Source organism: Cyrtonyx montezumae, unplaced genomic scaffold (assembly GCF_038088225.1).
Source record: "Cyrtonyx montezumae isolate F1298 unplaced genomic scaffold, pur_monq_1.0 scaffold_8, whole genome shotgun sequence".
NCBI classification, from domain to species: Eukaryota; Metazoa; Chordata; class Aves; order Galliformes; family Odontophoridae; genus Cyrtonyx; species Cyrtonyx montezumae.
The window spans coordinates 30,312,224-30,456,402 of record NW_027072089.1 but is presented as its reverse complement, the minus strand read 5'-3'; the positions used below and the strand labels follow the sequence as shown (position 1 = coordinate 30,456,402).

The following is a 144,179-nucleotide window of genomic DNA, read 5'->3' as shown; positions in this document are numbered from 1 at the left end:
TATGTCCTTGTTTACCGGAGGTCTGCTCCCCAAATGCTAAATATTGACACTACATACACAGATGAGCAATATTTGTATCAGATTAGACCTGCAGCACATGTGCACGGACAATGTGTATAGTAAATGTGTGGAGAATTTGATAGTGATTTAAATCACCATGCTCCTGTACATAACACTTCACATTCCACATACATGTATTTCTTGATGGCAAATTCTCAGTTACAGTTTGCCTGCCTCCTTCTCCCATTTTGCTATCTCCAGGGGGCCATTCTCAAAAAAGTTGTTTCCATTTCAGATGCCTCATGGAGGGTGATGTGTCGTGTGCTAAGTAAACACAATATGGTCAGACTGTAGGATGTTTTGAGCACTTGTAAGAACTTTGCGTCTGAGCAGAGCTTCAGAAAAATCTAGAAAAAAACAGCAGATGCTGAAATATTTGAAAGCCTGATTCACAATGGGTATTTTTCCTTGTGTTTAGCAATGTGCTTTGAATATAGAAAATGAAACAGCAATATTGAGGTCTGACTTCAGGATGGATTTCAGCTTCTCAGAAGCCACTGGCTGAGCTCCTGTATGGCATCTCCCAGCCAGGGGGTGACCACACCATGCCCCAAGCCTGGCACAGCTGGGGGTGCACTGGGGCTGCATTCCCACACTACCCATGGACAGGTGATGCTGCGTAGCTGAAGGGCTTGTGGCTCCAGCCGCCTGTCATGCCCAATGGCAAGCTCAGTCAACCCCAGAGCTCATCTTAATGCATTTGGGAAAGCATTCCTCACACTGTGATTTTTGCCATGTTACATTTTGGTGCAAGACACATGAATGTGCAGTTCGGTGTAAAACTCTGGTGTTTGTAGTTGTGCGCTGACAGGTAGACAGGGGTGCTGGCAGCAGAGTTTGGTTGCAGCAGTAAATAGTCCTAAAAAGTTTCATACAGGAGGCAGTTTAAGACTCGTAGTGCCTGTACAAATCACAGATGTGCATAACTTTCAATAATTCCCTGAGTATCTCACGTACTGCAGAAGCCAGTGTCTGTATTATGGATTATAATATTATTAAATTATAGATTTGTACATTACAATTCAGCAAAAAGAGAAACATCTCTTTTTCCTACCCCACATATTTGAGTAGTCCTTTATATCTTGTTTTTATTAAATATGGTTTTGATTAAATAGAGTTCTGTGTATGTATATGAACACGTTCACATATTTTGAGAGGCAGCTGCCTCAGTAGTGTTCTCATCTAGATCTGAGTTGGTGAATATTCTTAATGTTAATTTATCTACGTTTGAAAGGTCATTATTAAGCGTCTCTGAGTTTTATATTTGAGATATTTTATATATTTTCTTCTCTCTTCAAAAAGGGAGAAAATTTCATGATACTCCCATCCTCCCACCACCTTCCATAACTGTCAGCATCATTTGCTGTTCATTACTGATGGTGATTCACTTTAAGAGAAGAAAATGGATTTCTAATGACAATGGAGTTTACATGGTGGTTTTGTGATAACATCCTTCTAAGTCCTCAAAAACCCACAGGTGAACTCACACAAATCAATGAGCATGACTCCTATAGTTGCTGTACATTAATGTAATGACTCTATATTTTTTTGTGGTAGAACTTAACTATTGAAAACATATTTTTCAGTCAACTGAAGCTGATTTACAGCCTAATTTATAGCAAATCTCTGATCAACACTCTCTACTATTCGGTCTGATCTTGTTCTTCCCCCTGTTCCTTTAGTGACTCCTCTGCATCATAAAACTGGGCCAATACCTGAGTTTAAGTTGACATCTCAAATGTTTGGTGTTCATGTTGGCTTGAATTTGGGGAAGAAGAGTTCACACAGGCCAGCAAACATGAGTGCCCCACAGAAGTGCCTGAAATAGCCACGATAATTGTTTTCATATTATCTGTGCTGTAACTCCACAATGATGTATTTACTGCCTGCTCTGGCAGAGATGCGACAGTGTTGTTTGGGCAAGTACATGTCAGACATTCCTGTGTTTGTAATTATGGTTCCTTGCACATACCAGATGAGCTGAAGCGTAGCACAAGTGTCTGTGTGCTTCTTCAGCCTAAGTCTGTACACTTGCTCTAAGCTTTCACCAGTCTTGCAGAGGAATCTCTTGAATACAGCCTTTCGTCTTCAGCATATAGGCATTTTTATTAACTTATGAGAGTGCTGAAATGTTGAGACCATCTTCTGTACCTCTGACACAAATCAGATGGCCAACCTTTTTCACATACAAGAAGTTCAGTTTATTTCAATGATATCACTTTTTTGTTGTCATATTAACCCTGCTGTGTGAGGGCAAACATTAAGAAGAATTGAGACTTCAGCTTTCTATTATATTTTCTGTGAATGAATGTGACATAGCTGCAAAACTGCGAAGTGAACCTGGTGAAACTGCTGTGTACCACAAAGGGTACTGCCAGGGGAAGCCTCATTCCAGTCAAATTAGGGGGAAATCTGATGTATAGGGCAAGCATCAGAAATATGGTGTATAACCACAAGAATTCCCAGGCATATGCTGCTAGTTAAATGGTTTAGAAATTTTACTTCTTACATAAAATCTAATATTAAGAATATTTTTTTTAACTTTAGAACTCAAAACATTTGAAGAGCTCTTCATTTCAGCAGATCACCATTCGCATGCTGTTTTTTGCATTTGTGGTGGAAGACTAAAACTCATTTCCACTGCAGAACTTAACTGTGTTCTGCGTGAAGAACTGCAGACGAGTTGGGAGTCTAAGGTATTTTTTCTAATTAAAGCCAGGACTTTTGCCTAATTAGATCTGAGTAAGTATTTCAAAACTAGGGTTTGACAGTTTTTGCGTGTGTGATAATTTTATTGTGGCAAATAAATTAGATTCAGCCTTATGAAGCTACATTCATTGCAAGATGGAAAAACAGGATCAGGCCAAGAAACTTCATCTTTGCAATTGGCTGAACTCCCTTGAGAAAATCAGCAGTCTCAGGAATATTTTGCAATAAGATCCCATGTCCAGGCTGCACTGAGACTGTGATGGTGGATCAGGGTTCCTCACAGATATTACAGCCATGCCCCTTTTCCTCTGCTGGAACTTACAAAACCAAAATAATCCCTGGGGGTGGAGTTTTGGAAAACAAAACAAAACAAAACAGATGCTATATGTGATGTTTGTGACAGAAAATAAAAAGGCTGCTATGACTGTTGTATGTCAGCTCATTCTGAGTAGACTTTGAGTTCTCTTATTAAAAACCACACAGAAAATATTTACAATTATTTAAGTTTCCCGTAGTCTAAGCAAATTCACTCATTAAAACCAACTAAGTATTAAAAACAAATGTACCCAAGCATGTAAACTGAATGCAAAAATCTGCCAGTCATTTCTGAAAATGGTTTTGATTTGACTATATCTAAATTGGTGGGGATGTTATGTTCCCTCAGAACCACTGATGTGGTTTTACATAAGGAGTTTAATAAAATAGGTGGCATTATTGAAATGCAAAAAATGTGTCAGGAATGTTATCACCCAATACTGAGAGGAAGAAGCAACAAGCACTGTGAATTTCTTTGCGCCAAATGTACCCCCTCTTACCTCTGTACCTCTTATGAGACAGAATCCAGAGCTAAGCTGATAAATGTTCTGTTGTTTATAAAAATAAGTAACATAAATCATACTCTTATATTTCTACTTTTCCTGTAGCGCACATGCAGCTCAGAGTGACACCAGAGCACATGCAGCTCAGAGTGACACCAGAGAAGTCCCCAGTGATTTCTATTGCACTGCAAGCATCCTTGTGTATAAGGTAAGCAGTGCATGTAAAGCTTGTTTGTCACATTACTGCAAATGGTTGCCCAAAGTCATATTATAAATAAAGATCTCTTCCATTTGTAGGTAGGAGAAGAAGAAAAATGGTGAAATGAAGGAACTGAACAGGGGGTCCTAAAATCAAACCTATCCACAACACAGCTGGCCCAGCCAAACCCTGCTGAGAGATGTCTGAGTCCACATGTGCTATCATTAGACTATGAGAGCTTCCAGTGATCTTAATTCTGGAAAGCACACGTTTTACCAGGAAAAAAAACCAAAACATCTTCCATAGGAATCACTCAGGAATAAATAGCTGTTCATTTCTTACAGAACCGCTGGCACTTTTATCTGTGTGTGACTTGCAGTATGCTTCTCTGATTAATAGCAAAGAGAGATGTTTGTGATTCCATCTGGTTTATAAGTGTCATCTCATTATTTGTTATTGGATCAAAAGTAATATCTGAAATCTGTAATGGTATGAGAAGTGCTGGAGGGCTGCTTCCTGACTGTTCTGTCCAACAAGAAGGCTGATCCTTTTTGTAAATACAGATATCTCAACTTTATGTCAAACCTCATTTTGGGTAATATCAATTAAAAACATTACAGATCCTCAGTGCAAAACAAAATGTACTGCTTCCAATTTGCTCAACAAAAATACCACTTAAACGCAGTGAGAGTCAGTCAATATTTCCTATCCAACATTTTTCATTTCAGCAACTTATCGTACTCTGTGGAGCAAAACTATCGGTCAAAATCCCGGAGCTTAGCACATTTCCCACAAGAAGGAATGACAATCAGGGCTTGTTCTGTGCATAGTAATTGCATTTCTAAAACTTTGTGGGTAGCTCTCATTATACCTTTCCTGCGCAGTATATGTTAGTTAAATTAGGGCAGTGTTTACTTAAACAGTTAAACACAGTAACATACAGATGAGAACAAGCCTGCACAAATCTGGAACAAGACTCATTGACTTCCAGAGATTTCGTAAAGATTTTTAGTGTTACTAACAGAGGACAACACTGGGCCCTTATTCTTTGCCCTGCCCACAGATATAATTTATAAATCCCCAATTTGGGGTCTTTCAGCCTCAGCATTTATTGATTTATTTCCTTAATTGAAGAGCCTTAGGACATATGCTGAAATTTCTGGCACTGTGGTTTACGATCTCCCTGGGTTCTGTTCACACATGCACCCTGCAGAGACTGGGGGCAGCTTTGTAGCAGCAGTTCATCACTGACTGTCCTGAATAATCAGTGCCCACTCTGCTCTGCAGTAATTTTAATTCTACCATGCCATTTTGCATAGCCACTGCTGTCCTTGGACAGAAAGTCCACCTCTCACCTCTCACCTCCATGTCAGCCCAACTGTGCAAGCAGCCAGTGTCCCACTCAGTGGCTTTCCCTCACTTATGAGGCATGCACCTGGTGATGGAGAGGCAGTTATGTAAATCACAAAGCACTGTGTTGTCCTATTTTGTTCGTTCTCCAGACATTTTGTCTGTTAAACTGTTAATTGCTTTTTTCCATCCCAGTATTACACAGTGCTGAGTGCTCTCTCAAGGAGCCAGTTGTGATAATGCTGAAACTTGGGCTCAGCATTACAGAGGCAGAGGAGAGCTGTCAGCCTACTTCCAGATCCCTTCTCTCCCTGGCAGAACACATCCTCCTTCCACAGAGGAGCTTCTCTCCCAGGCACCAAGTGGGAAGCATTCAGGGTTTGTCTCCTTTGTAGGCTAAAATAGACTTGGCTGCAATTATGTTTATCATTTTTTTGAAGAGATTTATATGTGGTTTTCTGCTGTGAAGTGCAGTGTAAAATGTGTAAAATATCACAGCCCGTGAGATGAGCAAGCCCCTTCTCCTTCAACAATGTCAGTGATTTCCAACAAAGGTAATAGCCAGCTGCATATGTTTGCAGTAAATCTTCACCTTCTTCAACATCTCCACGTGATTTGCTGTCTGTAGGAATACTGACGCCTTTTCTCAGTAAGAACCTCATAGTTTGATAGCCATAAAGAAATGGCTGGCCTGCTGGAGTGGTTACTGCATACTCTCACCTCCTGGTTAGTAAGAATTTAAATGTGTAGACAGAAATAAGGTTTCCCCTGAGCCTCCTCTTCTCAAGAGATTTATAAATTGAAGGCAAAAGAGATTTAAAATTCAAGGCTATGTTTAATGTCAACTGAAGAATTCTGACAGGAAACTGTAACTATGAAAGCAGGGGCCTGAGCCTGAAACACGTGAGCTGCAAGTACAAGATTGCCCTGGGTGAACAGGGAGTCTACCTCCTGTGGAAGAAGGGTTGGGCAACTCAGGGAGAGTACAAAGCAGTTAGGATCTGCAGGGAGAAAAGTAGAAAGGCAAAAGCCCAGCTTGAACTCAACTTGGCCATTGGAGCCAAGTCTGGAAGTCTCGGAGAGTAGAATAAACCTGCCACAATTCAGATGAAAACAGTTTAAAGACTTCCTACTCCACTTGCACTGTTGACATAGTCTACCCAGACTTCGGCAAAGCCATTGACACTGTCTCCCACAGTATTCTCCTGTAGAAGCTGGCAGTCAGTGGCTTGGACAGGTGTACTCTGCTGGGTATGGAACTAGCTGGATGGCCGGGCCCAGAGAATGGTGGTGAATGGAGTTAAATCCAACTGGTGATTGGTCATGAGTGGTGTTCCTCAGTCATGGGGTAGGTACTTGGACCTGTCCTATTTAATATCTTTATTGATGACCTGGATGAGGGTACTGAGTACATTCTCAGTAGTTTTGCAGATTACACTGAGCTGGGAGGAAATGTTGATCTGCTTTGGAGTAGGATGGCCCTACAGAGGGATCTGGGCAGGCTGGATCGCTGGGATGAAGTCAGTGGGATAAAGTTCAACAACACCAAGTCCTAGGTCCTGCACTTTGGCCACAACAACCCCAGGCAATGCTACAGGCTTGGGGCAGAGCCTGGAGGACTGTGTAGAAGAAACAGACGTGGGAGTGTTGGTTGACACTTAGCTGGGCATGAGCCAACAGTACGCCCAGGTGGCAAAGAACGCCAGTGACATCCTGGCTTGTATCAGAAATAGTGTTGCCAGTGGGAGAAGGGAAATGATCATCACTCTGTACTCAGCACTGATGAGGCCACATCTTGAGTACCGTGCTCAGTTTTGGCCCCTCACTACAAGAAAGACATTAGAGGGAAATATTGTTGGGACGTGGATGGTTGGACTGGATGATCTTGGAAGTCTTTTCCAATCTTGGTGATTCTATGATTCTAATTCAGGTACAGTTACAGAGCTGTATTTTGTCGCACTCATTCTCTGTACCATTAACATGAACTTTTCTCCCTGAAATCCTATATAATTTCAGCACAAAAATCTCATTCATGGAAAGATCTCAGTTTTTAGGCAAGAAAATGAAACCATAAAATATAAATTGTTTTTCCAATTGAAATATTCCAGAAGAGAAAAACATCAATAAAATTAATTACTGTTTAGACAGTGATTCTATTTTCCTATTTGGTACACTCTTGGAATGGAAAATGTTGAATTCATTCACCACTTAAGATCCAAAATTTCATTCACTTAGTGTTCTGAATCTCAGCTAAACATATTTTCATCCAGATTAGTAGCAGTGTATATCTATGGTTTTGCTAGTAATATGCTGTAGGCTATTGTGTTACCTCAGTTATATATTTTGAATACCACACACATGCATTACTGTACAATAAGCAAGCACTTTCCTTCTCCTAGATATTCCCTTACACTTACGACTGACATCCTTAAATACTTATTCCGTTTTGTTAAATACGTATTTATAATTTAATGCATTCCAAGAACAATTGCTTAGAGCATCAGGTACTTGGAAAATCTGTAGAGCAAAGCCAACACATACTTGTACACATTTCATGGCTGTTTTCCATCACATCACATATTTTCCTTGACCTATTCCTTGCTTTTGCAGCTTATTAAAATAGACCTTTCCTAAAATAAATGTTTCTTTTAAGGACGGTAATCTGTAAACTGCAGATGTAATTTCTGTCTTGCTTGCAGTATGCAGCTACAAACAGAAACAGTCCAGTCAAGAATCAAGAATCTTCGCTGGGGAAGATTTAGATTAGACCTGAGGAAACATTTTTTCTGTGAAAGAGTGGTCAGGCACTGGAATGGCCTGCCTAGGGAGGTGGTTGAGGCACCATCCCTAGCGCTGTTCAAGAAGCGTTTAGATGAGGTGCTAAGGGATCTGATTTAGTAGTTGGGTAGGGATAGTGATAGGAGGATGGTTGGACTAGATGATCTTGTAGGTCCTTTCCAACCTTATGAACCTATGAACCTATGAACCTATGAAAGCTTACGACTGTAGAGCCATAGAACCATAGAATCACAGAATCATAGAAAGGCTTGAGTTGGAGGAGACCTGGAAGATCATCCAGTTCCAAACCCCCTTCTGCAGTTATGATAACCACCCACCAGTTCAGGCTGCCCAGGGCCCCATCCAAACTGCCCTTGTTTGCCTCCAGGGATGGGGCTTCCACAGCTTCTCTGGGCAGCATGTGCCAGGGTCTCACCATCATCTCAGTCAAAAATTTCCCCCTGACATCTAATCTAAATCTTCCCTTTTTTAGTTTAAAGCCATTCCCTCTTTTAATTCTGTCACTATCATACCATGAAAAAAGTTCATTGCCCTACTGTTCATACGCTCTCTTTAAGTATTGGAAGGCCAAGACCAGGTCTCCAAGTCTCCTCTGAGCCATCTCTTCTCCAGGCTGAACAAGCCCAGCTCCTTCAGCCTTTCTTTATAGGAGAGGGTTCTCCAGTCCTCTTATAATCTCTGTGGCCCTCCTGTGGATCCACTCCAAAAGCTCTACGTCCTTCTTGTGTTGGGAACCCTAGGCCTGTACACAGTACTCCAGGTGGAGCCTCATGAGGGCAGTGTAGAGAGGGGTTACCACTTCCCTCTTCCTGTTGGCCACTTCTTTTGATGTAGCCCAGGACACTGTTGGCTTTCCAGGCTGTAAGTGTGCACTGTTGGCTCATGTTAAATTTGTCATCTATCAGGGCCTCCAAGCCCTACTTGGCAGGGCTGAACGATTATCTGGAATTCCCCCAACTCAAGTACAGCACCTTGCACTTGGCCCTGTTGAACTTCATTAGACTCTGGTGAGCTCACTTTTCATGTCTGTCCAGGTCCCTCTGGATGGCACAACTTATTGGCTGTACCGCTTAGCTTGGTGCACTCAATCTGATCATGTATATAATTGATTAAGATGTTAAAGAGTACCAGTCCCAGGACTGGACTCTGGGAAAAACCATAATCACCAGCCTTCACCTGGAGTCGTTGACAATAACTTCTGGCTGTGACCATTCAACCAATTTCTTATCCACTCAATAGTTCACCATTCAACCTGTATCCTTCCAATTTAGAGATAAGGATGTGGTGTGGTGCCACGTCAAAGGCCTTGCACAAGTCCAGGTAGAAGTCATCCACTGTCCTTACATCAGTGCTGTCAGGCTCTATAGTTATTAAACTTTTGTACAGGAAAGAATTCTTGCAACACTAATCATACTGCTGATACGCTTAAAAGGGCAACAGGAATATAAGATAAATAGAAGCTAATGAGACAGTCCACTTCCTTGGCAGAAGGAGGAAAAAAGCCTATAGAATGTGATTATTTCTAAAATTCATTTAAAAATATCTGATTTTTTCATTTTCTTTCTGATACAGGTACAACTTATAAAGGTAGATTACCAGTGAGAAGTGAAAAAAGTTGATGTGCAATGTGAGACTGCAGTACAAATCACTTCCAAGCCTGTATTACCTAACAACAAATTTTTCTTGAAAGTGGAAGTCACTGGCTCAGAGAGGCTAGAGGAGCTTTTCTTCTGCAGGTGGACATTATTTGTAAAGCAAACACAATCAGCCCTGCTGCAGAATCCTGCCAGGCAGAGAGAATTTGAAATCTTCTGATGTCTTCCATGTTTGCTACATGCCTGAAGCGGTGATGGCTGGCATGGTATGGCCCATGCAGCCCAGGGAAGGGCAGGAGGGGCAGGGAGGGAGGTGAGAAGGCATACGGCAGTCCCTGCTTGGACTAGGAGGCAGCCCAGGATGCACAGCATTGGCTGGCAGTGAGGTCAAGGATTGTGGACGCAAGGAGGAAAATGGACAACTTCCTTTAAACAGCGCTAGTTTGTAGGTGAGCTTTCCCAACAGCACCTGCGGGATGAAAAAATCACAGCTACCAGGGAACTCTATTCTAATTACAGTGTGAAAAATAAGCAGAGACTTTACGATTGACTTCATCATTTTAGCATTGCCAAGCTGCCCCAGAAAACTAAATTGGTTTGACCTGACTCTATGACTTGTGTTATTTTTCAAACATATCCTACTCTTGCCAAGAACATTCCTTCAGGAGTTTGTTTATCAAATGGCAATTATTTTAACATTATGAGCCACGAGCCGTCACTAGGCTAACCACAGATTTATTACTGCGATAGGCAAAGAAACCAGTTTCCAGTGGGTGTGGGGTTGCTCTGTCCCTGGAGCCAGCTTTCAGCTGGGCTGCTCCCCTCACACAATTGAGTAACTCCAGGGAAGACTCAGCAGGCTCTTGCCCATGCCTCTGTGACTCTATGGATCTCCACGAATGCAGTGAAGCTCTGTGTCTGATCACAGCAAGATGCTCCTGTGGGAGGAATAACTTCAAGAAGGATAAACACAATTGCTTTGCTTTATCTTTCTGTAGACCTTTTGAAGGGTCACTGAAGACTTGAGGCTGGAAGGGGCCTCTGGAGTTCGTTTACTCCAATCTCTTAGCTCCAGCAGGGCAAATGCTGCACTCACTCAACTTTGTTGTTCCTTTCTGCATGATTTTTTTCCATCCTACTTTAATTCAAAGCACCTCAAAGCAGTCATTTAACAGCTTGGGTTCACCAGTTGAATAGTTCACCAGTTAGAAATTATTTGCACACTCATAATGATCTGAATGACTTGACTTTTGGCTGGTGCAGATGTGGAGAGTGTATATCCTCAAAAGACTGAATGCTGGCTTCTCTCATGGCAGAAGTTTGCTGAGGCAGAAGTAGATCAGAGCTTGGCAAGACATCATTTACATGACCACTGCCACTGACTTCAGTGGAACTGCTCCTGAGCTGAGGGTTAAACAAACTAAGCCAGCTCTCCTGGCTCTCTGCTTTACCCTGCACAGTCTTTTAAGGCACGATTTCAAAAATATAGTTAATTTTTCTTAAGCATTAAACAACACTTCATTGCAGGCTGATATAGCAAGACAGGTTCACTTTTTAACACTAAATTAAAAAATAAATCTGTCCCCAGTTTTCACCTGAAGCTGACATTTCCCTTGCCCTCTTTGTGTATAAATTACAAAGTGGTAGCCTAAGGGAAGATGTTTGAAGAGCTCAGTGTTTATAAGTGGTCTATATTATATTTTATATATATAGGCAGCAGCTATAGTCTCTGCCTTTTGGCCTGAGGGAAAGGCAATGGTTTCCTGCATTGTGGAGCTGCAGCTCCTGTCTGTAAGCAGGTACACAAAGCTCCCTTTAACTTCCTCAAAATGAGCAGTGAGATGAAACATGCCCGCTGATGGTTAACAGATCTGTCCCTGAAGGCTGCTTTCCTCAGAACATGGCATTTGTTTACACTCAGCTAAAGCTTTTAGCATTTTCGGGCCTATAAGGGGATTTGGCTGGTAGCCCTGCTGCTGATTGTCATATTCCCTAGCTAGAAATGTCAGTTACCACTTTCCTTTCTTCTTCCGTTCATTACACTTTTTGTATATTTTCTCTCTCGTTCCCAGGAATTAGTGATGACATGTGCCATTTGCATATTACTGTAGTCCTTCCAAGGGATGTGAGCACACACACAGCTTGGAGCTTTTAAACCTCTGGGGATTCAGGGGACCAGGGCTACATCATGTCATCTGAATGCTATTTGTAGCATCTTGCTTATAGAGAAACCTATTGAAAAAGAAGAACCGTTCGGCTGGAACTGATTATGCACAGATATTTCTTTTCTTTCTGAACTACCACTGAGCATTTTCTCTGAGGATGACATGAAGGCATCTCTGGAAATCTATCACAGTATAACTAACTGGAAGGGTCTTAGAGCTGAAATTGTTTAACCTACTCTTTTATTACCACACGGCACTGAGTCGCCACACAGCTGATTTCTCTGGTTTCCCTTTGGGGAACCCTATCGGGGTCACTGCTCCACAGGGTCTGCCTGAGAGCTACCATAGGCTTTCTCTTCTCCTCTTTCATGTTAACCCCTAACATACAGGGGAGAAATGCTCTCAGAAAATAAGATCCCCTTATATGCAGAATGCACTGTGGTGCCAGGTTGAGGCTCAGGCCCACAGAACGGAATTTTCTGTCTTAGTCAGATGATGCAGTCCAGTTGCTGCTGACTCACCTTTAGGGGTTTATAGTCCAATTCTAGCTGCTCATTCCAAAATCCTAGCTAGAGAAGACCTCCATTACCTATTAAAGTTCTTCCCCAGGTTCATTCACAAATTAATTGCCTGACAGTGATGTAAGCCAGCAGGTAAGCTAGTTCATGCCTTAAGTATGTTTCTTAAGTACTTTCAGAGCAACTCATCCAACTCAGTCAGATCACCTGGTTGATGATGAATACATGGGTTAGGCCAACCAGATCATATGGATTTGTCATTCAGGGATCTGTGGAGGCTGTCAAGTTACTATCTTGTCCAGGTTTTAACGCCACTGCCAGACCAGTGAGTATTCTGCAAGGCATTCATCCAGGATGTGTCTTCCTCCTTGATATGAGTTAGAATTTCTTATTCATTTTGGAACTGCATTGAGACAGGAGACTTTCTGTCACTTCCATGCCACCATCATGAATACCATTTCCATTATTGCCATTATTTCTGTGCTGAGATTCAAGCTGCTCTATCCCAGATGGCTCTCTATTAGACTATCATTCTTATCTCACGTGCTAACATCTAAGGAAATTAATTATATTTTAAAAGGATAACTATGTTCTAGCCACGAGCATGCTGGCTATAAACTAGTTATATCAGGGAACTTTAGTAAGTAGCTACAGCAACGGGGAACTCAGCTCAGGCTGCCAAACCTGTCCTTACCAAAACTTTATCAAAGATTCATATAATCACTCCTTTTAAGCAGGGTTGCATCCACAACAGTATCCAGTAGCTACTCAAAAATTAAGGCTGCATCACACAAATAAACTATGTAGTATTGAAATGTGCACGATTATACTCCCAGTAAACCCCCAAATGAGGCTCTAGATTCTCTTTAACAAAGATTCTGAACTAGAAGGTTGCCATTTATTAAAAGACCCACAGTAATCCCAGCTCAATTTGTGGCCAGGCGCTTGGCTTTTATGTACGATGTATTAGAAAATGAGGTTGTTCCTCCTTGCACTACAGGTTTCATTTTACTCTTCTTTGTGAGAAATTCCTCCCTTTTAACCTACAGTCCTGGAAAGCATTTCAAAGCCTGTCCTGTTCATGTGATAGTTTGGTAATTCTTCAAGAACCAGGGCATTAAAAAAGTGACACTGTTCTCCACTTTGAATTCCTGAGGTGTATGTCAGGGCCACTTCGGTTGCTTCTATTCTGTGCCAATGCAGGAATTTCAAAGGTAGCTTATTTGATCTTAGCTGGTAACTAACACCCAACTGCATTTCTAATAATTCAGCTGGACCAGCTAAATGTCTTTGTCAGTATGAATACTGCAAAGGGAGAACCTTACAGACAAAATCTTTGTTGGAAATGCCCTGCAGGAACTTGCACAAATTGTGGGTACAGATGTCTACTTCTTTCAAACACTCTCGTTTGGATTAAAGCTCCTATACACATATTCATTCATTATAAAGTATAATGGCCCTGCTATTCTGATTAGACATACAGAGATTTCAGTGGTCACTTGTACCTCTGAAAATTCACTTCTGTATCTCAGAGACAATCAAGGCGTGTATACTTAGTGCAATGGAGACTTCTGGTGTAGAGGCAACCTGAGCTAATGCCTCAGGTGTTATGCAAGGGACTGTGCCTAAGCTTACTGGTACTGCTGAACAACAAGTGCTTTTGGAGGAAATTGTGAAGTAGGCAATATTCCCTCTGCTTCAAATAACCATCATGATATATATTTTTAGTATAGTCTGTTAAAAAAAAAATCAGTATCTGTTTTTGAATTGTAAATTACAATGTGCTTGCTGGGCTTCACATCCTCCTGTTATCCTCTGGACAGTCCAGCAAAATCTCTGCTAGACACCTCATGCTACACAGCCCAGCTGCCATCGGATTCAGTTTCATTAGCCACTTCCTGCCTGCTCTGTGCTATTACTGTGACTCTCAGTTATCCTCTGTCCCTTCTTCCAGCTCACTCTCCCCCATCTATTCTCAGTAGAGTCATATAGTGTAAGGTACATCAACTCTGGAGTCTTTTCTGAGCTTTTCTGATACTCTTAAATCATGCACAGGTGAACATATCCAGTTTCACAAAAGTATACATCAATTATCAGGAAAGAAGGAAAATTCAGGCAATGACCTCAGGCCCAGCAATGCCAGGGCTGCATTTCTAGCTTGTGCATCAGCATATACTTTCCAGTGCCTGAAAGTGCAGTGGAAGCATTGATGGAGAATGGAAGAGACTGCCATGCTTTTGGAGAATGGATGCTGAGCAGGAGATTAAGGTTGCATAGGAATTTTCTCCCTTTACTTCATAACTATTTCTCTTGAAACGTCACATTTCAAGATTGATTAGACTCAGAAATAATTGATTTGTTTTGCACTCATTCATTTGTCCTTTTTGTTAATAAAACACAGACCAGTCATTTTTAAGCTCACAAAATAATTTCTGATTTTGCAAAAAAAGCTGACCCACAGACAGATGTATATATTTTCAGAATATGTGTAGCTCCCTGGTATCCTTGAATTTGGCATAGAAACAGTCCCATGGTCTGAAATGTTCCTGCATCTTAACACCCTACTGAAAAGTATACTTTATTTTGTTCAGATAATCACAGCTAAGTATATGTGGCTTTTATAAAAAGCACAAAGTAATTGTTTGCCTATCTGCCTCCCCTTTTTCTCCTGCCTCTGTGCATGGTTGTGTAAGCAACCTGAGATGAATGTTCAGCCTCTAAGGCTACAACTCTTCTAGAAAATTAAAAAGTGGCAAGGAATGTTCCAGGTATTGGACTTCAATTACCCGTACTGATAAATTTTTAAAAAGGTCCCAGAGATGTACCCAGGCATGGTCTGAGGGCTAGCAAGGAACAAGAACCCTTCCCAGAGGTTCACCAGAATGCAGAAGGGCAAGAGTGTGATAATGTGAGCACAAGTGTAAGTTGTTCTCAGTGCCTGAGAGTGGTTTCAAGAATATTTAGTTTATTAAAGAGGTACAGTGTGAGTGGTGGTAGGAGATATCTACCACTTTGATAGGTGAAGACATACAAAACACCCATCTCATTTCAAAGAAACTGTTAATGGCCCAGAGAAACTTTGATGTACCAAGATACATAACCATGTAAATAGCCCAGTGGCAGGCAGCTGTGTAACTCATAAGCTTGAGGTTAGCTTCTTTCTTGTGACATCTCTGGGCTGAAGCTGAAATATGAAAGCTTTGGGCTATCTGGCCTCTCTGAACGTGGGTCTTCACAGGACAGAGTTTAGTTACATCATGAAAAATATCCAAGGAGAAACAAGACAAACTCAGCCCAAGTACAGAAATGAACCATTTTGTAGTATATCCACTCACTCTTTCTGTCCTGGCAGATTCAGTTTCTGGCCACTGGTGTTGTTACTCTAGATCTAACTTGTATAGTATAGAAACAGGAAAGGGCATCAATGATACTTCATGTTTCCTGTCTCAGCAATCTGACAATAAGACCTGCGTTGTCATACAAATCTGCATCCTTGAAATTGCACCGTTGGGGCACAAAGCCCATACAGATGAAATTGTGTGGTCTGTGCTCATTTTAAAGGGACTTCCAACACCTTTGGGTTTAAAAGCTACCAGTAAATGAAGTTTTGCAAAGAGATGGCATACATTAAATGAAAGAAGGAAGACGTATAAATAAACATATATCTATACCTAGATGTCTTGGCATGCCCAGAGCCTACTGCATTCCAAAGCCACATGCTTGCCATGAGTTTTGACATAGCATTGTTTAATGTTGGACAGTCTTTGCACAAGCAACAAAAATGACAGTGCTGTTTTGAATGTGGGCTTTGGTTGCCCTTGTTGACTGTAAGAAGTGTCAGCAGAAACACTGACATAGCACAAAAGGATTCTGATGGAGAGACAAGTGGGCTGTGATGATCGTTTTTTCATATGAAGCTGTGGATGTGGTGACAACTCTGGCAGACTCAGTGCAGCCAAGCACTCACTGCAGTTGACTGAGAAATAAGATCATTCTGCCAGGATAGATCAGAAGGGCATCTGCTAAAGCTGACATAGATTTAAAAAAAGACAAACATTTACTTACCACCTTTACCCTCATTTATCAGTGATGACAATCTCCTCACTCTTTATTCCCCTGATTCCGTGCCCCCAGCAAATCAAACTGTACATCTGGATTTCCCAAAATTAGGGAAACAAAATCTGTGTAACTTTAAGGAAAGTCTGCTGGTCAGGGCCAAAGGCAAGAAGTTGAAAACAGGGCAGGCAGACAGAAGACCTGTGTCAGGGAAAAGCAGCCAGGAAAAGAGGAGTTTTGCTATTTGTTCAGACCAGAGAAAGCCCAGAATGACGAGAGCAAACGTGGCACCCTGGTGGATGTTAACTCAGCACTGTGCACCTTGTCTGGTGGTGTTCTGCTACAGTGTGTTTGCACACAGCACCAGTTTCAAGAGGAGCAGAATGAGTAGGATGTGCAGAGGTTCCAGGGAGTGTCTGTTACAGTAACACGATGATCAGTGCAGCCTGATATAGTAACAAGTAGAGATCAAGCAGCCCGAGAGTGAAAGAACAGCCCTGTCAGAGCTGCTCAGCTTGATTATAAATAGCTGGACATGTGGACTTCTAGTACTTACTAATAAAAATTTACCTCTCCTTCTACTGTGGATTAAAATGCAGCAACTTTTTAGAGAGAAGTCAAGCAACTCAGTCAGACGAGAGGATTTTCCTGGTGCAGGGAGCACACCAGACTCAAAGTGGGAAACACAAAAGTTAATTGCTGTTTCTCTTCTCCTGCCCCTTTCCCTTGACCAATTTGTCGTATCTGATTGAGGCTGGCTGATTTTATAGTGCAGATGACAGATCTAGGCAGGCAGCACTACTTGTACAGTAGAACTAGCAGGGAAGCCCAAGCAAATCTGTGCCAGCTCATGAAGTTAAAACAATTTTGCATATAAAAAGGAAACCATAGCTAATTAACACCAGGCAGGTGGTCCAGTTGGAAATCTAAAATCCAAACTAGGCCACAGGGGAATATGGGATTTGGCAGATGAAACTGTAACTAAAATCATCTCCCAATACCAGCCAAGTGAGAGCAGAGCCAATCACCCTTACGAAAAAATATGCCTGTGCCAGTCATTTCTGGGAAAAACAAGCCAAGGACAAATGACTGCAACTCTCAGAATGAGCATGATTACATTTAGTCTTCAGGGCTTTGTTTCTAAAAGGGTTTTTTGTTAAATGCCAATCTTCTTTGGTCAGATTCGTGGTGAGATCAAAATCAGCCTTCTTGGTGCTTTAAGGAAATCTGCATGGAAGAGGACAGGGTGGTGTCAGTATGAAGGCAAAGAGGAGGGTGTGAAAATTTATGTTAAATTTAGGTGGGGCTCAAAGGAAGCAATGGACCCTGCTGTTACCAAAGTAAAAGCAGATACCAGCAAAGCACAGAGCTGTCTGTATATCAACTGCAGTGTCAGGGACTGTAGCTGTTACCAAAAGGGAGGAGGAGCTTTTGTTTGAGGAAAGAAATGGGGAAAGTGAGATTTGTGAGGTGAAAGGCTCTGCTGTTATACTGAAAATAAGGACTGATCAAATACAAGAACGATGTCTTAAACCTTACCATGAGTAGTGTACGTGCTCTTGGAAACTGAACACCCAGATCATGTTTTCAATTGGTGGCCCTCAGGGATACAGAAATTATTCCTTCCCCTCAAACTCCTGAAATGTAATCTCATGACATACTGAAATGAGAGAGCAGACTGATGGGGACTTACCCACAAGTTAGGGAAAGAGCTGATAGATTTGGACTTTTAAAAGCTTATGAAGAGCTTGCAAATGTATAATGTAACAGTACGTAAAAATCCCCAACTTTTCCTTCTGCTGAAAGTAAGTTCTTCCATTCACTGCACTCACAGCAGAGTTCTCTGTGTGAAAAAATTTAACTGTGCATATAATGCATACCGAAAATACAGTCTGTAAGGTCAATTGCCTGTAGTTTACTGAAGTCCTTTGGCAAGCAGTTCAGTGAAGAGCTAATTGTAATCAGTGAGCAGGAAAGTAGCTCTTTAGCTTTAATCAGCCTCATGGTACCATTTATTCCTCCTAATATAAGCACTATTATGGTAATACTACAACAATTCATGTTTATACTTTTCTAAGATTATGATTGCTCTCCTTTGCATCGCAGTGCTCACATGCAGTCTCTCATACCATTATACACATACCTAAAACACAAAGGGCTCTTAGCTGGTCCCCACTTGTATGACCTCTTCATACCAGCCAGCTGGAGCCTACGTACTTGTATGGAAAGGCCTGCCTCACAAGTATAATTCATCCCTGTTTAAACATGTACAGTGCAAGGCCTGAAATTCAAAGGGACCAGGATTTGTTAGTGAATAAATTTTGCAACATGAAGTGGTTTGACAGATCCAGCTGGACTACTTGAAGACCTCTTGTCCACATTTATACACTCCTGTCTCTCTGGACCTTTTCCCAGTCCTCAGCTCCACATCATGCAGGACACTCAGGGTCAACACAGCCAGATAAAATGCAAAACTTGTCATCTTGGCTTGACCTAATCCCCTAGCCCTGTGCTGAAATCAATTTGAAAATATTCACCATGCTTACTGCAGAGGCTGTATTGGCATAGCAAACATTTGTCATGGTGAGTAACATCTTCTGGCACTACAAATTTTGCAAGGTAAATGTGTCATGCATGTATGGGAAATGAGCCTGATCACAACAACTAGTTCTTACTCCAGGGACACAGAAGAAAGAAATGATGTGCCACAAACAGAATTGAAAACTATTTCCTCTGGAAAATAATAAGAAGGAGGAGAAACAGTTTGGGAGGACAAGAAAAGGGAAATGTTAATGCTGGTAGTTGAAGTAGCAGCACGAGAACGTATTTTATAATACTGAATACATGAGAAGAGCTGTCAAACTTCTCTATCAGACTATGAATGGACCATAGAGAGCTACATTCATTTCATTAATAGATAGGGAAAGTTTATTCCCCCTTTTCATATCACATTCTCCTTAATTTACTACTCCCAAAACATGCTTCCTTGTAACTGCTTCTCGTGTCCTCCGTCCATAAAAGACAATATAATTATTTTTAAGAAAAGAAGTGCAGTCTGACAGCTGTGCAGGCTGCATCTTATTTTCATGTTCTATTTTAAGGAAAATGCTGTTGCTCTTTGTTAGAGACACAACATCTTATAAAGCAGATGAGTACTACCATTTTACAGCTCCATACCATTGATGATCTGCTGCAGGAAGTTAGACACTAAAATCATTTGGGATTCCGGTGTAGTTCGTGCACAGTGGAATGGTGGGCTAATTATATAGTCATGATAATCTCTATAGAAATACTTTTCATTTTCTTGAGGGAAATATATCTGAATCTTTAAGAAGCTTTGTTGCTTTTATTAGATTTATTCTCTTGGACAATTATCATACTTGTTGATTCGTGCATTCAGCTGAAACTTAGCTATTATAAAACCACCCTGTGGTGATCTTTGTGAAACTTTTAATTATTGAGTTAAATAGAAGATCAGTTGCCTTTTAATGACTAAAATATATCCCTGCACTCAGCCTTTCCCCAGAGTTTACCAGGTGCATTCAAATAAACACTGAAAGACAGCTCTGTTATTATCATTATTACATTTATAGTGCCAGATAAGTGCCTCTTGTATTCTAGAGAGAGATAAATAGAAGTCTAAGTATGCTTGGGCTACTTAGCAATGTAAATGCAAATCACAGGAAGAGTGATTCTAGAAGAATGAAATAGAAGAAGGTCAGTGTTTGAATCCCATGGAACAGAGCTGATAGCAGTGCATAGCTACTGTGCTGCAGTTAGAATGTTAATTAATGTGTTTAGCACAGGTAACACAGACAAATGCCATTCTCTGACCAATTTTACAGAGGTGCCAGACCTGAGATACTCCTGAAGCACTGGAAAGCAGTGCCCAGGGCTGGACTGTTCCTCTGCCAGAATACAACTGCTGCTCATATGGCTCCAGGCACAAGCACACTGTGAATCCCATTATGGCTTTGTTGTGCCTGAAACCCTAAGAAAGAAAGTGTCCCAAATGGCCTGGGAATCACATTATGGAACTTCTTGAGTTTTGCCTGGAGGCCTTAGATGCTCCTGTCCTTGTCAGGGCACGTGCCAGCTGCATGTGTTCATGGCCCCAGCTCTGGGCAACAGCACTGGAGCTACTGCTGCCTTGTGAAGCAGGAGTGGTCCTCAGCAGGGTGAAATGCTTCACTGAAGCAAATTATCTTCTCCAAGCTTATCTAAAAGCGTGGAAACAGCGTTAACGTCTTTGCCATCGGTGTTGCCGCTTTGCAAAAAATTTGAAGTTAAAACAATTAACCAGATACACACTTTGATGACACATGCTACTGCTGAACATGACCCAGAACACCCTTTGGGTGAAGTCAGACTCATCCCATTGGCGCCCTGGGCTTCAGATGATGCCAGCTTGTCTCCCTGACAACCACACAACATGCAGACGATAATGTTACCTTCTCCAGCTTGATCAGCTGTGCCCAAAAGATGGAGGCTTGAAGGCTGTTCTTTTTAAGAAGAGAAATTGATGAAGGAATAAGACAAGTAAGCAGCTCTCTGGCTACAAGCTCTGTGTTCTGAAGCACAGATAACTCTAAGCAAAGGGAAGCACACTTGTTTCTAGCAGCACCTATTTTAGTGAAGTTTTCCCAAAAAGCTCTCCTTTTCCTCATGATCATTCTGCTGAATCAGGCTGTTCTTCAGCTTCCTCTCTGCTTCTCAGCTTTCTGACTCTGCTTTTGTGCAGTCTTTTGTACAAGAAGCACCCACATGGAAACACATACACAAATCCAACTACATCCTCTATAATGTAAACTGTTTATTTACATTTTTGGGGAGGATTTCACATCCCTTTGAGTGGAGGAGTAGGTTTATGCTCTAAGATGGGAGGCTGTTATTCAAGTTGTGAAGTTCTACATAGCTGCTTAATGGTTTCTCCCATTGCTGGGTGTCACTTCAGCCCATTTCCTTCAGTAAATTCATGCCCAGCATGTTTAAGAGCACCTGCTTTGGTGTAGCTCACCGTTGCCCAGCATGATTATCCCTATACATTGCTTTTTCATTTCGTATCAGATTTTCTGCACAATTTGTTTATGCTCTGCACTATGAAAACCAAAAGAATAGATCGAACAATGAAATGCTAATGAGTAACTACTGAGACTGCAGTTGTCCCACTTTAAGATGCTTTTAATCTCCACTAACAAAGCCAATAGTGTGCTCATGAATGACAGCAGTCACCAAGACAGACACACTGCCATCACCACTGGCAAAAAATCATTGAACAACCTTCATGGATACAACATTACAGCAAGTGATGCAAGTTCATTCAGAGAAACTCCTGCACCAAAACCAAGGAGCCTGCGTACAGTATCAATTTCAAACACCCAGATACATGGAATCATTCCACAGGGTGACTACACCAGCGCAGTCCAGACTCTTTCTATGTCTGCCTATTTGCCTAGGGACATGCAGGGAAGTGCAGGCAAACCAGCTCAAGGTGGGAAGTCACTGCACATAAATTACAGCACGCTAATCCCTTCCACAGATGCTCTCATTTGGGTGTAAAACGGTTTAAGGTTATTGAAGTTCCATGCCACCCTTGGCAGGATTTATTTACATTTCCTGTGTGAGGCTGTGGTTTGATGTTTCAAAATGGTCAGCAGCAATAGTAGCTTAAGAGAAACTTTCTCAGTGAAAAAGATAGAACAGAACACCTTTTTTTTTTTTCTCCTTAACTGATTTTTCAGCCGGATAAGTTCTCTAATCTCATTCACAATGAAGCTGCATAAATATCTGGTAGTTCTCCTTTTTTATTCAAATAAAGTTTATTCTGACTACATTGAGGTTTTGTGCCCATATTTAATTTTGAGAAGTTCAGGATGATCCTGTTTTAATCCTGTACTAAGTGCAAAAGTAATTTCTAATGGAAGTCCTAATTAGCTAGCTACATATGCACAAGAATCATAAGACGTAAACAAAACACTGTATGTTCAGAAGCTTTCTTCTTCATCCTATGTTTCAGCACACCCATTAAGCACTTTCACAGTGGAAGCAAAACTTTCACACTTTGCAGAATGCAGCATCAGTGAAAGAACGTGAAGTCAGTGCAGTTGCTCTTTAGTTAGTGAAGTGTAGTTCAAGAAGTATAAAGTTCACCTCATAGAGATGAGTAGGTACTTTGGACTCAAAGCACCTCAGAAAGGCAGGCTGCCTAAACCACACATACCTTTCCTGAGGAGGTTGTCTGGGGAAGCCAGGGGGTGGCAGGAAATGGGGCTGAAAGCAATAGCAAGCCTGGGGAGCTCACACTGATAGCAACGCATAGGATTGCAAGTCTCTTATCAGTCTTCTAGCACAGAGACCTATCTGGAGATAAAAGATTTAGGGAAAGGAATAGAGGAGTTGGAACTAGAAGTGTGAGTGAATGTGTACGAAGTGAAAAGAAAGTGTGTTCTGATATCAACTTGGAGATGTTCCAGCTTCTAAGAACCCCAGGAAATGGCCAAGGATTTGGCCATCTCAGGAAATAGATGTGGAGGTAATACAATCTCTGTCATGGAGATGGACTGGAGGGTCTTCCTGTGGTAGGGAAAGCCTCATTAACTCTCCAGCTACTGAGCTGGGACCCCCTAGCTAAACAAGAGACAATGGCACATATTCTACACTTTGATGTGGTTGGGCACGCTGGACAAATACTGGGAGAAATTTCAGTATGGTACATGGGACTGTCCAGAACATAAATCTCCGCTATCTCCACTGCTAAAGAATGAGCCCACATCATTCAGGTGCATTTGAAAAGGTTTGAATTGAAGAATTCTCTTTCACTAAACCTATTATCAGTTTAGGATTATTTCAACATTAGTCAGTAACATTCTTTGAATAATGGACTAGTGTCCAGCTCTCTGGCAAAACTCACCTTGATCTGTGTTATCATTTAGACTCCATCTGAAAACACCATTAATTTAAATAAGCAATAGAGACTGAAATAAAATTCCATTCATGCTTAACTCTCCAGTGTGGTTTTCAAAAACCTTTCTTCTTTAGCCAGTCTTATGTTACATGCTGGATGGTCTTTGCTTTGACCACCTCATAAAAAAAGGCTCATAAATACTTTTCATGTGTTATTTAAACTAGCAGTACTCCCTGAGGCACCGTGCTTTTATTTTTAAAAAATCCTTTGTGTATTCCGAAAGCATTTCTCAACCAGTAGCAGAGGTAAATGTATCTTTTAACCCAGGAAAGCCATGTTCTGTCAATATCAGGCCACAAATTTTCTTTTTCCACGCTGATAAGAGCAAAACATTTCCAACAACTTCCACCTGATTTATGTGCTTTCCTTCTAAAAATCATCAATTTTTGAGCATAAGTGAAAATAACTGGCACGGTTTTGCTTGACTTGATGCTTTCCAAAATGAAAGGCGCATTCTGAGTTCCCTACCTGAGGCACGAGGAGTAGAACAGGAGCCCCACGCTGCAGCTGCCTGGCAGCTCTGGGGGAAGGTGTGAGAGCAGCACCTGGGCTGGCTGGGTGGGAGCCTGCCCGGAGGACAGAAGTGCTGGTACAGGTGTGGTGGGCACTGAGCAGGTGGGTAAGTGGGAATGCAAAGTTGCACCTGGCATAGGGAATGTTTTGTTCTCCGCACCTGACAAGCATAGATAACAGCCGAATTAAGACCAGCAAGCAGAAGGGCCTGGTCATGGTAAGAAAGGGGAACAAAAATACACAGCAATTCACTTTTCACTACGGTCAACCAAATCAAATGTAAAGGAGGATTTAAAACAAAATGGTTAGAAAACAGAAAGCCCATGGCAGGTTGGGCTAGATGACCTTAAAGGTCCCTTCCAACCCCAACCATTCTGTTAAACAACCAGATAAAAAACAGATATCCCAGAAAATCTAGAGTGGTTCTTCCACATTCAGGTTCTGCTCACCACTGACTTCCTGGAAAAGTAAAAGAACCAAAACACTCTTTTTGGATCATAGCCCAAGAGTTTTCTTGGCAATATACAACCTGCGAGTTTCTTGGTATCATCGAGAATTGAGGAAGAAATGACATCACTCAAGTGAGACAAGTATTCTTATCTCATCCTCCTTGAATGATGCAGGCTGTGGTGCCTACAGAGAAGGGCTGGTGATAAAACCAAGAGAGACAAGGTAAGATTTCTAAGCTAAATCTTTTCCTCAGGTTGTGCTGTTATCACATCATCTCCTTCAAGACATGGAGATCAGCTGGCAGAATGTATAACATCTTCCTAATGGCTCATGGAGCTTACGGTCTCTGCTAGGACCTGACAGGCCTTTAAGGGTTCACATTTGTTTACCAGATAAATGCCTATGTAACAATTCTCATCCTTCAGAAGTACCCGCAAAAGCCCTCACTCTTGCTGAGATAAATCACTAAGATCCACTTAGAACAATCTTGATAGATATGTTAGAATAAATTTTGAGAAAGCTGTTTAGATATTATTTTTAACACTTGTTCAATCAAATGCTTTTACTGTCAAGGTTTCCTCTCCATTTTTCCTCACAGTTTTGTAAAAGTAAATACAGAGGGAAATAAAACTAACCATTCCCCACCTTCTTCCCTCTTCCTCAACAAATCAGACACTAAAAAGTATGAGGGGGAAGAAGAGAAAGTTTAGGATTATATTTGATGAAGGAGAGAGAAAAGTTGTTTCAGAGCTGGCCTAATAACACTTTTCTGTGTAACGATTTCTTCATTTCTCTCTCATATTCAAATCGTAGCCTTCAGACAAAAGCAAGCCTTTCCCAACACCAGTACCATTCAGCAGACACGGTAGCTCTAGGATTCATTTCGAGCTCAAATTTCATGAAGTGTGAAAGGCTGCTGGGCTGTAGTTATCTGGAACACACTTTAAGGATAGCCAGTGAGGGAACGGTGGCCAGGCCAGCTGTGGAGGTACAAGCATTGCTTGTAAGAGGACTTCTCCTTCAAATGTCCAACCAAATTTGACAGGAGACAAGGTTCCTCTCTGTTGCACTGCCAGCTTTGGCCTTAGAGAAGTGGAAAAGCAGGAAGTGTCATCACCATTTGTCTTTGCTGTATGATCACCAAGGATAACTGTTTTTTTCTGTTCTGCATTGCATCCTACATAGGACAAGAAGTAAGAGTTGGGACATTATACCCTCTCAAGGGACACAGAAGTTCAGCAGAAGAACTGCGCCCCAGAAAATCAAGGCATCTGACCTATGGAGATCTTGGGGAGTGCATGCTGTTCAGCTCTATGCAGTGTTTGGTATTCTAGCTATAGCTCTGAAGAGTACCCAGGTGCTCCTGCAAGCATAGCAAAGTGGAGTAAATATCCAGTGTTCAGGAATGGCCATGCTGCAGCCATATCAGCCCAGCTGCTCTGGACATGGAGTGTGGCTTGTACTCCTTCCAGCTCTGGAGACAGATGGGTTAAGTCCCAGACAAGCTATTACAAGATTTTTCAGCTAACATGGACTTTAAAATTAACCGCAGGTGCTGGCGTGGCACACAACATGCTCTCCAAGCCAAGTCTTTTCTCCTGGCCTGGCCAATCCTTTCTCCCAGGCTGCTGCCCACTGTTTAGTTTAGGGGAAATAGGTAATAATTGTCTTTCCAGAAGCTGTGTTATTCGACCAAAACGATCTATTTTGCTGCTTTTTATTCTTTCCTATCCTTTTATTTTATTTTTAAAGATCCGAAATTGTTGTTATCTACCCAGCAACCTCAACAATGCTTAAATGAAGGAATAGTAGAATATTCACAGACTGATGCAGCCAGCATCTGGCAAGCTGGGGTGCCATGGCAAAGTCATGGAGACCACAATCTAGGTTTGTGGGCAGAGAATTTTACCATTATCCTATTTGTTTTTCTGGGGACTTGGGTCTTTTTCAGCAACTATGCCAATTAGTGTTACTAAAACATGGTTCCTTAGGATTTAGTCTGCTGCAGAGCTGGGGATTTGAGGAGCTCTGGCAGAACAAAATATCAGTGCTCATGGATAAATAAGATGACAGTTGCACAGGTTCAACTTCTGACCGAGTAATTTCAAGTCACAGCAGTGCCTTTCAATTGTTATTTGTTTACCTTCTTCTGTGCAGCTAAGAAAACTACAAACCACTGTAGGTTTACAGAAAAATATAAGATGTCAGAGTTGGTTATAGTCTGACCACTAGGACTCCATAGCTTATTTTTTCATGGGCTATATCACTAACAGCATGCATAATATATGTTTATAGAGAAGCAGTGATTAATTTTATCCATAAAACTAATGCAATCGCTTCCTCCTGCGATTGTTTAGATAGGCTCAAGTTTTCCAAGCTGTTGTTAATGAGTGTTGAAATGAATTTGAAGTACAGACTTGCTTCTAGCCATAAACATAAATACATGCTATTTTGTTTATTATGTTTTTTTTTTTATCTCAGGCCAACTTTGGCACACACTGTATGTATTTGAGCACCAGCTTGTATCTCCATCACCCTCCATCATTCAGTGATTTTCTTTTCTGATGGTGATATACTCAGAAAAATAAAAATTGCCCATGTTTACTATCTCCACAATAATCCGTCTTCTGTGAATTGAAGAAACTTTCTGAAACTTAGAGAGACACGTTTGCCTGTCCTGATTTGGATGTGATACAAGTTGGTGGCAATCACTATGTCATGCTTGTTTTTTACACTGATTGCTCATTGCAGGTTGTTTGCTCACCCTATGCAACCTACTCCACAAGACCTGCTTTAGCAAGGAGTCAGACAAGATAATCTCCAAAGGTCCCTTCCAACCCCAATGATTCTGTGATTATATGTGGTACTGTGAACAGAGTTGTGGATGCCTGAACCCCAGCAGTGTTCAACAACACATTGGTTGGGGCTTCAGGCAACCATGTCTACTGGGAAGTGTCCTGTCCATTGCAGGGGAGTTGGAACTAAATGGTCCTTAATGTCCCTTCCCACCTAAACCTTTCTATGATTCTACAGTTTTATGAATACTGAATGATCAGATCCAATGGACCTGAAGGTATGTATGCTGGAGGTATAACCCCTGAATCTCACCTACAAGTCTAATAAAACCCAATCAACTGGTTGATTTGAAAGCAGCATTCATAGTTCATCTTTAGACTTAAGGTACATTATCAAGCATTTACAATAGTCTATCCCTCTTCTACAAAACAATTAGGTCATTTAAAATATGATGTTTATTTCTAAAAAAATATTGGCAATTAGTTTGTCATCTGGACAGTAAAATCATCTGTCCAGAGCCATTCCCGCCAGGAAACTGAAGGTTTAGAAATCCCATGTATTTCCATGCTTTACAGTGATACCACAAATATTCAGCAGAAAGCCACTGTCTAAGAATTAAACTGGTGTCTTGTGGAACAGACTCTTTTTGCCAGCATGTTTTCAAAATTACTAGAATGGTTTTAGAAACCTGACCAGAGACAACATAAGCATTCAAAATCCTGCCAGAGACCTACACAAGGTTTGAACATCAGTCTATATTTGGTACAGATGAAAGAGTAATTAGAAGCCTGTGGAAAATATTAGTATCTGAGTTGTAACTTTTTTTGCACATTTCAGGTACAGCACTCTCCATCTCAGAACAGAAGGAAATGGATTATACACTGTTATGGAAGTATTAAAGAGATTGTCTCAGATGTCAATGTATAAAACATTGGGGTGTGATAGAATATGGAGGAGGATATTGTACCCAGTAGGGAGACATTAAAATGGCAAGAACAGTATCGGAGAAGATCAGCTCTTCATAGGAAAAATGTAGGAGAAAAGATGGTCAAAAAAAAAAAAGCAGCATGAAGTCAGTATCTTCTCTCATCACCCAGTAGCCCAGCTCAGGACTTGGACTGCTCAACAGGAAGGAGGAAATAACATCAAACCATGTCCTCAAGAAAAACAAAGTTCAGGAATTAAATAGAATTCTTTGGAAAAAGCTCTGGCTCAGGAATGCCGTAGTGATGGTCAGGTTTGTCTAGCTTCTACTTCTAGTGGTTAAAAAAGGGCAATTATTAAGGAAAAAAGCCAATCAGCTTTCAGGATCTGGTGCAGTTGAAGATCTGCACAGATATCCATAACTTTTATGGGCACTAGCAGATGTTCTAATGTTTGGGTTTTGTAGTAAGCAGTTTAAGTTTTGGTGGAAACTGAGTTTTGGATTTAATGGAAGTAAATTTTAGCCACCATAAATGAATTCCAGCCCTGCACATCTGCAAGAAAGAAAATTACCAGAAATATTTCAAGAACTTTGGTGACTGTCAAAACTTCTTAGTTGTGATTTAACAGGAAAATACGTTAGCCGGTTTCCTATGTTAAGCAAGGACAGCCAACACCAGTGAGCACCTTTCCTCCTAAGAAGAAGTTGACATTATCTTTGTCACCTGTTATTTGCATCCATCTCCTGAATTTGGTCTACTGAAAATGAATGGCTTTGCTGCCATTCAGCAAGATCAGGACACACTGGAGAGTTCGGCAGCAATAAAACAGATGAGGTTTAACAAAAGCAAGTGTAGAGTCTTGCACCTGGGAAGGATAACCGCAAGGATCAGTACGGGTTGTGGGATGAGCTGCTGGAGAGGAGCTCTGTGGAGAAGGACCTGGGTGTCCTGGTGGATGACAGGCTGGCCATGAGCCAGCAGTGTGCCCAGGTGGCCAAGGAGGCCAATGAGATCCTGGGGTGCATTAAAAAGAGCGTGGCCAGCAGCTTGTGGGAGGTGTTTGTCCCCCTCTACTCTGCCCTGGTGAGTCCTCACCTAGAATATTGCATCTAGTTCTGGGCTCCCTGGTACAAAAAAGACAGGGGTCTCCTGGAAAGAGTCCAGTGCAGGGCTACAAAGATGATAAAGGATGTGGAACACCTCCCTTATGAGGAGAGGATGAGAGAACTGGGTCTGTTTAGCCTTGAGAAAAGAAAACTCAGAGGGGATCTGATCGACATCTATAAATAACTAAGGAGCAGGAAGCAAAGGGATGAGGCTGGACCCTTCTCAGCAGTGTGTGGTGATAGGACAAGGGCAAATGGCCACAAACTGAAGTATAGAAAGTTCAGCACAAATGTGTGTGGGAACTTCTTCACAGTGAGAGTGACAGAGCAGTGGCACAGCTGCACAGAGAGGTGGTGGAGTCTCCTTCTCTGGAGACATTCAGGACCTGCCTGGACGCCTACCTGTGCAACCTGGGCTAGGGAGCCTGCCTAGGGGATTGGACTTGATGATCTCTAGAGGTCCCTTCCAATCCCTAGATTTTTGTGATTCTGTGAAAGCAAAAGCCCAAAATTCCACAGCACAACCCTCAGAGCTGCTGGTTCACACAACAGCTGGTGCAATGAGGAGAAGAATCAGCCTGTAGAAAAGCAAATATTTGAGAAGAGTCAGACCAAAGAGTTAAAGAAGGTTGGATTTCAGTTGGTCTGTAACAGTACAAAGAACATTGCAAACATTCAGAAGGATTTATTTTTTTAACTGCCATTTCAAAGAGGTATTGCAATCTTGAATACTTCTGTTTTCGTTTTGTTTTGCTGACTTTTCCTCATCTTCTGAAGCATATGGTTTAGCTTTTTTTCTTTTTTTTTCCAATTGATGTTCAAATTCTTCCTGTTTTAAAATGGAAGAGAAACAAAGTTTGTTGCTGGGGTTGAATCTGGGGAAGTTTAATAGAATTGCAAACTCTCATTTCATAAGAATATAGCAGAAGCAGACCTAGAACATTTACCTGCCATAGAGCAGAGATATTACTGCACTAACTTCAAATTAATGACAAGCACCAAATGTCATGGAAGTAGACCTCTGATATCTATGACATAGATGCTCTACTAAATGTTTAATGAGAAACATATAGATAGTGAATACATAGATTTAAGAGCTGGAACATGAATCTGGAGCAAGGTTATTAATTCCTTCTGGAATTATAACATTTATTGAGGTAAAAGGAAATCATATGATTTTGTTCCTATTCATTTGCTCATCTTTGTACATAGAACTACATTTGTTTATTCTGGAGAAGACAAAATATTGTTGCACCTGTTTTAGTTCATGCAATGAATTTTGCAGAGAGCAATGGGCATATCTGTAATTCAGTAGCACAAGTGCATGTTGCAGAGGCAGAAACCCAGAATTAAATGCCAGCTTCCAGGGCCTTCTGAATTTTGCATTAAGCAGATGTGCAGAGGCAGAGCGCTCTTGCTCTACGAACATGTCTCATGCATTGTTCCCTCTGTCCTTTCTTCTTTCACTTTAGGTCAGGTTTACATAGCTTCCAGTGCTCTCCACAAAGAACAAGTGCCCAGCTGAAAATCAGGGTGCTGCTTGGTGGCCATGCACATCAACACTTAGCTTTGCTGAACATGAGGCCTTTTTGGAGCAGGGCCCAAGTGATGGTTGGACTGGATGATCTCGAAGGTCTTTTCCAACCTTGGCGATTCTATGATTTTATGTGCCTGGGTCATCCTGTGGCAGTTCTTAAACTGGACGCCCTCTGTGTCGGGCAACACTTCATTCTTTCCCATCCCTTGCTTTGAATTATTTTTCCTCAGATTTATTATATAATATTTTGAAGTCAAACTATGTGTTCTTTTTCCAGTTGCTGCTCACCTTCCCTGCACTGCATCTCCTCTCTCTGCAGTCTCAGCCACTCAGTTTGGTGCCATTTCTAGCTGTCATTCATTTCCACATTAGAGCTGATGTGAGTTGGCAATGAAGAAAATGAAGCAGTCAGGGTCATCCCTTTGCAAATGATTGGATTCATACTTAAGAAAAATAATGCTGCATCTATACATAAGTCCGGAAAAAGCAGCGTCAAAGTCCAGGCTAGCCCCTCAGGGAGCAGCTATCAGTGGTCTGTGGATTTCAAAGAATGGGTGAAAAATACAGACCAAGCCACAAATGATGTCTTCCCAGCAAATAACTGCCAACAGCAGTGAAGCAAAGGAAAGGACAGATCGCAAATAACAAACTCATGCACTGGGCAGAATTCCACAAGGTGTTAGGTGGCAACATCAGGTGGCTTCTGTGGGAGCTGGCAGACACATACTTTCCCTTTGGATAAATCCAGATTTTTATTTTCCTTCTCCTGCTATTCTAACACCATTAAGAAGAACTAATACCCACCTAAAAAGCAGAAATGGCAATGTAGAATAACAGCACATACTGACAAGTATATTTTTCCCTGTGTATGAAAATGTGAAAGCTTTTTTGTACTAACATGAAATGAAATGATGATGCACGGTTGGGCAAATGTATAAGTTTGTTTATATCTCATAGCTCTGCTGGAGAATGAGAGTAAAGGGCTTTTTTTTTTTTTTTTTGCAAGCTATTTGCTATGAAGTTGGTGAAACTGCAGGCTCAGTGACACCATTCTGATTTCATGGGCATAATCCAGCTTGGAAACATCTGTATTTGTTAGGGAGAGGTTCATACAGTTTATATACAGTACAAAAGTTTCCCACAGTGAGCTATGTATATTAAGGAAAGGTTCACATATTAGATGGGCTGTGGAAGGGCTCCAGGATACAAATGCACAGATTTCCACATCCTGCTGGGAACCTCCTGGTGAGACTGCACAGGAGCTGCACAGAAGTGACAGGGACATTGCAAGAGAGAGGTCGGGAGAGGAACAGAAGTAGCAGCTGTGCAGCCTCACCATTTACAAAGAGCACGGGAGTGCTGGTGCCAGACCACAGCTGTCCCCTGTGCAACACAAAGCAACATGTCACCCATTCTCTGCTCACACTGCAGGGAAGAATTCAAGACCCACGTGACAGACAGAAGCAGGAATCTGAGGGAAAATGCAAAGGAGAATTTCTAACACTAATTTATTGGCTTGCATTTTTGGGTCCTAAGCATGCTTTCCAGACAAAAGACATACATCATAATTGCTATTATTAATTTCACTTTTTTGGCACTCACAGCTACATAGCTCTAATGATGTTGAAGCATTTTTATTCTTAGAGCTAAAGCAATTCAGCTGAACATATTTATCAGTGAGCATCTAAAAAATGGAAAGTTCAAACAGTAATGACATTCCAAAAAGCAGACTCTGATCTTACATGTTAACTACACAATGTGATGGCCTTCTACTCTACAGGAATATCTTCTTTTTGTTAGTTAGTTTGTTTTATTAAGATTTAAATAGTGTCTTCAAATGGAATTCCTTAAGAAATAATTGATTTTCTGAGTGTTGGGAAGCTCAGAAAATAAAGCCATTGATTTTGAAGCTGCCTGTTTCAGTACACTGATTCCCAGAGTAATTGAAAACTTGCAGTGAGAATTTAACTGTGAGCATTCAACTTCCATGGTGGTGCCAAATATAGAGAAGCAGATTCTAGATGATTTGGGTCCTGCACATGTAATCAGTTTAAGATATTAAGATAGAACTTTTAGGCTACACATCTTCATTGGTAATGTCAAGTACTGTTTAGCTACAGGCCTCAAAGAGTTTTGTTCTTCCTGAACACTCTGAATTCCACTGTTCAGAAGAATCAATTCCCATTTTTTGTAGCAGAGAAAACTTCTTGAGCCTACCAAGGGCAAATGATTTCCTAAGTAGCAATTTCTAGGACCTGGTTAACATAATGTAACTGAGCCCTTCACATGTGGTGGGACTATAGATCTTGCACTGCCAAAGAACAAGCCACACTGCAGCAAAACCCAAGTAAACGTTTATTGTAGGAAAGGAAAAAGATACAAGAAAGGAAAGGTATTAGGAACATTGAGACTAGTAATACTACAGACTTGCTTGAAGCCCATAACCTTGTTTTTCTTTCCAGGCTATTTTCCTCTTCTGCAGGACAGAGGGAGATGCTAAAGGCTAAACACAGAATAAGTTACTTATGTCTGATATAGACAAATGTTGCAGTGCAACTCTTCTTTATCCAAAATTATCAGATCCCAGCTTTTCCCCACGTTCATAAAGAACTTTATATGTTCGAATTTGTGGCCACAGACACTTGTGCTATCCCTGAATGCCACTGTAGAGGCCTGGCCCCATCCACCTGACTCCCTCCCTTCAGACATTTATAAGCATTGGTAAGATCCCTTCACAGCCTTCCCCAGGCTGTCCAGTTCCAGGTATCTCAGCCTTTCCCCATACAGGAGATGCACTGGGACCCTAATATTTTTATAGTTCTCTTGTGGACCCTCTCTTGAAGTTCCTTGCTTTTCTTGAACAGAGATGACCAGAACTGGATCCAGCACTTTAGATGTGGCCTCACCAGGTCAGAGCAGAGAGGGAGGATCACTTTGACCTGCTGGCTGTGCTCTTTGTAAGGCACTCTACGATACTACTGGTCTTCTTGGCCACAAGGACAAACTGCTGGCTCATGGTGAACCTGCTGTCCACCGGAACAGCCAGATCCTTCTGTGCAGGGCTCTTTTCCAGCACGTCAGCCCCTAACCTGTACTGCTGCATGCAGTTATTCCTCTCTAGATGTAGGACTTGTTCTTGTTGAACCTCATTGAATTTCTTTCTGCACAGCTCTCCAGCCTGTCCAGGTCTTCTTGAATGGCAGCACAGCCTCTGGTGTGTCAGCCACTTCTCCCAGCTTCATATCACCACCAAATTTGCTGAGGTGTGTTCTGTCCCTTCAACCAGGTCACTGATGAAGATTCTGAATATTAAGATGCTGGACACAGTACTGACCCCTGGGGTACATTGCTAGCTACAGGTCTCCGGCTGGACTTTGTACTGCTGATTACAACCCTCTGAGCTCCACCAGTCTGCCAGTTCTTAATCCACCTCACTGTCCACTTATCAATCCCCCCATTTTCTAAGCTAACCTACAAGGATGCTATCGGGAACAGCGTCAAAAGCCTTGCTGAAATTAAGGTAGAAAACGTGCTCTTCCTTCAGCTACCCAGCCAGCTATGACATCACAGAAGGCAACAAGACAGATCAAGCATGATTTTCCCTTGGTGAACCTACACTGACTACTCCTGATAACCTTCTTCTCTTCTGCTTGCTTAGAGATGGCATCCAGAATAAGCTGTTCCATCACCTTCCCAGGGATGGAGGTGAGCCTGACTGGTTATGGTTTCCCAGGTACTTGTATCCAACACTTTCTCTCTGAAAAGACACTAACATAAGCCTTAGATTTTCCAGCTTGTGACACTGTCCATCTTTCCATTAAAGTTATACTTCCATGTGGCAAGAAAACCCAGACCTCATTAGACCACAAAGTGAGCACCACTGTCTCTAGCTTCCTTCAGACTTGAACTCAAATCTTGAGTTCCCATAGATGTTCAGGCCTGCAGATTCTCAGAGACTAGGGGAATTGCTATAGCCCGGAGTGCAGTGTCCAAATGATCACACTAATCCACTCATGATATGTGTGGTCCAGATGACCTTCACAGGCACCATATCAACTAACGTTTGGGCACTTGCTTTTTGCCAGTCACTCGGGCACTTGTTTCCAGGACAGCACGCACCAAGTCCTATTATGTGTTTCTGACTATCTTTAGCTCCTCCTCCTGCTGCCCATCTAATTTAGCCTTTTGTAAACTAGAAGCAAATATTTTTACCCTATTTAACATCTCGGTTGGACACAAACAGGTGAATAACTTGTGTCTTAGGACAGTGAAAAGATGTAAGAGAACAACATCTCCAGACCTACAGAGAAGTGCCACGGACTTGCATACAAGAGAGTTGCTTAGTATGTTCACAAATCAATTTTATTAATTTAAAACAAAATTAATGAAGAAAAATTCTGTACACAATTGTGGACACAACACACTTTTTGTACAATAAGGCCCAGATAAACTGTTTTTTTAGTCTGGAAGTGACTAAAGATAGAAAAGAGTCTAAAAAAACCAAAACAAAACAACAAAAAAGAAGACAACCAACCTCCATTACTGTCTACTTTGCTTGAAGAAAGAAAGGGCTAATGGTAGTCTCAGTTTTAAAAATTACCTACAGTGTGCTTCATGCATGTATGTGAGTACTGTGTGAATTCCAGTACTCATACTGGATAAAGTAAAGCACATCTGCAAGTCTTGGTAGGATAAAAACCTCTTTGTTGGTAATAAAGCAATCCACAAATACTTAATTCTAGCAGCAATATGATTCCTCCAATAGAGAAGGGTGTTGCTTTGCAGCTACACTGGTGCTTTGTAGCTTTGCAGGTAGTTGTTTCAAGGCTGGTGTTTTTAGCAAAAAAAAAAAAAAAAAAAACCAGGAAAAAAATAGGAAAAAAGGAAAGCTGGAGGATGAAACAACAAATCCAATGCTTCTTTTTAATGAATAGATTTGAGTCAGGCAAAGGGAATTGGTACAATTCAAGTCCAATAGTAAGACTAACAGTTTATCTGATCAAGTAGCTCATGGCCTTCAAGATTAGAGAAGTCACAAGTCACAGACAGACACAGTCTAGGTTTGTCCTGTAAATGGATATAGACAAAAGCAAATTTTAACTCCTTGGCAATAATAATTTCTGTATTTCCATTGCCGGCAATGGATGTTATATCTTAGGAAAATCTGACTCCTGGTGGAAGAGGATTAAAAAACTCAAATGTATATGAGTATCTTGCTCAATTTCTCCAAAATATTACCATTTCTAATTTCTAAAAATAACAATCGCAATAATTCCCTTTATTTTTGGATGAGACATAAACTAGTTGGTACCTAGATTCCAGTTTAAGTCACTTCTTAAAATATATTTGTGTTCTCTATTTCCTTATGGAATCTGCTAATTCATTTGTCAATACTCTAAAAAAGCGTTAAGAGAGAAAACAGAAGACAGCAAAGGATTCCTCTTCGGTTGTGTTTTATCTATATTTCCTTAATGGGGGGAAAGAAAATCTTTTCATAATCAGAATAGATGAGAGAGGAAAAAGGCAGAGAAATAGCTGAAAAGAACAAAACCCAATTCCTATTGACACTTGACATCCATGCTTTTGGTCTTGACAAATTTACCTAAAAAAATCCAGTATCTACATATTTATATCCGATGTGTTGACAAGGCACTGCACAACATTTTGTGCACACGTAGCCTCATTCTTCACCAACAAGGCATTACTATCTTTCAATAGCATTTACCTTAACAATATGTAAAAGAATCATTCATTATTACAAATTTACACAAAAATTCTTCCTGTACATGATTGTCTCAGTGATGTACCTATTAGTTTAAATTAGACATATTTTAAACTACTCTGTAATGTGCTAAAATCAAAAGTAGTTGCTGTATCGTAAGGCAAAGGCTTGTAATAGCCTTTATTCCTATTACACATATCCTCAGTTACATGATGTCAAAATACAGTCTGTTCATAAATAAGTAAAGATGTACAGAGTACCCTGGGTATGAGAAACCAAAAAGTAAACCTTCTTTAGAAGAAAATTACTCCACTGGTATTTTGAAAAATCTCAGTCTTCATTGTGCAATCAAGTTTGCTGTGTTGAAGGAACGGCATGTGTCACATTGAATAGTTTAAAAACTACAAAGCACTTGCAGGTCCTTTTTTTTTTTTTTTTCACAGGTATGAACCTTTATTTCCTTTTTCTTCCTTCTCCATTTCTTTTTGGTAGCAAATATGGTAAAGATGAGCTGTTAGAACATTGGCATGGCTTATTTTTGTTGGACTCGCAGTACCAGAGTCAACAGCTGTTCTGAAGAAAAAGACATGCTCCTCCATTTACTGAAAGGGCAAGGGTTAAGACCAATTGCAGCTGTACGTCAACATGTTGAAATCACAAAGTTCTGTAGTCCAATGCTGACACAAGATGCAGGCATACCGACCATGGGCAGAAGGAGGCTCTGGGGTTTCAAAGTGCTGCTGAGCTGCTACAAGTACTCCAGTTCCAAGGCATGGTGAAGGGCCATAAGGTCAGAGTGGCTTGAGATCCTCCAAAATGGCATAGCGTGCTGTGAACAGCAAAGACAACGTGTAAAAATAACCCCAAGCATTCTGGTATTTAGACCCACCCATTGTCCTCTGCAAGAATAAGTAACAGCGAGGAGAGAGCAACTCAGAGCTGCTAAAACTTTAAGACCTTCACATTTATTTCTGGTTTCCCTGTCACTCAAGCATAAATTATCATTCATAGCAAACCAATCTGCCAACAGGAAAGACAGGAGTTCCTAAGGACGGGAGGGTTTTCTCATCTGTTTCTAAGATAAACAGACTGCAACATTTTCAAGAAAAGACTGTTCTTTTCTAGAAAAACAAATAAGAAAACAGTTCTATACATGAGGCAGGTGGGTAGTTTGAGGAAGGGAATAATTAAAAATATATTTTAAAAAAGAAAGGAAGTGATAGTAACATTTACCATCAAAACATCTTTATTATTTGGGAAACTCTCCCTGGCAGGTGAGTTATGAACACAGCAGAGATGATTCAGAACAGCCCATGTGTTGCTCACATCACTTTAAAAGGAATTTAATCCTGGTGGTTTGTATAACATTGGTCATTGTTAGCACGGATCTTAAAACATATGGAAACATATGGGACACATTTTAAAATAAATATGTATTTTTTTCCTATTAACTGTAATAAAATCTCAGTCTGGAGCACAACTATGCATGCAAAGAACCTGAAGGAACCAAAACCACAACTACCAGGAAAAGGTACACATGACCTCATCCATGAAGGGTAAGAATCTGATTAAGAATACTTGCTATCTTTATAGTATAAAACAATGATTATACTGTCAGCAAGACTTTTCACATAAATAAAAATAGATCACCATCAGCTTTCTTCAGGAACATTTCTGTCAATTTCATGGGAAAATTGTTTCAATGCAACAATATTCTGAAGGCTGAACGTGACCATGTTCACCATCGCATTGGGTCAACTTGTGTCTGGTGCCTTTAGGAGGCAAACCACAAGCAACTTATTATCAGGATAGCTTCTGGGATCCCCAAGCACTCTATTAACAGCTTCTCAGGAACCGCTTTCTTTGTTCTTCTTCAGCACTCACGGCACAAATTCCTAATTCTATTTAAATCAGCAGCAAAAGAACATCTCTTCTGATCATCATTGATATGCTCTGTTTCCAGCTACGTGTTTACTGTAAACCCTGCACATCTGCTCCATATCTATCCCATCAATCAAAAACCTTAGCACAGAGTTTGTGATAAGTACATCTTTAGTGCTCAGGTATATCAATCTATATATAGATAATAATTATTTTAGAAGGACAAGGCTTCAATCCAGATAACATTGTGATGATGATCTAAGTTTGAATTGGGGAATAAAGCACAGATTTAAAAAAATAAAAGAAGCAGATAAGTAATGGCAAATCTCTCTGGTGTCAAAAGGCAACCATTAAGGAGTAATCAACTGTTGTGCTTGTAAGAAACAGTGAGGCTAGAATGGTATTAATCAGTTAGACTTTGCTAAAAAGTGGTGCAGGACCAGCAAAGTAGCACAACAAGGAATCTGGAAAATGCACAGTAATAAAGAACAAGTGTTAGCAAGCAGAGCTGCATAAAAAGAGGGACTACAGTGATAGAGTTGTCCATATTTCAGGGCTTTCATTTCAGAACAGCTCTAGTCCACGTTTATGCAAAACATGCCCACTGGCAGTTGGAGAGCAGTTGGTAAGCACCTCTGGTTTAGTTCTGTCCAAAAGAATTCATTTTTTTGCTCTTAAACAGAACCAAAGTACAGTAAAGGGGACAGTCTGATTCCAAACAACACGCCTGATCTGGATTAATACATAATGCGAATGTGACAACTGCTACATGCAGAGTTTCCCTTTTAGAACAAAGAAATTGATTCAGGAAAAACAAAACAAAACAAAACAAAATGATTCATGAGGATTCACCACTGGATCAGTTTCTGTTTTGCTTTGTTTTACTCAAGATCGTCACAAAGACTTCAGATACAATTGACTAAGATAAGGTAAACAAGCGAGCCACAGTTGCAGCTGGAGAAAAAATAATTCAGAGATAAGTGAGAAGAAATTGTTGGAATAATTGGAAGAAATTTATTTCCAAAACACTTTACATAGTACTCTTCTCCTCAAGAAGGAAACATTAAACGCGACTTCTACTATTCTACACCTTCAGTGCAGACTTTTGTGCCCCACAAGCAGCAGAAACTAGATGCATTCAGCTCACTGTGTTGCTGCTCCATGTCCCAGCACCCCGCCCCTTACGCTATGCAGCCTGTCTTCTCTGCTCTATCAGATCAGGTACCACTACTTTTCAGCTCAAATCTTCTCCAAAAAAATCATTTACTCCATTGTGCTCAGTTAAATAAACCAACAATATCAAAGAGAAATGAAATTTCCCAATCCTGCTGTTTTCTGGACTCTCCTAAAGCTTCTGTGTACCTATTTCTTCTTTAGTCTGCGAAATCTTCCTGGCAGAATTTGGCATCTGACAGGGGCATTACATCAAGGACAAACAGACATGGGTTTCTGCTTGCAGCCAACCCAAGCTGTGCTTGTCAACAGAGAGTGCTCAGTGGTGCTGCCTCCACTTTTGTAAGGCTGCAGCTTCCCTCTCCTCACCCTGGCCCCCTGCAAGGCAGCATCTATCTGCTCTCTCTGTCAGCTTGGAATCAGCTCTGCCTCAAGCACCAGCTTACAGAGGTGTAACAGCATACCTAAGTGTGGTGCAGGGCTTGGTGGACACCTGCCCTGGAGTAGTGTCTCTGCAGAAGCCAAGAGTCAATGACATGGAAGCCCTCCAAGGACATACAGCAAACTAATGAATAGGGAGAACTGTAGTAATAAATTCTTGGCTTCCAGCTCCCACCTCATGCAGCTCCAGCATTATACTGCTTCCCTAGTAACAACCTCAGCACCACAGAGTGTACACACACCAGGCGTCGAGGATAGTTAAAGACCCTGATTGTTTTAACAGAAGGTTTAGCTTCTGCTAAATCAAATCACAGTGATTCTTGCTATGATGCCCATATGCTATATCAAGTTTTGGATTACTCTCAGCTGTTTATGGTCAGAGTTTAAATCAAAACTTTAAGTGATCATTATTTTGGCTGAATCTTTGTGAATTTGAATTTCACTTCAGCGTCCTCTGCTTTATTTGCATCTGTTAAAGGAATATACTTCCATTTGCTCTGTTTGGTGATAGGAGCGAGATGTGGAATGAGAGCCTGGAAAGTGGCATGAAAACAAAGAGGTTGTATAAATCTCAGGATTATAATTATTTAAAGTTCTCCTGCATGTAGGTCAAAGGACCAGCCGTACACTCCCAAGAAATGAAACACGCCAGGAACGCAGTGGCTGCGTGGGGACTGGAATCTGCACAGGCGCTCCGTGCACGGGGCCCATGTGGCTGATTCAGATCTCTATCAGGCCGACCCTACGGCACAGGCTTCATAGCTAAGAGGAGGGGAAACAAACCTGATACAGACCTATATATAGCTACATGCAAACGTCTGTGTGAGTATATGCAGCCTCACACATATATGTGTCCATGTATATGCATGTTGTTTACTGGGCATACACAATACGTTTCACCTTACCCAAGATAATAAATGACTGTACAAAACAAAAACACATAAAATATCCAAACTATCAAGCAAAACCTCATTACATTATTCCCGTATCAGCGTGCCCTGCTTATTCACAACCACTGTCAATAGCGAGACAGAGGCTCATTTTTTTTTTCTTACAAAATGATCAGACAAGAGTATCTATGAATATATATTTACTAAAAATTAACTTTAGAAAGCCCTCATTGCCAACACATACCACGCACGTCATGCCTACTACGTGTCTTCTATTCTGAGCACACTGAAAAATGCTTATATGTCATTTACTACTGCATGAGAACAGATGACTAACTGCTAATAAACAGCAGCCTGACTAGATGCATTATGAACTAAAAGAAGCTGTGAGAAAGCTTTTCTTATTGCTTATAGGGGAATGAATGGCTAGGCTGGTAGTAAAATAAGGGTTCTGTGCATTATTTCACTATCTTCAAAGTAAACATGAAAATTTTGTCTATTAAGAAGTATGAATTGCATTACAGGTGCTTAATAGTGTGACACTTGACAATAAATAAATCTACAAACATTTCAATTCTATTTTTAAATAAAATATGGTGGTAAAAGTTTCACTTTGGCTTAAGCAAGAAAAGTTAAGATATTAATATAGTAAATCTAGCGATTATAAAATTATTCAATAACCTAAAACATTAAGGTTCCTACATTTTGAACTAGAGGTGGTATTATTTTTAGTGAGTACTCATAAAAAGAGCAAAACTCAAAGTATTCATCAAAATAAACAAAAGCACTTCAATATATACACAAAACAAAATCATTTTTTTGACTGAGTAATACTGGAAACAGCAGGCTATCCTTCTTCCCTTAAATGAATTCATATTTCTACAGAAATCTCACTCCTGAGATTTGTGACATATTTGAATTGAAAACTCATAAGTTTCTGTCATCTTTCACAGTATTTTTGTTGCGTTTCTGCCAGATTTTGCTAAGTGGTCGCCTTTACTTCCTACCCCAAACCTAAACTGCAAGCTTTAATGCAGTTGCAGACTGGATAGCCATTTATATTCTATTTATTGCTCTGTGAAGATTTATGATTTTTCCTCACAATTTCCTTCCAAAGCCGAATGACCATTTTGGAGACAAAGGGAGAAGCTGATTTGCCCAGGCTCTCCTGAATCACCTGATTTAAAATCCAGCTCCTCCATGGAAAGACGCTCCTCCTTTTGTCTCATCTTGCAAATAAGAAATGCTTTGGAAGATTCTCCCAAGCAGGAAACGTCAGGGGTTTTTTATTCTGCCTTAGGAACATTTCCCAACAAACAACTCAAGACAATGGAGTTTCTGGCAAAGAAACCCAGGAACTAATTCTGCATATGTCACTACAGTGGCATGCAGACACACAGGGAAGGAGGCAGCCCCATGCCCGGGCTTGCTGCAGGCACGTGCCCCCTCAGCACCCAGCCCTGAACACTCCTCACCTCTCCCCACTTTTCTCTACCCCCTCCTCTCCCTCTTCTCCAAAGGTAGCAACCTCCACGTGAACCCTGCCGCTGCAGCTGCCCTGCCTCCTGAACCCATCCAGGAGGGTACAATTTCTCCTCCGCCTGTAATGCAAACGGCCTAAGGATTTTAATTGTCTTATATTTTGCAGGAAGTGACAGCTAAGGCAAGGTGTTGATGCCATGGCTTGTGCCGTGTTACATGAAACTTAAAGAGTGTGCCGTTTCCTCAGTGTGCAGTATTTATTTTCATCGATCAGGAGAGGCATTTTACAGAATACCAATCTCTCCTGAACACAGTTCTCAAAAAACCAATGACCTTTTAACCTGTGTGGAAAAGAATGTATCACTGAATTTTTACAATAGTGGTAATAATAATTAAAAAAAAAAGATTTAAATGCATTTTTTTTTCCTTTGTATCGATTCAGGCTTCTCAGCAGATAAAGGACAACAGTGATAAACCTTGTCTCATGGTGAAGCCATTGGCAAAATTATTGGTAAGTTATTTGAATAACAAAACTTTATGATCTCCTCTTGAAGTTCAGCTCTTTTCACTAAAGGAGCTGAAAAAATGAAATAGATTTGAATTCACATGCTCGTTTAAATATACTCTTTATGAACTATATGTAAGCAGTGAAGGGCTATTTAACTTTTAAAGAAGGGTGTACTGTCTGTGCTCCGTGGAAAGTACATACACTAAAGATTCCTCCACAGGTCAACCTCCCCCAGCAAAGTGCAGCATAAAGGAATGACATAAACACTGTCCCTGCCTTAAGAATATCACAAAAATCAGTATCATAGAAAACACAAAAATCAATATCATAGAAACACGGAATCATAAAGGTTGGGAAGACCACTAAGATCATCTTAGTCCAACTGTTAGCTCATCACCACCATGCCAACAAACCACACCCTTCAGTGCCACATCTACATGTTTCGTGAACACCTTCAGAGATGACTCCACTGTTTCCCTGGGCAACCTGTTCCAGTGACTCACCACTCTTTCTAAGATGAAATTTTTGCTAATATCTGACCTGAACCTCCCTTGGTGCAACCTGAGGTCATTACCTCTCTCCCTATCACTAGTTACCTGGAAGAAGAGGCCAACCCCCACCACACTTCAGCTTTCTTTCAGTCAGCTGTAAAGAGTGATAAGGTCTCCTTGAGCCTCTCTACACACCTAAGCTGCTCCTCATAAGACTTGTTTTTTAGACCCTTTCCCAACTTTGCTGCTCTTCCTTGGGCATGCTTCGGGGCCTCAATGTCTTTCATGTAAAGAGGGACCCAAAACTGAATAGCTGATAGAAAGGAAGCTACAATGAAAGAGGATAAGCAAGGCAATAGACAGTTAAGTCAATTTTGGCTAATGGGCTTCACATTTTTGGTGGGAAAAGACATAGTTTTGCTTGGAAACACTCTGCAGAAGGTTGTACTGTTACAGTTTTCTAATACAGCAGTACTACTCATTTATTTGATAGAGCATATGTCTTTGAACTGAAGCACAGTATACTGTATGGTGCACTCCCATGCCTACTCCTCCTTTTAATGCTAAAAAACAACCTGAGGAGTAGTCAAAAAACAAGGCATCTGAGCTGAGATTAATTCCAAGTTCTATGAGATTCTTGCTCTTGCACTATGCAAGGGCCAAAAATGAGGATCAAATCCTGCTTTCACAGCTTGAAATGGGGAGCTCTTTTTAGGAGGAGCAAGGAGCAGGATAAGAATCAACAGAACCATTTCCTTTTAGTCGAATTAATAGTTTCTGCAGAAAGGCCAGGTGTACTGGTGTACTTAACTGGCATTGCTTTAAAAAATAATTTAATCCAGAGCCTAATCTAACATGCTTTAAATCTGAAAATGTCTTCAAATGAGAAAGCGTATACAGAAGCAGTGGCACAAAGGAACTTTCTATGCAGCTACACCTCTTAGCAACTGGAAAGGTTTCCTCCTATGCTTTTCTGAATTGTGTTCCCTGTTGAAAAAAAGCAGTGAATTAGATAATGTTACCAAAAGGACTACTCCTGCCATTATCATATATGACACCATTTCACCAAGCAATAGAAGAGGAACAAAGCTTTTTTTTTTTTTTTTTTTCCCCTGATCTTAAATGCAGCTTTTAAAATGTAATCATTTACAGCGGGAGAACATTTCTCTGCAAAGATGAAAGGCATTTCTGAAGGAAAAAGAAGCAAACTGTTCCCGTCCACCCGCCAAAGGGATATATGAAACTGATGCTCTGCAAAGTGCCGAGACGAGCCGGGGACCTGCCCCAAGTGCTCCAGGGGCACAAACCCCTGAATTCAGAAGCACAACCAGTCAGCGGTGCATCTGGTAAAATGTCATCTGAGCTAATTAGTTTTACTCTGCCAATCTATTAACAGTGGAAACAAATATAGAAGAACCACAGAGATATATTTCTGTGCTAAAAGAGAACGTGTGTCAAAGCAATTCACCTTCAAAAGGAAGCAGTAAGTGAAAAGCTCGTTCTCCTTCTCTTATTGCTCCAATAGCCAAAATTATGCCTTTTTCCTTCAAGACTCTGTATCTGCCTCTCTTTGGTAGATAAGCAAGGCTATTATTTGCCATAGGGAAGTTTTGCTTTTCTATAGAGCTTACTCCACACTGGGAAAAAAATGTATTTTTCCCCTTCTCCCAGAGGAAGGGAAAAAAATAATAAATAGACATGCAAATTGCATCCTCTGCTCAATAACTGAGGTTATGTTACGCATGCAGGACCAGACATGAGTATTTACCTGAATACAGAATCCAAATTATGGTCCCACAAGAAAACTGTTAAACTACTCCAGTTCTACATGCATATTCAAGGTGTGACATATATGTATTTCATCCGGTCAAATTTCACATTGCCTTTGATCAGTAAGAATCACCATTTTTTGCTTATATTCATAACATCCGATGTGGTATTTTGGGATGCCAATGAAAACAGAACTATTAGTTCTTGGCACAAAAGCCAGGACCCATTTTCTGGCTGCTTTCTGAAATAAGCCAAATATACATAGCTAGCATAATGTGTCTTTTGGAGAACAGCAGGGCACATCATTATCTACTTTTATGCAGCTTTCTACCAGATATGATCAAAACATTATATTTAATAAAGCAAGGATACTAAAATCAAATGCCAGTACACGCTGTTGCATATCTTAAGAAAGGACAACTTTGCTTCCAGAGTCTTGAAACACTGAAAAAGTGCCATTACCTTTTTAGCGCCTTGTTCTTCTTCAACACCATCTCCTATAACCACATACACTACTTTTCTTCCAAATCTTTGAATTATTCTCTCAAAACAACTTTCCTTTCCTGAAAGAAAACAAAACAAACAAACAAACAAACAAACAAAAAAACAATGAAACTCTTCAGGGTAAGCAGTGAGGAGATATCACTAAATCACTCATTAGATTAGCCTGGACCTCCCCAGCACTTTAATACGTAATTATTGTGAGAGAACAGAGGAGAGCCTCTCCTTGCAGAATGGTGCACCAAGGCTTATTGAAGCTTTGTTCCTGCCAGAACAGCTGACAGGCAACCTTCAAATCTGCTCTGAAAGGTCATTTAATGCACACGACATGGTAGATGTAGCGTACCACAGGTCTGCAGTATCACCTTTCTCATCCCCTGCACTAATCTGTAGCATGTTTTGGAGGGGATTCCCCCACCAGGAGAACTCTGAGTAGAAATTCTAGCTTTTTCTCTGCAACCTGTGACAAGATTAATCACAGCTCCTGAAACAGTAGTATCCTGACTTAGGAGGTCACAAAAAAGATTTAGGTTTAAATGCCTGTAATCCAATACATGGTCAAGGTCCTTGATCCTGCACTGGGATCCATTAACATAGCTCATTACTTCAGTGGATAGACCTAGGGAAATGATCCCAGTTCTGTACAGTGTTTCAGGTACTCACACTGGAAAGCCAGAATGTAAGTAAATGCTTATAGTCGATTTTTCTTAAATGCTATCAATCTGAAAGATCACATCAGCCTGGCTAAAATGCACGCTTACCTGTGTTTCTACTGCATTTCTAGAGCAAAAACAGGAAAAGTTATGCTTTTTAAAATGATCATTTCAGTTACAGAACAATACCAGCATACGAGCAGATGGATTGGAAATACAAAAAAAAGTTTCTTGCCAGCAGAGAAACCACACTACTCAATGACACCCTTTAACATAAGCACTAGGCATAAGGAACCTCCAACACTAACTAGGTCAAAGCAGTGCTGGAAAATCATGAATCGTGCCATACTACAAAAATCTCCTGATTTCCTGTGACAGGCAGTGTCTGAAGATAGTATTCTAAAAATACTCAGTGCTCTCTGTACTTAAAGTCACAAGTGAATATTTACTACAATGCTTCAATTAAAATGTGCATTTAAAGTATTATAATTCAAAGCTCTCACAAAATTTCTACAGTTATGTAGAGTGACATTTCTATCTAGGAAATGGTTTTAAATCTTTTACGGTATTGCTTTCAAATTTCTATCTAAAATTCTCAACCAAGGTGTTTAAAAAAGAAAAAAAGAAAAAAAAACAAACAAAAATAAGCCACCATTTTTTCTTGGTCATTTGAGCTTCCTGCATTATAGATACTTAAGAACACATGAAAAATTTTTTCATGTTGCCAACAATTTTGAGGGAATCTGAGACAGCACAGATATGTCATAATCACGTTAAAAATTACAAGCACCACTGCCATCTGGTACCCTGTATTTCTGCATACCCAGAATAACATCTTTTATACTGAACCAGAAAACAGAAATAAACATTTGCCTGGCTGAAGCTTATTACAGTCAGTATGAATAAACTTAAATAATTACATTCTGCAGCAAAATGCTCTTGCTTCTGGTAGGTTGTTTACTAAAATTTGCTCCAGAGCACATGAAAATGAATGCAGCCAGGGTCTACCTTTACAGAATTAGTTGTGTTAACCTGAGGTGACTGCAGGGGTCTCTACTGACAGCCTACCATAGAAACAGCCACACTGCTACACACACTCAGTTTTGAGAAAATGTGTCAAATAATGATTTCCTCCTAACAGAGGCTGCATCTGTGTTTATAGAGCTGTATGAAGTTGTTTGTACAGCACTTTTAGGATGCGCTAGTATGAAACGTTTCATCTGAGATACTATATGTATGTTTCAAAGTATATATTAAGAAATACGGATTACAATTCTTTTTATTTAGAACTACTTTTATTGTTTCAAACATAGCACAGCATGATAAAATAGCTTACCTATTTTAGTTGCACTGTAAATATTTTCTATGGGAAATACAACCCCTAATCCATACAACAAGACTTTTGCCAGAGCTGGAATTAGTTGAGTAGTTGTTACCAGGATATTCACACAATTTGTCCTGTGGAACAGAAAACACAAATGTCCACTTTAATAAAGCAAAGCAAAGCAAAGCAAAACAAGGAAAATCTTATCCCTCCCATCAGAACCCTTCACTGTTATTATTAACACTTAGCAAAGAAAGTTACTTTTCTCTGCATTACAGGAGAACGAGGTACAGAATGTCATGGTCAGACCAGAACAGGGAAAGAAAAGAAGGTCCCCCGTGGCATCATTATGCCCACAAGACCAGGCAGCCTCTTCTAAATCAACAACAGACATTCTAAGGTTTTGTACCTACCCCATCCATACTCACCTTGAATGAATAAGGGTGAGTGCTTTCAGTGCAAGTGTTAACCAAGAATCTGTCAAAGCTTCAATTTCTGCTCTTAGTTGCAGCCAAGCCTCTCTTTTTGCTGGACCAAGAAGACCTGCGGAGTACATAAGGCCATGTCTGCACCAAAATTAAGTGACATCCTGTCATTTTCCTTTTCATTAGTTCAGATACAACTTCCCATCCAGTGCAAACTAAACAGCTCACTAAACATCGTGATGTTAAAAAACACAGCATACGACTCCTTCCTTTTTACTGTTTCTCATTTACATCTGTTATGTGCTAGATGATCACTTGCCTCCAACATTGTTTTTGTAGGTATTATATATTTCTTTTACTCGTCTGTAGCGGAAGGCCAATTTTCTCATCCAATCCACTCCTCCACGCACCCCTGTCGCGAGGCACAAGTTAGCGCTGGTGGCAGCTGCAGGAAAGCCATCCGTTCCAAAGTTATAGGTGCTATTTGGAGATAAGAAAACCCCAACATTAATGAAAAAACAACAGGCTACATTCAGCCACCAGCTACTCGCTGCTAGGTCGGAAAGGCTAAAATAGCTAAGAAGACAACGGGCTGCTGTAAGCACTACAGCCATTACCACATTCCCAGGGAGAAACATGCAAAGCAACATTTTATGTCTTTCAGTTCTCTCGTACCTTAAATCTTGACCATTGTCATCTGAAGATACGTCATCAATGTGAACCTGGTCGCATTCCTAAGGTGACAGAAAGACTTTAGGATTTTCTTGATCTTGCAAATCTTAAAAAAATAAAGCTATAAAAAAAATACGAACAATCTATTCATCAGGGATATTTTTAATTGTGGAAATCAGTAGATGGCAGTCTTGTTAAAACAACTATTTTACCTACTCCTTGCGCTCATTTCTTAGTATGAACACACACACCATCATTAGCTACTACTGTTAAATGGCTTTCCAAAAACACATTTTTGTGTTTAGAAAGGAAAGTGGTTAAAAACAATTAGCATATGTGTTCCATAAACGTTCTTGTAGCCTTTCAGGTACCTTAAAACATCATGCTGCTCAAAGCTGATTCAGTCAGTGCACAAGTGTAACTGAAACCAGACATTTTGGTAAATGTAACATATTAGAAAAATTAAACCTGATGCTAACCGCCAATGAAATTATGACCTCTGATTGCTGTTGAGCCACACACCAACACAGCCTGAGGCCAGCGTTTCAGAGGAGTGCAGACGAAAAATCTGTTCCTAGTTTGCCATTCATTTGAGAGTTGTGAGTTTCCTTCTCTCTCTTTGGTCTTAGTGCATGAAAGCAGCATGCAAAGATGAAGAAAATCCGAACAGAAATAGCCAGATCAAACCATCTTTCTTCAGCGACTTGTGTGTAAACCAACACGGCACATTTATAATTAGCTTTGTCCATCACTAAATTAAAAATCATAATGCATATTGTTTATCCAATAAAAACACTAAAACATCACTATTAACGACTTCAACATTTGGCAGGAAAACAAACAGACCTCTGGCACTGTAGATCAATCTCAATTCAATGCTTGAAACAATAACGGATTTGAGTTACTTTAATAATTTCCTCTTCTCTCACTTAATGTGAAATCCTATAACAAACATGATCTATTTTAAATATGAAAATATTGCAATCCTTTATTTTTGTGTTACTGCTTTCCTCTGAACAAATTTTTCTCTCTCCATGGATTTGTGAGGAAGGGAGGGAAGATAGAAGTGGAAAGAAACTCAAACCAGCTGTTCCCTAACAGAATTAAAATCATGACCCTCAACCCTTTTTCTAAAACATCTATTTTCCAGCCAACCCTCTCCCAGCAAGCAGCAAGCTCCAAGGAGGAAAAGACTTTGACCCTGTAACCTTCTCCTCCTCTCCTGAGGTCAACAACCTCAGATAAGAAAAAAGCTGAAGAAATCTATTTAGCCTCACATGATGGCTGTGAATTCTAGATATTTAAAAACATAGGGTTTGGAAAAACACACCAGAAACTTTTCAAATGATTCAGAAGAGCAATGTGTGGTCTTTTGCACATCTACAACTTATTCTAGTACACACTGTCATGTAATTTATGTATAAATAGCTGGTGCCACATAGAGAGGTAAAAGCGACTATCACAGGAAAGACAATAGCACATTTGGTCATATTTAACCACCGTGAATTTCCTTCAAAGGCAGACCAAATGTATCAGATGCACAGATACAGCTGAAATTACAAGTGTGAGTTTGCATAGGTTGCAGAGGCAACATAAGTTGCAAGGCTTTGAAAGCAACTTGACTACAGAAATTCAGAAGCTTCTTCAGTGAGTTATCAAATTCACAGAAATTACTTTTTTAAAATTTAAAACCAGAAGGAGATTTCCATTCAAATGCCTGTGAAGTTAAGAATTCAAGTATGAACCGAATATAAGTTAAGGAACGCACACCCTCCTGAGGCTGTGAGTTTCCCATCGTGTTTTCTGTTCCACTGCTCACTGACTAATGTAGGGCTCCAAACATTGAAAATTTTAGCTTGAGTTGTCAATGTAGCAGTGATAATTATCAAGTAAATAGTGTCCTCTCTCAGTGTGGAAGTGATGGATGACAACTGGAGAAAGTTGCTGAAGAGGATTCAAAGCAGAAATTTTGGAAAAAGAGACCTTTTTTTTTTTAGCAACAAAAAACTAAAGGAAGGAGTAGAAGATCATCTTAAAGGAGAGATGAAAGAAGGAATAATTCTACAAACTTCTGAACTCAACTATCTCAGGTGAAAGACAGAAGCAACCAGGATGCAACCATTATATCTTAGATCTCACAGTCAGAGGTGGCCTGAGGATCTGGAACTTTACAATGCCTGGTCTTGGGACTACCACAAGCTCTTGGACACCTCTCCCCTTTCATCTAACCATCAGCAGGTAGAAAGTGAGATTTGAAATGATACATTAAAAACAGAAATAATCATACTGAAAGAAAGAGGGACTTTGGAGAGACAAACCTGGAAATCAAAACCGAAAAATGGTGGTGTAAAAGGAGAGAAACTGTCAAGTAAGCAAGCAAAGTGAAGAAAAGGTCATAAACATCACAAATTTCAGATGAAATACTGCATGTAATGGAAAAGAACAGTGTCCTCTTGTCAGTAGTAAAAGAAGAAAAAAGTCAAGCCACGCATAGAAAGTAGTATTATAATTTGGAAAGGACTGAAGACAAATATGACTGACACTATGTTAGAACTAAAGGATGATCACCAACAGTGCACAATTGTTTTGTTCCTCTTGAGTGGCAGGACACAGCTTTCAGGCTGAGATCGGAGTGCCAGATATTTTTTCCACTCAGTCTAGCTGACTTGGACTTTGCATTAATTTGTGACAGTGCATTTTTAAATCCCAGAGCACAGGAAGGAAAACACTATTATTTAATAACTGTTCTTTTTGCAGTGAAGTTACTTAGCAAGAACTCTTCAAATTAGCCTATTACTTGTCCATTGTTAATTGACCTGTCCATCTTTACAACACCTTGCTCTTGCTTTCATCTGCTTTCTTTGTGTGGAGCATTTTGTTCTTGAGCGAAAACAACTACCTGAGGCACTGCCCAATTCTCTAGTAAGGTTCAACTTTACTCCTTTGTTCAACATTTTAAAATAGAAGTTCACCCAGTATGCATCATATTCAGGGGTATGCTAAAATTAAGTTTTACACTGACCAACTGATAAATTATACATTTCCAACAAGTACATTTTTCCAAAAGAATATCATTTTACATATAAGATAAAAAAATACAAAGACTCACAAAACCCTTGTTTACTACCTCCAAAACCTTCTGTTACGGGAACCAGTTTAGAACTAAACTAGGTTTACCACAGATATATTTAATACTTTTGTAAGATTTTCATAGGAAATATAACACTAGTATTCACCTTTTAATTTCTCTGGCAAAGATATATCTGAAATTGATATTGAAAGTCCCTGTAGAAACACTAAATTCATGTTATTTATGCAGATGTATTTTATTACGTATTTTATTATGACATAATCAGTTTAGCAGTCAGATCTAAAGCAGAACATTAAAATTGTTGCATTCTCTTTTAAATAATAGGCTGAATTGGCAAGTGAGGAGCAAACTATCCTGCGGTTTATGTATAAAGATTATGTGGCAGGCTATGTTTTGTTCTTAAAGGTGTTGACTTTGCAACTTCAGTGCATCCAATCTGAAATCTTCAAGAGGGACTACAAATGATGACATGTTTATACTGAACATTTGGATTTCAGACAGGCGGGTTGAGATGGAGTTCTGTACTTTGGGATCAATCCCTGGAAAGCAAAATGTGCTTGGTATGGTTCGAGGACGACATATTCAGGAGTGCAAAGCATCAAAGGCTACTAAATCCTGCTCTCACATAGGTCCATCTAAACTGCACTTATTTTAAAAGAGTGAGTGCCAAAGTGCTTAACTCACATTAAAAATGGGATTAGAGTATATAAAACATAGAAATTTTAAGATGCTACTCATGGTGCCATGTTCACGTTCAGGGCACAAGGGGCAGGTACAGGCAGCACAGCTATTCCCAAAGGGCCATTTTGTCAAGGAAAGTGACACTGCTCTGTCTGTTCTTCTAGCCAGTGGATTTATCCACGGGGCGACTGACAGCCGAAGTGGGACCCCTGTGCTATCAGGACTCCCACTTAAAAGAAGATTATTCCCCTACAACTATGGCAGCATAAATCAAAGGAAAGTTGCATTAGGGTATCATCCTAGAAAGTCAAGAAGGCTGATGTCGTAACGTTTACATGGTGTTGAAAACACGCTCTATGAAGAGGAGCACTGCTGCTCTTTACAGCGATAAACGTGAGACAGGATACAGAGCTGAGCTGCACAGGCTGGGAACAGCAAATTGCTGTCCCACAGATGAGCTTCCCCCTCCCTTACAGCCTAGGCCAGAATTCACAGTGCACACACCTGGACTGGTTCTTCTTAATTGGTTTTCTGAGAAATCAGAACACTGACTTGCTGGTTCTGCAGGGATGGGCAAGAGCTGATGCTTGGGACAGAGGCCAGTTTGACAGCCCAGGGCCGCCTCAAGTAAGTGCTCCCTGGAAATTTGGGCAACTTGGTCAAAAGGCTTCATAGAAAAACTGTGCTTCATTACATTTGCATTTAATTGTAGAGAGAGACAACAGAGCTTTTCAGTACAGGAACAGCAGCATGAAAAAGAGCAAGCTGTGAAATGCAGGTAGATTTAAAGGTCCTGAGGGAGACCCCCCAAAAAAAATCTATAGTGGAACAGAAAGGAAACATTTTCTATATATATTTAAAGCAAGGATGAGGGAGAACACTACGGAAGTGACACAGAAACATTAGAAACTTGCTTACAGCCTGCTCAAAGCATGCATGCAGATACATTAGTGTAGTACTGGGACTTACCAATTAGCCTAGGGGCAAATTAGAGTGTCAGCACATGCAACTTCACAATATACCCACAGTAGTTCAGGAAGTTACTTTCTGTGTTATACTTCTCTCACACAGCTGGTTTGCACAAATCCATGTGCTCGTGTCCCTCAGAATTTCCAATGCCACAATGAGTAGCTTAGCTCAAAACACATCTCCTGCAGCAGCTAAGTTAAACCAACAGAAGTTGCATAGAACAACCAAGACTTATTTCTACATTCCTTTCCATCAGCTCTGCTCTGGAGCTTGAACCAACAGCAGAGATGTGCTCACAGGAGCTCCTTAAAAGCAGCAGCAATTGTTAAGTTAAAATACATCTCCAGTGAAATGCAGTATCCCAAAGAAAAACAACAGTTGAAAATTAACGACTAGATGAGTCTATCATAAGTCTTGTACACTGAAGCTTTAGTCTTCTCCCTCCTCCCTTCCCAAAGCATCTGCTAACTCCTTCCTGCTTTCTTCTCTTTTTTTTGTTTTAATATGATGAGACAAAGACTCCCAGAGATGCTCCAGTCATCATTTACAGCTCTCCAAATGCCTGAGCCTACACAGTCTGCTGAAATTTTCACTTCAGACTAACCTAGGATCTTTATAAAGATTCATATGCAAAGCATTAAGTTATGGCAGAAATGTTCTCCAAATATTTATATTACTTTGCTCCTTCTCTACCACCCGTCAAGTTGTGCACTTCTGCCATAACTGTGCAAAATATACCTTACTACTCAATTTACTGTAGGAAAATTAATAATAATAATAAAAAAGAGATTAAGGCTATAACAGGAGTTCCTCTTATCTCTGCCAATACCGCGTGCCAAGTGAAGTGACGTAATGGCTAGCATGCTGAGCCTTTACATTTTTGTGTTACAAAACTAATAAAATAAATCTAGCAATTTTGCTGTCTTTGAATAAACACTAGGTAGGATAACCCTAGACAAGTTTGCACATTATGAAAAGGAATAATGTGAATATTATGAACATAACCCTTAAAGGATGCCAAAATATTACCGATCCTAATCTGCTGACTGTAGCTGAAACGCGTTTCCATATTTGCTTAATATTTCCAATTTACCGTGAGAAAATCAACACCATACTGTCAAATAATTGTTTCAATACTTCAGTGGGTGAAGCAAAATGACAGGGGAAAAAGAAAAAACACCAAAAACCAAACCCAAAACAACAACAACAAAAACCCTGAAACATTCAGAACAAGCTATTTTCTTCTTTTTGCCTTTACATCAGCATGTCCATTGAGACGACCTGGAAGCTGGCCAACTCACAGGAAATGACTGCTGGATTCTCTGTTCCTCTCATATCTGTCATTATGCAATTATATCCACTGCTCCATTTTCCCTACTGAACGGTAGAGAAATTTGGTCATGTACATGTGAGAGCAGATCTGGCATAAGAAGTTAAAGCTGCAATCCTTTATAAACATGGAGTATTTGAGAAACCCTCAATTTAAAATAAATAAATAAAATCCTCAAGTGTATGCTGCTATGTGTTATGCAGCTTTTTATGACATCTCTGAGCACATCTCTTCCAGAGATCAGACATATTTCTTTAAGGTTAGTATTGGCTCCACAAATACTCTGCACTTCTATAAACATCACAATGCGCTTCTTTGGGAAGCAGGCTTACAAGATCATCAGGGAATATTTTTCCAAGCAACCACTGCATATTCCAAAGCTATTTTGCAAATGATGTTTTCAATTACAAATTTACTGATTTCTACATCTTTTTACTTATTTTTATTTATTATATCTATTTACTTATTATTATACCCATTTACTCAAACTAATCTCTATTCTACTTTTAGCATTCAAGGATCCAAATGTTATTTAACTGCAGTTGTTAAACTCAACAAGCAAACCTCGAATTTTTACTTGACCAGAAGGACAGCAATATCTCTCGTGCATGTGCAAATCAGTAAATCAAAGTAAAGTAAGACATCACGCCTGTATACCTACATACGCACAGCCGGTGCCAAAAGCCCTTCTACTGTACTTGCTAAACATACAAAAGAATACTGCATTTCTTTTCAAGCCGAGGTAATAAAGGCTTAAGTGCTGAACTTCCTAACCCATCATCCAGGAATGCCTGCTAACATACAACATAAATCCATGTGAAAAAGCAGAGACTACGGTTCGCAGGTTCGCAACACTGGCACTCAATTGGCAGGACCTGTCATCTCTGTCTAGCCTGCACTTTGTGACCCTAACATTTTCTCTTCTTTCCCACCACAATTATTCTGCACTGAAAAAAAAAAAAGGTGCAGATTACCTGCGGGTTGGGCACAGGATATGAAGAACAAAGAGTTCTTGAAATACACTTCATTCTGCCCAACAATTTGTGGATGAACAGTCAAGGAATTAAATCAGGCTGTGAAGAATTTCAAAACACTCCCATCTTAAACTTAGGACTATAAAGGGAAGCTCATAGCATAAAAAAACACAACGACCAAAACCCCCCAAAATCACAATCCACCTTTCACAGTTAATCACATCAAAGCAAAGAAATAAGGCAAAAAAAAAAACAGTAAAAAAACAAAGTAAAAATAATATTATAAACATGGAAGACTAGGAACTGAATAAATTCATTGCAGGAGATAATTCAGGAGTTCTTTAGTGCACTGCACACACAATCGTAGAACACACAACAGAGCTTATTCTTTTCGAATAAAAAATGATTAAAATCCAATTTTGCTTGGTCACATGAACAACTGCATTGGGATTAAATATGATACTCCTAAAGTAAACAGTATTTGTTCCAAAACAAATACAGATCTCATTCTCCAACTTCACTGCAGTAGCTACACTAAAATCAAGGCTTACATTTTCATTTCAACTGCACCTTGTAACTGGAAGAATCCAATTTAAAATAAAACACGATCTAAAGAAACACTCATATAGCAACCACGATGTGCCAGTAACATTCCCACAGCAAAAGAAAACTGTTTCACTACTTTTCTTTACTTCACATATGTAAAGAAGTATTTCAAGAATCGACATCGCTTTGTATATACTTAGAATACTTCACAGTATACATGAGATTAACATCTTCCTATTTTCTGTTGAAAAGTGCAAAAGTATCAAACTGCAAAACCATACCTAGGGACAACCACGGTAAGTGTTGTCCTCTAAACCCCCGTGGCTTCTCACTTGCTCTGTGATGCAGAGTGCCAGCCCAACAATAAACTCTTGCTAGAACTCCGACAGAAAAAAATTGTTACTCAATTTCCATATATTTTGCAGACTAAGACAAGGCACGAGGAGCATGTCAGAGGAAGAATTTTACTAACTGACAGAAAAGGCTAAATATGACTCAAGTTTATCTGTTTAAAGAGCCTGTGTCACTCCTGGAAAGGACAGTGTTAAGTTCAAAATGTCAGGTTTACCTTATTTTCAAAGTTCAACATTTCACATTGTAAATACCTTCTTTACGACATGATTCATGTTATCTACAGATAATATACTTCTGAAAAAAAAACCCACCTATGACTAATGAAAGTCAGTGAAAATAAAATATGAATGTATTTAAAGAAGTAACAACAGTCATGAACCTGGTCAGCATGTCACAAATTATTTCCAAATGTACCAACTTGAAAGTACACTTTCAGGAGCACAGACTTTTTTATTTTTTTAAACTATGTGCTATAGTTTTTTAAAATATATTTAAATTTCAAACAATTACAAAACTAAACTTACAAAACGACTGAAGTTTTCTGAAAGCCTGAAAGCAGTGACACTCATCTCAGGAAATGAGAGTGTTCTTGCTGTTCACATGGAAGCTTTGCACAAGATGATGTGAGCTTTCCCTCAGTTCTGTGTGACCAATTTCAACAACGCTGTGCCTTGGTGCCGTTGATCACACTTGTCTTTAAATGGAAGTTACAATACTTTGGGCTAGTGAGTTTCCCAACCTTGTAATTCTCTGCTGGAATTAAAAGCAAAGGCAAATAGAAGTTTTGCCCTGATGGACAGCCTGAAGACCCTTGCACAACACTGTTTTTCTCCCTCTTTTTCTTTCCCTCCCCAGATGCTGTTGGGCAGATGTTGATCTCAATGCTACTGCTCAGTACCAGAAGCAGGGACTCAACTGAGGCAACGTTGTCTTGCCCAGCTGAAGCAGAGGAGGACATCTGCTTTGCTGAAGCTCTGGGGATGCCAGCTGGCTGGACGGGATCTTCAGGGTTCCTGTAGAGCATTAACATTTACAAAAAGGGGGAAGCACCAAGGAGGTAAACTAGGCGGTAACAAATGCTATGAATTTGGTAGGCTATCATGCATTTCAGCTGAGCTGTGAGTAAAGATCACTCCATCTGACTGTCTCGAGGAAGGAAATATATGGCTAATCTTCAGTAGCACCTAGTGTGAAGGTGTTCACCTCTGATCCCATGAAAGGAAAGAAGTTACGTGGTTAATAATTGCATAAGCCTCTAGAAATGGTTTTCTCACATGAACTATGGAGTTGTTATTCTTCCTAATGCTCATATTCATGAACCACACAGTGCATTCCACAACAGCCAGCCATCACGCGTTTCTGATGAGTTTTGCACACATCAGCAAAGCCACAGTTCTGCCTACAAATAAGGACTTTGTTTCCCTTTTCTGTTCATTTACCTGCAGCTACAGGAACAGTCTAATATAGTTCTGCATTCATGAAGCAGAATTTCATGACCTTTCTGCAAGTCACCCATGGCTGCAGTATCATGTACACAAAGAAATGTTTCCAGTCATTCCCTCACTTACATATCAGGAAAAATTCCTTACCCTGGTTTGTATTTCTTTTCTTTACTTCCTTTTTGCAGTGAAACTGAGCTTTTCTTGGATTGCTACTGTGGAAAACCAAATGCAAATGGGCTTTGTGTCTCAGCTCGAATGCGCTAAGATAACTTTACTGCTGTGCCTGCTAGAAGGGAGTTCACAGTCATTGGTTCATTAGAAAATGAAAATTCCTACCCTTCACAGGACTTCAAGTACCTTAAAAATCAGTGTTGTATCTAAAAAGAAATACAGGGCTATAAAAATAACCAAACCTGAAGTTCTTGGAATTATCACATTGTGCTTTCCTGGAACTTGCTGAAGGCAAGCTATCGAAAGTTAAATCATGGGATCCTCATGAAGCACATCTAGCCACAGCTTGGTCAGGAAGTTCCCATTACAGACCCTGCAAACATCAGGATGAGGTGCACTCTTTACTTCAGTTAAAATGAGACAAGGCATTTTTGAACACATATTCCCCTGCAGGCTCCTGAGTGACTCAGGCTCTATTCTGGATGACCAGGAATTAGTTCAGCTGCCATCCTTTAAGTATTTTAAAGTATTTGGGAGTGACAGGGAGATAATTAAGCCAGTTCTATTTGAAGTGTTCTTCTCCCTGCAACTATCCGTTATATCTCACCAGCAATAAACTGTTTTCAACAGCCTGTCCTGTAATCCAACTATTTTTTTCACTTTGACTGCCCAGAAATCTATTTTCAGCATGCTCTACATTCCTTCCTACCTATTTTTGTAATAGCTGGCTACAGTTCTTTCTTATTCAACAACCAGGTAACCACTTAGGAAGTAAAGGGCCAAAGGTTCACCACGACTTGCTAGGATCCATCTTCCAAGCCTGACTAAACTTTGCCAAAATTAGACAGACGCCTCAAGGAAATTGTTTGCTGTAGAACAAGACTTAGAAATCTGAATATGAACTTCTGTCTTTGTCTTCATTACTAAATGAAGACCACACAGCAAAACCTATCCCTTTATGACAAGATGGACTGTTATATTCTCATCATTTGTATTATTAGCAATAAATATTCACATGACTAACGTGAATGATTACATTCAACAGTCATCAGGAACTGATCCTGTTCTTCTCAGCTGCATCACTATCATGCTGCCTCGAAATATACTTTCATACAAAAATATTTCTTTCATAGAATGGTTTCTAAATATTTCCGAGGAAGCCATTTATGTTATGCAGAAATGTATCTGACATGTTTCCAGCCTGAGAAAAAATTTCATGTAATGTTCTTAAGAAATACATTTTCTTTGGCATCATCTGAGGCAATATTTCTTTTTGGTTGGCAAATCCTCCTTCTTTACTTCAAGAGGTGTTAATCATCCATCAACAGGACTGTCTCTCTATCTGTGCTAGAGAAATATATAAAAATATTTCTGATTTTGACACAGCTAGGTTGATTTTTTTGCTGGTACATCACTGGTGAACTCGTACAACAAAGCAAATTCAAGACACAGTGTTACTCTGAGGTCTTGTATTGTTCTGAGTCTAGTTTGCAAATGAAATGTTTCAAATAGAACTGGGGCAATAACACTGAAGAGAAACAAAGAGCAGGAAGCACTCTAAGATGCCATGTTTACATCTTAAACAGCTGCAGATAAAAAACATCCTAACCCAAACAGTAACATTCCCCTCCATCTTTCAGCAAGTTTACAAATGATTGAATAAATGAAACCCATAACGTTACTGCATGGCTTTTGCATTAAATTCTATACAGCTTCACTACTCATCTCAAATGGGTGATGATACCAGTTCTAAAGGAGGTGCTGAGATGGAACCGATGACTTTATCACTGAAGCATTTTGACGTGCTGTTGCAAACAGAACCTAAGTGCAGTAACTGTTAATGCCAACTAAGTTCATTAATATGTTAACGCATCCTCCACATTTTTCCTTCTAACAATATTATTTCAAAAACCAAAGAAGTTAACAAAAAGGCAACGGATACTGAGAAAAAATGATTTAAAAATTATGAATATGATTAACTGTGAATTATAATATTAAACATCCAATCGAAAGAAAAAATTCTCCTTTCTCTTGAATGATTCTAATTCACACATACCAATACTGCAAGTTATCACAAGGATAATGGTATAAGTGTGCAATAAATTTACTGATTTCAGAAGAATTATTTTACACCCCTGCAACAGAAAACCTAGAAGTCTCATTTGCTTTATGAACAAGAGAAATGGGAGCTATTAAATAATACACACACGCTACCAAAAGTAGTTTGCTTTGGAACAGCAGCACTTAAAGGAGCAAGGCTCTGATTTACTGTTGTTCTGATTTTTTCTTTTATAATGGGTTATCCCGTTTTGTAAACATAATTTGTCACCAACACCAGCCAGAGTTCTCTGTAACTACTTTTTGCCTTTCTTTCAGATCTGTTATCCCTGCTGAGAGAATCTACTAAAGAAGAATTTTTCATACTGACACCAACTGTAGTCTTGCTGTGAATAACCACATTCCCATAAAAATCATTCCATTTATTGCAAAGTTGTTGGCAGACCATAGGAATAATAGTCAACTCAGGAAACCTTTTATCCTGAAATCACATAGCTTAACCCCTTATGTGAGCATATGAAGTTTATACATAAAAGCTGTATTACCAAAGTGTTTAATACTCTAGTCAAAGCATTTTTTGTTGCTGGCAAGCTTTTAAAATAATGTTTTCACAGTACTTTTTTAATTAAAAAAAAAAGAAAAAAAAAGAAGACTGATGTGGAATAAACCCCACAGCATTCACTTTTTTCTTAATGTACAAGGCAATACTTAAAATCTATATATTTTAAAATACATATATTAAAATATTTATTTATTTATACTTAAATGTACAGATTCTTTCCCAGTACCTGAAAGTATACATTAGCACAGATGCTTGCATGCATTTCTTAGGATAATTTAAACATTTATGTTCATAGTGAACTTATAGATACCTGCATCCCTAAATTAAGGGGAGGGATGGATAGATATATTTACAATAAAATGGAACAATTTTAAAAAGTGTTTGCATTGTGATTTTTGTGTGATTCTTCTGTTAGGCATTACATTTGCTCTATTAAAAGCAAATCTACAGGAAACTAGTCTAGATTAGGTTCAGGGCAGATACTAGCTCTGTTAGCCCTCTTGATACTTTGAGAGTCAGAGGTTGTTTTGCTCAAATTTATTTTTGCATCTATTAAAGCAATGAAACAAAAAAAAGTCAGTGCATGCTTTCATTGCAATTTTTGTGCTGTTCATCAACTCTTATTTGTAGCTAATTAGAGCTGAATTTATCCTTTATTCATTTGGACAAGTCCCTAATGTTTTTTGTTGTTGTTGTTGTTGTTGTTGTTTTGTTTTTTGGATTTGTATGACTATTTTTAAGAAATATTTACACTTTTTTTCTTTTTTCCAGTAAACGAGCATTGGAATGATTTAAACTTTTCAGTGAAAGAAAATTCTTCGAAAATCTCTTGACTTGTAGTTGTTGCTACAGTTGGCTCTCCTCCATTCCCAGCAATGCTAGGGAACAAGTTATTCCCCTGTGTATCCAGACTTCACATTTGCAATGCGAATATGTAAAATATGTGAAAGAAAAAGAGGAGATCCTTTAACTGATTGAAAAGATCTTCTACAGTTCAGAAAGGATCATTTGCTTAGTTATATCTGATCTTTCTTGTGGCAAAAGTATTTCAGCTAAGCTTAGCATTCATGTCAGCAGTCTGTATTCTGCTGTCACTGAACATTTAAGAGCTATAATCTCACAGCTGCACAGTACTTCGGGTAACATTCAGAAACAGAGCAGTGCCTCAGCCTGGACTGCCCAGGTCTGACTGAACAAGGATCATGGCAAAAATAAACCAAAAACTTTGTTACCTCAATAACTTACTGTTTCTTTTGTTAAGCTTTCCATTTACACTTCTTAAATCCTTTCTAAATACTCACACTTTAACACATTATGACCATGTTAGTTCATTTTGGAACTGCCCAGCTTAGTGTCCATATGAAAAGATGAACTTTTGAAATGAAATTATCAGAAGTCAAACTTTAAAACACAGAAATAGAAGTGATACTGCAGTAAGTAAAGGGAGCAATCCCCTCCCCCCTTTCTTTAAAGTTTCATTAGACCACTGAACTGGATGAAATTCAGATAGAGGCCTTATTGTAACCACACTGAAACAGTAGAAATCTCCCGAGACCATGAAACTCAAACATTTTGGGAACCAACTTCAAGCGCTCCTTTCGTGCTTTTAAAAGAAAATGAATGAAAGACATCCCTGTAACAATATTTGAATACGATCAGAAAAACAACAACAACAAAAAAGCCAACAACAAATCTGTTTAAAAATACAAGCATATGCAGATCTTCTTACAGTTTAAAGTATAGTCATAGTTGTCATAAGTAAACAGCAGAGCGCAAACTTCATGTCAGCTCTCAAGATACCAGAAAACTGCAGTGGATACATTGCAAATTCATGCTAAAACTACACTGGGGTTGATAGAAACAACCTCCCATGCAAACTGTCAATACAGTTTCAAATATTTGTATTTATGTGAAGATTGGCTAACACGCTCTCACTCTGAAAAATGGCATGTAAGACCAGCTTTCCTAAAATTTTCCAGAGAATAAGCCACTTAAAACACCAACTCAAACAATGCAAACCTGAGTTTTGCTGTTTTAAATGCTACCCAAACCAACAAGCAGCCAATTTTTTAAAAGAAACTATTATGTTCTTTCTCTAGTTTATCTACTGTGCACTGGAAAAATTCAGTTATGGTAGGGAAAGAAAAAAAAAAGGATTTTCTTGCAAGTGGTGGAATCAGCATAAATTAACTGCATTACATGAGTAGAAAGGGTGGACTGGGAAATATATTTGAGCATAAATTAATACTGAACTTAGGTGGAATAATTTTCTCTCTTCAAGCGTTTGCAGCTGCACCAGGGATGTGACTGGCTGTGTGAGATTTTACACATCTGTCAGCTAAACCAGAAATCCAAACATAAAAACTATTGGTCAGGAATGTTATTTGAATTTGTTTACATTATTAAGTTATTAAACAATAATGGATTACTTCAGGAACTTACGAATGTGTTAGAAATCAGTCATAACTGGAGAATTTACAGCTATAGTAGCAGACAGGTTTTTGTTCTAGCGATATGCATCATGTTTAGGGAAAATGTGAAAAACTTTTTATTCACATCGGTTCCCTGAACACTAGAAGCTGGAGAAAAATGTGCCGCCAAAAGGATAAGTGGAAAGCAATACATTAATTAATAGCAACATTAACTGCTTTTACCATTAGGAGCAACTATGTACTCATTCATTTGGCATCGATGTTCTATTATTTCAGACTTCTGGGATGTGTTAAATAATAAAAAGAGCCTATTAAAATCTGAAATGACACTTCGAGCACTAAAAGGCTCTCTGGATGAATCCCTGAAGAACGATTACCTGTTTTTGGAACAAACGTGCTGAACCATCATGCAGCATATCATGTTTGTGTTTAGAGCATGGTCTGCACTGGCAGAAAAGCTCTGTAGGAAGTAGCAGGGATGCTGCAATCCTTCAAAAGGGAGAATGGGTCAACAGTGTAGCAAGTCAGCATTCTGAAATCTCATAATGGACTGACTACAGAAGCAAAGAAGTTGACTGCAGTATCTCTTCATTTCCATTGAGCCTTAGACAGGGTTTTAGAGCAATTTCTTTCATTAATTTCTGAAGACAGAAAGCCTTCCGCTCTGAACAGTTTTTTGTTTCTCTTGCTTTAATAAATAAACTTTATTTGAAATGTATGAACAACTTGAACAACTACAATTTACACAAAATAAAGATAAATTTTAAAAAACACAAAAAACAAAAACAAATCCACTGGAAAAAGTCTTCTTGGAAGACTACCTGTAATGCCCTTTTTAAAAAGATTTTCTTTGTATACATTTATTTTCACATCATGTCAGCAGAGAAAGCATTTGCTAGGGTCTTTCTAGTAAGACATTAAAGAGATCAAGCCGAAGCATTCCTACAGAGTCAGCAACAACCAAATACAACAAACAGCAAATACTACAAACAGGAGAATCAGCTGCCCCCTTTTTCCTGCATCCTTTCCCTCTTGAGTTTCTAATGGAATCATCACCCTTGAATCTGCAGATACCATCCTTATCATCATCATACTCTTTATCTGCAGACAAAGTGATCCAAGCATGCAAAGTAGCAGCAACCACAAAAACAAACCTCACGCTGCTTCATTCCACACAAGAATGTATGCAAAATATGAGCACTTGAAAACTGCCTTTTAATAATGTCAGCAAAAGCTTATCCTCTAAACATACCGAGTATGAAGCATGGTCTTAACCACAAAACAATTCTGATCTAATTTCTTTCATGCAGAGGAGCTGAGCAATTTTTTTCCCCGCGGTGACCATGCCTTTCCAATCCTCCACTTCTTCACTCTGCTTGGTTCTGCCCATGCACTTCTGCCCAACTTAAATCGTGTTTCAATCAAGGCAACATCAGACCTGACACACCTGTCCAAAACTGGCTCTGTGACTTTGACACATGGTATGAGGGAGTAAATGATGGACTTCCAACTGCTAACCAAGGGCAACCTTCTTCCCAGCATGCTCTGGAGCTCGCTCAAAACCTGCACTTGAAGGCTGGCTTGCATCCAAACAGTTCTCTCCTTTAAATTACTTGACTCTAGGAACAGATGTGCTAAAAATGCCTTGAGAAAAAAAACAGCATTTTACCCTCCAGTGGTCATGGTTCTTTCAGATGTGCAGTAACCTGCACACAATAAATCTGATGAATGTTATTATTTAATAATGACTATTATCGTAATGCCTACAATCCCAAATCATGCTTCAGAGTGCTACTGTGGTAAGTTACCATCCTGGATCTGTGGTATATTAAAGTCTCAGGTCTGAGTGGAAGTAGTTTCCCTTTCTCCTTCAGATTAAAGAACCAGAACATATGGCATTATTGCTTCAAAGGCATTCCTGCAGGGCACTGCATGGTATGCTGGGGACATATCTGTATGCACGGTCACTGAAGGACCCGGGAGCAAAGTCACTTAGGCTCCTGTGGTGTTTGCTGAAAGACCTACAGAGGAGAAAATTCTCAGACTGAAGAAAAGAATGTATGTCCCTGTCATGAAGAAAAGGTCTCCTTGATGCTCAGAAGTGATTCATACGGTGCATATGCTTCCAACAGCAGGGAGGCAGCCTTGTTTCACCTGTAAGAATTGAAGGCAAGGCCCAAGGAGGGACTAATTCTGGAGAAGTTTTGTTCTGAGATCAAGCTTCATGGTTGCTGTGATAGGTTTTTATCCATTCCCTTTCTTAGGCCTGAGCTCCCCCTCCTTGTAGCAATTCTTCAGGGTTTAGTGTCATCAAAGAATGTATACTTATTTTTTTTGCTTCAAGTTGTGAAAAGCATCTGTGCAATTGAGTGTCTCAGTGTTTCAAGATAGCTGGGTATGCTACTTTACACGTAAAGCGTAGGATTTTTAAAATGTTCCCGTATGAATTCAACTTTATTGAAGCCTCTCAGGGACTGATGAGGTAGGAGAGCCTGGGGGACTCCCTAAGCCCTGCAGCTGCAGCAGAAGAGAGGCCAGGTAGGAACTGGGGGCTGCCTGGCACAGGCGTGGGAAGGCAGCACTGAGGATGAACTGCGGAACAGCCTTGGCTCTGAGCACATCATGGAAATTGCATGCAAAACCAATGCGGGCAACTTTCCAGTGGGGTCAGCACACAGTAATATGCCTTAAAGGTTCCTTCATCTGAAGCAGTGAAAAACCTGTACTGTAACCATAAAAAGGTTACGCTGCCCTTTTTGTCACACAGAAAGGACTAAGCTCTCAGTATCCATCAGGAAGACAGTAATGAATATCCAGGAACCCAAGAAGTTAAAATGGATCCCCACTGTAGTGACAAACTTTCATCTACACCATGGTCCTTATTTCTTCCTTTTTATTGTTATAGTGGCAAATGTTAAAAACAAACAAAGAAAAATAATCACTGAACAATAGTATTGGCTGACAGCATTCTCTTTGATTTTATTAGGAAGAGGAATATGTCAGCTAAAGTAGTTTAGAATTTCATATCATGCTGCCATTCATCATAAATGGCACCTATACATATGTCATCACTTTGCATACAGAGCCTTCACAAACAAAAGTGAATTGTGAGGCCATGAATGTGCATTACGTGTCCTTCACCAATGGAAAAAAATGAATGCTAACCATCATTGCCATGCCCTTATGCATGAATCTAAGAGGCATCAAAATATTTTTTTAATAGTTTCATTTAAACCTCATTTTGGGTTCACCCACAAAATCTGAAATGAACAAACAGTACTAAAATGCCTAAAATAGAATAACAAATAATTCTGTCAAAAATCTACAGATACTTGGTTTTTTATTACTTTAATAAAATGCAACACTTGAAAAGAAAGTATCTTACAAGAAGAATTAGATAAGATTTTAAAAAAAAGCTTAATGTGCTTGGAGAATGAATAAATTGACATTTCCATATTTGATAAACAGAATTATAACTCTCTAATGCTCCAGATCTAACAAGATGGAATAATCTAAGAATAAAGTTTGCAAAGTACTGAATTCACTTTTTAAAACAGGACACTCATAGTCAGTCACAACCACCAAATTTTTCCTTTGGCATACCTTGCTATAATGTGCAGCAAATATGCCAAAGAAATGAAAAAAACTAATCTTTTAAGAGGACCGGTATACACAGACAAATGTATACAATCTTTAAAGATAGGCAGGTGTCACATTTCAGTCCTATCATCAGCTTCTTAATTTCCCTAAAACACTTGAGCATACATTCTAAAATACCTAATATATGTAATTGCTCCATACATACCATTAAAATATTATACCTTATTATCCCTATCACAACATAATCAGCATGTAAAAATCAGACATTCTTTCCTGATGAGATAATTTTGGTTCTCTTGAGAGTTTGACATCAATGTATATTATATTTTAATTATAATTCCACTATTGTCAGAATATTACATGCTTAAATAATGGCTTTCAATAGTGAAAACCAAAACTGTTATTATGGAGCTTAAATTCAGACTTCAAAATAGAGATTTTGGAAACACTGAACTTTTCTGATGTTTGGCCTAGTATGGCTTTATAATGCCATTACAAAATTACTATTAGTCCAATAAATTATTGCTTATGATGGTACTTAGATCAACTTATACATTAGTAACAATATTTTATTTTCAATGTATTCAAATACTTGCCATGTATCTTTAATATTAGATTTTATAAGAGCTCCTTCAAGATCTCAAATTATCTGTATCAATTTGGAATCAATTACAACAAATATGTTTGCATATAGTGAAACAAAATAAGCCATCTCTTTTCTGAAAGAAATAATCTAAGAACTAGTACAGAGAGAGCAATTACTAATGGTAAATCCAAGTACAACTCATTCATTAATAAGCAGAATACTGACTTTAGAGCTGGACAGTGAAATCACGAGGCAATTTTTCATTGATTTTTATATCAATAACAAAAGCCATTATTACTATTGTTGTTATTACTTGAAGACAAACATATAGAAAAGAAGCTGATTTGTTTACCCCTCTGAATCCCATATTGAATTAGAGCAGGTACACTGAAGTTTTCAATGCCACTAGTACATGCTGTCATTGATTCACTTCATACAAACAAAAAAGACTGCCGAGACTAAGAATTTAACCTAATAAAATCAAGGAAATCTCTAGGCTGAGATTTGAAAAGTCAGTTAGGTATCACAAATCAAGTGATCATTTGGAAATCACAACTGCAACTATGCCCTTTGCATTTAAAATGTAAATCAAGCACACCACAGTTTTCAAGAAAATGAAATAAATTTCCCTAAACTTGGATGACAAGAAAAATGTTCTGACTAGAGCTTTCTGGAAAGCACTGGATGAGCTTGTGGTATCTGGAAAAATGTGCATCACAGGCCAAATTTATGATAGATGGTTGCCTGCCTGAAAATCCAACCTTTCTACATATCAGGAAGAGCTCCCTCTGAGCCTGGGTGAGGAGCACACCAGCTTTCAGGTTCCAGCTTTGGATTACGTACAGACCCAAAGATGTGTCTGTGCTGTGGGTCAGACACGTTCCAGGTCCAGGTTTGCCTGTCTTCATACTATTTTCAGGCTAGAATTCCCAGTTTCTGTGGCTCACTGGCATACCTGTCAATAGACCTCTTGATCAGAGCCCACACTCACATATATGAACTAGAAACCTTAGCCCTGAGTAAGGTCACCAAAAGATGTTCTCAACTCAGCCCTTCGATAGCAAGAACAGATGCTTTAAGTCTGAGGCAGCCAAGCCAAAACCGACCACAGTTTTGATAGAAGATTGTTGAAGTACTGGTAGCCTGAACTTCCAAACTATCGAGCCTGAGGCCACAGATCTTCGGAGCCACAAAAGTCCCGCTAATAATGGTGACACTCAATGACAAACTGAAGGTACAGGAGGAAGTGCCCTTTCATGGACAAACACACTTGCATTTGGAAATTTAAGAGAAACTGATTTGCTACAGGAGAATTCCAAAGAACAAAGTTCATCCTCTAAGCTTCTTGCTTTCATGAAATATCCAAATCAACAGATTCAGATGATTCAAAGTTCTTCAGAGAATAAACAGTGGTACTGCACTGTCAAGAGCATAACTTGCCAATTATCAGAAGATAACCTGCCATCCCTAATATTTAGTTGGTTAACTTCCATTAAAGTCATTCCCACATACCAAGAATTAGCTGAAACTACCAAGCATTTGGCTATGTATAGCAAATGAAAACACACTGAACTTTATTAAATATGCTGATAAGATGAAGTACAGCTATGTTTTTCTGCTCTGGATAAATTGAAATATATCTAGAAATCAGGAACAGATTTGGAAAATAACTAGCATTGGCATACCTTTCAACAAATCTGAAAAAATCAATCCTATGCATGTAACTCACTGATGTAACACTAATTTAGATCCATTTCTTGTATCCAAAACGGTATCATCTTTATACAAAGCTACCTTAACGAAATAAAACAATACTTGAAAACTTTTAAAAAATCATCTCTTTTATCACAAGTATAAAAATAAATACTCCACTAAGGAATGGAAGAAGAAATAAAGCACATTTAAATAATTTCATTACATTGAAAGATGCCAAATCATCTGTGAGTGGTTTCTTTTTAGATGAAAAGAAATCAAAATATAGGACAGATGTTAGACAAACCACATTTGAGGTCTATCACATACTGGCATTTTTCAAATGATTTTGGCTCATCTATTAAATAAGGTGTATTTTGCTTGATTTTGCAAAGGGAAACATCAGGAAATATTTAAAGGCCAATTGCTGCCAATTAACTTTGATCAGCAAATGTTGCATTTGAATCTTTTAGATTCTTTTGCCTGTCTGGAATAACATACTATTCTAAAATCTAGGAAAACAACAACTTGATGATTAATGTGTGTTGGCAGCCCCACCACAAGCTTGCTTAACAGTTGGATTTTAAATAAACAGCTGTCTTCATTATGATGGGAAAGAAATGTGACTGTTTTCATGTTTTCTTGTTATTAAAATATGATCAGAAATTGCTTTTTCCCTTTTAAGATGAAACAGCCAGGCACTATGGTGACAGTTTCTTTCAGCAGTTTGGACAGTTTTAGAGCAATTTCACAAGAACTGCCAAACCAGAGTCTACGTAGGCTGAAAAAACCCTTGGCATGCTGACACCAACTCCTCATGGCATGCTGCAAGGGAGGGGCATGAGCAGCAGAGAAACCCCAGCACATAACAAATGGACCTGCCACTGGGAAAGACTGAAGACCCAGAGTGATAGGCCACAGGGATGAACAACATATACAACGTTAACAATTTCTCTCAGGTTTAAGGTAATCCTTTCCCACAGTAGGATATAAGTGACAAATCTTTACTCAGCCATTAACTGTTTATAGAAGCTGAGGTTTAATATTTAATGATCAACGTAGCCTACTGCATTCTAGTATTTATAGATGCTTTTTGTGCACCCACTTCTAGAAGTTGTCTACTGTGGTCATAAATACAAAGACCCGTGAGGAAAAAAAAACCCTAGAACTTCAACTACTGCAACCTTTGAGTGCCAGTGTAGGTATCTTTGTATATTTCAATGACTAAACTATGTGGATTTTTCTTAATGTTTCCATAATAAAATTCTCAAGCCAAAAATAATTGCCATACCATCTAATAACAAGTAAAAATAGATAAATGTTAATAAACCTCTGTGCTTTAAAATAATGAACACTTACTTCTAAATCATTAAAGAATAGATGCGTGTCTGCCAAATTGAAAATCATCTCTTCCATTCGAAGTCCAAGAGACACTGAGGTGGGTGGATCCTTAAAGAAGAAATTAAAAGCGTACTGTCAATACCATGCAAAACATGGTACATGCTACATTCTACATAGTAGAATACAAATGACAAGAATTGCTTTTCAAGAAGGATTATCTGATGCATGAAATGTAATATCCATGTGTTTGCTTTCATTTCAGCTGCTATTTAATCCTGTAGCCAGGATTAAAGTAATCCTCAAAATATGTCTTTAACGTGACTAATACCATGATTCTGCAACAAGACTTCTGTGGCCACGCTTGTGTCCACACACCCTTATGACACCCTTGCACATACACTCATGGACTCATGCTGGATTCCACCAGCAGCAAATACATTTTTCCCCACACTTCTACAGACTTTGCAAATGCTTACAAGTTTTATGTTAACTGAGGACACAATATTATTGTTACTGTAAATAAATGGACACTGGTCAGAAATGAAAGAATTTGCTCCTTGGAATACCTTGTGACTTTAAAGCAGATCACCATTAATATTTTATTAAGAAATGGCAGTTTTATTTAAAAGCACTCCTTGATTTTCCACAAGAGCATACTCTGATTATACCCTCTGTTGGGCCCACCCATACTGAGTGAACAAATCTATTGTTTGTTATTAATACGTAACACACTTTAACTTCTCTACAGAATTTACCATAACAACTTATTCCTTACTGAGCTAATAAAATCAAAAAGCATGTTCAGCATTGTGGTTATCAAATGCATTACAGATGTTTGTCTTGTTTTGATTTTTTTTGTTATGTTTTACGTATTTTCTATCAAAAAAAAAATGGAAAAGAAAGTCTAATGCATATATCTGATATGCAATCGTTCATTTAGAATGCCAAGGATATCCAACCATACAGAAGCACAAGCTTGAAAGAATATGTTGTATTATCTCATGACACCCTCTATTACCAATATTTGTTTGTTGGAAATTATACTTTAAATCAAACTGCAGAAGTGACAGCATATACTTTACTTAAAATAAGTCGATGTTCTAAAACTGATGACAACTCATTATTAATACCAAAAGATGTGGTCCCCTACTTTCTTTTTCCACTTCTCAATCATATTAATAGATGTTTCAACATGATCTCTGAACTTTCAAACATTTTTCTGTAACTGCTGGTCAAAAGGTAAAATGTGTCAGCAGCAAACAGTTGGAAAAGAATGGCAATCTGGCAGCCTGTTTGTCTTCTAGAAAGACCAAAACTGAACTAAAAGTAACCAGTAGAAATAAATGAGTCTCTGGAAAGAAGCATTTAGAAACTAAGCTACACAAAATACACAAAACATTTATTTCAGAATATCCATAGCCTAAGAGTAAATACGTTTTCTAGCATCTAAAATATAGCCCTCGTAAATGGGTAAGAAGAAAACGCATCATGCAAATTTTATCATTATACTGACACTGCCTTTAAAATTAGTCTTCTATTTAAACTGGCACCACAAACAAACAAAAGAGTATACCGAATAAAAAATGGAACTACTTGAAAAAACTAAGCAAAATTATTCTGCTTTTCTATTTTACTATTGCCCTACTAGTCTTCCCTTATCTTCCCTTATTTTCCTTCTGGAGGCAGATAAGGTGGAAAGCAGGTAATGTTCTCACCCGAGATAGGCCTGAGGCTACTTTTACCTCTCACATTCCTGCCTAAATTTGAGCCTAGCTACAACACTGCCTTTCTTCACAGCTCCTCAGCCCTTTTAAACCAAACAAGTATTTCTGTTTTTCCTGAGCGCTACCAGAAGTCACACCATAGAATGCTTTGCTGTTAACAGAAGGAGTTAGATGCAGAACTAAGGGTCTAGCACACCAATGAAGACTGTGAGCTACATCTTGATTATCAAATGATAACAAACATTTTACAATTAAAGCCATTTGGAGCTTCCATTCATAATAAGGGGCACAATTTTGAAAATCAATGTAACATTGTCAGACAGAGCCCACAGTTGAAGATATGGCGGTGAATAAAGTCTTAAAGTTTTAATTTATGTGTGACTTAAACTAAGTATTAGTTTTTCATTACACATTTGAGTCTGAAAAGAATGGCTTTTGGTACAGATTTCTGCAAAACATTTCACTCAAAGGTGTTTTTAAACTGTAGACAAAACAGAATGTGGATTTCTTTAAAGTAATATTAAAAGAATGTCATTTACTAGGTTAATTTAATTAGGAGAAAAACTAAGAAAATCATTGGCACATACTGAAAATGTTGGATTAAATACCATAAAAATGAAGAGAAGAAACAAAACATTTCTTTTCAAAGAAACCCTAATTCCTTGACTAAACAAAATCTTGTTCTATAGAAAGTCCCATTTAGCACAGAAACCGAGTTAAGCTGCAGCTCTGGGTACCCACATTTAACAGATGCAAAAGCCTTATCTATATTAGGGCATTAAATATCTGCACAGTTATAATCTCACAGCAGTTCTAGTAAAAAGCACCAGAGCTTTGGTTTAAGGCTGTATAGTAGATTAAACGCTGATGCCAGTCATTAAAGTGACGGCTGAAAACTTCTGAAAAAGACAAGGCAAGAATAAGGTCTGAAAAAAATCTCATACCAAGCCTTCTTTTGCAATCTTAAGCCACTAATTGCAAACTAATTATTGTGAGGTGTCACACAATGAGCAGGAAAGCTAACAACCTGTTCTTATTTATCAGGATTTGCAGGTTCAGTCTGAGTGTCTTTTCAGGTATGGTCAAAATCAGGTACAAATCTCTGGGGGAGGTACAGTTTAGCTAAAGAAAAGAAATACCAATGTCGAGCTGCTTAAGCAGGCCTCTTGTTTCTGAATACTGGTACTGGAGCCAAAACATTGTCTGCATGTCATTTCTAAATTCTACCCACTTGATTTCTTTGTTTTGTGGAGAAACAAGAAGCTGAAAAACAGGAAAGTTCACTTTAGGTACAAGGCTTATTTTCCACTTAAGCCTACAGGTCACAAATGAAGGGTTAAGTGAAACCAGGCTTTGCTTTTTTCTAGCTCTAAAACATAATAAACCACACTAAAATAACTTATAATTTAAAGGAAAAATGTTTCTAAGCACCTGAATATGTATGTTTTCATGGAAAATGGAAATGTAAAGACCACAGCAGACTAGTGCAAGCACAAAGATGTATTTCCACCTGCTTCAAGACACTAAAGCAAGGTTCCAAATTCTTTCCAAATTCCAAAACTTCATCATTTGTCATCTGACTCAAAACTAAGTGTTTGTAGGGTAATGTCAATCAAAGTAACTGATAACCTGACATTAGATCAACACATCCCTCTTTTTTCAAAAGCCAATAAAAATGTATTTTTCTTTTTCCCTCTTTTCACCCCGTCTTTTCTGGGCGTACAACTCATTCCCTCTACTAGTTGCATATACTTCTGTGAAATCCTTAAATGAAAAAGTAACAGTTTCTACCATAAGTGAGCAAACTGAAAAACAAACCTATTATTTTGTTCCAATGCTGCAGAACAAGAGCATGGAGAAAGTAGAGTGCAACAGCAGCACAAGGAGAGATGGTGATAAAAAAGTGATAAAAAAGCATATACAGAAAAAGGTGGCATAAGCAAGAAGTTATGAGGAATGAGGAAGAGAATAAGGAAAAGAAAACCTATCCCTTCAGCAACAGGACTAGCTCATCATTCATAGTCATTCAGCATGAAACTCACTCATGCATTATGAGAAGAGCTGAATGCCACGTTGCCAAATCCTCTATTTAATTAAGACATTTTTGTTCGTTTGAAGTTCCAGCTTTTGTATTTTAATGATTATGTGAGCAGCTTAGATTTAAGTTTTAAAAGAACATTTCTAGATCTAACCACAGTGAAGAAACACATTAGGGGTAAAGTTAAACAGCCAAAAAGCAGTTGTAAACAACAAAATTTCCCCACGAGGTCCTGATTTTAAAGGTCAGAAATCAATAGGAAAAACTCTTTAAAAACTGCACACCTCACATTGCTGTAAAGAACTCTAAAATTCTTCTGTGTCAGTTAATAAGCCAATGAAAGTTCTGATATCAGTGCAACTTTGAGAAAACAAAGCAACAGAAGCACACTTGCACAACTGTCTCTAGAAGCCAAGGACATACACATTGCAACCCTTCACCAAAACATAGTTATCCACGGTACATAATGCATTAATTCTTAGCATAAACACCAATGCTACCATCTCTTTTAACATCAAGTATTGTTTTTGCTTTTCTTGTCATCAGAGATGACGTTCTGTATCTCCTTGTTACGTGTATGCAAATGCTATAGTATAGCAACAAGTATAACAAAAAAACTCAGTCATCATTTAGTGATATGTATGCATCTTTTCACATGCCATGCAAACAGGGGCAGCCAAGCAAAATCTACACATCAAGAAAAAGATGTCAGCAATGACGGAACTGTCATCAGGAGGCACCCACCTCCTTGCAGCATGAATATCTGTATCTCTCAGGAGCTGAATACCAGTCACTTTCCTCAGCCTCAAGCAGACAACAAAAAAAAGTGTTTGCGTTCAGGACCCAATTATAAAAAAACACTATGGAGACTAATAGGAAAAATGCACTCACACAAGTACTTCTCAGCAATGACTAATCAGTTTTTTTTTCCAGCTGAACTCTGCTCACCAAAAGTAAGTGGTGAGATTCTGTTGACATTGGATTTTTTTTTTGTGTGTGAATACTAGGGCCTAGGGCTTGTTCTCCTGTCACAGATTTGGTGATTTTGTAGTATAAAATATTAATACTTAAGAAATCAAGGCTATTGAATATCCTTGCTTTCTATACACATAAAGAAAACAACTAATTATAGTTCTCAATCAAGTAGGCTGCTATTACACATAAAACTTCTGAAAATACCACGTCACACTGTCCTGCTTTTAGCTGGGATAGAGTTAACGTTGTCCATAGTAGCTAGGATGATGCTGTGTTTTGGATTCAGGAGAAAAACAGTGCTGATAGCACCACGATGTTTTAGTTGTTGAGCAACAAGAAGTCAAGGACTTTTTAGCTTCTCATATATAGCTCTGTCAGTTAGAAGGCTGGGTGTGCACAAGGAGCTGGTAAGGCAATGAAATCATGACAGCTGACCCAAACTGGCCAAAGGCATATCCCACAATAGATGCCCCATGAGATACATATCTCATGATCCCATGACTGTATTGTGTCTTGCTGAACAATAAAAGCTGGGGAGTTGGTTGGGGGAGCTGCCACTGCCTGAGAACTATTTGGCATCCATCAACAGATAGTGAGCAACTGCATTGTATACCACCTGTTTTGTGATATACATATATATACACATATTGTTACTATTATTTATTATTATCATCCCTCCCTTTTCTGTCCTATAAGACTGTCATCTTCATCTCAACAAAACCATTTTGCCTTTTTTCAGTTCTCTCCCTCATAACCAATGGGAGGGAGTAAACCAATGGCTGTGTGGTGCTCAGCTGAGTTAAACCGTAACACCTCTGAACATGCCAGATAAGTTATGCAGAAATATTGCTTTAGATATTTATGATGCAGAAGGCCATCAGGAGGAATTCAGAACCTTAACCAGGCACAGACTGAACTGAATTGGAAGCTTTGCCTTCCCCTCAATTGGCTGTATCATAGAACCTTTCAGTGATATTAATATAAGATAATGTGATTATATGAAGTCAGAAATATCTGGTTATTCTGTATGTGAATTATTTCTGAAGATTAAAAAAAAAAACACCAAAACAAACAAACAAACAAAAAATTCTAGTTATATTTCACTTCAGGTGGGCATGAGAGGACATAACACAGATTTTCACACAAGCTGAGCCATTAGCTTTCAAATACAATTTTGAAAAACAAAGTTTGATCTCACAAGGGCATTCCAATTGTAAATTGTTCTTATTCACCTAAGATAGCATTTCTCTTCAGAGAGTTACCTTGGAAACCCACAGTCTGCAGGCATAATCGTAAGTCCAGTTATGATTTATAGACTGTGCATAATAGGAAGATTTGACTCATAACCGGACTTTCAAAAACATGAATCAAAACGTAGATTAAAAAAATCTGAGGTAAAAAAAAGTTTAGATTAACACAGCTATATATATTCAGAAATGTACTTCCTTGTGCTTTCTCAGTACGGAGTAGAGTTTATTGCTGATGGCTTGGGACTAAAATGTTATTTTAGTCCTCAGTCCTGGAAGTTCTTCACTGACTGAGGGGAGCTAAATATTTGCAGATTTTGATGGTATCAACAAGTATCACACACTCTATACCAACAAAAAAACCTCAAGTGGTCAAAGATTTACTCCCAATGCTGTTTAATTATTTAATGAAGTAAACACAAAGAATGGACATATGAAAGAGCTTTTTTTTATGTCTTGAAACAGCAGTAGTGTTTTTTCTCTGGAAAATAAACTAACATTCTTGTTTTTCTTACATATCAACCATAAAACAATATATAGTAAAGAAAATTTCCATCAGTTTCTTGACACTTACCCTTCCGTATCTGTTAGCATAGGACCCTGTAAGCAAGGAATGGAAAATGATGATTGTCTCATCCAAATCCCAAATGAATACTCTCTGCAAAAAGAGAATCAAATCAATGTGTTCCTCTGTGAAGCCAATACTTGAAATGGAAAGTTTAAATTTGAATCAGTAAGTGCACAAATGACAAAACTGTATTGAAATGGTTATATATTAGAACCATAGCTTCCTTGCAATTTCTTTTCAGATTTTTTTTTTTTCCAGAAGAAGGTAATACAATCTGTTAGCGTTTTATTACTATTGCTATTATATCAAATTATTCTATTAGAATAAAATGATAGTATAGACCAATACATAGAGAAAATGAGATTGTACAATACATTATTTCAAAGCCTGATGTAGGATAGAACCTGAAAGAAATTAAGAGAAGCCTCTCAAAATGAAATATCCTGCATTTGAATTCTGCATTTCTGCAGGTCTTCAAATACCTGCTCTTGACAATGTCTAAACTCAAATAAAACTAGTAAATTGTTGACAAGCAGTTAAATCCTCTTAGCCTATTTTTAGTAGAATGTACACATCTGAAGAATTAAAATAGTGATTTTAGGTTTTGCCTTGCTAAGAAATTATGGTGTCGGTAAATAATTATTTTGCTTACAGATGGCATATAAAAAAAAAAGTGTCTTAAATTTGCCCTCTGACCACTAATAAAATGATGCTTTTATGAAAAAATAAAGTGTTCAAATGTAAGTATTTTAAATCCCAGCAGGATTGTACTTCCCATTATAACTAATGGAATAAATTTTTAGAAAGGAAAAGTAATGCAGCATGGACACTCATCGCTGTAGTGAGTCATAAGAGTTGTGCTCTCAATATAAAGGATAGGCCACTGAGAAAAATGTGAACATAGCAGGAGAGAATGAGAGAATAAGAACTGCTATTGTGCTAGAAGCATCTCTTGCCCAAAGGGAAACCTTACTTCAACTTGGGAAAAGCTTTTTACTTTGTTCTTGAGAAAGAAAAAGCTGTTATTTTTCTGAGAAATTAGGTGCACTTCACAAAGACAGTGTCTTAGAATAAAAGTTCCAAGAAAAACTTCAAGAAAAAAACAAACAAAAAAAAAAGAGAAGAGGCTCAAATGCCATTTTATTTTTGATTTGTAAATGGTATTTCTCTCTGTAAAATAATTACAAAAAGAGAAGCAATTGCATGTCAAAAACATTTAGCACAATATACCTCTAGGTCAGAATCAGGTGGTGGTGAAGGATTGTTGTTTCTTCTGCCACGTCCACGTGATTTCCCATCTGAACTACGACGCAATCTATCTGAATCTGAATCTTTTATGGGTGTTGATGGACTGTGAATTGTGCTGTATTCTGCTGTAGTAACGAAATAACATTTTTACCTTTCATTTTAAATACAAAACATTCAAATTTCTTTCTAGATATTACACTGAAAACAGAACCTTTTCTAAAGAGTTCTAAAATAATTAAAACTACAATAATAAATGGTAATGCTAGTGCATAAATTAATTCAATCAAGTACAGGTTACATACAATAACCAAGGTATAATAATTTATTTCAGTGAACAAATTAAAAAAATAATAAATCAAAAGAATCTTCATTTCTTCAAATCATAGAGAAGATCATATGACTTCATAGAAAAGATCATACTCTAAAAGTAAACTTTTGAGGGATTTCAGCTTTAACACTGATTTAATCCTAAGTTTTCAAACATATTTTAAGATAATTATCATGGTGACCAGTAGACATTTTACTTATCAATAGCTATGTTTGAGCCTGATTAATGCAATTCCTTCTAAATGTAGCATGGAATTCTACTGTTTCTTTACGATAAATTCTACAGGTCAATAACTTCTAAATGTGCATCAAATGAGGAGATGAAACTGAAAATATTTTTCAAAGGCCTGCTCAATGACATTTTCAAGAATAATACTGTACACCAAATACTATGTTTCAGTAAAATATTCACTGCTATTTAGTAGGTAAAAAAAGGATGATTACTTATGTAAGAAGAGAGGCCAGTTGGAAGATGTTTTGCTATTTCTAACATCCATTAACAGTGCAGTGCTTGAACATTAGGAGAGCAAATACCCAGCTTAAATTATCCCTCCTAAATCATATAAGTAGAAGTGCCATCCCCTTCATAAATAAAATAAACAAATGTTTACATCTTTTCATGACTTCTTGTTGCAGCCTGAAATTCACAAATATTTAATTTTGATATTATTTTTTCTTAAATAAAATAAAATCTTTTTCTTCTAAGCCAACTGGAATTTTCAATATATGATGTATTTATCAACTTTAGTTCTCAGTTAGCACTGACTACTCTTCATAGAGTTCAGCAGATGTGTATATTAGTATCAGTATTAATTTACTTTTTAATCATTCTAGGACAGAGCATTCCAGTTTGAACAGACAGGTATAATTCTCACACAAATGATCCTTTTTCCTAAAAAAAACATCCTGTTGAGGTCAAAGGTTAGATTAAGGAAGAAACTCTGGACATCTGTGTAACAGCACATACTCACAATTACTCAAAATAATTGTTGCTTGTGCTGAATTTAAAGAACGAGGTCTTGAAGTCCTCATATTCAGCCTTTAAATCTACACGTAACTAAAATTCACAAATATTATGTATTTAGTATTATACTTTTAGCTAAGTATCTCAGTCTATACTAAACAAAGCAGAATAAGAAGTTAGTATGTAACATAAGATAAAACAAAGAGTTTTCAAAAGAGACGATATATAACAAAACCAGTGATTGTGTGTACACCAAACAATAAAAAATGTTGACATAGCCATATCAGACTATATAACAAAAGACAAAACGAAACTTGGAATATGACGTAACATTTCTTTCTTCCATGAAAATGTATTCAACAAAATTATTTAGATTGAATACTGATTGCTCTTTTAGGTACTGTGCTAAAACATAAATAAGAAATAAAAATAATTCAACTAATTTCAATCTTTTAAACCTAGTCATCTCCTAGACAATATTTTACTAGGTTACAACTCACTTAAAAGCTTCTGTGCATTGTTTTCTTTCATTTTTCTTTTTTTCATAGGTTTTTGATAACAGACCAGAATTCATTCAGAAGGTATACTGGCCAACAAAGCACTAAATATTCGCTGTAAAATTGAGATTAACAAGAAAATTTAATTCCTATTGACGAATTGAAATTAGGCAAGCTCTGGGCCTCTGACAATGTTTTTTAGGACTGCAGCTTTAGAGTACAGTTTTTTTAATTTCTCACAGACACAATGTGCCTAAAATTTTTAGTTTCTGAATGTAGGGTGGTAATAATATTACTAAAAAATAAAAATGAATGGAGGTCATGGAAAAACTACAAGCTAAGCCTCGTGATAAATAAAAACAAATAAAGCTAACAGAGAGCGCACATAGCAGAATGTGGTAAGGGCAAGGAAGAAAGAACCTTACAGCTTTCTACTTTCACAAACACTTTCCTTTAAATATACTGCACTCAACATTTCAAATGCTCAGCTGCAGTTTTGAGTGAAGATTCATGTTTAGTGTAAATCCTGAATGGGCCAGATCCTCATCACACAGGAAGGCTCACAGCTCAACTCGGGGATCCCATTGTTGGCTGGGCAGCCAGTAGCCTGCCCTTCTTGAACCTGCTGTACCTGCATTAGTGTAAGCAGAGAAGTGCCTCCCTTGTTCTTACAGATCTCTCCAGGCAATTTACTCTTCTACTTGGACAGCCATACTGCCAGAAATGAAACATAAAACTTCAGCATATCTTAACAGCAGTTTAAGTTCAATCCATGAAAAAGGAGAAAAGAAACATTCCCTTCATTGAATCTGTGTACATTTGAAATCTGTTCTAACTTCCTCTTAGTTATAATGGTTATCTTAGAGAAAAATAATCAGACCCTCTATCCAAGGTTCTGTTGTCTCCAGACTGGATGCAGTAATCCAGATCAAAGTAGATCAAAGCTTCCCTTGCAGGCTACCTTTCCATGGACACCACTCACTGGGGGAAAATTTACATTTGCAGCAATGTTTTCATTTAATGTTAATTTCACCATCCCCAGACCATCGCTGGAGGAAGAAGTGGCACCTAACTGATGTTTCTCAGAGATCTGGCTAAATATCACACATAAACTGCTAATAAACCGTTAACACTCCACTTTGCTGCTAATAACCAAACCTTCTGCTCCTACAGAGCAGTGAGACCGTTCTGCTACAACAGCATGACAGATGGTAGCAACCAATGGGTGAAAACGTGACAGCGTGTGTGAGAAATTTGTCCATGTATGTAAAGGGAAACCACAGCATGTATTCTTTGGATTAAGGCTGCTCAACCATGTGCGTGACTGGGCTACCAGCTCACTGGTCACTCTCAGGTTCCCATAAGGAAAGTCAATTAAAGAACTCAGTACCTAACTGAACTCTGAGCCTCTAAGAGCCCAAGCCCAAACAAATTCTAGAGCAAGAAAAACAACAGTGGCTGAGGGTACTCTGTGTACCACTAATATGTGGAGTACTGAGAGTGGTCTACAGAGAAAGGTAGAGCCTGGAAGGAGCTGCCAACATTCCCCATCCCACATTTGTGCAGTTCATCATTCCTGCCTAAATGTATACCTCACACCTGCTCCTATTCAGATCACATCTCCATTTTTTGAGTTCTCACCCTGTCTCCAGAGAACTCACAGCCCCTCTCAGCATGGTGTCTTCTACATATTTAATAGGCAAACACATTCTGTTCCGTCATTTAAATGATTAATGAAAATGCGGTCTGGTACCGGGCCCAAGACAGACACTGAGGAATGCTGCTGTAGCCATCCTTCTATTTTAACAGCAAACCCTTACTGGCTTCTCTCCTGACATGGTTTCCTAAACAGCTTTATATCATTCTGTTGTAATTTTGGCTAGATTGTTTTCTTCTAGTTTGCTTATAAGACAGTTAAGTTAAAAGCTGTAAATGTTCAGGTAGTAAAAGCCTGGCTGAAGCCAAGCCGTATAACTACAATACATGTCACTGTTATGTCCATTATTGTATGTTCCTGGAAATGAGTGTTTAATTTGTTCAGCCTTAGCTGATTTCATAGTAGCATATCGTAGCATTAGCCAAGGGAAATTACTATGTTCGTAAAGCACTGAATTTAATTTTATCCTGTTCTTGAGCACCGCAAACACAGGGAAGTGCTGGAGGAAATCCAGCCCCCTAAAAACCATAAGAGGAAAGAGGAGAAAAGATCAGCTCTTCCCTGCCTGTCCCAGTACTCAGAGTACAAAGTCACCAAAGGAAGCTGGCAGAAGCCCGGTCAAACAAAAGGAAGAGGAGTTCAGCTCACAAGAAGGAGACCTGTGGCAGCGTTTCCTCAAAAACACTTGGCCCCTAGAAGATTACAAGGGTTCAAGAGGAACCTGGAAACATCCTTGGAAGAGAAACGCTGAGCAATGTGATGGTCACATCCACATTAGCAGGTAGAACCGTTGCGTTTGTGGGACCAAACAAATGGTGGCAACAACCCCAAGGCCTCACAGCCAGTTTCTGAGAGGTCATTCCAGGCCAGGTCCAGCCTGGTCTGGCGTCCTAAGCACTTCTTAGAATCTGGATTAATTAGATGGTGAAGGACATCTTTGAGGTTACTTTTAGCTGTAGTGGCTCCAGGACTGATGTACCAAATCGAAGCACTTCACTTCAAAACACATTTCCCTAGTCAGTAAGAAAAACATTTAAAATCCAGATTCTACAAATGTATATCCACTTTTTCAAGCCATACAAAAACTACACGAAACCATGAAAAACATGCTTTCATTCTGTTCTACCTAAAATACAAGAACCATACTAAAGCAGACACCCAAATGGACCACGAGGCAATATATTATTGCAACTTGACATGAAATATCATAAAGGTATACTTCTGTGTTATACACCACTGCTTGTAGTTTTGATGGTTGTATGTCACAGGAAAATTTTCCATCACCTCATCATTAGAATACTTTAATTACTTTTGAATATACAACAGAGCCACATAGATTATATTTACAACACAATATTTTGTGCTTTCTGTTTGTTACAGAAATTCCCCCTAGGTAATGGCTGTATTTTCTTACTATCTATTTCACTATATAGGAATAATATCAAATGATAAACGTAAGGAAAACTATCTGTCCCAGAGATCAAAAGATTAAATATTTATCTAGGTAAATATCACTGGAATTTGTGTAGGTAGACTTGTTGTCAAAAGCATTGCAAATTTTATCAGACATTTTCCCTATAAAAGAGTATGTAAAAATGGGCAAATTACATCCAAGTATCCAAGTAATCCTATCTTATGTCACAATGCAAATTACATCGATGTGACAGGCCTAGAGCAGCTACTATAATCAAATGTCTCTGCAAGCAAGTACATGCAAGTATATTCTGTTTTAATTGTGGCAAGATTTCCTCCAAATTTCATATTTAATTTTGAGTAAAAATCTTAAATCCTCATGCCAGCATGATTTCAGCTCCTGCACAACAACAAAAAATGAATGCATTTATACTTCTGCATAAATAAAGCTAAATACAAGATCTGTAAGCACTACAGAACTTCGTCCTTTACTGCTCTGAACTTAAAATTGGACCAGGATTAAACAATACAAAGGTATTTAGGGATTTTTTTTCTGTATAGAAAAATATGACTACTACATGAGTTGTAAGTAATAGTACTAAGTATTGCAAGATATACCATAATGCCAGCTGATAGGATTATAGAAGGAATCTTTAGTGCTGCTTTGATCAAAAGTCAATATCTTATCTACCTGGAAAATAAATCTGAAATTTGTCTATTGAGGACTATTTGCAAACAATTTTTAGCTTAACAGAACTTCTAAATGATCTTCGGAAAAAAATACAGGCAAAAGGCCTATTTATTTTGAGGCTTGAGTGACCCTGTCATATTCATAATGACAAAAATATCTTAACAGTATATAGTATATACAACGTGATACAGTATGTTTAACAGCAGACACCATGTATGATTATATATGACAACAACTTTCTTAGCAGGCCCTGAAGTACAGATTTTTTCCTCCAAATTTCAACGCTGAAGGAAAAAAAGTTGAAGTAGTCCTGTAATGGGCAAGCAGTATCTCTCTCCAGTATAGGCATTTCTTCCTCACTCTTTGTTTAAGACTTCAATCAATTTGAAGTAATTATTACTTTTAGTCCCACTAGAAGTATCCTATTTATTAAAATATATATTGCAAGGTGCATTTGTTCTCAGGCACAACATACAGTGTACTGACAAGTCACCGCTGAACATTGCAATACAAGAGGTAAAAATTGAACATTCTTAATGTGAAAAATGTGAGAATAAACAATATCAGAAAAGCAAAAGCAGTGCTGTGCTTTACTATTCATTAACGTATTCTGTTTTTACAGAAGTTTCATTGCTTCCTTCCTATATATACTCAAGATTTACTCTTCACTTTCATTTATGAAAAAGAGCAAATGTTAGAACACCAGTTACTGTTAGCACAGCACTAGATTTTTCTGCATAAGGATTAGTGAAAAGTTCACTATAAATTCTCTTAGCTCTGTTTCATTTTACAATCTTTAATTTATTGTTATGAAACTTAGTGAGGGGAAACTAAAGGTAGCTTTCTCTTTTGCAGCACTAAATGTGATACAGTGTTCGAGGAAAAAGAAGCCTAGTTTTTAAGAGCAAAATGGTGACCCACGGCTGAGAACAATTTTTGTTGGCTAGCGTGGAACTTGTGGTTTTTTTAATCTGCATTGTGAAGTACATGAGTAATTTGAAAAAAAAATCATCCAGTAATATTTTAAACAGACTTACTGCAGAAAGAAAAAATTAAAAAAAAAGCATCTGAAAGAGATAAAATCTCAAGAACAGTGCAACTCTATGAGAAATATTATTTGATACATCACAAATACAGCTTTTTGTGAAATAAAGGACTACATTACCAAAACTTGCACAAATCAAGAAATCTCTGTTACCAGCTACAACAATGAAGCTGAAATACCTCAAGAGAAAATAAAGAGAAAATAAAGAGAAAATGAAAACGTTTACAAACGTAGTCATTATCTACATTAATCCCTATAAATAAATGTTCTCATTGCTCCACTGATTTGAGACCACTGGGCCAGACATCATGGATTGAGGCACTGCCTCCAGAAATTTTTTGTCAAGCATTTCTTGAAACCAAGATCTGTATAAGTCTACTCTGTGAGTTACGTTAAGCTTGACAATGCTCCACAGCTTACACAATGCAAAGAAATACTTCCTTTTGTTTGCTCTGAACCTATGTTAATGAATCTGAGTCTCGGAAGGGACAATGAATAATATGCTCACAAGTCTTCTATTAATTTTGTCATAGCATGAATTAGTACGTCTGACTAGTGGAGACAGGGAATATCAAGATTTGTGCACTTAAAAGGTCTTACAACTAACATAGAAGAAATTTTTCAGATCCACAAAGGGAAGAGAAAGAAGTAACGCTGAGCATGAGGAATCTCAGGTTCTTTTGCAAGCACCCCTGGATGTCCTTGACTGGATGTGAAAAACCTGCATATTTAACTAAAGATTGTGGGAAACCATAAAAGGATCATTTTATGTTTGGACAAGGAATTAAATATAGGTTAAGTGAAATTATCTGAGCTTTCTGAGTCTGCAAACCTCTACTAAAAATGTCACAAGAACACGTAACTACTTTCTCTATTTTCACTTTTCTTACCAAACTGCCCTGTTTCACTTACTGGCACAAATTCATAGGAATCATATATGTCCATCAAATGATTCTGGTGCCTCTATGAAGTCTGAAGGTTGTTCCATGCCTATCCTGTCATAGTTCAGAACTGCGAAGAATATATATGTATTTCTTTAATGTACAACATGTCTAAGGATATCAGCATCCACAAAGAACAGCTGAATTCAGCAGCTGCTGCCCATCCTATTAAGGAGGTATAGCAACCTAACACGATGACTCCGCTCTGCTCCCTGTCAGATACACAGCATGCCAATCATGGCAGAGAGTCAGCAGTCTAAATTGAGCAGATGTGGTAAAATATTCTACAGTAATTTAATTAATTGTGATGTTTTTGCCCGCTGTCAAAATTCAGTTTGTTTGCTTGTTTCTTCTGTGATATGGACCCAACTGTGACTTTCCTTCTCTCTAACGTGCTTTTTACTTACCCCCACTCAACCGGAATTCCCTTCCTGTTCCCTCTTTACTTTGCACTCACTCTTGCTTTATCTCCCAAACATGCTGTGTATGAGTTCACCTGAGGCTGAGGAACATAAGAATTAGTATTGTTCAAGGAAGAATGCCAGACACAGAACTGGATTCACTGAGTGGTCCTTGCTTCTTCCAGGGTTTGAGGTTTGTAAGGCAGTGAAATGATCCTACCTGATTTTAATATAGGAAGTGAACACTGGTAGTCAGCCAACTTAAACTGCTTTCCTAGCAATGTAGAGACTTTGGTACCTCTGGATGAAGACTACAGTTTAACTGAATGCTAAATATAGCTCTGGAGCTGCTAATTTCTCTCCACTGACTAATTTAAATGCCTCAGTAAAAGTGCATACAGACAGATGGAGAAGTCTAAGTCCAGTCCTATACCTTATGCCAACTGCGAGCATGTGGTGAAGAGGAACACTGCTGCATTCCTGCCCTGCTCCTGCTAACAGAGAGTAGTCCACAGCAAGCACCTTCCTAAATGTGTCCCTAAATACAGGCAGCCAGTCTGAGAAAACCCCACGGTTGCTTCAAGACTTGTTACTTGCAAATCACTTGAAATAACATTTCTTTTTAATTACTGTATCATCACCATAAAGAGAAAAGAGTAAGTATGTACCCAGGCGACGCAATGATTCAACATAAATACCTTGATAAAAGCTGTAACTTAATCGCATTTGGTTTTAGAGGTAAGAGGAACTTATTGCTATCAACTTCAAAAGAAAAACAAATATAAGAAAACAAGAACAAGAAGCAAATTCACAAGAAAACAAATTCAAAAAACTTAGAACAATGTGAAAAGCAGAATAATTACGCAGACTTCAATATGCATCCACACATTTGAAAATTGTGGGCTACAATACAAATTCATACATTAAAAAGATTCCTTTCTCAAATACACTGATGCACATACATGTGACCTCATGAATACAAATGCACACATACAATGTATTTTCTTCACTACTTATTTTCAGTGAATGTGTGAAGAGGCACAAAATGCATACATTTTCTTCAGGTATATTTATAGAAAAACAGTGGAGTGCTAGCAAATTATATTGGAGGCTATGCTGCACGTGCAAGATTGGTCTTGTAAAGTACTTGAAGAAAATCTTCCCCACCAAAACTGCAAAACAAAACTTCAAAATTTCAATCCAAATCAGAGCAGCTTTTCACTGCACTGCTGAGAAACACATCTGCAAACTTGGACTTCCTCTCTGACACATTTCAAACTTCTGCCATCTACTAACTACTGACATGCTCAAACTGTTAAAAAATGTATTTTTTTTAGTAATGAGAAAAGTATTTTTCACCCCTCATTTCCAAAAACAGCTGGAGCAGTTTGGCATAAATGTTCAAAAAATACCTCAACTAGTAAAGGACTGCCAAATTCCAAAAGTGAGGTAAAACGACTGGGAAAAAGGACAAGCCACTGAAAAATCTCTCCTTAAAATGGAAACACTTGTGCAATTTCAACTACCTAATACAAGCATTATTATGTCCTCTGAAAGTAAAAAAATTCAAAAGCTCTCTTTCAAGTGGACACTCAAGCTATGGTCTGAAGGGCTCTGTTTCAGACTTACTTAGGAAAAATCAAAGGAGTTTATCTTAACGAAGACAGAGCTTAAAAGCAGCAGGTTCTGCTTAAGCATAAAGACTTTCCATATCCTGCAATTTTTCACACAAGCATTTTACAAATAATACATAAACTTGTATTTTGTACCAAGCCTTAAACTTTTACTGATCTCCATTTCTCTTTAGTCTCTGTTTTGTTAGAGTTTGTGCAAGGCTCAGGATTAAGAAATAACAACAACAAAAGACAGCGACTATACAGAAAAAAAATCCAATTCAACCCCCTTTCAACTTACAGAAACGTGCCTCATAGGGACCATAAAATCCATGTAATTACCTGCTGCAGGATCTGTAACTGCTTGACTGGTGATGCCAGATGGTGGTTCTTGAAGCTGGTATGTTGCGTTTGTGGAGGGTGTCGTCGGGCTGGTGTTGCTGTTTGTCATGTAATGTGAGGGATATGGTGAGCTATTATAATACTGTGCATATTGGCCCTGGCCAAAGCTGGGATAAGAGGGATATTCCTGAAAGACAAAAAAAAAAAAAATAATCAACTGAATAGTCTATCAAAGTTTGCTACTTTTTAGTATAAATTCCAAAATATAACTGCAAACACATGTCAGGCTTTCAGCACGTATGCTTCCTGAACTGGATGCTATAGGACCTCAAATGGTGAGGCAGTAAAACTGTATCTACATTACACATAATTTAGTTTGTCTTCTTGTACAAATACTTTACTACCTACACTACTGAAGATGTGTGAATAAGAACACTCTAAACCCAGACCCATTAGTTCTGTTACTGGAAGATGACAATTTGAGGAAAAACATTCCTAAACATTAATGTAATTGAAACAATAGCAATTTATTTCAAAAAGATATTTAAGAGCTACATTATTTTTTTCAGTGGATGAGAATTATAAGTTAGTTGATGTTTCCTCAATTCATATTTACAAAATTACCTGCTGTGAACTATTAAATCCAGTAGAATTTGTGAGTGAATTATTTCCTGCATATATTCCTGATGATGTTGTGAAACTGCTGCCTGAAATGAAATGAAAAATCATGTGAATTACTAAAACACAGTATTGGAAAATAACTTCCATCTTGCAATTATATCATAAGGCTATGGCATATTTGTAATACTTCCCATATGCTGACCGATTTGGTTGTCATCAGCTCTGTTACATGTTAATAGAGAAAAAGTGATAACCCATTGTTCTTATACCCTATGTTTCATTACTGAAATAAAAAAAAACCCTGCACTGATGGAAAATTTGACAGGAATCCAAAGCCACCTCAGATTGATAACTTGTGAAAGTAATCAGGGTTTATTCCATCTCACTTTTGTCAAACAGTAACTACAAACCCCCTCTGAATCGCTTAGGCTCTGTTGCTCTTGCTGCCTTGAGTATGGAGTCTTCTCTTATCCCTAAACCTCAGTGCCTTGAAGGAATAAAAAAATAAAGAAAAAAGCCCTAACACCCTGCTTGAAAAAGCTCAGCCTGCTTGTGAAGCCATTCGAATTCACTAATCGATGATGGACAGCCTTGGGCTGCAAACCTACTTGTTTGATAGAATCTGTGAGGCATGACACAAGGGAAAAAAAGTACCTCTCTTAGAGTGACTGAAGATTGAATTTAGCCCAGAGACTGAATTACTGCCTTCACATCCCTCCTCCCCTCCCTCAGAACCCTCTCGTGAGCCACCAAAAATAGACAGATGGGTCTCTTGTTTAATACCTAACCTGAGAAGCTGTTCCACTAAAAGGGCAGCAACCCCCCTTTCAGCTGTTTTGCCCTTGCTGGTTATAACCCAGCAGTGACATAGCCACCAGCTGAGACATATGGATGCACAGTGAAGCTCCACAAGCCACCAGAAAGTCCATAATGAGGCAACCTATTGAACTTGTACAGCAGGAGAGCACCAGTGTGCAAGGAACACGCATCAAAGTGCACAAGCTGTTTGCAGCCTCCCTCACCACCGAAACCTGCCTTAGAAAAGAGGCATACTGAGAACTTGGAAGGAAAAAATGCAGGTGAGCAGAGGAGGGTAGGAGGGATGAAAACCATCAGGGACCCATGTGTACAGATGCACTGCTGTGCCCAGCACAGTTCGACAACCGTATCTTATACAACTCATTAGAAAAAGCAACAATTCATGCAAAATCAAACAATAAGAAATGCAGGCAGGGCTGCATGCTTAGCACAGCCCCTGGAGCACAGAAAAGGTATCCTTGCTATAACATGCCAGAAGGAAAAAATACTTAAATGCTTCCGCTGCAAAAGGTACTAAAAAGTACACAACTTAAGCCTTGGAGTAGGAGATGCGAAGTACATCTGACAGCAGTGGGAGTAAAAAAATAATGGAGGTTAAATCTAACGTGCGATAATGACTGTAAACATTTTCTGTTGTATCTTCTATGCGCACTAAAGCTCTGAAGTTGTTGATAGATGCTACTAATCCTGTGAACTAAAATCAGATCATTTCAGCAGAAGAGCTGACATCCAAGTTTAGCAGATAGTACAGATAAACAGTACTAATGAGAAAAACATGCTGTTTTAAATTTAATTTAAAATTGGAAAACAGATGTTATTTTTTATTATAACAAACCCCAGAGCCAAAATACAGCTGAAAAATATTTAAAATTGCAGAACTTTGAAATGCTATTTTATTTCTAAGAGTGTTTTGGCTGAAAGAATGTAAGTTACTGTGTCTCTTTTATTCCTGCAGTTACTTCTGAGTGATGCAGTAATACACTCAAACACCAGTTTTATAGGTGCGAGGTTTGAACCACTCTTGAAAAGATATAAAAGCCTTCTCATGGTCGTAAGGAAAAAAAAATAAAAGACGAAAAAAATTTGGGGGGTGGAGGGGGGAAGGAATATACACTCTTTCTGCCCAACATTTGGCAAATAATTTGCAAGAGCAAATGAGAAAAGTAATTACATGGCAGTCAGCATCTCTGCCCTCAGACAAAGACACACACATACTAACACACAGATCTCTCCCTTTCATCTTATGGTCAGTGCTGGCTCCTATGGAGGAGGGGTGGGGGTCTCCTAGACCGTAACAAACACGAAGCAGGTTTAGCAGAAACAGCTCCATGGGCCACCCAGAACTACTGGCCTTAAGCCGCTTCTAAAATACCTTGATTTTGCTTTTTGTCTTCTAAATAGCCAGCCTCAGCGTGGCACAGAGCTGCCACCTCTGCACTAGCTGGAAAAATGCAAAAATAAGAACCTCCACAAAATGTGTGAGATTTACTGAGGTAAGCTGGCCAACTGCGCAGCTTTAAAACGTGATAAAAGCTGTCAGCTGCAGGTCAAAGGTCTATTTGGCCAAGGGCGAGGGCCCACATGAAAGCTGGGAAGCCCAGGCAGTGTCAGAAGGCTGGCAGCCCTGCTGCGGGCAGGCACTGCGCCGTGCTGCTGCTGCTGTGGGCAGGATGCACGCATCCCCTGGGTGCTTTCCGCGAGGTCCATTTGCTTTCCTAGCTTGGTCTCTTTGCCATGGACTACGTCTATCATCAGGGTACAATATATGTGGCAGAAGTTTAGCACAGCTCTCTTGGGAAAGCTGAGGACAGCCAGATGGGCTATTTAAGCTCAAGGTTTCTTCCGTTTGCTTACAGTGTTTAAAAATCTTTGCCAAACACCCCCTTGTTGTCCTAGTACCTGCTTAGCCATCCAGCACAATATTTTTATACCGTATAATAATAACCAAATACCTTACCGTTTACTTTTTATGGATGAATTCCCAAACCAATTGGTTAGTATAGTCTGAGAGACCACAGTTGTCATAACTAAAACAATGCTGGTGCCCATCACAGGTTCAGCACCTTCCAGCAATAGGCCACCTCAGATTACGATAAACCCTGTGCCACTATCACAGTGGATACTCAGTGAGACAGCTGTGAGTGAAGCTCCCTCCTTGGCCCTTCCCCCAACTCCTCTCTGCTTCATTTATTTCCTCTGACCAATCCTCAAAACTATGCCAATATAGGAAGAGTGGCCCATTCCCACAGCCATTAGTCATGTAAGTGGTCTTTCAACATCTATGAAGCAACTTGTATGAAAAACAGCTTAAGGAACAAATTCATTAACACAAGGGCAGGGGTGCAGACAGGCAGGCAGAACCGTGGAGGTGCTCTCCCCACCTTCTCCTTTCTCACACCCATTACAGGGATGTTAAATTCCCAACAAAAATCCAATTACCAGAATAACCTTAGCGAGGAGTCACACACAGCAATTTTCCTCGTCGTTTTCATAAGTTGGCAGTCTCTCCTCCTGCTATTGTTCAGTGACTAATCACGCTGTAATTTTAGCAGGGTCAGGAAAAGCACTGGGTTTAATTGGCCGCACACGCACCGCGATGCAGCACCGAGATGTTTTGGGGAGACGTTTGCCCCAGGGAGGAGGCAAACCAGAATAACTCCAAAGCTTTCAAGCGCAAGGTAACCCCAATCAGGGAGCACAAACAGAGCAACTGCTAGGCTGCTAGGAAATCCCATTTACCGCAGGCAAGGATGCCAGCAGGGCCCCAAGCGCACTGTCATGTAACACTTGTTTATGAAGGAGGTTGTGGGATCCATTATCTTCATTTAGCAGCTCAGCAGCCACACACAGGAGATGAAGAACGGCTATGGCAGACTATGACAAGGCTGAGGGCTGCAGCTTGCCCATAGACTGCTTGAGGGGAAAGCAAGAATAAACTCATTTCCCTCTCTGGAGGTTTCTGCATAAACAACCGAACAGCAGCAGCAATACCCCAGTCTTCTGTCAAGAGAATCAATCCTATCCTTACATAACAGTTGAAACTATGAATATTTTCCCCTTCCAAAACTAAATAAGGAAAGGGAAACAAATGTTCCCATTTACTTTTAACATTTGGTCAAACAAAAGGAAGAATAAGGTCGATTTAAAGTCATTTGAAATACAAAAGTCAGCCTAATGAAAATATATATTAAAAAAGCATATATTCTAATTTATAGTATAGCTATATACTGTGAGCATTTAATAGCAAGAAAGTTAACAGTGAGGCTTCTTTTTCATCCTGAGCTTCTGATGACTCTATCAACATGCATTGCAAACATACTCCTTAGTTCCACTCTTATGGAAGGTTTCTGCAGGGGACCAGTCCTTTCTCTGTCCATATGCTGAGCTGCTCATGAGCCTGACAGAACTGACACACATGCTCACTAACTCCCAGACTCTCCCACTCCAACCTGTGGCTCTTCTTCCCAGACCAAGTTCCCAGCCATCTGTTGCCTCCTACGCATGAGCCCAAGCACAGCCTGGCCGGAGAAGGACCCAGACTCAGTCCACCTCCTCCCTCAGCCCTGTGAGCAATTCTGTCATGAAATCAATGCCTTTGTCCCTCCTCCCTTTAGAGCTTCACAATCGGGTCATCTTTAATACATTTCTGCCGTAAAATATTTTTAGATCCTGGCCTTTCAACGTGTATAGCTGAAATGCTTTCCAAGATCTTAATGTTCTATCTCTTGACAACCGCCACGCTTTTATGACCTTGACAATTTTGTTCTGATGCACATTTTACATATTGCATAAAACAAAGCAACACCCTTTATGACAGATCTCCATGTAGTTCATTGACCGAGTCTTAGCTTTGCTCTACTAATGCCAGAATTCACTGCTTACTGTTAAGATTTTCCAACAAGCAGTCCCTCGTGTTATCCCACACTGCTTCCCCCTTCCTCCATCAAATGAGCTTCCCACAGACATCTGCAAAACCACTTCATTGTCCTCCCTGAAATCCCTTTTTATTGACATCCCCCTGCTCTGTATCCTACAAAATAAACCTTCAGAGTTGTTAGGTAACCAATACAGAGTGACGACTATTTATTTTGCCTGAGCAGCATCAGCTTTATTGTTACATTCTGTCCTTCTAACCTGTGTGTTTTACTTTAGCCCCCAACTTATATGGGAACTATATTTTCATTTTTCTATATAGAGATAGCACAACAGGAACCCAATACATGACTGTGGCAGGAAGTCAGTACTGCAATAGAAATTCTAAGCAACATAGACATGACTTTCCAATAACTGTATTTCATAGTGACCATGAATTATCAGTTCCGTAAAAGCTGGAATGTCCATGCAGGAGTTCCTCATAGCTGCTGGCAAGCATTCTGAGCTCTCACAGTGAGGTGTTTTGTTTAAAATACTGTGGCTATCTGCAGGAAGCAAAACCAGTGACCTGGTTATGCATATACCTTCTCATATGAGCAAAAGTTCACCCCTAATAACGTGTAGAGGAAAGTTATCACACTAATCTTGGACCATCTTCCTCCTCCTTGCCCAGAGTGCACTATGAATAAGAAATGCTTCAGAAGAAGGCTGCTTCTGCACCACTAAGCTACTCAACACAGTTCAAAAGAGGTTTTAGAAAACAAAAACAAACAAAACCCCCAACAAACTCTGTCTGAGCAAAGGACTAGATCAGTATAACATTAAAGCCACAGAACAAAAGCAAAACATAATTCACTTGGTCTCTGAATGCACTTCATTCTGAAGAAGTACATTTGTAGATTTCAGAGAGTGTTTACATGATGGCACACAGTTTGAATAGTGCACAATACTGAAGAGAGGTGCTGCACTTAAAAAATGTGGTCCAGTCCTGTCAGTGATCTGCAGACTACTTATTATAGCAAAGCCAAAACCTGCAAAGCGGCTGATTTCAACTGTCATATTCAGGAGTAAGAACTCCTGAAGCAAAAAATAGTTGTTTGTAAATAACAACAACAAGATTTAAAAAATATTCCCTATTTAAAAAAAAATACAATGTGGCGAAGATCCAGACTCAGGCACATCAAGAGGTTTCCCAATACAGTAAGGGAAAAGTGAGTCGGGGAGATCGAGGCAGAGGGTGGAAGAAATTGCAGAGATACTAAGTGAATTAAATGGGCAAGTAAGGCTACAAAATATAATTTATAATAATAGCCCACATGTACAAAGACTTACAGCTTTTAAATAGACTTCAAAGAAACAGACTTCAGTCATTACTTAGCTACCTCCACAGCTGCAGTAGGTATTTTTATCTTCTTTTCCCTCCCTGAACACACTCAGGTGTCAAACTATATTTGGCACTTCCTAAATCCACAATCCTGACATGTTTTCCAGCACTCACTTTGTCACATCCACTATTTTTCCAACTATCGCTACTTGTAGATAACATTTTTACTGTAGTAACACTACAACACTTCGCCATTTAAAAATTAATGAAGTCACTCAGCGAAGGATCTTCCAAACTGCTGAGAGCTGGCCTGTTGCTGCTCTCAGCAAAGCCAATCATCATTCCAGTTCCAACTGCAAAAACAACAGAGGTAAGTGCTCAAGCAAACATTAATTTTTATCCCAAGAATGTAAAGAAACGAGGAAAAGAAAACCACTATAGCATTAACTGTATCTAATTAATGGTAATATCTATTTATACAGACCTTGCATCTGGTAGCTATAGGGAGCCTGTCCAGGTTGAGGTGTGCTAAAGCTGGCACCGTAGCTTAGAAATCCTGTCTGTCCAGGTGACTGGGACTGTGACAATCCACCTTCTGTCTTGATGCCTGCCCACAATGCACCTAAATCAGTTAGTGACAGCAAATCTATTTGTTCGTATTCAAACAGGGATGGATAATATAGTCACTTAATTAATAGCACTTTTAACACATTCCCACTGTTCCGTGCGTGAGAGAAAGAGCACTGAGAGTATGCACAAATGAAAGGGTAGAGGCAGTTTAAAAGAACACAAAACTGAAGTTCACCAGGGAGAGGTTAAATTCAAAACGGTGTTTCCAATAACTGCAAAAGAAATTTATACATGAACAGGAAGTTGCATTATTCTTTCTTTCCTTTCCTGCCAGAGGCTAGCTTTTCCATATATTCATGACATTTCACAGAGGCAGATTAGCAACTTTATATGATTTTAATGAACCACAGCATAGCCAAGCTCTCCTGCTATCCGCCCCTTTAATGACATATCTGAGATTTGCACTGTAGAATATTCCTACATGAAAACTACATGGCTCCAAGTGCATTCTAAGGAATTAAGCATCTTTTAAAAAGTGCATAAAGACAGCTATCAGCATAAAGTGCAATGTGGATTTTCAAAGCTAACTAAACACTACAGAATGCATTCAGCCTTTTAACAAATAGAACACCTAATAGGCAGAAAATATTCCTAAAACAATCTCCCAAACTGGGGAAAACACAACAGGGAGTCATTAATCTGCACTGACAGGGAAATCCATTACACATCACCTCCTCGTTACCAAATTTAGTGATAAAAAAATCTAAAATTCAATTAAAGGAATAACTTGCCTCCCAACTTCTGTGATTCTTGCACAAGTTTGTAAGGTAATAAGCAAGTAAATATCAGCATATGAAATGCTCAGGAAACGCACACAATTCAGCTTCTGTCTCTTAGTTTTAATTAGAAGGTTGTCCTGACATGAACTACCATTTAAAAATAATTACAGCCAAAGCAATGGAAAAGTAATACAATACTCTTACATTTCACTATGGCATTCAGTGATACTTCATTGCTCAAAAGTCAGTTATTCAAACTGAATTAACTAAGTGAGAATTAGTAACCATCTTTTGAAAATGACTTAATCTAAGCCCATTTCCTGGCACCAAATTAAAAAAAAGAAAAGGTAATATTCAACAACGTTTGAAGGTGGGAAAAAACTGAGTAGCTGTAGTGCTTGTAAAACTTCATTATTTCCCTACGTACAAATGGCAGCATATTTCCCTGTGTCAGTTAAATCATTATTTTTCAGCTAGTGCCATTAATTACCCTTAGCTCCTTCTGTGACACTTGCTAGCTGCCGGACTAACCCTGTTTGCTTGTTTTCCCCTGATGCTTGCTTCCTCTGTTTCACGTTACAAATAAACAATCCCAATGATGAATCTGACACCTTGTTTCCAAGAGGAAACTCCTGCTACAGATGCTTTGGTATCAATGATCTATTTGTTTAAGGACTCCTGAAATGCTGATTAAATACTACATAGAGCAAGTTTAACTAAGTGAAGCATTCTATTTCTAGACTTCTCTCTTCAGCAGCCTGATTCAACTCCCAACCTCAGACAAAGCAGGAGGAGGTGGCTGGAGGATGCCACTTGAGTGAAGACAGCCTGGTACTGGCAAGCCCTTTTGCAAACCTCCGTGCTATGAAGTGCCTTTCATCTCCTGAGACCTTCTCTTCTCACCCTCTGTCATCCAGGCCTTCATTCACCAAACCCTGGTGCTCCCTTCTCCTTCTCCTTAGAGTTCCTCAAGGGACAGTGAAAAAACAAAAGGGAACTTCTGGTAAGTGAGGCCTCTGCTAAATGCTGGTACCAGGGCAGGCGGGAGGAGGGAGCCTCAGGAAATTCTCCAGCCTCCTCAGTGGCTTTGCAGATGAACCAGAGCCAGGAGTGGCGGGAGGCAGCTGTCACTGGCATTCCTCCACCCCCCTTCCTGCCGTCAGGGCTGCACCACGGTGGAGATGTGGGAGTGGAAAAATGCCCAGAGTAGAGGTGTATCCAAGGCAGCACCTTCCCAATTTCTGCTCTTAAGAGAAAAGCTGGGAGGAAAAGGCACTGGCTTGTGAACTTCTGAATGCTTTTTTCCCCCTTGTAAATCCCAGAGCAGAGAAATAAAAGTAGAGAATCCCCTTGCTGCAACCCGAAGTTTTTCACATATGTAAAAAGTCTCCTCTCTTTATACCTGCTGGAAACTCTAGTTGGAAGAGAGAAAGGCAAAGCATAGGATAACATGATCTATGCTGCAGAGCCAAGAGGAGAATTTTGGCCCAAAACTAGGCTTCAGTTCTTGCCTGCTGCGAATCAGCATCCCAGGATTCCTCATGTAATTTATTCTGGGAACAAGGATTATACAATGTGCCTTGAATATGCAAAGCTACCGTCTTAGCTCCCAAAACTTTGCAAAAGTTATTTGCTGTTCAATATTTCTGCTAGTTGATCAAGCACATCAGCAAGAACCTTCACCCAGTCAGGAGACCCTGCCTGAAAAGAGCATCAAAGCTCACTTGGCTCAGGAGCTGGAGGTTTCAGTGGTAAAAGCAGCTCTGCAACGCAAAACATTAAGATAAAATTATCCGAAGCCCTAGGCACAGGGGATGGACTGGGCAATAAAAACCCAAAACAAAACAGAAGAGCAGGCAGGCATGTTAACCCCCAGGGAGCAGCTGCCAAGTAAAGCAACTCTCAATTATAACTGCGACGACAGTAAGACAGCTCAACTCAAGTTGTGAAATGATGGTCCTGCTGAAGTCAGTGGGAGTTTTATAGTTGACTTCAGCAAGGTCAGGATTTCACCCAGAGGAATGATCCAAAACCAAAAAGGTCATTGTTTGGGCTGCCCAAGCGACCGTGGATAACCAAGTATGGTTAAGAGGTGCGTGCAAGAGAAATTTGTCAAGGAAAGCGCAGTGGGGAAAGGGGTCATCTGTTATCATACCACCTGATCCAGCTGCAAAGAGCAGGCAAACTCTCAGCAGGAACACAAGCTTTTCTTTTTTGCAGGAGGAAGACTACCCGCCTCCTTAGCCTTGAAAATACGGGGGAAAGGAGAATGCTGTTTGTTTCTGTTGTTGTTTAACATTTCATTGGTATAAGTTTAAAATAAATGGTGCTGAAACTGAAACTTCTAACTTATGTTTATAAACTAGCTTTTGGCATTAAGTAATCACGATTGTAACCACAGGAAAAATGCCTCCTTGGATCATAATCATCGATATATTAATGAAACTATGACACTTTTCTTTTTCAAAAGTGAAAATAACCACCTAATTGCACCTACAGTCCACAGTGATCTCACACAGGATTTACTTAAGACCTGGTGGATTTCAGCTTGCAGATTTCAGGATGAAGGATTCACCAGCCTTCCACTTAAAACTTTTAATAATTTTATGTGGCACAGCTTGCACTACAGCTTCTTTCCTCTTGGTATAAAACCTGCATTACCTGAATGTACTTTTACAAAATGTACTGCTAAAAGCATGTGGATCATATATTTTCAATATATTCCCCAAGAGGAATGTAAGACCTATTTTCTAATAATGCATCTTTGCTGCTGAACTGCTATGTGGTCTGCCAGCAGACAGTCTGGCAACAAAATGGTCTCACCCGCAGCAGCTTGTTTTTAAATTAAATTTTTTAGGGGAAATATTTGCTACTTAGTAGTATCTTCTTTATCAGGCACACGGAGTTCTGGTGGCAACTGCACCTCAATTTTCACCTCTAAGAATTTTCGACAGGGGTCTTTTTGAATCAGTCCTTCACCTGACAAAAATCACTGATTCGTTTGGGTTCCAGTTACATGTAACAGCCAAAATCCAGACCTTTATTTACCAGCTTCCCCTATTACATTGCTGGAGAGCACAGCTCCTGGGCAAGTTACCAGGAGCTGTGCCTGTGTAATGGAAGTCCCTAGGTCTCCCTGCTTCAGTGCTGTTTTTTCATATCACTGCTAAAAGCTTAATGAATCTCTCCTTGATCTCAAAACACAGACATCCTCTTGAGCAACTTCTTTGCTCTTTAATACATAAATTAAGCTGCACTGACTCCAACAGGGAAATTACTCTGTCACAAGACACACTCGAGAGTATGGCTGTCTGTTGTCCGGAACCTCCGAACGGGACTACTACAACAGCTGTCCCACTAAACACTGACGCAGTCATGTAATATTGCACAAAAAAAGAAGTTCACCTTGGGAATAAAAGCATAGCGACGTGGTTTCTTACCATATGAAGGGATTCCATAAGGCTGGCCAGGCTGTGGGTAGGTGGCATAAGCTGTAGCTTGTTGCATCCCTGTTGTAAACTGTGTCTGCCCATATGCAGCCATCGTTTGAGAAGAAGGGGTGGGAAGGATATGTGGGTATGGTCTGCTATTGATTACAAACGACAGAAAATAGGACAGACTGCATTAGACTGACATGCATGCACTTATTTTTAGCCCTGTCATAATCCTGCTACTTCATTAACACTTAATTATAGGTTGCACTAGAACAAAAGGAACTCTAAGACAGAGATAAAACAACAATAATAAATCAATAATAAGAGAATAAGTAAAATAAGAACTTTCCAAATATTTTTCAAATACATTCTTAGCATTAAAGAAATATATATATATATATATATATATATATATATATATATATACACACTTTTTTTTTTTCCCCTGGAAGCTGCTGTGGTTTAAATTATGACTTAACAGATGGACTCAATTATTATTTTAAATGAGGTTAAAATCTGCCTTTTTCAGTTATTATTATTACTACTACTATTATTATTTTTAAAAGATATCATACTTGGAAGGGTATATCTGTGCTGGGGAGAACTGGTGTGTTTGTCTTGGGCTGAAACCACTGCTTCCAATTGCTGCACCAAGGAGAAAAGAAAGCACACAGAAGTGTAAATATACACACCGAAGATAAATATTATTTTTCCTAATAGAATTTCATAGTATTAACAAGATTTTAATTAAATTCAAATATCATCGATATCTTAGGTAGAAAATAATATTTTATCAGCAACTATACAGGTTTTGCTTAACATTAAAATCTTGATTACAATTTCAAGTATTAAATTGTTCCTTTGTAGAATTCCTGACCAATAGTTTATTCTTTGCTTGCACACAGACAACATTTTCAATGTAAACAATCTATTTCCTACTGGAAACATTTTCCTTCATATTTTCAAAGGATTATTGCTATCTCAAATACAACATTTATTAACTTTTAGAATTTTTAAGACCTACATTTTATGAAGGAGCTTTATGCACGTCTCTATTGGAAACACATGGCCAGCTTCAGAGCACGTGCCTTTTAAAAATCATTCCATAATGCATAAAGATGTACTACCATATTACACCTCCTTCTCTTTTACTCCGTGTTACTTGCTTTGTAAAATGCTCTCATGCCTTCAGAACACTCAGTATTACACAAAGACGTCACAATCAACATGCAAATTTTCGTAAGGAAACACACTTAAGGGAGTTTCTCCTCCCCCAGCTCTGCCCTGCAAGGTTCCCCCAGACTGTCTAACACAGAGATTTTTGTCAACTCCCATGACATTTCTGCAGTATTTTTTGGGTGCTCTGCTCCCAGTGCTCTTTGCAGAAGTGCTGCGCAGATACTGCTTCCCTCTCTGGTTACCATTTGGGTGCCACTTATTCTCCACATCCCAAAGTCGATTTTGAAGCCTTTGCCAGGAAGAGGTCAGCTGCAGGTTATGAGACTACTGTAAAATCAGACAGCCAGAGAAACAACAGGCCCTATTGCTAAGTACTTGGAAATAAACAAGGCATGGATAATTACCCTTCACCAGCTACCCCTTTCCTGGCCAACTACAGGGAAAATCCATCATCTTTACACTCTCAGAGCCCATGTGAAGTGTGGAGCAAAGCAGAGAATCTCTTTCTGTTCCTTCTACACCTGATATTTTTCCTTTCTGCAGTTACAGTCCCATCTGGAGCCAGATATCCACAGATGAACGAGCTACTATTAGATGCATTACCATACCTTCCATCAGAGATTTGATATATTCTAGAAACTTTCTTTTTCTTTTTTTGCCTTTGAAGATCACTATTTTCATACAATGCATCACAGACAGAAAATGGAAGCTGTTGCAAGATCAAAAAAGGGCTGGCTACTTAGATCCTAACTGGCGGCAAGCTGGTAGATTTTGCTACACAGGCAATGTTACCCTATGATCTTTTTTCATTTGATTTGCACCATAAAAATGATGTGCTAGAAATACCAGGGTTAATCCATAGGTATGCAAAACTGTGCTAACATTTTAGGATTTTCTCACAGTATTTATCTCCTGTGTAGCAGCAGCTAAGATGGGTTTGGCTTTGAGAAAGACTAAGAGACTCATAAGACATATAAGCCTTGATAATATAAATATAAACAAACAAAAAATTGCACATCGCTCAGTTACATCACAAACTAAAGAAGCAGGTATATTTACACCTAGAAGACTAAAAGCAGTAATCACTTTGGGCTGAAATGCTTCTCAGCTCCCTAGAGAGGACACCAGTGGACATCAATAAAAGTGATGCTGCATCACTGCTTACTTAGGGAAGGTTCCTACTGCCTTACACTGCACGAATAAAATGAACAGAAATCAGCATAGGCTGCAAAGTGTACAAAAACTTTCCAGCAGTTGTGCAGAGAATGAGATCACACAGGAAAAGAAAATAGCAAATGAAAAATTGCTGAGCTTAAGCCTTTGTTTGTTCCTTACCTGATCCTGAGAAATTGTCTAAAGACCCGTCTGCGGTAGTAGTAGTAGTAGCAATCTCACTGCTGCTCATTGGTTCTGTTTTAACTATAGAAATATAAATAAAATATATTCTATATGCACCTAATATTCTTGCACACGCATGCACACACATTCACTACAGTCATATAAATTCAATAAAACAAAAATCTGCCCCAAAGTTCCAAATCATGGTTATCAGTATTTTGCATGACGCATATTTCTGTATACAAACAATGCAAAGTACTGGTAGCTATGATTTGCACATACATATAAAATGACCACAAGGCTTATTTCTGTCCGCAAGGAATATGAACTACTGTAATAAACCAGAAGTCCCCATGCAACTCTCTGCACCTGTCCTGACTCCTCTTAATCCTGCAGACCCAACAATAAGGGTCCACATTTAGATCAGGTCATGTAGTCACTTAGAGGCTTGAATGACAGCAATTTGGATAAGAGTAAAAAGGAAATGATTTTTAAATTGGGTTCTCTGAGGGCTCTTCAAATTTTTTTTCCATCCAAATATTTTTTTCAGAGGAGGAATAAGAATTTCTAATCAAGCAAAACACTTTTCTCATGGTGGATTTCTCCTTGCAAAATGAAAACCAATTTAATACTTGGAAACTCTGAATGAATGAACAGCACAAACATACTTTAAGAAATGCTTTACATTTTATTCCCTTTGCACTCACGACCCAACACGGATGTCAGAGAGTAAGAAAGAAAGAGAAGAGGAGAGATTCTCTCTTGCCTCTTGCCACTCCATATTTAAGTATGGATTCATGATTTTCAATAAAGCCTCAGGAGAATAAGCCCATTTCCCTTGGTGTTAGTGCAGTGTTAGCTCACTGATGACGGCATTCCAATACACGGATCAACAACAGGACTGACCTGCTGTGGATGTAGACAGGCACCATGCCCGCTCCCAAGAAGTTATAACATCAGCATAGAAACCTCTCAAATCCATTCCACATTCCTAGCTTTTCTAATTACAAGCACATCAAAAGCACCTGAGGTTTCACAAAACAACAGCGCTGATCTCACTACTAACATCTCACGGGTTTTGCTCCAGTTGAAACACAGCCACAGCTTCCCATGCACCAGACCTGGTGAATATCATCTCACCTTCCAGGGAGCCAGTATCCTATTTGATTCACAAAGCCACTTGTGCAAACATGTCCCTCTTCCCATGTCTAGGAATTGCAACCATCATTAGCAGATGCCCTTTGAGTACCAGGTTTGCAAGGATGGAGGGAGGTGAAACCTTTCCCTTCTGACAAAAGACCTTTCCCTTGCCAAACAAAATTCTTACTTCCACTGGCTATTTCCTGCACCTGATCTCTTCCAAAGGATTTGCATGCAATCTCTCAAGATTTCATTAATCATCCACTATTTCCTTTCCTCCCTCACACATGATGTTTTGTTTGTACATGCTAACTTGGAGATCAATATGATGAGAACTCAGCTGAGTCTACATGAAAAATGCAGTGCAAAAGTCCCACACAGTAGAACGACTGGTGAAGAGGGTCCAGTGCAATTTAGGCATTTAGGAGGGATTACTTCATGCAAGTGTAGGCTTTTCCCAGGGAGCAAGTGCCCAAATGCAGCTGTACTTCACAGATCACCTTTTTAAAAGGCCCAGAGTTCAAGAACTCTCCAGGAGGTGACCTTACCAGTGGTAAGAAGTGGTGGCAAAGAGGTTCTCTTCAAGAGGATACAGTCGGCATCCTAACTGCAATGCTAATGCTAAGTATCTCTTAGGAATACAATACATGATGTACCAGGCACCCATTTTACACTTAGATACTGAAAATCTAATAGACAGATGCAACAAAATATCTGGAGAGTCTACTCCAAGGCATTTTCTGGAAACCAGTAAATATATGCAGCAAGTTCTATAAAGTTTGTCATTTAGACATCAGGAATTACAACTACATTATCTTCTGCTTTCTTCTAGAAGTTTCTTACAACATTTTACAGTGGCTAATATATTCTTTATAGATTACTCCAACTTTCTCAAAACCTTGCAAGTTTTCCTCATCTAATTTCCATAATGCAATTATACATTTGGAGATAACAACAAAATACGCTTTTCTCCATTGCTGATAGCTGTGGGGGAGGAAAAGAAAAGATGATGAGACAGAACAGCCTAACTTGGGCTGAAAGGATGGAAAACTGATTTCTCCAATCTCTTCTCAATCACAGAAAGAATTCTTCTACGTCTTGTAACAAAAAACAATTCTTTTTGTTAAGTTTGGCTCACAGCAAACTAACAGTCCAAGGACGACACTGAGACACATATTTGGCACTACTTGTTCTTAAATAAATTTTTCCAGGTTTCAATTTTTTCCCCCATCACTGGTTTAAAAGTCTACTTCACGTGCACCACTGCTCACTCCCTGGAATCCAGAATCTTGTAAAAAAAACCACCATTTTGAGAAAAACCTCCTGAAAATGGGATTTCTGTCTTTGACTCGGTGTGACAACATTTATAACTACAGGTCATTTAGTAAGTATACTGCTTTTGAAGATATAGGAAAGAAAAAAATATATATGAAATCCACTGCAGTGCCTTCTTCATGGGGTCCAATTCTATTTGCTGACTGAGATGCACTCAAATTCTACATAACAACTGTTCCACAGGTCTCCTCTCCCAAGTATATGAAAAATGAGAGAAGAAAGGCTGTTCACATTGTTCCTGGACTCCTACTTGTAGGGTCATAATAAATTAGCCCTGTAAGTCTTCTTTAAGAGTAGCCACAACCATGCACAGACCTCTGCTGCTGGAAATTGGATAAAGAGGGTAAGAACTGAAAAGCCCTTAATTCCCCAAGTGTTTTAATCAACATGGATATAAATGTCAGTGTATTTCCTTCTATCTGCGCTTCAAACCATTTCAAGGGGATTAAAGCTCGCTCTACAAAAAAACAACCTGAGATGAAACAACCTGGGTTTTACCAGCCAGAAATATTTACTGCATGCATTCTCATAGCGAAGGAAGGCCGCTGATTTGCTCAAGACAAAATCTGACCTCCCACCCAAGGGGAAGAGAGCTGTGAGAGGTTTCCTAAGGTTACAAGCCTGCTGCTCTTTCCGGGCAGCGCTTCAGCAACCTGCGTCTGTTAGGAGGATGCACGGAGCTGTCCAAGAGGCACGGCTCTAGCAGGGCACAGGCCTGGCCATGCAGCACGTTCTGAGTGTGCACTCTAGATTTCAGCTGTCTTTTGCTCTGACCATAACATTTCTGCCACATGTGCTATACTTTTGTGGAACAGCACCGGTGCAGGAACACTGCCCTGTTTACACACTGCAAATATTCCTTTCCAATAATTTCCAGCAGCATTCTCCACTGTGGCAGAGACCAGAGAGAGCAGAACAAGAGTTCCCATTTCTGCCACTCCATTATCAAAACAGGATTTTCGGGGTGTAGAATTATCAGGTTTGCACTACAGAGACAGGCTTTGATTTAGCAATATTCCACTAAGTTTTAACACCTGTAGAATTGCTCATATAATAAATCAGAGAATCAGAGAACGGACTGTTTTGGAAGGGACCTTTAAGATCATCTAGTTCCGTGCTATAGGCACGGACACCTCCCTCTAGAGCAAGTTGCTCACAGCCCCATCCAGTCTGGCCTTGAATGCTTCCAGAGAGGGGGCACCCACAACCTCACTGGGTAACCTGTGCCACTGTTACACCACTGTTACAGTAGAGAACTGCTTCCTAATATCTAAATCATCCACAAGAATTTCAAGGATAAATATATTCCTAATATGCTGAGGGGAAAAAAAGCAAGAAAACAAACAACTGGTAATTTAAAATTACTGATATGGATTTGGTCTTATACTAAGGAGTTAAACAATCTGTGTCAACTGAGAGGCATTTTTACCTCCCTATTTTCTAGTAATTTATGAGATTCATAAAACAAGATTTAAAAAGAAATCATCTAAGAAAACAATACACTAGAATAATAGGAAAACAAAATGGGACTAGCAGATAATCAATAACTCACATGCTTGCCAAGGGAAAAAAAAAGATAAAAATTCAGAGACAGCATAACTGCTGATCCAAAATCCTATTGATTGCCAAGATATTTCATCTTAGGTGGTTTACAAACAGCAAGTGCAATGTGCCCAGTTTGGTCAGTACTATTACAGAAGGCTGTTGATAATGACTACACAGCAGTTTCTGACCTGCACTAAGAAAAAGAAATTCAGACCAGCACCCTCATTTCACTTTACTTATTTGCCATGTAACAACTTTCTGAGCTAACAGCTTGTCATGTAGTCGCTGGCACACAAAGCAGTGAGGACTGCTACACAGAATATTATGCTGGCTGTTTTAAAGATGGATCTAGAGGCCTAACATTTAGCCATTTCTATGACAAAATTCATATAGATATATTGCAAAGACTGCACCTTTCAGCATGCAAAACCAGGGTGTTAAAATATATCTTTTAATACTTTGATTATTTAAAACACATGCAAGTCTTCCTTTACTAAACCAGGCATAGAGTGTTAACTGCAATCCTATAGATGTTAAACCAGAACAGAAATACTGTAAATGTCACTGAACTTTTAAATCAATGTTAATGTTCCAGTTTTAAGACTGCATTAATATGTAGGTCACTCCAAAAGTAATGCCTCCTCTTTGTCTCCACAGGAACTGCAATAGATACTGAAAACACACTAATATTACCAGACAGATCAAATTCTCAGCTACAAAATACTATTTTTCAACACAGTCACCACCATCAGCCATGCATTTTCACCAGTGCTGGACTCATAACTATCTGTACCAGTGGAAGTGACTCACTGTTGCCACCACCACTGCTGAAATGCACCACCCACCGCCTTATTGTGCTCACATCCACTGTTTGGTCTCCAGGAGCATTCAGCAAGCATCAGTGTGTGCCATTTTCTTCAGCATGAAGGAATTAAATTCCACACCTTTTTTCCACACACACTTCCACATCAGATGCCATTCTGACAGACTGCCCTTCTGCTGCTATCTGTCATATGGCAACAGAATGTAACAGAATATTGGTGGGAAGGTTCGTCCTCTACTGCCATACCACCACCATCCACCTCTGATGACATGGGACATCACGAAATACGAGGCATTGTTTTTGGAGCAGCCCTTGTACTATAATGCTATACTATTTGTATTATATGGGTAAGTGGGCAGAATGAAATAATTCCTGGCCGACAGCTGCCAGTGCTCATGAAGCAGAGAGAGTTCTATAAAGTGAATGAGACTGTTGGTTTCTTTACTGACATACATATAAATGTAATTTCTAGCCCTATTTCGTTTTCTCTGAATGTGACAGTTTCAATAAATGGTAGTGGCTAAACACTATGTTGATAGGAATTTTCACTACAATTACTGCTGCACTATACCTTAAGTATTTCATGTAGCCATTACTATTTATATATCATTTTGCTTGATGCCATCCTCCCAATGCCATGCGACCCAATACAAGCCCAAAGCTCACCTGAAAGCTCAAAGATTAATATTAGTCACTAAAAACAGTGCAGAAATTTTACCTTGAATCTCTCAACTAATGATATTTTTTACTATTAAAATTCTAAACTGAAGGATCTTGCAATTATAAAGCAGTTTAGCAATTATAAAAAGGATACAGGTTACTTCCAAAGAGCCTACAAAATTATACCAATTCCTGTCCAGGACATTATTCTCTCTTTTTATCATAGTATCAAATCATCAGCGCCTGACCACGAAGCCTAATAAATCCACATTGCTGCTGCTTTTCAAATCTGAAGACTCATCCTGAATCAAATTTGTCTGGAAATTACCAGATGATAATTACTGCAAGGTAATTTCCAGTCTAAATTTATGTTCAGTTTTCAAAGAAAGTCCCTGCTTATTGAAGTACATTCTAGTTCAAGCCCAGACTGTTTCCTGCTCTACCCTCCTGTAATGTCAGAAGTCTTGAAAACTTGTGTGGTATTCTGGATGTGACATGCGGCTTTCACTGCACGCGTTGCTCCTCAAGAGCCTTGCATTTCTCTTATGTAGTGCTTCACAAACAAAATAGCTTTAACTTTATTGTTCCTACTCATCTAGCAGTAGAATCATTGGATAAAGAGCATCATCATTACAGTACAAAGTCAGAAAAAAAACCTCAAAACCAAAACCATCTGGGGAGACAAGTTTTTGTCCTAATATTACAGAATATACTGAGTTGGAAAGGATCCACAAAGGTCAGAGTCCAATTTCTGGCTTCACACAGGACCACTTAAAAATTAAAACCAATGACTGAGAGTGTTGTCCAAGTGCTCCTTGAACTTCAGCAGCCTGGTGCAGTGCCCACTGCCCTGGGCATCCCATTCCATGACCACCATCTTCTGGTGCAGACCCTGTCCCTAACCCCCAGCTGCCTCTCCCCTGACACAGCTCCATGCTGTTCCCTCTGCCCTGTTGCTGTCACAGAGAGCAGAACTCAGTACTGGCCCTCTGCTCACTGTGAGGAGCTGCAGCCACCATCAGGCCTCCCCTCATCCTCTTCGGTTCTGGGCTAAATAATTTAAGGGACCTCAGCCACTTCTCACATAGCTTGCCCTCTAGACACCTTCACCATCTTCACAGCACTCCTTATAGTTTTATGTTTGTCTAATTTTGTGGTACTCAAACCTACACACAGTACTTGAGGTCACACTAGCACAGAGCAGAGCAGGACAACCGCTCCCCTCATCCAACTGGCAGCAGTGAGTCTGATGCACCCCAGGGTATGGCTGGCCCTTTGGCTTCCAGAGCACAGTGCTGACTCAGATTCAACTTACCATCACCAGGACCCACAGACCCCTTTCTGTAGCTCTGCTCTCCAGTTTCTTGTCCCCTAATCTATAAGCACATCTGGGGCCAACTCATCCCAGCTGCAGACTCCAGCACTTGCTCTTTTAAATTTTGTATGGTTTGATAGCTGCTAATCAAAATTCAACCTGATTATTCATCTGAGAAGCACAACCGTGGGTTAAAATTGTCCCTTTTACAACATTTAGGAGATGAGACCATCTAAACCTAAAGTTCTTATCCCTTAACACTCACACATCAATTTATACCAAATGATTGTACTTCCTGCCCTGTCCAGGTCTGATAGTGGAAAAAAATCCTTTTAGAGATTTTATAGACTATTTCCTTTTTCTTTTCTTCTTTCTTTTTCTTTTTTTTTCCTTCTCAAATCCTCCACTGGGAATCTGGCCATTGAAACTCCCCTACACTTGTAACAATTTACATGGTGTGCGCAAAATATCTGAACTCTTTAATCAAAGACTGATGTAATGACCACATGATGTTACAATTAGAGCCATCATTAATGGCAAAGAAGACCATCTTCAACTATCTTTTCAAAACACAGAGGTTTACAAGGGAAGACACAGTCAAAAGTCAAGGCTGTTCATTTAGGTGTACAAGATATTTAACTAAAATACAAAGACAGAAGCAGAATGACAAAGCACATGAGCCCTTTTATCCATGGGAAATAATATCCTCTACATTCAGTCAGGGCCACCAGACTTAAAGCCAAATTCACTCAGACAAAGAGAGAGAGCACTAGCTCGTGTTCATCTTTATTCAGTACCAGGAGCCTTCCTAGCTTGCCTAATCAAGCCAGGAGGCATGAGAAGTTCTCTCCTAAGTTCTGCACCCACTGGCCAAGGGCCAGATGATGTCTAACCCTGAAGTGTGACCAAGTTTCATGCTTCTTTCTCTTCTATGATAAGCAAAAGCCCTCAGGACTACAAGATCCAAATAGAAATGCTACATCATCTGTGGTGTCTTTTAAGTTGCTAATAGGGTAGTGTTTGAAAAGCAGTAAGGTGTGAGACTAGACTTATACATCCTACTCAAGTTCTCGGGAGTGCACACTAACAGAATGGGCTGGATTTTCTTCTATATTACTGGCCATATACATGATATTTCTAACAAATGCTGAATAATCATAAAATTGTGGATGTGTTCAATTTGTTTTTGGATAAGCAGTGAATATCCTTCTGACATTCTGATATTCTGCAACCTGTGCAAATTCACTGTGTTAGCAGGGCTTTGGCCTTCAAGTACATTCAGAGGGTGCTCTCACACCACTATGCTCTTTCTGGATGTGTTTACAAGAAACTTGAAAATAAATAAATAAACGAACAAACAAACAAACAAATAAATAAATAAATAAAACTGTGTTAGGATTAAAGTTCCTTCACCTTTTTTTTTTTTTTATGGGAGGGTAGGGAGACGAATATTTTACTTTCCACAAATGGATCTGAAAAACAGTTTTGCAAGAGGCCTTTTATTCAAAAGAGGTTCTTTCTTTCAGGAAAACGGTACGGGGGAATAAAATGGTGAAGCCTTCAAAACCAGAGGCACACAGATAGGAAAAAGACAATAAATACGTAACTACTTATTTATGCTACTCTCCTTCTCACACAAGATTTGCAAAGGAGTTACTGGCCTAAGCCAACAATTGAGTAGAAAAATTGTTTCCCTGGCCAAAAAGCTAAAAAAGAGGAATAATAGGGCATTATGCTACAAGTGCTCAGAACAGACGGGAGGACTCCTGGTGAAGCAGGGGAACAAAAGCATAGATAAGACAGAGTCTGGAAGGAAGCCAGTGTAAAACAGCAAGAAAAGCAGGTAAAGAGCAGGGAAGAAAACATAGCCCAAATCACTCCCTTGCCTCCACGTAAACAGGCAATGTGATGCATATCTCGGTTTTATCCTCAAGAAGTGGCAGCAGGTTGAAGAATTATACTAGCCCCTAGAGCCATCCAGGTTACTTCTGTCAGTCTGATAAGCCTGAGACCACTGTACTGTTTTCCTCTGGATACACAGCTCTCCTCTTGTGCTCTTCCAAGGCTGAGTAAAGAAAGCAGTATCAATAGTTCATGATACTGACACTCCTCAGAAATCAAAAGATTAGATTCACTCTTATAGAGCTATTTCATCATGTCTAACTGTGGAGGTATTACTGCAACAGTTACAAGTTTCATACCATCCAGCTCTTCATCGCAAACACATGCAAAAATTTCACCATATATAGTTGCCAGAAACTCTAGAAATGAGGCTATAGGATATCAGAAGCCAAGCATCTCCCGCAGGAGAATCATTTTATTTGACTGCTGTCACCCACCAGACTTTTTGGTGGGTGACGGCACCAAACTTTGCACCCTACACTATAAAAAATGATGAATATCTGATATTTTCTAAAAATAGAAAATAAAAAATACTGCCAAAGCTACATCAGTATGTGCCATTTCAACTCTATCAATTTCTACATTTTTCTACACCATAAGGTAAAAAAATGGTGAAAAATATTTTTCTCCATTTAATAATACTGCAACTAGCTGACAATCATGCTGCTCACTGCTTCTGAAACCCAGATGGATTTCCATTCACTTAGACCTAAGACAACCTTTCTAATAGCCAGACGTCTGATAGTCATGTATCAGGGACCTTTGCATGTCTTTGTGTGGAGTCTCAATCTCATGTTGCAGCAGGTACTTTAAAGAGCAAATCTCTTTTTTTCCAACCGAATTTTGATGTCCGACTCCCTTTGAATGCTCCCTTCATATGTATCTTCGAAAATCTGAGCTTCAATTTGTTAGCCACTTTTCCTTCCCATTTGATACAAAAATGCTTTCTCTTCTTCCTTCTGGACACCCAGGAATGAAGGTAGAAGCAGCTCCATAGTCCTAATGTGAATGATGTGTAGTTGCTTGTGAAACTAGGACTCCTTCTACCAATCTTCATTTATTTTTTTCCTATTCCAGTTGCATAGAACAGCCTCATAATGGGCCATAGGCTTGTGCTTCTCTCTTCAGTTCCCATCAGATCTGATTTACATTCTTAAGATATAAGTAAAAATCACTGTAGTTTGGATGTGGTTGTCCACTGCAGAAAACAGTTTTGCAACTCCCTACAAATTCCTACATTACTTTCAGCCTGTCCCCTTCATCCAAGTGGACACCATTGTTTAAACAGCCACTAGCCACCCGATTAAAAAAAAACCAAGCAAACTAATAACATAACAAAAAATAACATAAATAACATTTACTTGTTATGGTCTCTGAGTCCTTCAGTATCAACCTTCTACAGCAAATTGTTGATGAATTAAGTCTAGAGATAAGCCCCGACTATGGACATTTAGAGCCCTGCTTCAATTCTCTACTTTGTTACACATTTTCTCAGTCAAGTCCTGCAGGGCCAAACTTCTAACAGCATTGAGTGTCTGCTCTTCCCTATGACAAAGGGCATTTTGTGGAAAAACGTTTAGGGAGATTGGGGAAAACCCAAATACTGCATCATATATATCATCAAAATCCATGGGCCAGGACTGCTTTTACTAAGTGCCTTTAGCCAGACATTTCACTGATACTCTCCTGTATTTGCTACTGAGAAATTTGGGACTGGTCAGGATTTGTAATATCCTTCTGATCTCCCTGCCACTGGTTTGAAAATCATGCGGTCTGAACCAGCCCAGAGAAAAGGAGGAAAAAACACCCCACCCAAGCACCAGAGCAACTCATTATTACTTATGACTTTTTTACTTGAGAGTAAGAGGGTTTATTTTTCCCCTCATCATGTATACACCCAGAGTATAGAAGACCTATAACAAACTGACACGAATAGTGTGTGATTCATGGAAAGCATGATATTCTGAAGTATGCCTGATGAGGAATTGATATCTAAACCAAAGACTTGTAAATCCAACTTATTTAAAAACCAGACAGAATTAACTGCACAGCATTCACAAAAACAAAAACAACAACAAAAAACCCTTATTCTGCAGCGATTCTCAGCCAACACAGTACCTGATCAGTTCTGCACCACACTGGTTTTGTTCTACCAATGAGAAATTAAGCACACAAGGAGTTATTATACAAAGCGGCACGCAGAGAATAAATTCACATTCAATCGCAGAAGTAAATCCCCATTCAGTGCTTTGAAAATTTACCACTAAGTGTGAAGCTAAAAATATTAGCTCCTAACAGTGAGCTATCTTCCAACCACATCCTCTTGTAGAACAACATCAATAAGAGACAAGTCTGAAAATGTGCCTTTGAGTAATTAATGGACGTTTGTTTGAAACGAGGCCATTTCACTTTGGGACATTTTTTTTGTGCTTGTTTTTTGTTTTCCTAATCTACTGAACATATCCTGCACTTTGGGGTATGGAAACCAGCCTAACTCACACCCACAGTCAAATCAAATTTAACATATCTTTACAACACGTTTATAACATGCAAATAGCTGGAGGCTGTGCTTCTTACTCAAATAATCTCTGTGCCAGAGAAGGAGAGCTCTTTCATGCTAGAAAGAATAAGTCTGTAAAAGATCAGAAACTGGTTTCACATACTGTATTCAACATGTGAACCTTCAGCAACCCACATCTTCACTCCACGTGCATCAAAGAAGGAAACCACACAGCAGTGCTGTAAAAAGGTGCTTGGCAAGCCCATAGGGCTGCATCCCTACAGCCTCTCATTTCTGTTCCAGGGTTCTGCTTAAAGAATCTCAAAAAATCATTTTACCTTTTATTTCTTTTTAAGTGAAGGGTGAGAAACCCTGGCTGCATTCACTCCATTTTTTTGATTAAGCTTGTGTAGCAGCTCAAAGAACCCAAACCAAACATTTTCTCAAGATAAAACTGATTAACAGCAAAATTCCACCTTTGGATTCTTAGGCATCCACCTCGCTCACAGTTTTTTGTCTCTTGTTACACGTCTAATTCAGAAATAAATGATATGATTACATTTTTTTTCCGGAAGTTTTCATTATGAGTCACTTAAGAGCAGTCAGAGACAGGAATCCTAAATTTTGACCAAAATCCCCACATACAAGCTACTTCTTCTCAGGACACTTTCTGGACAACATCTCACAACGCATGCTGACTGCACACTCTTGGTGTGGCCACCACAGCTCACAAACCTGCAGCGGTCTGTGTGCTAGCACTGAGCAACCAGTCTGCAGTGCTGAGGAGAGTCATGTCACCTGGAGGAAAATGGCAAACAAAAGAAAAGCGGTTGGCTTTGTCTCAGAAGGTAAACACATATTTCATTTGTTAGCTTTCCTGGTAGAATTCACCCCTAAATGAATAAGTCTGGATGTTAAAATCTCAACATTGGGAAAAATGAAGTTACTGGGCTCTAATTTACTTTACTCAATAAATCTCAATGCCTACTGGAAAGCTGGGAGATAATTTTCAGGTCAATATAAGAACAGAAAATATATAACAAATTTCCCAACAAAGCAATACTGGGCACTCCATTTTTTTGGAGTGCATTTCAGCATATAACAGCTATTTGGAACGAAAAGTCCAACCACATGGTAGGTGCTTCTCTGTGTTTCAAGGAGCACTTGGTATTTATTTATTTATTTTTTATTTTTTGCTGCTCTTCAAATTAAGCGGAAGGTGCAAAAATTGGCAAAGTTTACTGCCAAGGCTTTAGCAAGTAAGAAGGGTTTTAATTTCAGTCTAGCAATTTTATCATGTACCAAAACTCATATATACATGATAATATGATATAAAAATATAAGAAGAAGCTTGGTATTAAAAACAAGGACGACTCATCTGTGGACATGAAATGTTTTTTCTGCTTAACCTACATTAGCACATTAAACGTATGATTTATTCTTTAAAAATAACCTTTTTTTTGTTTGCTTTTAATGGCTTACAATTTGATTGCAGCAATACTTTTACTGCAATAGTAAAAAGTAAATTATACACAACTCTGGCACAAAAGCCTGTTAATCTGATAACCCATAAACCCTCCCCACTACCGAGGACTCCAATTAGAATGAATAACAGAGATGTTTGGGGAGTTGAGGGGGGCTGACATCTGTTTGACTGACATGTGCCTTTCCTGGAAGAATTCAATTCATGTCCATAACCTTCAACAGTCTGACAGTATTAATATGACCCAGTTTTTAGGAAAAAAAAATTAAAAAGGCATTTCTTTGCTTACAACGCTTATTTAACTTTAGTTTTTTATTGAGCCTTTTCACTTAAAGATGCATGACTGTAATATTCAGAAATGCATTAAAAACTCCGTCCCCAAAGCTAGCCAAATGACATGTATGATCTTTCTTACTATTGCCATAGAAATGCTACAAGAAAGAGAATTTTCACTGCTTTGATATAAACCCTTCTGTATTCCATTATACATCATTACTGGAAAAGCAGTTTGGTTGTTCTGCTATTAGTATTCTACCGAGAACAAACATAACTTATCAACTGCCTGACTGCAGCTCAAAAATTAGGTATCAGTTTACCCCATTGAATTACTACACCTGTTTGAATTTTGGCCACTCCGTCAGAGCAGCAAGCTAGCCCTAGGAAATTTCAGCACTCCATTTTATTAGTCTATCTGACAAAACTTTCATAGCCTTAGGAGCTTGCAAAAAGAGTGAACCTAGCAAAATACTGAAACAGGGGGAAGGACTGAAAGACTGCGTTTTGTGGTATGACAACAGTAAACACTTCCTCACTCCTCATCAGTAAACCAGCCTTTCGTATTCTTTGCATGTTTTTCATACTACCTGCTTAGTCCATTCAAATTACCTGAAAGGAACATAAAACTGGAAGGAGAGCTACTGCTGAAACTTGATAATAACTGCTGATAGAACACTGAATATAAGTATGTGCCACACTACAGAAACACAGCACTTCAAATAGTAAAACCTTTTCCTCTACAGATCTTACTGACTGCACAAGCACTGATGCAACCAGAAGAAACAAGCAACAAAATACTAAAACAATGATAGCTCACCTTCTGTGCCATTGGGTGTCATGGAATTATTATTTATATGAGAGTTATCAAGCTTTGGACCACTGGGGGATTCACTACTACCACTTAGTCGGCTGTGTGGGCTGGCTAGATCCTGCATTTCCATAGACCTGAAAACAAGATGCAGCTAGTTTTAGTGACATGTTCAACAAAGACTACATAAGAATTACTCATACAACGTGCAGCCCGCTATGGATCGACATCCTCAACACAATTAGCAAAAAATGAACAGCTTCTTTCAGTGAGGTTTTTGTTTTTCTAATTTCAAACTTCTGTCACACTACACACAACTGACCAGCTATTGCAAATTTCTGTAGCTTAGAAGAATAAAACTTTGATCTATAGTATCATACCTGAAACACTCACGTCACCTTGTATTTTAAAGATATGTATAAAGACAGAATCCTCACTATATGAAGATATATATTCTCTTAGCAACCAATTAACACTGTGCTTTTTCAAGATTTACCACTTAGTGGCAATATAATGGGCCTCTAAACCAAATAAAATACTTGAAGCAATTGTTAAAACCCATCATCTACTGACAAGGAATGAGATATTCCTGATGTATGTGTTTACTCTGGCAAACTACTTAATTGTTCCTCTGTTTCCGTTGAAACAAATGCAGCATTAAAACAGTATTATGTCTGCTCACTTGTTTGCTTTGTGGATTACATAAAGCGTACCCAATTGGAAAGGGATATGACCAACATACAGTGAATCCATGCATGTGTTAGTATGCCTCAGCACTCTGCACTATCTCAGCAGCTGTCGTTTAGTCAAAATAGTAGAAGAGCAATTCAGATTCAACGTAAAAGTTAAACATTTACAGAGTGCTCAAGCAGCTGACTATGTCCGATTTGTGTTGTGAACAGCCTCATATAAAAAGGACCAGAGCCATCACCACCACGATATATACCTCGGTTTATGTTGGGGAAATTCAGTGCCCCTCACTGATTTCTTTATACCTAAAACTTTTGATAATGATGTTTGATTTAGTTAGCACAAATAATTGCTCCCAGCAGAAATTTCATCACTTACAGTGCCTCCAAGGCACTCGAGGCAGTAACTTTTCTCTTTAAAAGAAATGCTTGGGCTCTTACAGAGACCTTCTTAAAATTATATAAAACAATACCTCCACAGCAGTGGTATAAATACCCCTAAACACAAGTGGCATTTCTTCCATGAATTTTGACTGAGGTTTTATCACAAGTTCTAAACACAAAACCTCCATGTTGTATTTTATCACTTCAGCTCAGGTACGCAGAAAAAAGGACGGATTCACAATGAGTTAACTGAGCCAGTACCTGCACAAGTTAAAACGAATTGGTGAAAAACTGTACATGCCTGCAGCTGACAGACTTTGTGGCACACATACAGAAGCGAAGCTCCTGCACTTATTGATCTGCTTCACATGGAAAACAGGGATAAATATTTACTTATCACCTGACGGCGGAGGGGAGAAGGAAGGAAAGAAGCTTGCGGAAATATAGCAATTTTCAATCATATCCTTACCTGCAACTGGAGGAAACAGCAACATCTGAACTGGTTTGAGTCTTCTGCACCTGTATACCAGGGAGACAAACAGAAGTCTCTATTACTCCGCTTCCACGCGAGGCCTTAATTTAAACAAAGATTATCACCGCAGATGACGATTCTGTCCTTTAAACCAAAAAGGAGAGGAGGAGGGCACGGCGCCGGTGAAAGACATATTGTCTTTAAATTGAAGGCTCGCCTGTTGTTTCCTCGCAGGTCCCTCTCCCTCCTCCTCGCGCCGGGGACGGCGGCCAAGTGCCGGGACAGTGATTCATCAGGGGCCCGTGACAGCTGCAGAGGGGCTCCCTCCTCCCCCGGCCCCGCCGCCACGCACCCTGCTGAGGGCAGGACCCCAAGGGTGGTGGTGGGAGCACTCCTGCCGAGCTCCCAGCACCTCCGCAACGCTCTCCCCTTCCCACCGCCGCCCCAAGTCCCTCTCCTTCCCAGCCCTCCAATCTTGGCAGCATCTTGTCCTCCTCGCCTTGGCCATCCCCTCCCTCGGCTCCCCGCCACCCAGCTGTCCTTCCAAGACCCTGCAAGCCACCTCACCCCACACGAAAGGGACAAGGCAAGGTTGGCACTACGTTTTGTCCTGTCCAAGGAGGAGGTCTGCCTGTTTTATCTTCAATACCTCAACAACAGCGTTATACGACCCTCCCCAAAGCAAGCCCATCTCCAAACACAGCGAATTAAAATAAAGCAGAAAGTATTGCACAAGGTCTTTGTCGTAAAAATTCCGCTCGCTAATGAGAATTCTGATAAAATGACTTAAAAGAGCACTTCTAGCTAAATAAATGGTAGGAAGCTGCAGCGTTTACCTCTGAGCTCACTCATCAAAAGAGGAATTTGATTCCACGGGGAAGCCAGCAATAATTTTCCAGTTTAATAAAACAACTCCTTGTATAACTAGGTGAGTAATAGATTCTCATATCCTATAAGGAGAACGCTGCTGCCCTGCTAACAGGCGCTGCTCTGTGGCCAGTTTGGAGTGACAGCAGGTGATAAGCTCAGGTGGAGGGACGTCGATGGCCGCTGCTAGCCCAAAGCACACAAAGGCTGAACTGGGAAAGGTAGAGACCGCCCCAGTGTCTGCACTGAGACTTTTTCATGTGCGCCTCCATTCAACCTGAACTGACATCTCTTAACTGATCACAGAGCAAAGGCTCTGTGAGATGAGGCATTTTAAGTGCCATAAAAATCATCCAAGCAAATCCTACTTCTGTGTCCGTAGTTTTTTTGTTATTTTTAATCACAGGCAGAATTACTACTAGCAAAAGTAAACAACGGTTGGGGCAGCTGGGCAACACCAAACATTACAAATGATGGCAAGAAGCATGCAGTAAAGCACACGGAAAACACCGACCTCTTTATAACAGTGTACTTAATAGTTCTGCATAACATGCTTCTCAATACATTGCAGCATGCAAAATCAAACGAGACGAGCAGATATGTTCAGAACTGTGTACTCTGTCTAAAAGATTATTATTGTTGTTTTTTTTTTTGCAATCTTTTATCCCAGAAAACACAGCAGAGCGCCTTAGGATATGTTTCTGCTGTTACTCCTAAACACCTGGAAAAAATTATAGGTGAGAACTAAGTTTGTTTACAGAGCTATCTTCACTCCCTTTTGCACAGGATCCTCCAAAACATACCTTTATGATAGAAAAAACTTCCCTTTGCAAATGGATGTTTTAATGAACTGATATTTTTCTAAGAGCCCTACAGGATTATTCATACTTCACTGAACTCTAAAATGCACTTAACTCACTGTTTCACTGACCCAAATTAAAAATAAAACAAAACTTCTGTGCACTTCTAATTATCTTCTAAATATCACGTCTACATGCACATGTATTTACGGCGAGAGAGATTTCATTTAAGGTTTCATGGGAGTGGACAGGAAAACCCCCAGCTCGTTCAGAGCAAATTGAATATATACCTTAAAATTTACCTTCTACATCCTCTTACACTCTATGATTTGTGAAAGTTCATATCCACAATCTTCATTTTCATTAGACATACTTTGGATATATTCCTTTGTGTCTCAAGGATTATTTAAACCATGTGTTGCACGTTACCGTATTTAAAAATGACTCTTTAATCAAAATAACTTTAAAACAACTAATCCTCACTTAGGCTGGTCAGCTGAATCCACAGAGTGGTCCAGGAAAAATAAATCTACTCTCAAGAATGCGAATGCAGACAACAATTAGACACAGATGTGAGTGAAATTAGTTACAGTTTACAAAATGCTACACTTCACATGCTTTCAGTTTTTATACGCGCAGGACAAAATTGCAATGTAGTAAGGAACCGCACTTAGGAGGACGAGTTCATAGAATAAAAACATTTCTGGGTGGCATTTGCCAGCTCCCAGACATTCTCCTGCTTTTGCCAGCAGATTTCTGGAGAACCGGAGCTCTGCGACATAACTCACATATCAAACAAAAAGTGCAGAAACCCCGCAACGGCCTTCCCCGTCCGGCCAAGGAGAAAGGAGCTGTCAGTCAGCCTCCTGCACTGCGCTCTGCCCGGCTCCGAGTGCCCCCCGTGATAAATGACACGCACATTCTGCTTAATGCATGAAAAATAGCACTGCGTATAATTCGATTGTGGTAAGCAACATTCACATCTTTCTCTCGAGCGCGGGCTGCAGTACGTGGGCACACAGCAAGAGAGAAAGGACGAGAATAGCAAAGCTGCTTAAAATTCATCCATTTAAGAATCTTAAATCAGGAACATCGAATTCTGATTAGTTAATGAGGTCTTTTAAGTTTGCCTTTTTTCTAATTAAATTTATAATTCTTCGCAGATGTAGGTTTTGTTGACGTTCAATTTGTCTCTCTCATTTTGTTAAACCTCACATAGTACTCCACCAATCCATTGAATAGCCACATTAAATCTGTTAATACCATGCTCTTCAACCCCAGAAATTATTTCCAGAAGGCAAACTCGCTTTGAGAGATCATCAAACAAGACTTAAGGTACACATTTTATCACAGTTTCCCTACCACAGAGCTCAGGATGCGGAGGAAAATTCATGACTTTTGCAATGTTTATTATACTTTGCTAAATTACAAATCAAAAGCATCTGACAGAAGATCATGTACGAAGCCAAAAAGTTAATAATGTTCTGTGAAAAGTAAACTGTAAATGGGAAGGGATTCGAAATTTCAGCAGCACAGAGCAAATAAAATGTAGGTACTTGTCTAAATTGCAGGTTTTCCACAGCATTTTTGCTTGCTAGAAGCAATTTTTTTAATGGCTATAATCTAAAACATTTTTCTATCTGAAAAGAGATTTTCTAGTTGAAAATAAGATGCTAACTCACAGAACCTTCACCAGACCTTTGCTTAAGGTGCATTTCTACAAAGAAGTTCCACAGACAATGGAAATTATCAAATCAGAGTATTCCTCCATAGTAGAAAAAGAAAATTGTTTCTAGCAGACGATGAAAGGAGGGAGGAGGAAGACTCTTCCCCACACAGCCCTCTCTTCCTCCTGTAAGTGCTCTGCGATCTCTGTGTACAGATGTAATGATTTCAGCAGCCAAAACACTCCGAACCCAAAATACAGACCGGCCACAAACAGGCACCTTGCTGACAACACACACAACTGGAACAGCCCTCCCCTCCTGAAACAGCCCTATCGCCGGGCTGCGAGCGAGGAGGTAGAGCTTGTTGTGCTGGATCCTCACAGACAAATTGTGCTTCTTAAAACAGAAGCAGATAATTAGAGCCATTTAATTTTTAATTACTAGTTTAAATTCTTCTGGAAGTGCTAGGCTGCACGCTCAGCTCACAGCCTTATGAATGAAGCGCTGGGAAGCACAGCAAGCTCTCCTTGCTATGAGCAAAGCGCCGCGCTGTGACAATGCTCCCATTATGACCAGACATTTCAGAACAGCCTCTCCACTCCTCCAAGATTTTTTTGTGTTGGCTTTTTTTTTTGGCTCCTGAGAAATATTTCATACTTATTGCCATTCACATGCAACGATTACTCATTCTCCTCGCTGCTCTCCCTCCGAGGGCACAGTGTGACTCTGGCGGTGTCACCTCCCTGAGCAGGCCCTGGGAGCGCTCAAGTGGGCTGTGCATACGTGCTGATGTATGGCTGAAATATCGTCGTTTTGTGCTCCACGTACATAGGGAGAGTTGCTGTTTGACATGTCAAACCAGTAGCCTGTGTCCTGGCAGACGCTCTGCACTGTCTCAGTGTGGGATGGAAAATAAGATTCCCCGTAGCCAGTGTTCAGAACTTCCAGCGACGCACCGAACACTTCCACGGCTTTCCTGAATTTATCTCTGCCTTAAGCAAACTACGGGAAATACGGTATTTTTATCCTCTGAAAGCCGTTAACTCTTCTGTCTGCATGTTTCTAAAAAAGAAACGTCCACCAAACAAGGACAAAAACACCACCACGCACCCCAAACCCCTCCGCCCTTCTGAGAAACCCTGTAAAACGCACTGACACCTTTACTTCCCAAGCACAACCTTCGCACTGCCAAAGGCTGCTGTGCCCTCGACTGCCGTTTGCCCCGGACACCCACGGAAATACAGACCGGGGAGTGCTGCGTGGGTCTCATCTCTCAAGAGCACGGTACAAGTTTCGCAGCACTTCAGCAGCAACATGCCTTCCTACTTCGGAGCCGCCCGAAACATCCACGCGCGTCCGATACTGCAGTGGTGCAGACGTTTATTCTGTCATCTCGAAAAGTTCTCCTGGGGAAGGGGGAGGAGGAGGGAAGCTCTGCGTTTCCTTCGGTGTTTGGGAAACTCAAACACGTTAGGCAAAAGGATTTCCTGCTTCAGAAAGCACTGTCAAAATCTATGTCTCGCATTCTTCCTTCTCATATACATATATCTTTTTTATTTTATTTTTTTCTCACGCTCTCGTATCGCTTTTAGGAAGGTGTGCCACGGAACCACCTCGTACCGGCGTTTGCGCTCGGGATAATCCCCCAGGAGGACCCCCGAACCTGGCCGGGCACAGCAAGCAGCCCACGCACAAACCCTAGCCTGAACCCCGGCCAACATTAACCGATCTACGCGGTGCTCTATCACTGAGCTCTGCGTCGGGCAGCATCCCCGGCACTCCGCGCAAGCCGGAGCGCAGCCCGCTGAACAACCGCGCGCTGTTTCGCAATTCGCCTTTTTCCCCGTCTCTCTCCAATGTTTTTCGCTCTTTTCCTCCCCCTGTTGCCATCTCCCGCCGCTACTCACGGTGCTCCGGGGCGCGCAGGGTGCGCGGCGCCCCGCGGTGCCTCCGCGCCGGGGACGCGCAGACAAAGCCGGGCGGAGGCGGGCGGCAGCCCCCGCCTGTTCGCAGCGCCGCGGAGGTCTGCCCAGCAGTGCCTGGGGGCACGCTGCCGCTCGCCGCCTCACTCCCCCTTTTCTTTTTTTTTTTTTCTTTTTTTTTCCCCTTTTTTTTTTTTTTTCTTCCCCTTCGGGTCGTGTTTTTGTTTTTGTAATGCAAACCGCAGCTCTTCTGTCTCTCGGTTTAAAAGCAGTTCCCGAAGCCGCCCGCCCTGGCCGCGCTCCTCTCCGCAGCGCGCACGCTGCGCGCCCCGCACCGCCCCCCCACCTCCCCACCCCCCGCGCTCTGAAACGCTTTAATTGTGTGTGGACGCGTCCCCTCCTGTAAGCTGGCTTTAAACAAAAGCCGTCCTAATAGAATAACTGGAATTAAACCAACATTATATCAATGAGACGAGCTAAATCAGGATACTCACAGCGGCTCTCAAGCACAGCCCGCCTGCACGCCCGGACATGCCGTTTTGATTGGATATGTAACAGATTTGTTCTCAAATATCTGAGATTCTTGCAACCTTGTAAAGAAAGGGTCTGCTAAAACTATTGAAGCCAGCCTTCTCCCATTTAGACGTATTTATTAAACGAAGTCTCCGGAACTTTCAAAATAGTCTAAACCACGCAGACGTGCGAAGAAATCGGTACTTCTAATACTGATTATAAACACTATCAAATTTGTATTTTAAATTATCACTGCTCACCTACTACATTTTTAATATTTAAAGCCGTGCAAAGGCCTTTTCCACTGACCCGAGCGGCGTATCCGAAGAGGAGCGGTGGTTGCACAGAGTTAAATGGGAGCGTTAAGTAACGGTGACTCTCTAAAGCTTAGCTTTTACCAATCAATAAGTAATTAAATAATTCAATTAGCAAGCCATTAAACTGTAATGGCTTTACGATACATTCCTATTACAGCACTTTTAGTTGCTCGTAATTAAAAAAGAAGTTTTAAAATATATATACACGCTATAGTAAGAAACATTAGAGCACACACAGTAACGACATTTGAGCGGGGCCCTCTGGATGCAGGCAGCATCTTTCAGTTCGTGTCACTCCTAGTTTTTCTACAGTTTTTCAGTATGCGCAGTCCAGATATGACGAAGAAAACAGCCTGATGATTTGCAGTACCAAAAAATAAAATAAAAATTTAAAAAGACATTAATGCTATGCCAGGTCTAAAGCACTAAGTACAAGGAAAAACAAACAAACAACCCACCCACACATGTTATTTTGCATAAAAAGACTTAGCTTTTTTAAAAAAACTTTTTTTTTTTCTTAAAAAAAAATATCTGTGGTTATTTACTGCTTGTATCTCCTTACCTTCAGTTAACTACTCAGTGAATGAGAGCAATACTTCCAGAGGACGAAAGTTTTCTGGCTACTACATCCCAGTAAGCAATACATTATTTTGTAGGAAGTACACTGGGAATACTTCAGGAAAGCAGATGGTTTTGCAAAACTAGAAGTCAACCTCTGGCTGCAAATGCACCTAGGATTTCATTTTGTTTAGTGGGGAAAAGGGATCTGGGGATAGACCCATACCATATATGGGAACCCATGTCAAAATAAGCCGGTTTCTATTGGGCCCATCAGCGCAGCCAGCACAAACAGAATCCGTTTACTTCTTTATATTCACAAAACAGATCCCTTGCCAAGAAAACTATTTATGATGTTCTATATTAAACTGTGAAAGAACAGCAAGTTACTCGTTCTGGAGACAGGCAGATTTGTCAGGTAAAATTCACTTAGATAACCAAATACAGAGAAATGCAGCCATTCTAAACTACCATTATGAATCCACAGAAAATACTCACACTGAAGTGTTTGGAACTGTTCAGAAGATCATTATAAAATAAAAGCTGACCCGGTTCCATAAGAGTTAAAGACAACACGTACTGCCTCACTGTCTCTAGAAGCTCTGTCTACTTAGATGAGAAAGGTCGGGGCATGCCTTCAGGAACAGCAGCTCTGCTTTTTCTGGAAAATTCTCAAATAAGTTTATATTGTTGTTATGAGGCACTATCTGACACTGGGAGACGCAACTTAACGCCCTCTCTCCAAACTAGTGATATTTAAATGATGCTACAGAAATCCACTGATGCATGTGATTTTTTGCATAAATACTCTTCATCCTCTATTCAAAAATAAAACCAACCAATTGAACAAATATACAAATAAATTTCATTGTTGAGAAGTAAATCTTGCTGAAAAAGGTTTACTATTGGAGGCTGTGGTCCCTAATGGCAGCTCTGTTTAAGTAATAACTTCAGGAGTGTGCCCAGTCTCTGGATTTAATTAAACTAAGACAGATCCCCCTGCAAATGTACAGAGCTTGATGATGTGATGATAAAGTGGGGATAAATTACAGTGGAGCTAAGATGATCAGGACGAAAAGGTATTGATGATGCATTGAGAGAAAATATCAGCTTTGAATTTTTTTAATGTCTCCTGTAATAAGGCACATAGACAGTATGGGAACAGAAACCATACAAACGAGACTTATAGAACAGGAATATAAAATAAAGTCGTGTCCTTTGTGTTTATCCAGCCATTAAACAGCGCCTTAGAAGTCTTTATCTGATGTCTAAAGACTGGACTTTAGATTGGTGTCTGTCATTACCTCATGGCAAGATCTGACCTATGAACTCAATATACTGCCGATACCATGGACCAGATCTTCATTTGTCTCAAATATGCATAGATTTTGTTTAATTCTTATTATTTCAATAACTAAATTAATTATGCCAGATGAGTATTTCACCTATTAGAACCAGGAGATAAGTTTGTTATGCATAAAGCAGAAGTTTGTATGCTTGGCTTTTGGTTCTATTCTTCCAACTAACAGCATGACAAATCAGTGCCAACTTGGCTGTTGGTCACTGACACCCAACATCAATTTTAAACCAGAGTTACATGAACACTGAGTTTGGGATAGAGATTTCAGTGGGATTTGTATCTGTTTACATCAAGCCTGAATTTGCTCTGATTCTGCGTTCCTGTTGACTCAGCTCCTATCTCAAGAGTAATAGGGAAGATCAGGCCTGTTACCTAACACCAAGCGTTCAACAAGCTATTGGGAATATTGTTACCACTATTTCTCATGCAATATGATTTTCACTCCATAGGCAGCATCACTCACTTGCTTTAATACAAGAAAAACTGGTCCATTCTGACTGCAGTATCGACTGCTGCTTAGAAGAATTACAGGTGTCCAGGTAATTAAGAAAAAATAAGATAGATGTGGCACAGTATTCAAATGTTCCCCTCTTAGTAGGAAATGCTGCTGAAATATTTAACATCATAAATACAGACACAAAGACCATGCTAAAATAGAGATTGTATCCTACTGCTCCTGGAAGGCTCCATGCTGTTCTACGAGTAACAAATGCAACGTGACGTCAGAGCCCTCCGACACAGGCAGTATCTGTCCTATGTCTCCATACAAGTTTTATCTTACACATAGCAGCTGTTGCCTAGAGACATCCCTGGCTGCAGCAGGAGTTTGCAGCATTTGACAGGAGCCCTTATTGTCTCATACTACTCATGTGATCAAAAGTAGGAAGAGCTCAGTAATTACAAGCAAAAAAAAAAAACGTGATAGAAAGGGAACAACGTTAACTGTTCTGTCCAGAAACCAACAGGGTGACCAAGAACAAAAATTTCACTAGATTCTTTAGAGATATATGAAATAAAGTTAAAAATGAATTAGAGTTTAAGCATCATTTGTTGTAAGAAAAGGTGTGTGCTGCTAACTGTTGCCCTTGGTCAAAATGCATACAAACTGGCAGCCTGAAAGACACCTCTGCTAGTTTGCATGGGATTAAAAATACAGAATCATTTTGTGTAATTTAAAATAGGAAGCCGTAGGTTTATTAACCTGAAACAGAAACTACTTCAGCCTTTTTCAACAAACTCATGACTTTATGTAATTCTGAAATCATTTGCGACAACTGTAATACAAACAAAAGCAAAGATTTTCCTCAGAAGTGGTGACAGCAATTGCATTCATCTTTTTCAATTTGTCACTTTTCAAAATCATGATATGTATGGTTGTTTTTCCAAAGGGTTGATTATATCTTAAAAATCATTATATAACAGGGAAAATATATAGCATATATATATATTTGCAGACACAGTGTAAATACACTCAAAACTCAAAAAACTTTACCAGAAAATAAATGAGTAGCTTGGCAGAAGGGGAGGCATCCTATGTGAAGCTGTTAAAAAGTTTTAGATATTTCTAATGTTGTCATCTTCTGGTACTTAACTGTATATCTCTCCTATCACTTTTCTCTTCGAGAAGTCTCACCGAAGTGATTACAATTGCCATGCAAAGATACTGATAAATGTTAAGTCTCCAGATCATCTGAAGTAGATGCTCTGCTCACAAGTTATGGCACTGCCTTTTCCTAAAGACTGGGAAAACCAGAGTCCATTCCACTCTGAGGCAGAGCTTTGAGATCTGCTCCTGATTTAAGAGTAACGTAGCTTTCCCAGTTACACAGCAGACTTAATTTAGGCAATGCCTTATCTATTAAATTGATCTGCTGAAAATTAGTTTCTGTTTCCCAAGCTCAATAGCTTTCCAGGAATATTTTTAACACTTTCTGTGGTACCTGAGAATCAGTGAGTGCATCACTTTGCTCTAAAACCTCAGTTTGGAAGATGCATAAACATGTTAGTAACTGTTTATAAAAGCAGTCCCACTTGAAGACTATGCAGTGAACAACGTTTTATGGAGAATGAGCTGTTTGCAAGAGAGGGGAATGAAAGGAGTGAATTGTGACCTGTGAGCATCCCAGGGAAAGAGCTGATTTTTCTTATTTACCTTCAAGCTTTTGCGTCAGCTCTGCATGGAAGTGGAACTGCTTGAAAATAGAAAATGATCACCCTTCACTATAATGTGTGAATAATTATTTGCTTACAAAAACGAACAAGTCGAATGAAATACACCAGAGACTGTGAGGAGCAGCTTGTTCTCACTCTAACGGGCAATAAAAGCCGTACTCAGTAGCTCCTCAGAAGACAGAAACACACGAAAAATGCAGTACAAATGAGAGATTACCAGGGAGCTGACAAACCAATCAAGTACCGTTGTTCTGTAAAGACTATAAAACACATCATTTCACACACATGCAGTTTTTCCATACTTGAAACTCCCACAACTATTTAAGCCTTCCTCATCTTTCAGTTACTGCTTATAGAAAAAGTTAGAATTCACAAATCACTGCAAGTTTTTTTTTTTCCACAGCAATAACGTACATTTCACCAGTGACATAAATACAGCACATTGTATAACATGAGTCAGCTCAGTAACGCTAGACTGTCTTCTTCTCCAACTAATTTCCATTAACATGAACAAAACCAGTTTTGTCAGCACCTCCAATAAGGTAAAAAGGGAGATGGAAAGTTCCTCTTTGTTTTTCAGGTCTGACTTAAAAGCAGCACTCAGAATTGTTAATTCCGCAAGAAAAAATACATTTGCCTGCTAAAGGCAGAAACAATACATAAACTTGTTGCAAATTCCATCTTGATATTATTTCCCAAATGCATTTTGTACTTTTTTTCCTGATGCACCATGAATGTCACTGTTCAACAGTAGATGGAGCAGTGGATCATTACAGTCTTAGTTATCTATGTCAATTATTGCATAATTTTTCAGCTGCTGACATGCAAGCAAATACCAAAAAGATATAGAAAGGTAATTGTTAATTAAATAATTTAGAACTGTGAAGACAACAGACAGTAAAAGAATCCAAGCAAGAATCTGGCAAATGGCAAAGAAAAGCCTGCATTTATGACTTAATAAATAAGACTCAGAAACACACATTCAGAGTGTGTGAATCCTGTGTTAGTTGAATATAATAAATATTGTGTCAATTGAATACAGTAAATATGGACATTCTTAACCTTGAAATGCTCAGTCACAAATATTTTTTTAATGTTCAGGAACGGTGAAGTGTCTTCTAAAAGTGAAGTTCATATATATTCTAATTTCAGGCCTTCTAATGAAAAGGAAAAAGTGGAAGTCTAAGTTAAAATAAGTACTACAAGGACAATTTACGCTCTCATTGGTTGCTTTTTCTTTAAACTCTTTATATGAAATTTACTGCAATAAATTGTTTTGGACTTAATAGTGATTATACTTGAGCTTGTTTGCTCAGCAGGGATTAGATTCCTCTCACCAAACAGGAAAATAAAATTATGCATTTAATTTAAAATGGTCACTCCGACCCATATACTCAGCAGAGACAGACAGACATCCACATGATGTGTAGGGAAGGTCCCAGTTTTGAGGTTTTCTAATCCCAGTAGACATAGAAGATTGTCTGAAGCCAGATTTTGAGTCAGGATGACTATAGCTCCCCCAAGAACCCAGACTTTGAGTAGTTTCACTTAAAATTAGCTGGGTTTTAGAGGTAATCATATTCACAAAAATTTCCATTGCTGCATATTCTATTTAGAAACGTTGTATAATTACTTAGTCGTACAGCCAATATTTATCATTACAAATCAAGGCCAGAGGAAAACTTCTCCATTGGCTTCAAAGTACCAGTTCTCTCCACTGCCCTCCCCCACTTCCTTCCAGCAGCATTAACTTTTTCTCTGCAATCTCAGAAATCGGAAAAAGAGTAACCTCTAAAGCTGTTTTAGACTGAAGGTCAGAATTCAAAGGACTGGTAACTCTATCCACAGAGCTCTGCAATGATATTGCTATTGGAAACACGCTCAGAAGCACCAGTATTCAAGATGTTTTTATTAAGCAATGTCAATAGGTACAAAATTTGAAGGGCTTTTTTTCCCCATATTGTGAGATTTATCAAGACAACTATCTGCTTTCTGCTACCGAATTTTAGTCTAATGTTCTCTGAGGTAACAAAATTGGGCTCTGTGTTGCACGCTAATGAAAACAGCAGCTTTGGTTTGTTTATCTAAATACTTAAAGAGGGGCACCCATCGCAGGCAAAATGTAAACAAAGCTTAAACTCCTCTTACTACTTGAATACTGCCAGGCTGCTAACATGGATATATATATATTTTAATTAAGTGCATTATGCAGATTTTCCATTTATATTTTCTGCTTGACAATCTGCCTTCCCAAAGAAATATTTAACTCCTAAACCAATTATTCATAATTACAAATACATTTTAACTCCATGAACATAAGATGATAGATCCCTTTCAGACTCAGGCTCAGAGGAAAAAGAAGACAAAGAGCAGTCAGTACTTTTGTCTCTGCAAATCTGACATTAATTTAGAGGGAAATAGGTTAAAATAAGGATTGTTTCAAAAGAGCTAAGAGCAAGCAAAAGTTTGATTTCAATATCAAAAAAAACAACATATCATATACCTCACCCTTATGTCTTCTACCAACCACATCTGCACACAGAAGAACCTGAAGCAGCCTCATCTACCCTGGAGATTCACCCTAGCAAGTTCTTCAAATATTTCTTTCCTTTCACAGTACAGGAATTTCTACATGTAACACAGTCCACTAAGTAACGCTGTCTCAGAGAGACACAGACTAATGAAAACACAGCTTACATTGGATGCCAATTTCGACATTGAAAAACACAGCACAGATACTGTACACAAAGCAGAGGCAGAACGCTTTCCCAACAAGCAATTCCAGGAGCGTGCAATAACATAATCAAGGAGAAGAGCACACAAAGATGTACTCAGCAGAACAAAAGTGTACAAACTTGGAACAAAGCTGGATGATTAGAGATAAACAGTTTGTACCTGATATAATTTGATTTTAAAACAGAATCAGCAACTAACGTATATGGAATAGGCTGAGCTCAACTCAAAAATGCTTAATCTTCAGTGTATCTGGTGGCAGTTTTTTTATTCATGCATGAGTAGGACACTTTTGTATATACAGGCTGACTTCTAGCAGCTCTTCTGGAAAGCAGCAAAACCATTAGACACACCTAGGAAAATCCAGTAGATTAGCAGCTTAAAATTTAGCAGCCTGAAGCGTTCTCTACCAATGTATTCCTCTTCAGACAACTACTTATTAAAACGAAGTCTGAATTATATGGCTGGAGACTGAGTACTTCTAGTGTTCATTTCTGGTGCTGGAGACACAAGCAATATGCCACTGTCCTGAGTGAGGACCCCATTGGTGCTGCTCTCATGCCAGGCCCTGTGGCTGTCCCCAGACATACAGGACAGCATCCCCATCTGCAGCAGCCATTTATAAATTACATCCCTGCCCCTCACTGTGAAGAAAAACAAGTGCCCAGAAAGTTCCCCCTCCAGAATCTAACTCACATGAGGAAGGGTTTTGAATTCAGGAAGAGGCTTACCAACTACATGGTGCTAAGTTTTGAAGGGGGATATTAAAGGGACTCAGCCCCACAGCTGGGTACTGCTGAGGCACCATAGAGTTCCTACTCCTCTCTAAGACCTGTAAGAACTGCTGCAAACCAGCAATGACATCCCTACAACACATTTCTCTTCCTGCCCGTTTCTCTCCTCTAATAAATTCTCATTATTATTTATAGTTTTTTTATTTAATAAAAGACTACACTATCAATATTTTTACCTCCCAAATACTATAAAATATATAAAATACCATTATACATCTTAAAGCCTAAATTAAAATAGGATTGATGTTATGAGTTTCTTTTTATGAGACTGGCCTCAAACATATGTGGTGTACCAAGCACCGCAGGAGACTTATACAAATCTTTCTCTATTAGTTGATGAGTTCCAGCATTTGGCTTTTGTTTTTCTGGTCAGTAAGTAAATAAAATACTAGTTAAACAGCATGCATCATAAAGTAACAACTGGAAGATCAAATATTTTTTAGTCTAATTTAAGATGGAGATACCTAAAATTTCTTTTTACTATCTTCTGAATATGTGGTATGCAAGTTTCAGCAGACCCTATACTGGGCGGTTCCAGTCAGCCAGCGTTGAAGTCTTTAACAGACCTTCAGCCTAAGCTACTCCGAGTCTGATTGAAATCTGGGCTCTGGCACCCATTTAAAACCCTTCAGATATCTGAAGGGCTGTGTACACTTACAACTCAGATTGTAGGATCCAGGTCTAATTATCTCTTCATGTTTGGATGCACTGAAGACTCCCATTTTCTCAAACTTTGAATGGGCACCATAAACGACTCGATGTGAGCATCAATTAAAAAATAGCTAGAAGTTAATATGGAATAAAAATGTCAACCATTAATTTAGTAAGGTAATTGTACTTCAGAGACTGAATAAGAGGTTTGAAGACAGCTGTTTAAGTTTGATTTAGAAATTCATGACTATGTATTTAAAAGAATAAATCACAGGGATTTAAGAGATTGGTTTAAGATACTGCTTTACTAAATCTTTACACTCACCTAAACTTCACTGTAACTTCGTAAGACATAAGTTTTTTTTTGTTTTAATAAAATCATATGACACAGATTAAAAGTATTTCAACTTTAGTTCTGTTTGAGCATATACAAGCCTCCTGTTATGTGTCCATGTATAATGCCATTAAACCTTCCAAACACCTGAGAATCAATTGTAATGGAAACTATTAGTAACTAGAAAGCAGTGATATCATTTAACTGTCAACAAACATGAAGTACATGCGCAGACATCAATGGGAATGTGATAACCTAATAAATAATAAAAATGGCAACATACAAACTTTGGAAGTTTTCTACAGCTCAATGTGACATAGGCACACAGGTGTCATTTGCTCAAAGTATTTAATATCATTTAATATCTCCCTCAGCATGCAAAAGGTGTTTCTTTCTTCCCAACCTACAAGTACCAATAAGCCACAGCAAGCTTCCCCAACACCAAATGTAACAACATCCAAATTCACATCTCTGTATGATGAAGTCTATTGAAAATGTTAGTGAACTATAAACCTTGGATTCAATCCATGATTTGGAAAACCCCAATAATGGATTTATTACTTACTCTATTTACTTTCTGAGATATGCGCACGGATACACCAGGATTCAGAAGATACTGAGACAGTATCCAGAACATCAAGCAAAGACAATATTTTAGGGACAGGAGGTGTGGAGAAGGCCTCTCAAAGGAATGTGGGGGTGGCACCATAGTGACCGGTCCCTCCTGTGCTTTAAGAACCACCTGTAGGATCATCAAGCTGAGTAGCCTTCAACCCTCTCACTATCTAATTCAACTCTCTCACTTAGATGGCACTCTAATGACTCAGATCTTGGGAGAAGTAGGACACAGGCATCTACAAGAAGGCCTTAAATGTGCACAGAGGCTCATCTGCAGCTCTCAGATTAGAAGGTGGCAAGGAAACCTGCAACTGCTGCATGTTACCTCCGCAATGCAGATGGACTTCTCAGATGGAAGAGGGGTGTAGAACCAGGCTCAACTACAATTTCTCCTTCTTTTATACTGTTAAAATCTATGTGTAATCTAGCTTTTAATAAATATGTCTGATCTATTGACACAGAAGAAGCATTTCCTAAAGAAATACTCTCATCAAATCAATATTTTTCTCACCTGCCACGTTCACCTACATTTCCACAAGACCTCTTCAGTTCTTCAGGTTTATCAGAGTCACTGGGTAAAATGATGGTGAAAATAAGGAAGCATTTTTTAATAAAAAACAACTCAAAAGAGAGCTACTGCTAAGAAATACAATTTTCAAATTTCCTGTTTTTCTTTTAACCACATAGCACTGAAACATTGACTTCATGCAAGTCTAAATAAAATTGATAATATAAACAATATATATAATAATATATATAATATATTGTATATGAGGTAATATAATATATATAAATAATACTTTACTCATTAAAATTTGTTTTTTTCCTCACCTGCCTGCAATCACAGGTCTGACTTCACTAGCTGAAACTTGCTAAAAGCATCCTCATCAGCTTCTCATCACTGCATCCCAAAAGAAGTGCCTAATTTCTTCAGTCTTGATCGCCTTATCTGATTACTTCTCCATTTACATAATTCCTTGCTAGCTCCGGAAATTACTTTTCAGAAAACGTTATCAGAAAGGTCATTGTGCTGTTGAACACAATGGCACTTAGCCCCCTAACCACGGTATAAATACTTTCACAGGAGTGACAGCCTTACTCCACATCAGAAGCTTTTTTCTCTTCTCTCAACTCTGAAGATCTGAAAAAGGAATGGACGTATTCACTAGATCTCTTTTGTGTTCACTCTCTCAGCTTTCTTCAAACAAATTACCAAAATGCTGTTCACAGATATGTTGACTTACATCCACAGAGGACACAATCCCTTGGCAATATAGGACATCTGTCATCTTTCCACAGTAGGTCCCACTGTCCAGCTGTTCATGAGCCACTCTGAATGGCTAATGATACCCACACTTACCTAGCATGATTTTCCAGCCATCTCTCATTTTATTCTTTACTTAATCGATTTGCACGATTTCTTTACATGACCTGGTTAAACTCTTCTCCAGAGAAGAGCCAAACATATTTCCCAAGGCAATATATTGTATTAGATTTTCCACAGAATAGAGAGGAAGCTTATATTTTGCTTGTGACAAGTAAGAATTCATTCTACTATTTAGTACTGCTATACTAATATAAAGTACACTATTGTATTTACTGCACATTCCTCCCTTAACCTTTAACCATTCCTATACTGAGTTTTGCTAGACATTGAGCAGCTTGGTCCTACTGGAGATGCAACTCTTCCTTTTTCCTGTGGAGGAATTTCACTGCTTTTCAACTTCACAGGAGGATGTTTGGTTAAGGCAGTGTTATCCAGACAGAAAGCATAACATTTCTTTTCTCTTGATCTTTATTTGGTATCTAGCATTCGGTCCATAGGGCAGAGAAGTTAAGATAAACTGACAAAACCTATGACAGAATAATTGGTGATGGAATTATTTAGCAGGAGATTGCTGCTCGGTTTGACAGGACTTCAAGATATAGTTGGCAGACAGGGATGCTCAGAGAAAGCTTTGAAATAGCTAGTTTTCCTTAAAAAAAGTTATTCTGATTCAGAAATATTCTTATTTTGCATACATTATCGTTATTTCACCCAACTGCATCAATCTTGGGAAAGAAGGTACAATCATACTATAGGTGACATTTTTGTCAGGGAGTCTTGAGTTTTGCCTGGAGTGCAGACAGCACACCAAAATTCATTTTTTTTTCAGACATAATGCTCTTTCCTTCCTTTCCTGAACTGATGATCAGGAATCTGGCACATTCCTAGTTATCTGGCTTTGGATTTGTGATTCAGAAGAAGAGATCATTGTGTAATCAAATTAAAATAAGTCATGACCCAACTAAGCATTGGCAGTAGCTGGTCAGAGAACAATGTAGATACATGGATTCTTAGTCAAGTGCACATTCCTTTCACCTCCTGTACCTTCCTAATACAGTCCTTCAGGGCCATGTTCAGAATACAAACAGCTAGTTTAACCAAACAATGAGATCCATACACCACCATCTGACTGACATACCTCCCTCCTCAAGTGGCACAATCATCTACCTTTTTCCTTTTAAAACTCACTTTGGACAATAACTTTTAAACACATTTGTTAAAACTGTAAGGAGGTTCAGTGACTTCTTTATAAACTATTACAGAAAAGTATTTCATGTTTTAATAATTGCTTTCCTTTGTGTTTATTCAGTCACATGCATTTTTTATTACCAGACAGAAGTAGAGCTTATGTCAATAATTAAAAACATGTAAATTATGTGATCACTTTGTATTTACACTAGCTTTTGCTTCATTGTCTGCATTTTATTTCTGATTGCATAAATATTCATAGAGAAACACCTAGGGAAATTTTCAAAGTGGTGCAGGGAGACCAAGCTGTGCAGTTCCTATTAATTTTAATAAGAGTCACATGGTTTTGTTCTCATACTCTAATTTGAAAATTTTCCTCCTGTTTTTCACCATCTAAAATAACAGTGTAATTCCAAGTATGCCCTGTCTTCATCTCCCTCTTTGCAATCTATACACAAGGGATATGCAATCTTCTCATGTAGATACTTTAGGATGCCTTGGTTGCATTTCTTATCTAGAAGAAAAGTCCCCAGCGTAATCAGAACTCCTCCTGCTGCTCCCAATCCTCATCTTTACAGACGTTTCAATTCATTCTCTTGCTGAAATACCTATTTAGATTCACAGAAAATTAGTATTGTGGGAACGTCTTGCATGATCAAAGTACAATTACAAAAAAAAAAATACGATTAAAAGCATCACTAAAACCAGAATGAGACATAATCAACCTGGTAACCCATCAAAAAATCCCAGGAACTATGCTTTGACATTCCTCTCCCAAAAGCTAATGATGGCAAGCTACAAATGAAAGATTTTTGTCATTTGAACTTTCCTCACAACGTGCCAGGAAGGTCAGCCAGGGTATTTTAGAGCAAGGCTTAGAGTTACTTAATGTCTTGCCAGAGATTCCCTCTGTTTTACAGATCATAGGCAGCAGTTTTCTCAGTTGTTTCTTCTAAACAGCATTTTTGTATCTCCTGAAAACCAAAAGCAGGTGAAGGAAAGAAAGGGAGGCTTGCTATGAGGGTAGTGTAATTCCCAGGAGGGAAGGATTGGGCTCCTGGTGCAAACTGCTTAGGAACACTGTCCCTGGGCTGGGAAGTATTGAGAGTGTATGGCTTAGGGTTGACAGAGATCAATTCTGCCACACACCTCTTACCAAGATCCACGTGCTACAAGACTCTCCATGGTCAGTACAGGACTTCCTTATTCTATGAATTTACAGATACCTACTGAAAGATACATTAGTCTCTAGCTTCCACCAGACAAGGTCATATTTACAAACTCCACAATCCAGCCGTCTGTTTTCATAAAACAGAAAGGAGCACGTTATCTCTGAGACTGGTAGCTCTCCATCAGACCAAGTTGAGACTCTCCAACAAATTGAGAGGCTATTATTAGAAAATGTACAGCTAGGCAGACATGTCCAAAGAATGTAATTGCAAAAGCCTTTTTTCTTCAGAGAAGCAAGCTGTAACAAGAAACTGCCTAGCTTCCATTCACAGTTCTGTTCAGTTACTTTAATGAACTTTTTCATCTTGCTGACACTCATTTTGCTTACAGAGCAACTTTGTTTTATGCAGAAAGACAGTTTCCCAGAGGGTGAGATCTGTCAGTTGTCAAAGGAAATTCTGTCAGTCCCTACTTACATAAGCACAGCAGTACCTCAAGAAACTGGGTTCATCCTCTAGAGGAAAGCAGTGCTACAAAGTCCTTCCTTGATTTGGTTGGTCTTCTTCCACTGTCAGAGCCCAGCTATGGCTGCAGTCAAAGTCTCTCCTTCCACATCACACTACCATCTGAGCCTTCTTTTTCAGCCAGTGTCTCACTCAGGCTTAAAGCTATACACAGCTAGAGTGCGTGCCTCACATGCCTGACCTTCTCTTCCGTACTGCTTAGAAGCTGTTCCTAAGTCTGATATCAGTGAAGAGGATCTTCCCTTTTTACCTGTTGTTTCACCCTACTATGTCAAGCACTAGAAAACACTGAAACCAAAGGTCGCATAGGCGTATAGTGAATGATTTTATCACTAAAATAAGCTGAAGGCTCTTTGTATTTAGTAAAAATTTTACTGCATTCTGTAATTTTCTGAAAATACATGTTCTCTTCCATTTTAACTAGTTTTTCCTTTAACATAATTTCCATGCTACAATATTACTTTTACTTGTCTTAACTCCTACACAGAAAACAATTTCTAGTTAGTTACAGGAGAAAGCAATAAATGAGCAATAAGGGTGGAAATCCTGTGTCTAAGTAATTGTCATTAAACTTTATATTCCAATTTTAATACTTTTGAAGTATTTTTAAATAATATTAAATGCAGAACCATACTAAGTCTATTCTGTAGTTGTCCTTTAATAACATAAAAAAGACCAAAGACTTCAACTAGCTAAACTGTGTAACACCAAAACTATAAAACCCAAATTGATAGCTTTATAAGCTACTGATGTCTATACAGTATCCTATTTATGACTTTCTTCCATAAACATAAAAGCAAAACAATGCTAACGAAATTTTTTATACCTTACTCTAGCAAGCTCTAAACAAAAAGCTTACTGACAAGTTTTTGATACCAATGATGAAATCATCACTGCCATTTCACTTTTTCCCATATCTCATGTCTTTGCCCACGTGCAACTGTTGAAACTCATATCCAAAGCACTGTAAAACTGTACGCAAAAAACCTGCTCCACAGTGCTCTTCAGCTTCTTTCCTCTTTCAGCATCTGAAGCTCTAAGAAAGCTCGCTTCACTTGAAGCGCTTGAAAACCAAGAGATCACCAGATATAAAAGGAAGAAAGAAGTAAAAAGGGACACAGCCACTGCCAACTTGCAAGCTTATTTTTCTTATAATTTTTTTTAGATGCATTGAACAGTGCATCAGGCCTGAACAGACAGCTGTCATTTAAGCAACTGGCTAAGCACAGATATTGATGTCTTAAGCAGGCATTCAAAATCATAACATACTGCAAGGTGTAGCCTACACCATTCTTAAAGGATGTTCCAAAGAAAAGCTCAAAGCTCCCAATTAATTTTACAATAGGAAAAATGAGAACAGGTGGTGCCAGCTCCTCAGGCATCAAGTGGACTGACTGTTCCACAACTGAAGCACCAAGGCCTCAGAATACAAAATAGATCAATCATCATATTTTGTCTTTTTATCATCTTTAAAATATACTTATAAAATAACTAAAATTTATCAATGGTTACCTTTGCTTTCATTTAACTGTTAATAGTATAAATACTCGTAACTTATCAATGCCTCTTACACAGGCTACAGAAGAAAGCCTCCCAGCCCTCACTGGACCAAGTTAGAACTTTTTACACTCTCTTGTTACATTCAGGACTCCTTAGTGAACTAGATTTTTATCCTACTCTGCCCATAGGTTAGAAATACTTCAAGGGATGTCTGTGACCATACTTCCCTACACCCACTCCTCTCCTACACCAATCAGTCTCTCATTCACAACTGCCTGTGTATTCTCAGATTGGCTTGTGCTGTACTAAACTAAAACCATCAGAGTTAAAATGAACTTTTTTGCTGTAACTTACTGAAAGTGTTATTAAAATACTGCTTTGAAGCTGGAAAGATGTCAAATGTAAATCATCCTTTCATCATCCAAATGTTTGTAGCAGGCAATCTCATTGACATGGAATGTTGGAATGGTTTTGGACTACCTCCTACTTTTTAGCTTCATGTTTGGTTCCACGTAGAAAACGTCAGAGACCAAAATTACTAGCTATGGAACTGTTATTCACTACATGTATGACATTGGAGCTTTGAAAGAAGAATCATACTTGTGTGTGAGTACTCCCCAGCCTTCGTGTATGTGCAAGATCTGGACTTAACATGTGAGAATACCTGTTCAAATGTAAGATGGGGTATATTTTGGCAAATTAAAGATAGATCCTCAGCAGACACAAAGACCACACTAGAAAGTAAACTTTGGTTATGAGTACCTTCTGTAGATCCACCTAAGTAAGGTAATTGATCTCACAGGGATAGATCTATCCTACCAAGCACACCAGGATACAATGAGACTTACTTAACAGTCCCGACAAAGAAAGTAGCAAATCATAAAAAATTGTGATGCTGATAAAGTCACAAGTACAAGAAATGTTTGTTCTGTGAAAAAAGGGCGTTGTTTTCATTAACAGATGCATTGTCTTCTGCCTTTAAGATGACTACAGAATATTACAATCCTTATCTGTCAGACTTTTAAATCTTTTAAAATATGCCATCTATCTGGCCAGTAAATTTCAAAGTTAATGAAGCAAACATCCTCTTTACTCAAGTGAGGATAAAACAAGGGATAATTCTGTTTGACCTTTATTCACATCTGAGCATGAAACATGAGCACTCTCAAGGCAAGGTAGAACTCTGTAATGTATTAAAACATCTGCTAAAGCCTACTGTTCTGAAAAAGTCTTCTGCTCCTAACTTTATCTCTGCACTACGTGTCTCACCAAGCAGGTGTCTATGAACTTGGATATATTTGCTTCCCCAAAATGTGAAAAAAAAGTAGAAACAACCTTATTATGACTTGGCAATTTGCAAAGGAAAGCTCTTTGAAACCCTGCCTTAAGCCACACAGAACTCCAGTTGAATAATTAATTACATATTGACAAGGCCTTATAAAAGAAAAGCTCAGAGCTGTATTGACATTTACATCTTCTTAACATCTGTAAGAAAATGTCATTCTGCTTGAAACAGTTATTGGCACCATTAATATTTTTGACTTCTTATCCATGTTCTTAGCAAGAACATACATGACTGTATGTAGTAGAAATTTCCCTAAAATTCAATCTTTACGATCAACTAGTTTTCATTAAGAGACTGTTATTGCACATACGTACATGCAAGATAAGCTACAGTGCATTAATAGTATTTTTGAACTATTCTAATTAGGCATTACATCTGAATTTTCATTTAATTGGAAACTATTAACACAAAAGAAAGACAAAGAAGTGAATTAAAAAAACAGTCCATAAATATTACATAGTAGGGTGTAAACAGCAGATGCACCAAGTAACTACAAAACGTGCAATTTTGTTCGTGTGCTGTATTTCAAGATGAGAGGGAATACATCTTTTTTTTTCTCTATTACATTTGCAATTAGTTGAAGTAGGATGGCATGCACATTTCTACCAGCTCTCCTGTTACAGTACTTCAGATGCACTTAATAAATTGCACCTTCCATGAAAAGAAAAGGTGATGGATTGAAAAATGTTTAGCACAACCATGCATAATTGATAGGTTCCCTAGTGCAAATAAGTGTCTAATAAATAATTAAATTTAATCTCATTATAAGAGATTTCATAATGGGATAATTTAATTAAATGAAAGCCAAAGGGTTTCTAGGGGTTGAAAGATGCTGCTGTTGCTATATTTGGCTAATGGTCTGGGGATAGTATAGTGAAGAAGGGTAATTCGCATGGGTGCATGCATTATTTAACAAATCCCTCTGAGATGCAGGAAAGGACAGATCAATGATAACTTGTCATTTTATCATTGCTTACAATGCACATTTAAACAACTTGGGAAACGTTAAAAACAGAGGCAGAATCTTGCATCAGGCTCCTGTCCGCCAGACAAATAGCGAGCACTTTCTTTTGTAATACGCATTTCCACATTCATCTAACAACAGACTTTTTTCTTCCTTCAGACCAAAAATAAGAGGAAAGCCTTATAAGCTACTGTATAGTTAGGGCAGGTCTGCCTCTAAGTGAAAGTTATAATGGATACAGCATGTATATCTGATACTAAAAAATTGATAGCTGTGTCATGTGGGACCCATTAACAAGCTTTTTGAGTGGGCTGAGTTTTGAGCTTTAAGTCTCCAGAAGCACTTAGCTAGGCTGGGATACTAAAACCATACAAGTCTAAGTAGCTAGCTCATTTGCAGGTGATCAGTTATGAATTAATATGAACAGTGAAGGTTATATCTTTTCAGATAAGACAAAAGTGTCATCTTGCACACTGCAAATGCGCAAGACCCAAAACCTAAATGGAGTGGGTTTGCAGTCAGAACTCCCATTTTCTAATGACCTGCACATGCATAAACATTTCCTCATTTAGGAACTTTTATCTTTATTGATGAACCCTGAACTGCCTGCAGTCCTGTGGTTTGCCTGTCAGGAGGGTCTCACCCATCTGATTGCACCAGTCACTTTTACCAGAGATGCAAATCACAACAGTAGAATGCAGTTGCTCCAGTTCTGTCTTCTGAAGCATGGAAGTCAAGTAACACACACACAAAAAAAATCTTACTTTCTGATTGCTCATCTTATCTGTATTATTCTTGTTAATATTCTCTTAAGCCTGATTTTTCTTTTCTTGTATGGGTAACATAGACTTATTCCTTATAGAAAGAAAACATTTGCCTGCACCACTTTGATTCTTGAGTGGTGCCCTGCTGAGCTTCAGCAACAAGGAGCTGTGCAAAAGGATGCTTGAATTCCTCCAGGAGCTCTGATTGCCGTAGCTCACACAATTCACCCAAATAGTTCACAGTACTATCACCAGTTATACCATGTCCCATACGAGTTCTTCAGCTTTTCCTAATCTTCTTCACCAACTAAACCTGTCTTGAATTTACCTCCTCTCCGCAGACTGTATATATAGTTGATTAGTAATTGTATTCAGCGAAATATTTGTAGCATACAGATGCTGAAGGTTTTGCAGATGAATGCCAGTCTCCTATTTCTACTTGTTCTCTATTCTCTGCCACTTTTTCAGTCCCCACAGAAGTTTAGCATTAATATGCTTCTTGAATTACTTCCTGTGAGAATCCAAAGCATTACTGCAAATCCAAATATACTGTATGTGTCTGTTTCTCGTTCGCCCATGAAGAATGCCTTGTCTCTCATATGTTCTCCAAGGGATTTACACCTCTATAATCTGTTTACCTCAAACAAAAATATGACTTACCGATTTCTAGGATGGCTGATCTTTTTATTTTTTTAAACCAGCTCCTTACAATGAACAAACACAGTGCAGTTTGGTTTTCTTACTGCTGTTCAGTTCTTTGGGTTAGCAGCTCCTTCAGCATTGTAAAAGAAAATGGTTCCTCAACTTTGTAGAGATAGTAGGTGTTCAATTTTACACAAATTATCATTCACGAATCGTTATATGAGAGATACAACATCCCTTCAACTACTACATTTAGTTTCTTCCAATATAGAAGCCTCACTGAATATTACCTAGATGTGGATCAAGCAATCAGATTTTTTTTTATGTTATTGCCAGTCAGCGAAAGATTCCAAAGAAAAAAATGCCACATTATTTTTTCATTTCTAAGTTAACCCCTTCCATCTGGTACTCAACATGTAAAAATTATTTATTTGTGCCCTGGGGAAATATTAGGTGCCATATTTTCTGATTTGGGCATCCAGAACTCAGTAGCTTTGTTTCTACGGAAGTTAAATATTCTCAGTGCCTATGAAATGAGTTTCAGAGACAGTGAATTGAAATTAAGATGTTCTTTTCTGTAATCCAGCTTTCTTGGGCACAGACCCCTCCTTAAATGTCTGGGAGGATTTGTGTACATTTTATTACAGCTTATTTAATTCAAACAGCTGGGAGGTGGAATCTCTGCTGACAATTCAATAATGTGTCCCATCCTTCAAGAACGAATGCAGTAACTCTGAATTACTCTGAACAGTGTTCAAACTTGAACAGGTTACAGGGTGGAGGGATTTTGTTTACTTAAGAGTAGCACTTTCTACTTCTTTTTCCTATTAAGTAACTAACTCCATTTTACCCCTAGGAAGTAGTACTCTTCTGGTAAAACCTCAACAGATAGATGTAGCCAGTGTTGCAATAACTATCATAACATAGACTTAAATTATAAGCTCTGATTTTAATTCACTGTTAAAATGCTTCCCAAACAGCAAGACAAAATTCCGAGGAGTCATAAAAGGGAAAAAATGAGAAATGCACTAGTAACATGAAGAAATTCTTGTTCAAACTATAAGTATATTTTACAGTAAGAGACTATGAAAAGGGACTCAGTATAAGTTCCTTTTTCATGGCTTTTTCTCCTTACAAAAATTTTTGTAAGTTACCTTTAACTCCTAATGCAGAGGTTTCATACAATTCAAGATTTAACATTGCTATGTGGCTGAATAGTGGCTACATCTATCCTGAAACAGTAAAATAAAACCCATCAATAGTATGGAAATATTGTAACTTTTGCTTTCAAATCCACTTTATCTTAACTGGTGATTCTAGACATTCCAGCAATAGTCAGTACTGGCACTAATGATTATGCCAACAAATGCTTTAATAAAGCTCTGCTTTTTACATACACGTGTTACTGAAGCTCAGTGCTAGGGGAAACATGAAATGCTCGCTTTATTTTTCCTGTTAAATGTATTCCAAAACTCTCTCTGAAAACTGTACTTGTATCAGTTATTGTGTATTCAAGACACATTTGGTTTATCTAATCTGTTTTAACTTCTTTTTAAATCTACCTCTGTTAACACAATTGCTGCACTTCCCTCACTTGAAGTACTAGTGAGTCTACTTCATGACAACACTGAGATGTACCTTGGGTAACCTATTAAAAATATATACATTAAACTTGAGATGAGCAGATAGTTAACTACTTCCAAAACTTAGATGAATTAGTATTTCAGCCTAGCTTTTATATTAAACAACAAACAAACAAAAAAAAACCCTCACAAGCAATAGCACAAGAATTTCACTTTAACTGCTGAAGTTTGAAACACATGAAAGACCCCCAAATAATTTTCTTCTGTGTACTCATTCACATTTGAAATGTTCTCACCCAAACATAACTTTCGCAGACCTCAATAACCAATGAAAGACCACAGTTTTACTGCCATTTCTGGACTTCTTCCTGCAGCTGTGAAATCCTCCCCCTAACGATTTCCACGACCTCAGTTATCTAGGAGGCATACTAGCTGGCATAATGAACAACAGAACTTTACTTACAGCGGAAACAAAATAGAAAAAAACTTAAAAATAGAAAAAAATAAAAAAAACATTAATATTTTTCCTACTCACAGCCCAGGAGGGATCATCTGAACAGAAATGTTCAAAACCCATACAACT

The 144,179-nt window shown here is 39.0% G+C and overlaps 1 protein-coding gene across 10 annotated transcripts; it reads right to left on the bottom strand.

The window, feature by feature from the left end:
• Positions 1-35,409: 35,409 nt before the first annotated feature.
• Positions 35,410-122,542, bottom strand: EYA1 (EYA transcriptional coactivator and phosphatase 1). 10 transcript variants are annotated; one of them, XM_065751762.1, is made up of 19 exons: positions 122,525-122,542; positions 117,281-117,330; positions 115,748-115,875; positions 113,907-113,969; positions 101,949-102,032; positions 100,010-100,079; positions 99,441-99,586; positions 95,136-95,273; positions 88,639-88,721; positions 88,015-88,201; positions 78,106-78,248; positions 76,882-76,965; positions 70,342-70,431; positions 48,498-48,556; positions 48,142-48,302; positions 47,826-47,940; positions 47,410-47,531; positions 45,382-45,482; positions 35,410-37,112 (listed from the first exon to the last, which is right to left on the bottom strand). In XM_065751762.1, exons 3-19 carry the CDS (start codon positions 115,869-115,871, stop codon positions 37,032-37,034), a joined length of 1,851 nt encoding a protein of 616 aa, XP_065607834.1. In that variant the 5' UTR covers positions 115,872-115,875; positions 117,281-117,330; positions 122,525-122,542; the 3' UTR covers positions 35,410-37,031. The 10 variants fall into 10 exon arrangements, with proteins under 10 accessions (XP_065607834.1, XP_065607835.1, XP_065607836.1 ...); XM_065751763.1 differs by having other exon boundaries at positions 78,106-78,245; XM_065751764.1 differs by having other exon boundaries at positions 95,136-95,258.
• Between the last annotated feature and the right edge of the window lie 21,637 nt (positions 122,543-144,179).

Bases quoted from the DNA above. Each gene is read 5' to 3' on its own strand.
- EYA1 (XM_065751762.1), bottom strand. From the start codon at position 115,871: ATGGAAATGCAGGATCTAGCCAGCCCACACAGCCGACTAAGTGGTAGT. The intron at 88,722-95,135 runs GTCTGTATAAAT...ATTTCATTTCAG, and splicing joins CTATAGCTACCAGATGCAAG to GCAGCAGTTTCACAACATCA. The intron at 37,113-45,381 runs GTAATGGCACTT...TGCTGTTCACAG, and splicing joins AAGAACAAGGCGCTAAAAAG to CACGCTATGCCATTTTGGAG.